The sequence below is a fragment of the Rhodamnia argentea genome, chromosome 7, assembly GCF_020921035.1.
Source record: "Rhodamnia argentea isolate NSW1041297 chromosome 7, ASM2092103v1, whole genome shotgun sequence".
NCBI lineage: Eukaryota > Viridiplantae > Streptophyta > Magnoliopsida > Myrtales > Myrtaceae > Rhodamnia > Rhodamnia argentea.
Genome location: NC_063156.1, coordinates 9,599,588 through 9,711,493, shown reverse-complemented (window position 1 = coordinate 9,711,493; position 111,906 = coordinate 9,599,588). Strand labels below are relative to the sequence as shown.

General features: G+C 40.1%; 11 protein-coding genes, 2 long non-coding RNA genes and 1 pseudogene across 24 annotated transcripts; 4 read left to right on the top strand and 10 right to left on the bottom strand.

Annotated features, from left to right (window-relative positions):
* The window catches only part of LOC115737733, a 3,118-nt pseudogene extending 1,804 nt beyond the window's left edge, over positions 1 to 1,314 (bottom strand).
* Positions 1,315 to 3,808: 2,494 nt separating this feature from the next.
* LOC115737731 (protein DETOXIFICATION 24-like) lies at positions 3,809 to 8,203 on the bottom strand. Of its 2 annotated transcripts, XR_007199189.1 has the most exons (9): positions 7,491 to 8,203; positions 6,598 to 7,139; positions 6,212 to 6,298; positions 6,081 to 6,137; positions 5,695 to 5,933; positions 5,418 to 5,536; positions 5,124 to 5,210; positions 4,770 to 4,944; positions 3,809 to 3,974 (listed from the first exon to the last, which is right to left on the bottom strand). XR_007199189.1 is itself a non-coding variant. In XM_048282230.1 (8 exons), exons 1-8 carry the CDS (start codon positions 7,719 to 7,721, stop codon positions 4,867 to 4,869), a joined length of 1,440 nt encoding a protein of 479 aa, XP_048138187.1. In that variant the 5' UTR covers positions 7,722 to 8,203; the 3' UTR covers positions 4,685 to 4,866. The 2 variants fall into 2 exon arrangements, 1 of the variants encoding a protein (XP_048138187.1); XM_048282230.1 differs by lacking the exon at positions 3,809 to 3,974 and having other exon boundaries at positions 4,685 to 4,944.
* A 3,674-nt stretch (positions 8,204 to 11,877) lies between these two features.
* Positions 11,878 to 16,293, bottom strand: LOC115737737 (protein GrpE). Of its 2 annotated transcripts, XM_030670053.2 has the most exons (4): positions 15,923 to 16,293; positions 13,235 to 13,753; positions 12,594 to 12,732; positions 12,229 to 12,407 (listed from the first exon to the last, which is right to left on the bottom strand). In XM_030670053.2, exons 1-3 carry the CDS (start codon positions 16,175 to 16,177, stop codon positions 12,628 to 12,630), a joined length of 879 nt encoding a protein of 292 aa, XP_030525913.2. In that variant the 5' UTR covers positions 16,178 to 16,293; the 3' UTR covers positions 12,229 to 12,407; positions 12,594 to 12,627. The 2 variants fall into 2 exon arrangements, with proteins under 2 accessions (XP_030525911.2, XP_030525913.2); XM_030670051.2 differs by lacking the exon at positions 12,594 to 12,732 and having other exon boundaries at positions 11,878 to 12,407; positions 15,923 to 16,277.
* Positions 16,294 to 21,738: 5,445 nt separating this feature from the next.
* LOC115737729 (probable ADP-ribosylation factor GTPase-activating protein AGD14) lies at positions 21,739 to 29,513 on the top strand. The gene is made up of 13 exons (XM_030670030.2): positions 21,739 to 22,201; positions 22,360 to 22,421; positions 23,403 to 23,490; positions 23,571 to 23,632; positions 23,709 to 23,805; positions 24,249 to 24,698; positions 25,745 to 26,431; positions 26,610 to 26,744; positions 26,815 to 26,931; positions 27,030 to 27,122; positions 27,713 to 27,842; positions 28,839 to 28,884; positions 29,181 to 29,513. The coding sequence occupies exons 1-13, from the start codon at positions 22,106 to 22,108 to the stop codon at positions 29,233 to 29,235; spliced, it is 2,118 nt and encodes a 705-aa protein (XP_030525890.2). The 5' UTR covers positions 21,739 to 22,105; the 3' UTR covers positions 29,236 to 29,513.
* Positions 29,514 to 30,773: 1,260 nt separating this feature from the next.
* Positions 30,774 to 33,573, bottom strand: LOC115737735 (F-box protein SKIP24). Of its 5 annotated transcripts, XR_007199197.1 has the most exons (7): positions 33,163 to 33,573; positions 32,897 to 33,070; positions 32,606 to 32,768; positions 32,354 to 32,501; positions 32,159 to 32,275; positions 30,916 to 30,998; positions 30,775 to 30,825 (listed from the first exon to the last, which is right to left on the bottom strand). XR_007199197.1 is itself a non-coding variant. In XM_048282235.1 (6 exons), the coding sequence occupies exons 1-6, from the start codon at positions 33,540 to 33,542 to the stop codon at positions 30,970 to 30,972; spliced, it is 1,011 nt and encodes a 336-aa protein (XP_048138192.1). In that variant the 5' UTR covers positions 33,543 to 33,573; the 3' UTR covers positions 30,774 to 30,969. The 5 variants fall into 5 exon arrangements, 3 of the variants coding, with proteins under 3 accessions (XP_048138192.1, XP_030525909.2, XP_048138191.1); XM_048282235.1 differs by having other exon boundaries at positions 30,774 to 30,998; XR_007199198.1 differs by lacking the exon at positions 32,159 to 32,275.
* Positions 33,574 to 36,158: 2,585 nt separating this feature from the next.
* On the bottom strand, positions 36,159 to 37,959 carry LOC115737732 (presenilin-like protein At1g08700). The gene has a single exon (XM_030670038.2). The coding sequence runs from the start codon at positions 37,733 to 37,735 to the stop codon at positions 36,359 to 36,361; it is 1,377 nt and encodes a 458-aa protein (XP_030525898.2). The 5' UTR covers positions 37,736 to 37,959; the 3' UTR covers positions 36,159 to 36,358.
* A 4,993-nt stretch (positions 37,960 to 42,952) lies between these two features.
* Positions 42,953 to 44,643, top strand: LOC115737736 (transcription factor MYB60). 2 transcript variants are annotated; one of them, XM_048282232.1, is made up of 4 exons: positions 42,953 to 42,970; positions 43,020 to 43,166; positions 43,329 to 43,458; positions 43,606 to 44,643. In XM_048282232.1, the coding sequence occupies exons 2-4, from the start codon at positions 43,034 to 43,036 to the stop codon at positions 44,390 to 44,392; spliced, it is 1,050 nt and encodes a 349-aa protein (XP_048138189.1). In that variant the 5' UTR covers positions 42,953 to 42,970; positions 43,020 to 43,033; the 3' UTR covers positions 44,393 to 44,643. The 2 variants fall into 2 exon arrangements, with proteins under 2 accessions (XP_048138189.1, XP_048138190.1); XM_048282233.1 differs by lacking the exon at positions 42,953 to 42,970 and having other exon boundaries at positions 42,994 to 43,166.
* A 7,763-nt stretch (positions 44,644 to 52,406) lies between these two features.
* LOC115737713 (cysteine synthase) lies at positions 52,407 to 58,996 on the bottom strand. 2 transcript variants are annotated; one of them, XM_030670003.2, is made up of 12 exons: positions 58,490 to 58,996; positions 57,748 to 57,857; positions 57,437 to 57,494; positions 57,218 to 57,292; positions 57,029 to 57,127; positions 56,759 to 56,896; positions 56,267 to 56,318; positions 56,141 to 56,190; positions 54,368 to 54,427; positions 53,328 to 53,408; positions 52,892 to 53,102; positions 52,407 to 52,818 (listed from the first exon to the last, which is right to left on the bottom strand). In XM_030670003.2, the coding sequence occupies exons 1-11, from the start codon at positions 58,949 to 58,951 to the stop codon at positions 53,022 to 53,024; spliced, it is 1,266 nt and encodes a 421-aa protein (XP_030525863.1). In that variant the 5' UTR covers positions 58,952 to 58,996; the 3' UTR covers positions 52,407 to 52,818; positions 52,892 to 53,021. The 2 variants fall into 2 exon arrangements, with proteins under 2 accessions (XP_030525863.1, XP_030525862.1); XM_030670002.2 differs by having other exon boundaries at positions 57,029 to 57,292; positions 58,490 to 58,992.
* A 1,212-nt stretch (positions 58,997 to 60,208) lies between these two features.
* Positions 60,209 to 64,893, bottom strand: LOC115737714 (NADH--cytochrome b5 reductase 1). The gene is made up of 9 exons (XM_030670004.2): positions 64,569 to 64,893; positions 63,696 to 63,837; positions 63,228 to 63,318; positions 63,067 to 63,144; positions 61,707 to 61,787; positions 61,495 to 61,584; positions 60,867 to 60,932; positions 60,650 to 60,736; positions 60,209 to 60,510 (listed from the first exon to the last, which is right to left on the bottom strand). Exons 1-9 carry the CDS (start codon positions 64,675 to 64,677, stop codon positions 60,418 to 60,420), a joined length of 837 nt encoding a protein of 278 aa, XP_030525864.1. The 5' UTR covers positions 64,678 to 64,893; the 3' UTR covers positions 60,209 to 60,417.
* Positions 60,939 to 80,706, top strand: LOC115737715. The gene is made up of 3 exons (XR_004015053.1): positions 60,939 to 61,130; positions 72,738 to 72,740; positions 80,693 to 80,706. It is a non-coding gene; the product is annotated as an uncharacterized LOC115737715 (long non-coding RNA).
* Positions 80,707 to 87,348: 6,642 nt separating this feature from the next.
* Positions 87,349 to 89,775, top strand: LOC115737846 (transcription factor MYB54-like). 2 transcript variants are annotated; one of them, XM_030670212.2, is made up of 4 exons: positions 87,349 to 88,280; positions 88,400 to 88,789; positions 88,953 to 89,127; positions 89,164 to 89,775. In XM_030670212.2, the coding sequence occupies exons 1-4, from the start codon at positions 87,887 to 87,889 to the stop codon at positions 89,213 to 89,215; spliced, it is 1,011 nt and encodes a 336-aa protein (XP_030526072.1). In that variant the 5' UTR covers positions 87,349 to 87,886; the 3' UTR covers positions 89,216 to 89,775. The 2 variants fall into 2 exon arrangements, with proteins under 2 accessions (XP_030526072.1, XP_030526071.1); XM_030670211.2 differs by having other exon boundaries at positions 88,953 to 89,775.
* LOC125316056 lies at positions 89,462 to 89,904 on the bottom strand. The gene is made up of 2 exons (XR_007199369.1): positions 89,864 to 89,904; positions 89,462 to 89,818 (listed from the first exon to the last, which is right to left on the bottom strand). It is a non-coding gene; the product is annotated as an uncharacterized LOC125316056 (long non-coding RNA).
* A 1,859-nt stretch (positions 89,905 to 91,763) lies between these two features.
* Positions 91,764 to 94,829, bottom strand: LOC115737844 (cyclic dof factor 3-like). 2 transcript variants are annotated; one of them, XM_030670207.2, is made up of 2 exons: positions 94,364 to 94,829; positions 91,764 to 93,324 (listed from the first exon to the last, which is right to left on the bottom strand). In XM_030670207.2, exons 1-2 carry the CDS (start codon positions 94,544 to 94,546, stop codon positions 92,014 to 92,016), a joined length of 1,494 nt encoding a protein of 497 aa, XP_030526067.2. In that variant the 5' UTR covers positions 94,547 to 94,829; the 3' UTR covers positions 91,764 to 92,013. The 2 variants fall into 2 exon arrangements, with proteins under 2 accessions (XP_030526067.2, XP_030526068.2); XM_030670208.2 differs by having other exon boundaries at positions 91,764 to 93,313; positions 94,364 to 94,499.
* A 5,215-nt stretch (positions 94,830 to 100,044) lies between these two features.
* On the bottom strand, positions 100,045 to 101,260 carry LOC115737849. Of its 2 annotated transcripts, none has more exons than XM_030670217.2 (3): positions 100,897 to 101,260; positions 100,744 to 100,802; positions 100,045 to 100,387 (listed from the first exon to the last, which is right to left on the bottom strand). In XM_030670217.2, the coding sequence occupies exons 1-3, from the start codon at positions 101,000 to 101,002 to the stop codon at positions 100,250 to 100,252; spliced, it is 303 nt and encodes a 100-aa protein (XP_030526077.1). In that variant the 5' UTR covers positions 101,003 to 101,260; the 3' UTR covers positions 100,045 to 100,249. The 2 variants fall into 2 exon arrangements, with proteins under 2 accessions (XP_030526077.1, XP_030526078.1); XM_030670218.2 differs by having other exon boundaries at positions 100,909 to 101,244.
* Between the last annotated feature and the right edge of the window lie 10,646 nt (positions 101,261 to 111,906).

Genomic DNA, 111,906 nt, shown 5'->3' with positions numbered 1-111,906 from the left:
GAATGAAAAAAAAAAGAGTTTGGTTATGGTTCAGTAGTCGATTTGAAGGACGCCCCGGATTTGACAGTAGAAAATGTCCTCGTTCCATTTTACTTGACCATAAGCAAGACTACTACGAATTAGCATTACAAAGCATCAGGCCGGAAGAAAGCGAAAGCTTTATCATCGGTATGAGATCACCAAAGGCAGCTCTATCAAATCCTTTCCATGTCTGGGGCACCACCCTCCAAAGATGTAGACGAATGCTCCGATTACCACAGACCAACCCGAGATGTTCAATGCAATCATTGCACCACAAACCCCCAAATTGAGTACGCTGACCATGATCCAAGAAAGTAACAAATGAAGGAGAAAAGAGCCGGTACACAGCCAACTAACTGCCGAGTTTTTTAGCTGTGATTGGAAGTACATTTGGGTAGTATACAGGAAAACATAGTAGTAGACGAAAGGCATGAACCAGAGAGCAATTTGTCCAAACCGCAGCCGTTACATCTTCGTCCTCGCCAAGCAACTGCAAGAGTGGAGCCACCCATATAAACAAAGGGAGCAGCATTGTCGCCGTGACAAGATCTACGATCCATAATCTTTGCAAGTAAATACCCAGCATGTGGTATTGACCTGCTCCAAATGCTTGCCCACATAATGTCTCGGTCGCACTCGACGTTCCCAGCTTCGAAACAGCAAAAAGGGACTGTTAAGTAAGTCCACGAACATTATATACAGGTGCTTACTTAGCCAGTCTCATCTAGACATAATTCCTTCTGCTGAACTTTCAAACACGGCGATTCTACGTGACAACATCATAGAGCGTCACATTATAAAGTTGACAGCTCACCGCGTACAATAGATTCTTCAACCCCTTTCTGGAGTGTGTAATTTGATGACGACAACTTCAGATTAGACTACATTTGTTGCTAAATGTCAAAATGGGCACATAAAAGAAGTGAGATAGTGAGCTGAGCTTACCAGAATTCCTTTTGCAAACAATAACAGAACAGTTTGTATCAATCCATAAGAAGCAAGATCTAGTTCGCTAATGTGTCCCATGTAAATCTGTGTCACCACTAGGATTCCGTACAAGGATGCTCTAGCCAGGACCAACGGAAGAATGATCCTCCATACAAGCTTAGACTCCTTCCAGATTCTCCCCTTCAGGTCACTTGTTTCTGTTGGAATATATAAATATCAAACCATGCCTTCTTCTAATAGCTTAAGCTTTTAGAGCAGTTGGTTGTGGTTTCATAAAATATTTCATGGTATCGGAGCGGGAGGTCCTAAGTTCAAACCTTTCCGGGCCCCTATTTGCCTCCCCATTGAATATGTCCACGCTTAGTACTCGGCAAAAAAACAGACTAAGCGTGAGGGGGAGTGTTGGAATATATAAATATCAAACCACGCATTTTTCTAGTAGCTTAAGCTTTTAGAAAGGTTGGCTGTGGTCCCATAATATTTTCATCCATAATTATAGCATCTAAGCGTGAGAGGGAGTGTTCGAATATATAAATATCAAACCACGCATTCTTCTAGTAGCTTAAGTTTTTAGAACAGTTGGCTATGGTCCCATAATATTTTCATCCATAATTATAGCATCTTCCTATTGAAAGGGATGAACGATCACAAGATGAAAGACTAGTGAATTTCACTTAAAATAAATGTAAATTACTTAGATTGGCCCTCTTAAGCTTTTAGAACATTTGACTGTAGTTCCATAAAATATTTCAGTTTTCAAAAGCTTTTGCTCCATATTTTCATCCATAATTGTAGCATCTTCCTGTTGAAAGGGATGAACGATCACAAGATGAAAGACTAGTGAATTTCACTTAAAATGAATGTAAATTCCTTAGACCAGCCCTCTTAAGAAAGGACGTGCTTTTCCCTGATTACTCTAAAATTATGTAGAGTGGAGTGAGTGAAGCTCTAGGCAACATTACTACTGATATTGAACCAAATTGAGCAGGGCAGTTCCTTTTCATGACTCTGAATTAGCATCTTCTATTCTGAGAGAAAAAAAAAATTAAGCGCGTTTGAGAAATTGTACTCAACAATGACTTTAGAAAGGAACAATCATCTAGAAAGGTAGAAAGTTTATGACTATAAGCAGACTTGCTCTACATTGTTTTTGTTTTTCAGGGTTGTTTTAACATACATGCTTGATATACATTGGATGCACGTTTCTCAACAACTTAACAACTTAAGCTATTCGAGGAAACATGGTTTGTCAAGAATAATCACGGTTTGATAGATGCAGGTGAAAAGTCCAAATCTTTATACTCCCTGAGCAATTGTCATTGTGTCTAATGTCCTCAGGTTACGGTTACGGCAACATCCTGAGGAGCCAGATGAGAAGAAACTTTCATGTCCGGTTCAATCTTAAACCGAACAGCTAAAGTACACAAGTACATTGAGGAAACTAAGCCAGGCAAGAAGAGGACAAGAAGGGAACAGGACTTACTCAAGATATTGAAATCCACAAAACTTCACAGTTCACACCAGTGGCCACTTAAGAGGAGCTAAAAAAATGTTCTTTGTTTCCTATCCTCTTTTTCCTGCATCGAAGAGCCTGCCTGACCTTTCGAACTACGCGTCTCTCATTAAAGCAAGCAAGCAAAGTGCCAGGTGCAGAGTAATTTGCATTTTCGTATGCAAGCTGAAAGTCAGCTTCTTTAGACTTATACAAGCTAGTACTAGAGGGTATTGGAGTATAGGAAGCCAGTATATGGTAGTTAGGTAGCAGCAGGAGGCAATTGGACCTATGCAAAAAAGCCGATGCAGGACTAGTGTGGCGGAGATGCACTCTTCCTTCTGAATTTGAAGAAGAAGAAGTAAAAGCTTTCCTAATTGATTTCGATTTAAAGACTCTGATAAAGGTGGTAATTAAACATCTGGGCTAGGAATGAATCCTAAAACCAAAACCAACTTCTATTGAAGGTTGTCGGAATGAAAGTCATTCTGTGAGCTGGTGCTCCAGATAACAGGTGAGGTATACAACATGGATTTAAATGTTCATAAGTCATGATGCAAAATCTCATTCATTTCATGTCAGACCAACTTCAGAGATATCATCCACTGTTTCATTGGAAGAGTAATGTGCATGGAGAAAGTAGTTTTGGGCTGTCTACCCATAATAAATGCACCTGCCACCCTAAAGGTTGCTGTGGATACATCAATTGATTTAGCATCACTTTGTAAATAGACTTTAGTACATCGTGAACCGATTTTCATACTGGCCACGGAGGGAGGATGGACCTGATCCCACTCTTTTTAAAGTTCTTTTTCTCCAGTTCAGCTGAACATATATATATACAACTTCAAGCCTTCAACAACTGGTCAAAGCTAAGAAGACATGAATTGAGAGCAAAAGGTCTAGGCCAATGCACGGGCTTTGAATTCAAAAGTGACTGTGTTACCATATGCTAAAAACGAATTTCAAACAGACTGTAGCACTACTAGTGTTAAAATGACGCTCATACCACAGAACAGGCGGAAGTTTACAACCTCCGAGGCTCACAATTATTCATGATTAGCTTAATCACCACAGAGGAGAACCGTGTAGAAGTTTAATCTGGTCATAATCAGGGATCCAAGAGGAAACCCAAAGTTCGAGTTCATTAAGCTTAAGCGATTGAATTTCGGTTTGACTGAGTATATTGGTTCCTCCTTTTCACACATGTACTTAACAAGTACAATATGTGAAGATGAGTTACGTAGAGCATATGATTGTCAGGAGCGAAACCTGCAGCCAGTTAATCTTCAAGAATGGGACACATTGAGCATCTCGGCAGAGGTACCTCCGAACACAGCTCACATATTCCAGGATCATATGTTAATCCTCTCCTCGAAAGTATTGTATACTCGACCTTATGACAGATATTATATATAAGCTAGGTTCAGAACCATAGTGAATGCTGTAAACAACAGTGAAATTTACTTCCAATTCGGGTATAAAAAATTTGGTTAATCGTGAAGGCAAATTTGTTAGCAGTCTACCCTAAGAACTAATCAAGGTTGATACTCTAATATTAGTTGTAGATTAGGTTGTGTCAAAAAACGACCTTCACTATACTTAGGTAGTCATAATGTGTTGTTAGAGACCGCATATGACTTGTGGGCCCAAAAAAGTTTTGAGCACACTGCTAATGTTTAGTGAACATACATGGTCGCACACAAAAGCGAACCGAGTTTATATTTTCTCTGCGCCTTGATTTACTTAAGAAGTAAATTTTAATTTATTCTCCTATTCTAAATATTTATGCGAGATAACAATTAAATGCACGATTAGAGATAAACGGTTTGGCGGGCCCGAATCGTCCGGCCTCACTTCTTTTATTACGTGTAAATATTGAAGCTATATATAGACATGGAAAAAACCCTAGAAACCATGAAGTGAATTAAGAGAGTCTTATTCCGAAGGAGAAAAATACAGAGAATCGTTCTTTGTTCTTAGATCTTTGAGAGAGTCTCGAAGATCAAAGGCAATCAAGCAAGATGAGCTCCAAGATCCGTAAGCTAACACTAGTATCGTTGAAAACTTCAGTTCGTGTGTGTGGATACCGGTAGATGCGCAACACTTGGGGCGCTAATCCAAATACAACCAATTGTCAATTTATCTTTAATCCGCAAAAGGTACGTCTTGAACTCCTATTAATTTCAATATACACATGGATCCTGTCTAGGGTTTTGTTTTAAACAAAGAATTAATGTTTTAGATCCATGCTGCCGTGGAAATAGCCGACAAAAACTTGCCATGTGGATTACTTGAAAGTGAACCTACCCAAAACCAGAATAAAAAGAAAAGAAAAAGGAAAGAAGATGCTTCTAAAGTAGTCGTTTGTCGCCCCTCTCCGCATCGGGTCCTGGAGGATGATCTCAAGCATGACTAACACTCTCAGTAGGTTCCTCTGGTTCCAAAAGCCACCGATCAAGACGTTTAGATGCCTTATTGACCTACATAACGGGAACGGACATACTCCTCAGCCTTTAGAAATAAGAGTATCTCATGGAAAGGAAAATGAGCATTTCAGCAGTCATCATTTGCACGAAATGAAAAACGAGCCACTGATCATAGATGTTTTCAACAAAATTTGAGCACTTCAGATGTTTTTCACTCTTTCTAGTAGTAGTACCTGTTCTTCCCAGTTCGTTCGCCAAGTGAGGAAAGAAAGCACCAACGTCTGCGCTAGCACTCCGCACAGCAATCCAACCCACAGGCCCTAGCCAAAAGGAGGAAGAAAGGAAATAAGTCGATGAATGTTCATATCAATCCGTCGTCATCATATATATGACAAGTTCATTTCTGCAAAGATTTGATCAGACACCAATCTACTAGGATTCAATTCGGCTCACAAAATTATCTAGAGAGAACTATATGTTGGAACTTTTGAATATGCATCCACAAATATGGTCATGTCCAAAGTCACCTTAATTTCCAGACCAGCCACATATCCAAGTAATGCTCCGATCGGTATGCCAATCAAATAATAGCAGCAGACGTTTACAATCGCAACCACACTCTGTAAACCAGCACCGATGGCAACACCTGAAACCGAAAAAATCCGTAGGTTGGCACTACTATGGAATAATATGAGTGTGCTTCTAATACACAAATAGAATGCCAGGAATATCCCAAAACGGTCTATCTGAGGTCTAATTGACTGTGCAGCATGCACCAGTATGAGCAGGACAATTTGCAGCTACCTATCAGCACTGGCTGTACACTGTTGAGCAAGAAGGAGAACGCAAGTAGAATAGAGAGACCGGACATAGCTTCTGCAACTTCTTCGTTACTTGTAAAAAGCTTCGAAATCTCGTCTCCGAAGGCTAAAAATAGCGCCCAGAACAATATTCCAATAGCTAAAGAATTGGAGACGATGACCTTGACAGAGAACATTGCTGCTTTGGCGTTTCCTCTCCCGAGTTCATTGGATACACGCACACTGTAAGCACGGCGAGATGAGGAAAATTAGATGAACCTACTATAATGGCGATCGGTAAACATTACTAGTGTCTGAGAGTGAGGGAGAGAGACAGGAAGAAGTTACAAGCACTTCAAAAACACATCCATTAAGGTCAGAGAATCATACCATGCCCCCGTAAGGAAGCCGAGGCAGATCATGAATTCCCATGAGTTGATGCTGATGCTGCATGATAAAAGTTGATTAATGTCACACGCAGCCAGGGAAAATGAGAACACAAAATCCGAGGAGTTTCTTACCAGAGCGAGAATGCGGATATTGCCACGGTCGCGTTTTGCATATATCCCGCCAACAAGACAAGGATAGCACTGTACCACAGCTCCAAGCTATCAAAGAAGAAACATAAAAGTGAGCATGTCTTGCATCCTACACTATATTATGGAAGTGGATGCATGAGAATGTTCAAGCAGATTGAAGAGAGTATTATTTCCAGAAGCAACTCGGAAAGTAGAATGCCAAAAGAGTTGGGATCTCTGGATCGATTGGCATGCCAAAGAAGGAAGCCGTGGATTTAGTTCCATATTGTGCTGTGGCTTTCTTTAGATCTTTTCTTGTTGATGTCTTCAGTTTCCATTTTATCTCCATTTTCACTTAACATAAGCGAGCTTAGAAGATTCAGAATTACCAAAGCATCACGCCGGAAGAAATTGACAGCTTTATGACGGGAATGAGATCAGCAAAGGCGGCTTTGGTGAATCCTTTCCATGTCTGAGGACACCACCCTCCAAAAATGTAGATGAATGCTCCAATTACTGTAGACCAACCAGATATGTTCAAGGCAATCATGGCACCGGGAACCCCCAACTCGAGCACGCTAACCATGATCCAGGAGAGTAACAAATGAAGGGCAAAAGAGCCGCAACACAGCCATCCAACTATGGAGTTTTTCAGCTGTGCTTGTAAGTACATTTGGGCGGTCAGCGAGAAAACAAAGTAGTAGAGGAAAGGGATGAACCAAAGAGAGATCTCTCCGGCCGCAACCGCCACGTCATCATCCTCACCGAGCAACCGGAAGAGCGGAGTCGCAAATATAAACGCAGGGAGGAGTATTGTCGCCGTCACAATATCGACGATCCATGATCTTTGCAAGTAAATGCCCAGCATATGGTATTGGCCAGCTCCAAATGCTTGCCCACATAATGTCTCAGTCGCACTCGACATTCCCAACTTCAAAAACAGCGAAAAACGGATTTGTAAGTAATGTCCATGCTAGAATGACTTCAAGATGAAACCACTAAGAGAAAGTAAGACAGGAATGTTCTATCAAAGCTTGTTGGAGTTAACTTTATCAAGCTAATAAACCAGTTATCGAGCTTGGGTAGTAAACGATTCTGTTCATTGGCCTCACTCCCCTGTGATAAGCTGGTTATTGAAAACTTATGCAAAGCCGAGCGCGTATTCGAGATTCTTTCTCTCCTCAACTGACAGGGTGCCTTTTCCTGATGACTAATTCTGTTTAGGCTACATTGATGGCTAGATGTTAAACTAGCAGAGGATTGAAGTGAGATGAGAGCTTACCAGAACCCCATTCACAAACAACAAGAGAACACTCTGTATCAATCCATAAGCAGCAAGATCTACTTCGCTAATGTGTCCGATGTATATCTGAGTCACCACTGGGATCCCATACGCCGATACTCTAGCGAACATTGAGGGAAAAATGATTCTCCAAACGAGCTTGGTCTCGCTCCAAATTCTCCCCTTCAGATTGCTTGTTTCCGAAAGTTTCTGCTCCACATTGTCGTCCATGATGCTCTAGAGAGAAAGTGAATGGAACTGAATCAAAGCTTAACATATTGAAATGAGTAAAACTCCCTGCACATAGACCTGAAACAAAGTAAACTACTAATGCCTGTCCCGGTTGCAACCTCTGACTTCCTGTACGAAATATGAATGTTAGTTGATGCAGAAAACGCTCCATGTAATCCCTCAGTAGAAGAAAACTGGCATGTTCAAGCCTTATACAATCGAGACTCAAATGAGGAACAAGACATGTTAGAGAGAGAAGGGGCCAAGGGGTGGAGGAGGTAGATTGATGAATCTCTGCTAACTCGTTGCTTTGACCAGAACCATCCACAAAAACATGAATGTGCTCTGCGCTGATTGCTTGTGAAGTTTGCAGAGTGCACTGAATCACGAAAAAAGACTAAGCCCAAGGAGTTTGCTTAGGGGCTAAGGAACGAACTCGTGCTTGTGAATAATCCGCTCAGCACGGATTCGATTCCTAGCTACAGAAACTGAACCAAGGAGAGCAAGGCAGCCCAATTAAAATACTATGCAGTAGCATCTACTAACCTCCAGAACAGGAAATGAAGTGGGATTGTCGAAAGTTGTACACCAAGAAAACGAAAAGCAATAGAATTTAGAACAGCAAAATCATCTGAAGACAGTTTGAGGAGCTGAAAGAACTTGAGTCACAACCTACTGCTTCTCTACACAACTCACCAAAGGCAAGGAGCATTTGAATCTTAAGCTGAACCTGATGGAGTGTAAAAAAAAAACTCAGAAACTAAGCAGTCAAGAGCAATAAGGAAAATGCCCACGAAGCTTACTCAAAGACTTTGAAGTCAATGAATTAGTCCACTTTTATATTGCCATTGAACAAGAAAATTCTGCTTGGAAAGAGACAATAAATTCAGTTCATCGTTGTTCACGTGAGCAAGAAAGAAGGTGGCAATTAAACCAAGGTCCTTCAAGCTAGCAAAAGTCGTCAGAGTTGTCCGAAAAAAACAGTCCTCTGGCTGGCCTGCACGTCGTCGTCAAAAGCGTGCGGTGTACCAATAAGTTCTCCCGTCTCATAAATTTCGCGGTGAGGAGCAGCTCGACGTCGTTGTTCTCTCTCCAACATTACGTGGGAAAGAATCTCTCGTCTTCTCAGTTCTAATCCAATACACGTGATTGCATGATGCCACTAAAATATGAAGTTGGACTATACCGTGAAGTGATAAGTTGCTATCGATTATGCACCTTCATTTATTTCACCTACTTAATCGAATTTCGTTTCGTCTATTCATTCATCTTTGTGTCCGCACACGTCGGGTGTCGCTTCGCCCACGGAGGCGGCTGGCAAGTGGTCCTCGAAAGCATACAAGCACATCTTGACAAGACACTGCGAGAATGCAGACAGCAAAAGCAGAAGTCCAAGTCATCGATAAACGGCCAATAGTCATCCATTTGCAATTTGCTTGAAGTGTATAATTTTCAGTTGGGTACTTTCCATTCTAACAGAGGAAGACTGTGGAACCGGAGGTTGAAGGTGGTTGGTGGGGTTTGTGGCAACTTCGCTGGCCACGGCAGCTCTTCTTCTTCTCCTCTCCTCTCTTGCGAACAGATTATGCCGCAACTACCGGTCAGATCAGAGGCTCACAGCTGTGAAACAACTCGCGAACCACCATCGACTGATGAGAGCAGAAACAGAATGCATAGGTCCACGGAGGGACACCTCTACGCGTCCCTCGTACGCATATTATTCATCCGACAACAGCTAAAGTTTCACTTGAGCACGGGTTTGTCTGTCTAACCATAATTAAATTTAGTAAATGTGTTATAGTCGGATATAACAAATTCCTAGTAATTAGGAAATATTAGGAGTGAGCAAATCGGACTGCCCAAATAGATTTTTTTTTTAAAAAAAAACCCTAAACTTATACCAATGTATACATTTACCCAAACTTACCGTGTGACACATTTACCCCAAACTTTTTATTGTGACACTAAAAACTCCAAACTTATAGGCATGTGACACATTTATCTCAAATTTTGAGGTAAATGTGTCACATAGATATAAGTTTAAGATTTTTGATGTCACAAAAAAATATTTTGGGGTAAATATGTCACACATATATAAGTTTAGGGTTTTCGATGTCACAAGAAAAAATTTAGGGTAAATACGTCACATGAGCAAAAGTTTGGGATTTATGGTGTCACAAAAAAAATTTGGGGTAAATGTGTCACAGTTGACATAGTTCAGGGTTTTTGGTGATTTTTTCTCTCTTTTTTAAATTAATCCTAAATAGATTAAGACCGGTTCTGGGCGTATTTCTTCATGTTTCTTCCCTATCCTTTGTTATACATCCACCTCTGAACATTTTTTTTTCTCATATAGAGGTTTGCGACGACTCCTGTAATCAATTCTCAAAGTGTCCATAGTTTGCAGACATTGTCTTGTAGGAATGAACCATTCCCATACTATAGATTAAGAGATTTGCTGGGAGATAAGATCTTGTTTGCTCTGTGCACTTGACTGAGATTGTGCACATAATTAACTAGCTTGTGAAACTTCTGGATGCTCTTCACCACTAATTCATTACCGGTCCATGTTCTTCTTTAGACCAAAATCCATGTTATATGGCTTTGCCTCGGGATAAAGTTATCACTTGGAAAAGTCGATCTTGTACAGGAAAAGTTGGTATTACTCAACCAAGTGGAAGCAGCAAAACCTGAGCTCGAGGTTGAGAAGTTGAAGTGCAGATCGAAAGACATAAACCAATGACGAAAGGTGCCATATTAGGTTGAAGTTGACCAAACATCCAAGTGGGAATTTTGATGGTTGATGCATCAGTAGCTGAGAATATAAATCGGTTTATGAGCGATCTGACCTTGGTAGTTGGATGAACTCACAGAAGAGATAGTTTCACACAAAGGTAGTTTTGGAGAGAGAAAGCGTCATGTTACTAGTTCCTTGGAATTGCCTGAGAACCGGACCAAACCGGAATCCGGACAAGACCAACGGTCCGATCCCTGGTTTCGAAAAATGGAAACCGGGACCATCGGTCCGATTCTCGATTCTTGAAGGGAACCGGACTAGACCTAAAACCGATCACCCCTAGGAAATATACATTTGTATTGCCTATCCCTGAACCTGTCTTCCCGCGTGACACCTTTGCCACGTTTGTTTTTATTCGGCAGCATTCATCAGTATCTAAATTTTCACCTGCCCGAAAGTATCTAAATTTTCACCTGCCCGAAAACCTGGGATAGCCCTGTGAACGTCTCTTCGGAGATGTCCGATGAGGTTGGAAATAGCCATGTGAGGAATTTCCTTGAAGATGGTTGTGGGATCTTTGACAAGGACATTGATGGAGAGGCTTGCAATTGTTCATTCAAAGAGACATTCATGATTTACTTCAGACTCCAGTACTGTCATAGCGTAGGGGGCTAGTTTTAAGAATCAACGGGGCAAGAATCAGCTGGTGGGGTAAGACTATCTATCTCCTTGTTCCTTTATCTTCGACGTTTCTTAATCCTTCTTCTATTTCTTCTCGAAAGCGGCAATGACTAAGCTTTGTAGTAGAGCACGCACGGCCACTGCCGCTAAATGCTGAGCTCTGCTACGAACCTCCCGCGACCATGGCCAAGCAATGCTGCAGAGCTCGCAAGGCCTGTTGTGGGCCTATTGAGCACGAGGCAGATCTAGCACAGCTCCCAGCAATTGCGAGGCTCATGTGCCCATGCCGCCGAAAGCAAGCTTGCCACAAACAGGGATGGTGACAGGCAGTGAAGGCGTTGACGGCGAGGTCGGGCTGCTGCAGTGATAGAGATGGCGGCTCAGTGGTGTGGGGGTCTGCTGAGTTGTGTGTGGGACGAGAGACAGTAGTTGCTTTATGAAATACAAGAGTAAATAATCACATGAAATGACCGAAACTCTTTCTTAGACATTCAAGCAACCCACAAGAGCATCCCCTAAGAGCCACCAGCCTCGAGTGACGATATTATAGGTCGTATGACAGCCTGACTGGATTCAGAAAAATTGTCAGAAACACATAGCTCAAGACATAATGGACCTGAAAAAGGAACGAAAACAAATAAAGGGCGAAAAAGAATGAGCAAGTTTAAAGATGTACTCTCAAAAACTCAGCCGAAAAGAAGAGCTATAACAAAGATCAGTCATCCCTTATCAACCTGGACAAACGGAAAATTGTGATAAAGGAGTTTACCTTCTCTAAACAACTTATACATGGTCATGTTACAGAAGATCTGACCAAAAAGAATTCATAATTGCATGCATAAGAAAACTGCTTCTCGGCGAATTCCATTACTTGGTACCAGAATAGCTCCTCCACTAAAAGTACAACCAAGAAACAACAACAGCACTTGTACTCAGATGTTGGCATTCCATAAAGCTATTCCTACAGTTGAAGCTCAGCAAACAATCGCAATTGCTGCTCCATGTCAAAATTGAAGACAAAATATATCTGTCCACACTTAGCCAGACTCTGTTTCTGCACTGCTTTCCACAGGGACTTCTTTCGCGTCATTTGATTCTTCTTCAGAAGCCGGCGTTGCTTCCGGCTTTGCAGGCCCTGGACCAGCTGATACCTTCACCATTGACGGACGCAATAGTCTTTCACTGAGTTTAAACCCCTTGCGAAATTCTTGAAGGATGATGCCTTCTTCGTATTCTGTAGACTCCTCCCGCATAATAGCCTCATGCAGCTTTTATAGAGGAGCAGCGAGAAAACGAAAACATCAGATAAAAGAATCAAAGAGTGCATTCTGATTGGAATCTTGGCCGAAATGTTGTCAACAAGTGGGATGGAACAAAAGTTTCTTGGAGTCCCATACCCCTCATACCTCTTCTGAATATAGGGTCATTAATGTCTACAGCATGTGTGAACTCACCAAGTTGGCCCGAACCAATCGAGATTTGTTGAACTTAAAAGCGAATCCAGGTCTTCAAGAAACCTGAATAAACTTCACCAATCACTCGAAAGAGTTCATCAAGTACTCGACTGAATTTCGAGCCAACTCGGTAGTTCACCTGCATAAAGCCAATTACTCAAAGTTTGGTCATTACACCATTTGAAGAAATTGGAATAGGCAACAGTTTCAATCAAGCATCTTTTGATCATTGGAATCCCTCTCCCTTGACTATTTTTGGCGTGGATAATTAGAAGAAGATACAAGCTCAATCTCTATTGTAGCTACTAACTGTTGCAGATGCTGAAGCAGCCTTTGAGCATGGAATGGTGAATTAACCTCTTATAGTTTTAATACCAAAATATTTCAGTTCAAGGATTTTACCTCAAAATGCAACATTAATAACACTCCTAGGGGACAATCATAGAAACTCGGATGGTGAATGGAGAACAAGTTATATCTTTGCTGTGTAATGATAATATAGTTATCATTTAGGGCAATAGAATTTTGTTCATCATTGAGGTAAGTTCAATTAGCCGGCAGTATATTTTTACCATGACAGCAACCTAAAAAGTTGAACAGAAAGCAGGCATTTCGTGTGAGAAGCAAGCAAGATAACTTACTAGTGGATCAAAAGGAATCCCAACTGTCTCCACAGGAACAACACCAACTGAGTCGAGAATTTCTACGAACTGCTTATATATGCTCTGATAGCTATTGTTTATCTTCTCTTCTCCCTCGGTCTCCACTTTAATCTGTGCTTTAGCTCTCTCAAAGTTATCCAAGACAGGCAACAGATTCTCTACTACTTCTCCTTGGGCATTTGTTACCAGGGAAAGACGTTCTCGATCAGTCCTCCTTCTAAAATTTTCAAAGTCTGCACTAATCCTGAGAATGCGGTCCCGCTCTACAGACAATTCAGCAGACAAGCATGCCACCTTACTTTCAAGAGTGGTTTTCTCATCCTCAATGGATTTTAAGAAAGCTTCAATTTCAGCAACCTTTGATTCATCATTACTTGCTAGAGCTTCTTTATAGGATTTAAGTGATATTAAAACAGCTGAAGCAGCTTTTTCTTCAGTATCAGTAACTTCATCAGCGGCAGCACCATCTTCTGAGACAACAGCACCATCAGCATCATCCTGTTAACTAACCTGTTAGAATATTGTCATAGACAAGATGCTTCTGAAGAGTAATCCTAGGTATGTGAGAGAAGGTATATAAAAGCTGTTTACCATATGATGGATGGCTATAACTGAGATGGTTTCTAGAGAAGTAGTTCAAAAACACAGAGGGGTTGGCTTGGTCAAATGTTCTTTAGAACTAAGCCACAAGACTTATTAAACCAACTTTTGGAAACCTTGTTAGTATATACAATTTGGAAGACGCAATGTCTCAAGTTTTCTACCAACATCAACTACAAAGAGCAACAGTGGCCAACTATACAAACGATTCTTTGCTTGATACAAGTCAGGAGGACCTGAACAAGCATCTGTCCTTCAGAGCCCCATTCACGTAATCATTACACTACTGGAAAAATTCCCAAAGAGCAATTTCCAATAAACCCAACAAATCTTTCATGATGCAAATTAGGATGCAATCATACAGCTCCATTTTCTATTTTTTTTTTCATAGGTAAAGAGAAACTCAATATAGGATGAGGTGCAACCCACACAAAATTCAAGCTCAAGAAACAAAAAGAACTCAATTGCACGCCAAAGCACCTGCAATGCTGATAAATGCATTTACATCGGCAAGCAATGTCCCACTTTCTCTTCTTTTAACAGAGTTGCCTCTTCAAAATTATCATTCAGTCCCCCTCTTTCCGATAGAAGGAGAACCGTTGTTGAGAAGGGAATAAAAAAGTAAAGCAAGCCAAACAACAGCAGGAACTATGTCACACTGATTTAACTCTCAAACGAAACCAAACATATATCAGTCAAATTATCTGAGAAAAGATCACGCAGACTACAAAATGTTGACCTTTTAAAAGTGAAAAGTATATGAAAATTCAAAAGCATTCAAGTATTGGATAATAAATAGTTAAGTAAGCAATCCATCATCTCCTTCCTGTCACACTGAAAGAAGTTTAGTCCCAGTTTCTATTCCTAAAGGCTTGGGTAAAACGTTTTCCTGCTATTCGCCAATTTTACCTAGACATTGGTAAACCACACTGGCATTGCTATACATTTCGATGTTGTATTTAGAGATTTATTGTAAATATACTTTCTAGGAATGGTGCTCGATACTCTAATGTGTCAATGATAATAAAATGCTCATAGAGTCATAATGCTCATAGAGTCATTCCAGAGTTTTCTCAGAATCATAGTTAACTAAAAGAAAAGTTTCATATATGATTAAAGGAAAAGGGACAATTTCTTTCCAAGTAGAGTAGATATTCATTGATACATTCAATGTTTAGAGGCTATTATAAATGAAAGAAACCTCTACATGTAAAAGCTAGATAAGCAAAAGCTGAGAAAGCTTACCGAGATGGAGAGACCGCAGTTTATTAATCAGTCTCAAACAAAGTCAGCTCTTATCTTTTCTGATGTAACGAATGGCTAAACTCATTACTACAGATGCTGTGACTTTCTTCAAAATAATGTCATCTTCCAAAAGCACCACGAAGTACATGAGAAACCCAATCTCCGATAGCTCATTTCCATTTAACCTCTATCTATTATATTCTGACATATCTCTGACTAATAACTCCGTATTCAGATACCATTAAGTCAACTTTGGTTAGACCATACATGATGATCCTACTCGTTGATTATGTTCCAGTTGAATTCTTAAAGATACTCATCACAATTCTTTTGAAAGTGAGAGGCCCACCCATTATCTTTGAAAGATTTTTTTTTTTTTTTTTAATTTTTTCACCCCCCCCTCTTGGGGCGGGGGCCCTCCCCCCTTGCCCACCCTTTTTTATTTTTTTTTGGGTCCGAAGGCTAACAAAAATTAATGCAGCTTCTGATCTTCAATATCAATCTGGAGAAAGCTTCAATGTCCAAACACCCATAACTACGGAACGTTTTTAAATTAAGCTCCTCAATCAAAAGAACAGCATTCCAAAACAATGCATCAAAATCTTCAGCTGACTAAAGAACGGATAACTTTCATGAATTACATCACAGATATGGTCAGCTGGAATCACTCACTCCTCCACTAAAAACTTCTCTGCATTCCCATTTCATCCCAAGAACAACTTGCAACCTTAAAGATGTCACCTAATTGCCCCCTCGCAGCTTCTCACACATTCAGATAAGGAAAATGAAATACAATCGAACTAATCAATGGAGAGGATGTACCTCGACCTGTGGTTCTAACACCTCCTCCTCGGTTTCGGTGGCTTCTGCATCGCCAGCGGCGGCGGCGGCGAAGGGCACGAAACTGGCGAACCGGAGAGGAGAAATGCCGGAGGAAGTAACACAGGCGACGCGTGCCGGCCTGAAGCTACGTCTTCTGAACGAGACGCGGGCTCTCGTCGAGGACACCAACGAAACGGAGGCCGGCCGCGACGGAGGTCTGGCGACGGTGGCCGGAGTTGCCGCGACGGTGGCCATATAAAAGAGGAGATAAGGGGGAGCGACCGAAGTGAAAAGCTGTGGGTGGAGCTAACGATTTTGCAATCGAAGCCAGAGAGGGGACTCAGGTTCTGTATTTGATACTTGATAGTGCGAGGGATCCAGTGTAGGGTCGAAGTGACCGTTGGATTTCGTTCTTGGTCTTCAAATCGGACGGTCCGTAGGGTCGAAGGTGGGATTTAATTTATGTAGAAACGGCAAGAAGTTTCCGGACATTGCGTTGCTAGACTTCTTGCTAAGTGAACGGTAAGCAAGTGTTTTCACCAAAAAGCTATACGATGCCTAGGGCTCACATGATTAGTTTAATGGGTCGATCAACTTTGATTGACGCTTAATGTTGTCACTAAACTTTTGTTGCTATTTAATTTCTAAGTTTCCATTAAATAATTACCTCGCTAAATATTCAAATGGTTAAGTGATTATAGTCCAATACATCTCTTTAATCTCTCCATCAAATGCTTGCATTGGAGCTAGGGATAGAGGTGGCCCAATAGCCGCGGTGTGGAATGGGGACATTTATGATGGGACGTGGTTGTAATCGTCCAGCCCCACTCTCGAGTCATGAGTTTGATGTTGATTAATGACAACTAAGGCGTCATCGGAACCCTTTCGAGGTTGATGGATTACTAAGCGAGTGTGAATGATTCCCCTCACGAGATGGCCCCTTCGCTTAGCACGAGTACGCTCAATCACTACCAATCGCTCCTTGATATGTCCAATCAACTATGCATATAAGATTTAGGGGCCGTTACCGACCTATATGACCCCATTGGAGCTTGAGTAGGATGTGAAAGTATATATTACTCCTACGGATCAAAAATTCACGAGTCCGGAGACATGATTACGCTCGGATAAAATCAAAACAAACTCTTGTTTTTAAGCCCTGGGATAAATCCTGTGAGTTATGAGTCAAAAGTAAATAACGGCATAATGAATTAAAACTAAACAAGAATACAATACTATATAAAAAATTAACCATAAATTATTTAATCTTATAATGCGATATTCAATCAGATGCAACCTAAATGCAATAACTTAATTTTTTTTCCCATCTTTTTTCTTGACATATGACGGAATTAAACCTATCAATACTATGCATGGTGAAGTTAATAAACTCTAGATGAATTAGTTAAATGAAAACATTTTCAAAAGTTACTATGGCTCAATCAATTAATGTTTAGTCTTCCGCCCCAGATCGGGGAACAAACCAATCTACTTAAATAAATATTAAAATTAAGTATGTAGCAAAGCTACCATTAAAATACCCAAACTAACTCATTCCGAATTTAATTAAATAAATTCCAAACCCAATTAATTTATTAAAACGTATACGGAATCCAATTAAGAGGCTGAACTGAATTTGATCATGGAGAGGATGCCGCAATGAGAGAGAGCTAGCCTTGAATGGCCCAAAGCCAAGGGTCCTATTTATAATTGGATAGTCTTCGCTTGACTTAAATTATGATTTAATATTTATCCATGAGATGGCTGATTGAGATAGAGTTATTCTAATGTGGGCTTATATTAATTGGGATTGTAATTACCCTTTTACATGTTTGGTCTAATAAAGGATGGATGTGAGGATTCGTAATGGGCCAAATATGAGCTTGGCTAGTGTGGGCCGAGTTCGGCCTGGTCTGTGATGAGAGAGCTCGGCTAAAACTCTATAAATAGTGTTAAGGCGCCCCCCCTCTAATCCTAATGATTTCATACGCCATTTAGTCTCCTCATAAAGTGAGAGAGGAGAGCGCAAGCGGATCTCATCGATGCCAGGCTTTCGGAGGGTCATAAAGGGGAGTGCTTGAGCATTTGATCGTCAGAATTCCACATCAAGAACGACGAATCTCAAATCAAATGCACAAATTCCTTTAAATCATTACTATATTTCTAGATTCTAGCTATGTTGATCCTAGAATTATTAAATTAAGGTTTATAGCGGCTTGATTTAATATTTAGCCATTAGATGGTTGATTGAGATGGAACTATGGATGGTGAGCTGAAATGGAAGGTGGAGATAAGATGATTAGTGGTCCTAAGCATGACCTTAAAAGGCTTCATCTTAACTCTAAGATGTAAAATTTGGAGGGTATTTCTTGGGATAAAGGGAAAAAAATATTTTCTCTCAAATCAAGGGTAGAGCGTGCGGGTACCAGCATGTTAAAATAAGGAACGCGTCCATGCTGGATGTCGGATTACCGGAACTATGGATGGTGAGGATGATGAGATGAAATGGAAGGTGGAGATAAGATGAATAGGAATGGATGGACGAATTTAAAAGGATTTAAGTGAGGTCGTGTATGTGTGGCTCTACATAATCTCGTGCATACTTGTCCATGATAATGATAATGAGATGGAAAGGCCATGTGATTGAGGCATGTGCATGCGTGTGACCAAATCTTGTGCATAACATCACCAAGCCCTGGACATGGCAAGTGACCAAGGACAAGCAAGTGTCACCTGACCTTACCCTGTCGGCATAATCGGCAAGACATGGGCACAGATTTAAGAGCTCGATTAAACGGCCAAGGCTGACTTGAATATCGCCTCCTAATTAAGATAAACTCTCGAAATGACGGGTCAAGATATCCTAATGATTTTTTTAAGTCAACAGTCGTTCAAGTTCGGGATGACCATTTAAGTCAAACTGTCATAGTCTTGGACCTCGAAATTTCCCTAACGTTAGAATGCACAATCCCCCAGCTCATTGAGCTATTTTTTAGCTCCCAGAATGTTGGATGTTAGATTCCGAGTTCATCTCCCATGTCCGACGTGAGTTTGAGCTCCAAGATAGTTGGAAAGTTAAAGTTCGGAGCTCCTCTTGTGCCTTAGAACTTAAGCTTAAGCTCCGAAGAAGTTGGAAAGTTCAATTTCAAGCTTGTCTCTCTTGTAGAACTTGAGTGCAAAGGTTATTCCACAAAAGGAACTTGATGTTATGGGGTAGTCCTAAATGCCCTGTAAATGCAATGTAGAAGGCAAAAATTAAACTATGCAAAATTAGTAATTTGGTTTAAGGGTCGAGTTCGATCCTAATTTTCTCATGCGATGAATGAGGAGTCTACGTGAACCAAAATTTAGGTGCCAACAGCTGCTAATTTACTTCAATGAAAAATGTATGGTTTTTTTTTTTTTTAATGGGAAGGGTCAAGTCATCAATCTAGTCGCATAGTAATGTGCAAAACTAGATTTTGTTCGGATGGTGATTGAACTTCTAGCACGTAAGAAAATGTCTGCATGACAACGATTCTAATTCGAAAAAGTGGTTTTGACTAGAATTATTTTTTATGATTTTGTTCCCTATATGAGTTTTAAAGAATCAGAACATGTTTGGTCATTGCACAAAATTTTTGTTCTTGGATCATAAATGCGTTTGATAACCGCACAAAATTTTTGTTCCCGAAAATATTTCTCTTTTCCAAATTTTATCATTTGTTACTTTGTAAAATTTCATCATACATTTCGAACTAATTGAAGATTAATTCATATTGATTCACTTATATAACATATTGGATATTGCATATAATATTTTTGGTACTATTCCATCTAATTGTCGTGTCATAACAAGTCATTTTAAGTTTAAAAAAAGATATGTTGGGTTAGCTTGTGTTTTTAGATTAGCTCGGGCCCTTGTAGGCCTATACCAAATTGCAATGAAGGAATATTAAATTCGATCTCGGTGTTATCAATGACATGTATATGTGTACATGCAAATGGAGTTGCCACTAGTCTTTGCCGAAGGTAGATTTGGAACATTATCAAATGGTCGGGAGAAACCGTTCGATTCTACAAAACTAGAGAAATTTAGGGCCGGGGACTTGACTACGTCGGTGTTTCTATTGATGCCCTTTTAGTGTCGAAATTTAGTGTTTTTCTAAACGTGTTTCATGTAAATTTTTAATTCATTTTTAAACATATTAGGTAAGCCAATGCTAAGTGTTCACGCATGTTATTTTTTGTCTTTTTTCAAATTTTCTAAAACTAGACTAAATCTGAAGTACTTAAACCTAGGCAAATCACAATCAATGAAATCAAGTGCACAATCAAGGAATCATGATATTGATAAAATTGCATCATAAAACCTTACTGAAACCCTAAGGGCTTAAAAAATTGTGGTTCGGATTTAATTTCAAAGGTGTTTATGATTTTCCTAAAAAAAGAATAAAATCTATGAAATCTAGGGAATCTGTGTCCAAATTTATGAAAATGAGATCAAATTAGCTAATCTAAGCTTCTTATGTTTTTAGAGATTTTTTGAAATTCTTTTGATATTTTAGAACTTTTTAGATTTTTTTTTTGAATTTTTTAACACTTTATTTTATTTTTTATTATCTTATATATCATTCTTAGAAAACGAGACCTCGTTATGTTTTAGATCGATTGAAAAGTGATGAGAGAAAAAAGTGAAAGATGTGCGACTTCATTATGTTTTGTGATTCTCAAAGATAATTCTTTTTCCATAACCATCTTTTTTTTTCTTGTTTTTCCTCCAAAACTGTTTTCGGGAACAAAATTAGAATCATTTCCCTTATCAAACATGATTTTCATCCTTTTTTGTTTTATAAAACATAATCAGAGAATCGAAATGATTGCAATGCAGGCTCCTAAGAGTATTTCCGCTAAATCAACAGCGCACTGGGTAGTTATGTCACCGACCCATTTCTACGACTTGAATTAATAAGCAAAGAAAGAACAACATTGCGAAAGCCACTGGAAATAATTGAAACGCAGAAGAGGCGCCAAGTGAAGCTCGAAATGCTTTCGGAAGCACTCAATCCCAATTCAAATGTCATTCAAAAATTTAGGTAATGAACTTCGCTCCCAAGAAATTTCTTTTGAGTACTAATAATTCTTTAAGACATTCGAAAGGGAGTAGCGGGATTATTGTAAATGGACGAGTTACTTTGGAAAAATAACTTTGTATGTAAATAAAGTTGGCCTCGAAAAGCCTTTCACTTAATTAATATATTGTTCAGTAATCAATGATGCTTGAAAGCTTAAAACATTTCTCAATGTTGGGTGGCGATGAATGCTTGGCCTCACAAAGTTTCGACGTTTCCCAAAAGCTTCAACATCTTCTCAAAGCTCGTCTCTCGCCGCCTCATTGCCACCTCCTCCACGCTCCCACCGTGCAATCCTCGGCGAGGTCGTGCAATCCCGGGTAGAACAACGCTAGTATTGGGCAACCCTAGTCGATGGGAGTTGAGATCACACGATCCCAAGCGCGACCGTCGCGCGACCGCATTAGGCCACCGCTATCTTGTCATGCGACGTCGGTTGTGATTTTAAGCGATCTCGAGCCCTCGGTGTCCGCTAGTCGGATCAAGCGAGGGCGAGGTTAAAATCGTGATTTAGATGACGTACCGGTGGCATAGTTAGAAGAAGGCAAATCCAAATCGGCACATGTGCTACCGATGGTCCATCAAATTGACTTGAATCAAATCATTAGTTTAGTCGGTAAACACATCTGCAAAGCTTACGTGAAATAGATAAAAACTGTAGGACGACGAGTTTAAAAACGACCGAAATTGTCGTGCGGCATGAAATAAATTAGAAGGAACGAACTCTCGAGCCACGGCGTACGGACTGTCTCTCTCTCTCTCTCTCTCTTTGGGCTGTCATCGTTATCGAGCACGAGCTGATTTCGAGTTCGTTCCTGTTCCTCCATTGCAGCTCTCGAGAAATCCCCCCTTGGAGCCCTAGGCCTCCGCCTCGGATCAACGGCTGAATCATCTCCGTCTGTCTTTCTTGCGCTTCGTCCTCGGAGGATAAGCTTATTCTTGGTTTGATTTTAACTAGGTTTTATCGGGGTTTCCGAGGGAATTTGATTCGAATTTGGTGAGGCCTAGGGTTTGAATTTTTCCTTTTTTCGCTTTCGTGGGGGGGTCTTGTCGGGAGGGATTTGCTTGAGAAATGGGGAGCAGAAGAGAAGAAGAGCGGAATGAGAAGATCATCCGAGGCCTCATGAAGCTGCCCCCAAATCGGAGATGCATCAACTGCAACAGCTTGGTGAATTTTTAGTTCTCTGCTTGGCGTTTTCAGTGCAATAACTGCTCCTTTTTTCTAGTTGTTCATCTTAGGTTGCTCTTGGTTTGCTAATAATAGGGAAAAAACAAAGGCGCAGGTCAGTGGTTTTGCTGATCGCGATCTGTGTATTCTCTGTGCAGGGTCCTCAGTACGTTTGTACAAACTTTTGGACTTTCGTCTGCACGACTTGCGGTGGAATACAGTGAGTAGTTCTATTGCTCTTAACCCTCTTGTATTTTCACGCCTGGCATTTTCTGGTTTGCTGTGTGCATCAGTTAGTTCCCCAATTCCAGGAAGTAAGTAACTATGTGAACTGAGTTGGCTTTTCGTGGTGGTGAACTTTATAAGTTTTCTCTTCATGGATGAGAGCAGAAAAGAAGCTGAAAGCCCAGTCCTGCACTTTTTGCTTCGATGGTTGGTATTTAGCCTTTTCTGTGGGAATCTTGGCTGGAAAAGAACTTCAGCTCTGTTGGGTCCTCTCTTAAGTATTTTCACATTACTTTTTTGCGGGAGATGTTGAAGTATGTTGCCGGTTCAGCGATCACTTCACTTATGCATCTGGTGGTGATTATAGTTTTATGCCATTAGAAACTTGAGGATCAAGATATTTCACAATGTGATAGTGCTTCTCGGAGCGCATTAACTGCTTCTGCAATCAGCGTTTTGGCAATTCGAATTTAATTGTATGGATTATGAAATTCAATCAGATTACCGATTGTGGTGATTTAAGGTGGGTTTTTGTTTAAAGACATTGTTTCTGTACTACATGGCCAGTGAAATAGGACATCTGTGCTATTTATTCCGTCTGCTCATGGTTTTTCTTCCCAATCTTTTCCATGGATTTTGACAATTGAAGATTTTCCTGGAGAGTAGGCAGATTCTCCAAATATTCATCTGTAGTAAATCTTAAGAACAAGTGTAGAAGGGTTGATCATCATGCTATAACACGTGCTGATGTTTCTATTCTATTTAGTTGCTTACTTCATATTCCCTGCACTTTTCAGTTATTTGATATATGCTAAGAAATCATATTTAGTCTTTCTAATTTATGCTTCTTGTGGCATGTGTCTTAGCATTTTTTCTTGGATTTTGGCATCTTTGTCTTGTATGACCAGCATTGTGTGATTTTGAGCTTGTGGGTTTCACATGTGTAGTCTGACTCCAGCTCTGTCATGTCAAACAGCCGCGAATTTACTCATCGCGTAAAATCTGTCTCCATGGCGAAGTTCACTTCCCAAGAGGTTGAAGCGCTTCAAAATGGTGGTAATCAGGTAAAGAGACTCTCTCTTATGTGCACTATTATCCACTATCAGAGTAATGATATTGGATATGATACTCGATGTGTTTGCAGCGTGCAAGGGAAACGTATTTGAAGGATTGGGATTCACAAAGACAGAGATTGCCTGATAGCAGGTTGACCTGATGTCTGCTAGTCACTGAGTGCCACATCATGGATAACATCTTAACACTTCTCATTTTTAAATTGCAGCAAAGTTGATAAGGTTCGGGAGTTCATAAAGTCTGTATACGTGGATCGAAGATATGCTGGAGGAAAAATGTCTGACATGCCTCCAAGAGATATGCAGGTTGCCTTGTCAAGAATATTCTGATTATGATGTTTTTGGCTTGTTGTGGTTATTTAGAGTGGTCGATGGTTCTGTGTGCCCAAACTTAAACCTCTAATAAGCTGAATTTGTTCATTGGAAAACCATTTCATCTTCCTGAAAGGAATGAATTGGAAATGCACTGTGAACTTTATTCAATTCTGCCTTACATCCTGAAAATTTCCATGGTATGGCCTTCATAAGGGTGAATGAGAATGTTACAACCATCACCATGTATGTCAGAAAAAGAAAGGAGAATAAATCAATTGAAGGATGCTGAGGATTTTCTCTTTTGTTCCCTTGCCTTCAGTGATATAATTCACTCAGCCATATTTCTGGATGTTTAGTCTACCTCTTTGAGTTTACATTACTTAATTTTCTGGACAGCAGATAATCTTACAAGATCCCTGACTGAATTTTGACAGAGCATGAGAAGCCGTGAAGAAGAGACGAGGCGTGCCAGCTCTTATCATTCTTACTCTCAGAGTCCACCTTATGACTACCAATATGAAGAACGTCGGTATGGCAGGCAAGGTGCTTCTCTCACAAGAAAACCTGGTTCAGATAGAGGCCTATACGAAGGGAAAATCTCCAGTCTGATCTATAGTCCAGGACATTTAAGTGAGCGTACGAATGAGGATAGATTTGCAAATGAAGGTTCTGCTCCCAGGGTCTCAGATTATTCTGTTTCCAGCGGAGGTGATCCGTTCAGATCTGATGCTCAGTCCCCAAATTTTCAGAAGGACAGTGAATTTGGTAGTCCACAGAGACATCTTTCGAGAGATTTTTCAGGGAATAACCTGAGTCGTCAAATGTCAAATAAATCTCGAGAGGCACATGTCCGAAGAGATGCCAATGGGATACCCCATCCTCAGGTTGTAGCTAAATAAATTTGTTGCATTTGTAGAAAGTTGCCAGTTGCTGTGTGTCAACTTTCTATTGCTTGACATGACTTGTTTTCGACTTCTTTCTTGTTGTGACATTGTTAGTCAGATGATTCCTGGCCAACTAAAGTTCTAGAATCTGGTGAAACGACTTCTAGAAAATTTCTTGCACAATGGCAAATCAGCTTTTGTAATTGCATAGGTGCATGACCTCTTGCTTCCGATGTTTGTTGATTAGGGTTCTTAAAGTTTCAATTAACTGTGTGGAGTCCTGTAAACATTATGATTGTGCGAATTTTAGGTGTAGTTTTTACAATACCAATATGCTTATAACGTAAAGATGTATCTAAACAATTTCCCACAATATATTTAAGGCTTCTTGACTGTGCAATGCATAAATTAGGTATTTCATTCCACACGAGGCTTTTTTTAATTAACTTTTATTCCTGTCTCTGGTGGAACTTGTAAGAATTTTTTGTTCCCTGAACAGTAAATTCGAGGATGATGTAGCATTGGAATGCATGTGACTAATTTGCATTATTTATTGTTGTTTTCTGCTATAGCCATCTAGAAATCTATGTGAGAATATCTGCCAGTATATTGTTTGCCAGATAGAGGAAAAAGATATAACTAGAATGCATCCATCTCAATGGAAATGGGTGCATTAAGCTTTCCCTTTCCTACAATGGAATCTATTACTCTTAATCTCAACATGGGCACTGCAGCTGTTGGTATCTATTGATTTCTGTAGGTAGTTCTTTATTAAGCTCTACTGAGCAAATGCTAGAGATTCCTTTTCCTTTAAAATTATATATATATATATATATATATATATATATATATATATAAGTAGAGAGAGAGAGAGAGAGATGGATGGACATCGTTTGCATAATGTCTTTACTTTGAATGTTGGTCGTGTAATATGTCCTCCAGCATTTTAAGTCATATTTTGTATGTTGCTCAATATTTGCTGCTTGTTTAAAAATCTGGAACTGTTTTTTCAATTATCTGACTGGAAATTCTCTCTTTATAAACAGAGAACTGCATCATTAGGAAGCTTTGGTTCATTCGATAGCAACTCTGTGTCTCTCCAGTCATTTAATTCAGGTAGTTTAGCGGATTTGATTTCTGAGCCTGAGATTTCTGGGAATCACCCAGACAAAATGCCTAGTTTTCCAGTGTCGACTGTTTCTCGAAGTTCAAGTAACGTAGACCTATTCAAGCCACAACTGGCTCCAGAACCAGTTTATTCTGAAGCCTCAACTGTTGATTTGTTCAAGGGAGCCGCCACATCAACGGCTCCATCTCTAGATCTTTTTCAATTACCCCCAACACATGCAGCTTCATCTACATTACAACATCAGACCCCTCAAGCACCTCTTTCGACGTCTTTGGATTTGTTTGCTGATTTTCCACAGCATCAATCAGATGTGACCTTGGATAGCAGGGTACCTGAGCTGTCAGAGCCCAAAAACGAAGGATGGGCAACATTTGATTCTCCTAATCCCACTCTCTCTGCTCTAGGGAATAACAATTCAACTCCTGCCTTAATTTCTAATGACGGAGGTTCTGAGAAATTTGTTCCCTTTTTGTCTTTTGATCCAAACATGGATTGGCATATGTCTCAAAAAACTAGTTCTCAAGATCTTCCTTCATCGGTACCAGATCTGTGGCATGGAGGTCTTGAGAATAGTCAAGTGTCCACCACCACATCCAGCACTCAGGTGAGATGTACTATCTTACGTGATTATTCCATAAGCTGATTTTTTGGAATAGGTGATTCATGGTTATTTTCTATTATCTTATTAAAATGCTGTGATTTCCATGTTCGTTTATTTTACATAGCAGTCAATGATGTATAGTGACGTAACGATCCACCCTTGCTTTTATTTTTCAAACTAGCCATGGAATGCGTTTGGAGAATCTGCTGAACACCTTCCTTCTGAAAGTGTTGAGCAAAATAGGGAGACACAAGTAGTCACCCATCCTCCTCCATCAAGTGTTGATCATCAGTACTTGGACTTCAAAGCTTCACAGGTTTCCGATCTCCTGTAGCTATGTCAAACTTAATGTCCTCAGTAAAATTCTGAAATTATTTTGTCTGTAGGACTCGAAAGATTATGGGCTATCGCTGTCCACATCTGATGCTGGACCTCCAGGTCCAAGTGTGCAGTCAAATTTAATCATGGGGACGTCATGCAACCCTTCAAGGCTCTCTCTCATGGTCTGTAGTTTTCATCGAATATCAGTTGCATGTTGCGGTCTCCTTTTTCCATTTTGCTTGCCTTTCAAATTTATGTTATATATTATGGAATTTCTTAGGTGGAGACCTCAGCACATGGATATGCAACTGGTCATAAATCAACAAACCCATTTGATCTTCCATATGATTCTCATCTGGAACAAAGCAATGTGGTGAGTCATGGAAGTTCTGAACACGATGCGGCATATTTCTGGTTTCAACTGTCATTTGCTCTTTTATTTTATTTTATTTTATTTTTGCATCGTTAGCTTTGGAGTTCACATGTGGTATACTTGGTGACGCCCTTAATTTTTTGTCACGTTGGTGGTTGTGACTCTTTTCAGTCCTGTATAAAGTCTGAACTTTTTTATCGCTATCTGAGGCTAGTGGCACACTATAGCTGGGTGTTTTGTGTTTTCTGAATCTCTGGGAGCTTGAAAGCAAAATGTATCCTCCTCAAATTACTTGATACGATGCTTGAAAGAGCAGTTCATGAATTTAACAGAGCACGTTTATCACCATAAGAACAGAAACTCACTGTTGGTTCTTAGGTATTGTTACATGAAATAACTATTGCAAGCTCTTCCAAGAGATGAAACTGGGAAACCATCCTGTCAACTGGCTATTGCAAACATCGGAAAAAGAAAAAAGAACAGATACTACAAATAAAAGTGAAAGGACATAACGGTTTTACTGTCATCAATTTGATTAATAAGGGATGTTTCTCTGGTGTCTAATTTTGGGCTTGTTCTGTGCGATGCAGTTCTTGGACATGAGCTCATTGCAAGCTGCACTGCCTAGTGCCAATCTGTCATCCACCTTACTTAATGGTGTAAACGAATCTTGGTTTCCCCAGAATCCAGTGACGCCTTATGTTCCGGTTGCTTCACAAGGTGAATTTTTATGAAACTTTTTTGTCAGACTGTATTTACCTTTCAATTGGAGTTTTTGGCCTGCCCAGAATGACATAGGTGGGCCGGAAAGCCAGTCCTCAAAAGTGGCATGCTACAATATTCTTTTGTGGCTTTGTAATCTATAAGCCCCCAGGCTTGGGATTTTGAATTGTTCTCAACATCTTCCTGCACTTACCAATGGGCTGCATGCCCACGGCTGATACTTGTTCACGGTAGTGATTTTCCACGTCCCAGTCCTTGTTTTACTCTTAACTTTGCCCCTGGAGTAAGCAATTCTTAGCCTGTACTTAAGTCATGTACAACAATGGGAAATCGACTTATTTCTGATTTGTTGTCCTTAAATTGGAGATGCTCTTACCGTTATGACTATTTAATGGTCTGCAGGTGACTTTGTAGTACTTTTTTTCTTTTTCATTTTTGTTAAAAATCACGATTCTTTTGTTGTATTAAGCCACGGCGTCTTAACATTTTGTAGATCTTATTTGTGTCGTGTATAAAATAATTGTGATAAACCATGTACAATCCTAAATTATCAAAACAATCTTCAACTTCACTTCCCATATAATTACCATCCTCACATTTTAAACTCTTCCATCATTATATGCAGTTTTTACAATGGATTTCAAGTTGCATTTTTCAACCACACATATTTTACTAAATTACCATTTTATTTCCCAAACCAAAATAAAAAAAAAAAAGGTTTGCTCAGTTTGATAAACTCACCACCATGTCTACCCCTCTTCACTGTGCATGCCGCTGACTTTTGGGCTTACCCCATACCTGTTGTCCTTGTGGTGCCTCTACAAATCTTAACACCCGACTAAAGCTCCATCTTTATCAATCAATGATTGAGATTTGTTTAGGCACCAATGGGAGTAACAAGTGAGAGAGGATCCATGTCCAAATTGAGCAACATATACTGGGTTGATTGGTTCCTACTTCTGAATTCTGATGTTATGGTCTAAAATTTTGTAGGTGGCCTAGCATTCATGGCAGGGCAAGCACCAAGCTCTCAGATACCGTAAGTGGTCTTGTTGATATTCGTTATCACATGAGAGGACATAATCATGGCATCACATTGCAAATCTTTGCTACCAAAGTTTTTCATCAATATAGATGAGTACTGAAATTGTTCAAATTTTCATGATTTTAATGGAGTGACAAATTTTTTGACCGAAAAGAACAAAAAGGTTTCATATATTTAGCCTAGAGATTTGACTCTTGATGGTCATGATTGTTCTCTAATGGTGAAGACAAATATCTCCTTTATTACACTCTTTATTATCAACTCAATAGTCTCGTGTCATTGTCTTCCAGGAATGTGCCAACACAGGGGCCTGTTGCTTCTATTGGAGGAAATCCCTTTGCGTGAGCATCCATGCCGTGGAACTAAATCCGCACCGAGTTTTTTCCACAATCCTTTGTATTCGTAGCTAGCTGTTTTTGTCGTAGGCAGGAATGTGTATTAGTGCCTTCTTTTCTCTTTTTTAGATTCTAGAACAGTTGGCTGCTGGTTCATGAGATCCTTTGTGCGAGAAATTAATCTAGTGCTGTTGCCATATTCGTTATTCTGTTGATTGTGGGTCACGGTAATCTAGTGGATTGTATACTTTGCCTTTGGTTTGACTTGTATTTATCCTTTTGGTCAAAGACTTGTGATGAATGTTCGGTGCACACATTCTAGTCCCCCAACATGTCGTCGGAACCATCAGTGGTTGTTCGGAGTCTCCCAACCCATCCGTAGTTTGAGGCACATCTTTCGAGTAGTGATGCAGGTTAATTCGCTATGCTCGTGGTGCCTCGGGATGTGGGCAGGGTAGCAATTGAATCGATGGCGAACAATAGTGGTTCGGCTGAATGACGTCAGTTGATGGACTGCAACTTCTTTTCATCCCTTTGAATCAAGCTAGGCTAAGTCATCCAGTCAAAAGGAATCCAAGGACACGCGAGCAAAATAGAAGATTAGAGTGAAATATGGAGTCTCTCCCATTGAACAAATGACGTGTATAGAGAGTGTGTTGAAGCATCTTTCTTTTAGCTTGAGCGCCTACGTTAGTTTTCTCTAAGCTGTAGGTGGGCAGATCGTAGCATCAGACCATAAAAATCAATTTTTTAAGCGTCTGCTTCTCTTCTTGACCTCTCTTCCGGGTGAATCTGTGTAAATTGTACGCACATCAAATGTATTTTATGCAAGCCATCCAGGGATAAAGGAGACTGACAAGGAAGAGACGTTGAAGGCATGGGGACTATTGTCTGTACAAAGAACATCGAGCCTTCTCGAAAAAGCGAATATGCATATAGGATCATCGAACTGAAAAGAGATGTTCGACCCAAAAAAAAAAAAAAGGAAAAACATAAAGAGATGGTCTACAACAAGAATTAAAAAGGACGATGACAATGTCCAATTTTATCTCGAGCCACCGATTTCACCACGTGCTGCGCTGAAGCTTGCAACGAATGTCTGCTGCTGAATTATTGTGACCATCTCATCTCCAATACAGACGACGCCAATTGCCAAACATAACGAAGCACAATATCAATACCAACCTACAACTTTTCTCAATCTTTAGATGCATTTTATTTTAAGAAAAATGAATGATTTGATAATATTTTCCTAAAAACAATCGCTTGTGTCGCTAACAGCAATGAATGATCGAAAAGTATCTTAATCATCTCTGTAATGCTTAAACATAAATTTCTGTGGATAATGAAGATATTTCTCATTGACTAATTATTTCACGAAATACAAGCGATTATTTTTAGGAAAATATTTTTCAAATCAATCATTTTTCGTGAAACTAAACGGAATTAGTCATTTCCTCAATTTGCTTCTCCCGGAGAAAAGTTCATTGAGTGGCCGTCACTTTTGTGAGCCAAACAACATTCTTATGGCAATCCTGGCTTCGGAAAAAGTTCACCAACTTCGCAGATCCAATTGGTTCTCATTTCAACCCGCGGATACCTTAATGCAAACATGACTGATTACATCTCCTACAGTCAGGTTTACCAGTTTGGCTCAAGGTAGCCTCGTCGTTGCCACAAACCAAAGTGCCTTGAAATCCTCATTGCAGAGCCTCAGCATGCTGATTAAAAACACCCTATCATCTTACGATGTTTTACCCAGTTTACCACAACCTGAACAATAAGTTTACAAGTCATTCTAGGCCAAATGACAAGAGAGTTATGTCCAGTGCAGTGGCATGCATGAGGAAAAGAAACCCAAAAAAATGGATTTGGATGACATATCTAGCTTCAACACTGAAAGTGGAAACATATGGAAGTAAAAGAGCTAATATAGAAGAGACATCATTTAAATACCACCTCAAGCATGAACAAGAATTTGTGCATCAGTAGGCCAAAAAACGATCATCTTTATAACTGAGATCCAGCTTAAGCTGCTATAACACACATCTATACTGTGTACTGATTAAGAAGGAACCGAAAAGCAGAGTGATTGAGCAGATGACTTGACCTGGTTCATTTAAGCCAACTTATGATCCACTGTTCATGAAAGACAAGACAATATTATAACAAGACTACTACACTGCCGGGCTAGCTAGCTTCTCCACTTGCCAAGAGAGCTGTCTTTGGATTCAAACATGTATAAATCAACTTTATTACAGACGCCCCCTTCCAAAAGGCAATGTTAGGAGACTACTGAACCAATGCTAGCGCAGGTCACCGTTACCATCCATCAAGTGACCGTACTATCTAAGTCTTCACCATACCAACATTCCAGCACCCAAATAAAACCCATGGATGTGAGATCATTTCCACTAGTCGACATGCTATAAAACCAGTTAGGCATTGATTTCATTAGGCTACACACACACCTGGATGTCTACTCAAATCTAAGCAGTGCGAGGATCATGGAGGTTAACTTCTCCATCGCAGCAACAGTTATTATCACAAACCCATTCCAACTAGACTCCCAATTAGAACTATTATTATATTGGCTTCACATTAAAGGGGTGACAACCTATACTGCTATGTCATTATGTGATCATGACAAAAAGCAGATTGGCTGATTAGGGTTGCATTCCATGCTGCATACTGTTTTTCGGACGCAGGACAACTAATATCCAACCAGTCGGTGATTTATTTGGCCACTAATCAGATTTCACACCTCATAAAATCTAAAAACATCAAAATTGGCCTCAGGGAGTGACAAGGCTTAGTGCAAGTACCAAAACCAAAAAGCCAAGTGTATCTGGGATGGAAAAATCTCTCAGCTTCAACTTTGAGCACAAGTTATGCTTAAGCTTAAATATCACAGCCCCCAAAAGCACCCTCACCTGCAGATATCCCGAATGTACTGCTCCCTTTGTGGCCAACTCTAGGGTCATACATAAGGCATGTAGTTCGAAAGCAAGATAAGCACATAGATGAACGTAAACAAGAAATAGGCGATGCCGCTATGCACAGTAAATCAGTAAAAGGTAGCTGATGATCAAATGAGTAGTAAAGGACATGAAGATGGAAGCCAGAACCTTTCACATCTATGCATCTCTTGATCTTCTTCCTCATACTACTAGAGCCGCCTAAAATGGAACTTGTTCGCTCACAACTCCGCAAAGGATGATACGCAATTGACTCCAACTCCCGCTTTGCTGCATCAAGCCTTCTCCTCTCCTCTTCCTATCAAAAGACTAGTTAGGAGGACCATTTCATCCCTCCCCCCCAAACCCACCCCCTCCCAAATAATCCATCAAATTACAAGTAATGGGTACTCAAAAACTCACATAAGACTTGCGCAACATGGCAATTTGTTGCTTGCAGAGCCTAAACTCCATGTCCACCGCACTGATTCGAGACTCGACAGGCACGGCACATTGAGATACTATCTGCTTTTGCTTCCCCCTAACAACCTCAGGCTGCCACACATTCAAAGCCACCGAGGCTTGCCTGATCAATCACACCAGCGATGATCACTGTAATCTACCTCATCATGAACGATGCGTACATGCATACAAGCACTGATCAATTAATGGCGTCACCACAAGAAGAAGAAGAAGAAGAAGAAAAACCCTCACCTGACCTTATGCAAATTCGACAATTCAGAAGCAGAGGCCTTGAGCTTGTCGGTCTCTCGCGCCAGAGAAGCCTCGATGTCTCGAAGCCTCCTGAGGTGCTCGGAGATTTGGCTCTCCTTCCTCATCACGGCCCTCCTGTGAGCCGCTCTCTTCTTCTCTCTGTCCCTCTCGAACCTTTCCCCCACCAAGAAACAGAAAAAGATAACGCCGACGGACCGAAGCAGGAAAACAGAATCGCAACCTCCATGTTAGAACGCAAACGCTACCTGATTTGGTACAAGATCTTACACGAAGGAGAAGAAGAAGACGCGGAGGACGAAGATGATTGAGAGGTCGGAGGGAAATCGGAGGAGAGGAGGTGGGACCAGAGAGAGTCCTCCCGGGAGAGTCGGCGGAGGCGTCGGCAGGAGATCGAGACGCAGCAAAGCTCTTTGTAGCTCAACGATTTCGTGGGGCTTTTGACGCCAACCTCGAGGATGTGCCTCCACAACTCATCCGGTAGAAAAGCCGCCATTTTTCCTTCGGAAGCGTCCGTCGCGGTCGACCAGAGAACGAAACTAGAAGAAGAAGAAGAAGAAGAAGAGGAGGAGGAGGAGGAGGAGGAGGAGGAGGAAGCTCTTGGACTTGGGCTCTGGACCGACTCCATTCACCCGGTAACGGGCCTCTAGAACAGAAATAACCGGCACTGTGCTCCATCACATTTCCTCTAGGATGAGCGATTTCAATGTCGTCGCAATAGGGGTGAGCGGTTTCAGCTTCCTTACAGGTTCCACCTAGAACCTAACCTACCCGACGACACAGATTCCTCATTTTTTGGAACCTGGAACCTGGAACGTATCCGTCATACTTTGAAACCTGGATAAGGTCGATTCCAAGGTACTCGAGAACCTAACAATTTCTTTTATTTTATTTATTTTTTTCATTTTTAGTTAAGAAAAATAAGAGTGAATGCTACAACATCTAAGAGAAAGTAGAGGTGAGTGGTTTTAGGTTTCGTACATATTATATTTAGAACCCGAAACCAATCCATTAGAACACGTTTATCATTTTTTAGATCCTAAAACCTAAAAGTTTGTTTGGCTCCGGATTATACATTCATCATCGGACGCCATAAAACATTGTAGGATCGTGCAAAAATATATACTAAGAAAAATATAAAAAATTATTTCAAAATCTAGGATCTAGGTTCTAGGTAGTGGAACTTGGAACCTACCCGTTGGAACAAGTTCCACAATTTTGGAACCCGGAAACCTACCATACATATCTTAGAACCTAAAACCAAATCGGATCCTACAAATTCCGGTTCTAGGTTCTCGGTTTTACCCTGTAACCATGCTCACCCCTATCCGTCAGAGTCGATTTTCCAATTTTTGGAGCCCCGGTTTCTAATTCTATTCTAGAATTATGCTCACCCCGAATTTCATCAATTGCAACCTTAACCAAATGTCGGTCAACTTGTATCGTTGACGACAAATTTGTGAGGTTAATGTCTTACGGCGACAGCGTTTGGCTAGCGAATGAGAAACGGTTACAACAAGTGCAAATTCAGGACAAGCCACGAGAAGTACGACAAACTCATGATCATGACTACGCGAGCTGCCAATTTCCAAGATGAGCGCAATCCAGCCAACTATAGCTCGTCACATGAACGAGATGACTCTCGCCGCAAAAGCGGGAAAACCTCGACCACAAAGATGAATCTAAAGCTCAAAAGTACACGTCTTTCACATTGTTGAAGACTCCAGGGACTCAGGGACTCCGACAGCATTACCTGATCCAAACACTCGGACGCCAGCAAAGCAAAAGATGCTGCAGGTGTTGCCACTCGATAGAGTAGACTCAAAACTGTCATCTTCATGGATGAGAAAACGCTATGCTCAAAGATCCCCTTTCCAATCTCTCTCAATCTATCCACCATCACATCGAATGAGTTGATCAAGAAGACGGGGTTAAGGCGCCGGAAAAGATTTGAAAAGGTTGCGTTACAAATATATCCCCAGCACTCAAGCGGACAGTGTTGGGGTTTTCTGTAACTTTTCGACTAGAACAAAGTGCTTTCATGGTGAAACAACTGAGAGTAGCGAAGCAAAGCGTTCTCATCCTCCACAGATCCATTTGCCTTTACACTACAAACACAATTGTCAGCCAGAGACAACTCAGGTCTGCCCGCGAACGTGAGGCCTATTTCTGCAGTCAGGTTGTGCACAACCAAACCAGAAAGAAATGGAGACAAACGTTTCCCAGAGCTTCTAAAATTCAATGGTCAAATCCATCAGCCATGCAAATTTTCAACATCTACACTGTCCTGGTTTCTTCTTTGCCCATATCTCTCATTTGGACTAGACCACACAGATGGTGAATGGGTGGTCATTAGACACAAGAAAACTGAAGCTGTAGAGCAGCTGCTACTGCCTGTTGCGGCTGTTGATATCAACACAGACGGACCTACTGCACAAGTAAAGACATTGACCAGGTTCCATTCGCACAAAGTACACACTAAGTGCGCACACTGACCTGAGAAGAAGGCAGGTAAATGCACATGCATACACGTGAAACCTATCACATGAATCTCCTTCTTTTACCCACGGGCTTGTCCCTTGTTCGCTTCGCGAGCACAGACTGTCAATAACTCATTCATCTTATATGGCAAAAGTTTCAGTCCATACTTCACTTGCATGGAAATATGACAACTATGATAAAAGGAGCAATTGGATTGCTAAATATCTGTTGCTACCATTATCAAAACACTAGAAGACATAATGAAGACAATATCAATAACAAAACACTGATAAATAACTAATGCATATTAAAAGTGTTTAGGAAGATTAATATCAATCTTCTGCTAAAACATCAACTCATGTCATTACAGAACATGCCAAAAAGAATAAACAATTAGTAGAGAGTACAATGGATCATGCTTGCTACTAACACCCTAAGCATTATGATTTAAGAGCAAGCAAAATTACGAGCACAAACACACCAAGGAAGGAGTGAAATATGATCTATTCATCCTACTTTTAGAATTGTTTCTAACCTAGAAATTCATATTTCATATTATTTTCTTCCATTAATTCAATGATTAACGCTTGTTCAATGGCACAAAAGATCAAAGGTGAACTGAAAGGATAATACTGCCATCTTTTGAATCATACTAGATTTACTGCAGGGTTGAATCAAAAGATGACATTATGAATTTGCTCAAACATAACGAAATCTAGAACATAATTTACAAACAACGAGAAACAAAAAGCAGGGAGTAGGATATTGCAAAAGATTCATTACCATGTTTCCTGAGAAAGTCTCATTACTGGGCCTGGACATCCAGAAAGTTACATGAAAAAGAGTGATATTTCTATGGGGGATTCCACAGCTGTGTACATGGATGCCAAGACCACAAAAATCAGTGATGTCCTAAAACAATGTAAGTGTCTCCCCGTCTTCTCTCTCATGAAAAATTGACAATTAGAACATCATTAAATTCGTAGCTACACCAACAACAAAGGGTTCCATTAATAATCGAGTCAAGAAGTAAAACATGACACCCAATGTGATGGATATGGGAAGGGCAGGCAGAGCTCGGCGGCGCACAGACAACAATATAAGGGTGCACCCAAGTCCCGAAACAATTGCAAGGTAACAAGCATAGACTGTCATCAAATCATACATTGCAGCTCTACCCACCAGAACACTGTAAAACACGAAATCTCCAAGACCAAGTCTAATTCCTCTACCAGAACTGCGATCATTCTCCCCATCATCTCTCCTTTCCCGCTCTCTCCCACTCCCTAAAGCCAGCATTTCAACCAGCGGGGACATTTCTTCCTCAATCTCCGACTCCCTATTTCCAAACTGTCCCCCTCTGTTAGGCGTGATATTCACCACCGAGAACTCCGATGATCTGCTGCTCGACGAGTCCCTATCCCGGAAATTACTCACCAATGGGGAGGTTTCCCCTTCATCCCGACTATTCCCACCTTCATCGCTCCTCGAACTACGAATGCCATCGTCACCATGGTTGCTGGCAGTCTCATTCCTCCTAGGGTTGTCTCTAGAAACAGATTGCATCTCCACTGACCCTGAATCTGATACGCCAGCAACCAAAAGGCCCAAACTCGACCCCCGGTCACCACCACTTTGAGGTGCAATCGGACGAGCCTCATAAATCAGAGCAGGGAGTTCTTCATCCCTGCTGGAGGCCAATTCAACCAGTATCTTAAGCGGCCCACCCGGGGCCAAAACAGCCACCAAATCATACACCGCCAAAGCCACAAGCAAGACCCAAGTCGTCCATTCAGGCAATTTCGAAAACCAAACAGCCACAATAATCCCCAAACAAACCATATAACACTGTCTCAAGAATATGGGTATCCCCCCACCGAACACAGACAATACACCCACGACCGTGAAATTCAATAGCAACAAGAAACAAGTGATCGAATCAACCGGGATCGAGAAATGCTGAATGATCGACAGAAAGATCGAGCCCCCCATCGTGGCCAGCACGGAGAAGGCAGAGAAGTTCATGTAATACTTGAGGAATCTGGTGAACTTGTAGTAGTAAAGCACCACAAGGAGGAAAGTGACCAGCGCGATGAGGACGACGAACACCAACGCATTGAGGAGCGCCCCTTCGAGCTTCTGTCCGACGGAGTCCGACGGGTTCTCGACGTACACGAGGTTCGCGGCGGTGCGAATCGGGGCCGAGGACGCAGGGGCCGAGAAAGGGTTGGAGGGGGAAAGAGCGTAGACCAAGAGGACCACGAGGAACATGCAGATTGAGACCGGGGACATCACGCCGATGATCTCCCCGCCGATCGAGTCGAGTATGCTCGACTCCATTTCCGCCGGCGAATTTTCGTCGAGCAGGTGGCGGGCGATCGGGGATTTTGCTCGGGTTTCCTCGCACGGTCACCGCATTGGGTACGCGGGTTTAGGGCTCGGGGAGAGGGAGATGGGGAAAAGGGGCAAGCGAAAGTGGAATCGGCATGCGGGGCGAGGCCGGGAGTGGGAGTCGAAGCAAAAGTTTTTCACTTTGCTGCTCTGTTGCATCACCTCGGTGATGCGGATCTCGTTGTCCACTCGATCCGTAAGAAAAGAAAGAATCTTTCCTATTGCCCCTCGGGCGGACGAGAACGCAAATTAATTACTTTCAAATTAAGCCCTCGTCTCGCAAAAATTCTCAGACGCCTAATTCGGACCCAAATCTATCCTTCTGTCACGATCCGCAGCGAGAATTTTTCACGTTGGATCGGTCATTCTCCACGTCAGATCCGTCTTGGACTTTGCGCGCGCATGAACACCTATGCATTTTAAGGTGATATTTCTTGCGGGATTGCTAAACGAGGGTAGATTTGTGTCGAAGGTAAATGTGTTAATTGGAGTAAATTGACATGGCAACGCCGGTCCGAAATTTTTTACCGAGTTACCCCAAAAAGAAAATGGTCGAAAGAGAGTGATGGGAATAAAAATTATACGTTCTTTGTTTGATTGTGATCATATACTTCAACATGAAGTTGGATTGTATATTTATTTCGTAAAAAATGAATGGTTCGAAAATTATTTTTTTAAAAATAATTATTTTTATTACTTACTTGTTAACTCTAGAAAAAGGATTTTTTTTAAAAAAAATTATAACGAGCCGCAGTCAAAGTGGACTTCCCTCAGAGTCTTTGCTTTTAATCATTCTTTATGCCCAACCTTCCTTTTTATATGACCAAAGCACTTGCATTCAATTTTTCAAGAGCATGTTGATTTGATGTCCAACTCAATCTTCCTATGTTCAAGTCATTTTGATCTAACCCATTTAATCTAGGATCCTAGACCGACTGACCCGGTCCAGTGAAACCGATTGCATATGCTTGAAACACATATTTACAATCTAAATGTATTGAACTACCCCTCATTCCCTCATTAAATAAAAGTTTAAATGGTTTTTTAAAAATATTTTTAATTAATAAAGTTAAAATGAAAAAATAGCCAGTTCGATTAGAGTGGGTGGTTCCACCCCCGAAACGGGACTAACAATTATCGAGTCTAGTTTTATGGAACCGAAAACCGGACCGATGCCCTTGGGAGCCGGACGGAACATACCGATGTTCGATCCCGAGCGCTTCCGGTCCGATCGGTTCTTTTTGCTCACCTCTAATAGAATAGACACGCTTATTCAAGATATTACCTGTATCCCGACTAGCAAGACTGGACAGTGTGTAAATTTTTACTATTTCAACATTTCAATTATGATTTGAGCGAAAAGAAGAAGAAGGAGATAAAAATATCCATTCCCATGCTTAGCCTTACCAGTGAAACCAAGTATAGGATCAGGTCCACTGAATTTCCTTGGGGTTGAAGGACAAGGTCCAACCCCACCCTATTTTTCAAGGCGGTTTTGGCCAGGATACCGGGCCCGAGTTTGTTTTGGACAGGTCTAGGGTTGACCTAGGAAGATGTCTTCTTGCCCATAACCATGACCAGCTGAATTGCTTAACCGGATATGAGGTCCCCCCAGTGTAGATTTGCTCAAAAGTTCAATTCCCGACTAAGCCAATAGGCATACAGCTCTACTGGTAAAGAGATTGAGGGGTTCGATATCCGCACTCAAAAGTTAAAGAGACGAGAGTTAGTGATGTGATAGAAAAAAAAAATCCCGACCAAGCACTCGAAGCATAATTTACTCTCCCTAGAAGTTGTCAAACCATGTGTGTACATACATGGCGTCTCTGGAAACTACTTAAGCCTAGACCTTTAGAAACCTAACATCACAAAACAACCGAGATAAAAACTATTGACCATCGAAAGACATGCCCGTACATTGATATATTAAAGTGGACAGGGTACATACATAGAATCATGCGATGATATACATATATATATATATGTATATGTATATCTATGAGGAGATCTATGAGGAGTCAAAATTGCATCAAAACAGATTTTTGCCAGATGGCAAACCATATTATATGTATTTGATTTTGATATTAAATTTATAAATGGTATTTCTAATTCATTACCAGATTTTCTCACACGAGAAGTTTTATAGGGAAAACATTGTACACCATGCTACCAAAGAAAGACAAAGGCAAGGGCAAAACTGTTGCCCAGCCAGAAACTTCAATAACTCAGGGAGAAGCTCACCCCTATTCGTAGCTGGCTTGAGGCATCCCAAACTCCGGAAAAACCTTTGATATTGCCTTCACCTTCAATATATCCCGGCCATCAATCACCATTAATACCTACATCCCAGCTGGCTACGACACTTCCCAAGGATATCCTTAAGGATTTACAAAAATCCTTAAGAAAAGATATTTTCCTATCGGAAGAGGTCCAATCCCCTTTTCTTTTAAAAACAAAAAATATTTCTAGCAAGGTGGTTATTCGGTCCACGACAACCCCTCCTGTTGCAAAACAAAAATCAATTTTTTTTTCAAAAAATATTTTTTTGAGAAAATTTATAATGTTGAAAAAATTTTATCATGTATGCGCAAAGAATATGTTTGGAGAAAACCGTTCTTATACCCCTCGTGATCTTTTGAAGACGGTTGAGTACTATATATATATATATATATATATATACCAACCCCAGCAGGGATTCTGCTTCGCTCCTCCCTTTTTCTCATCCAAACAGCCCTTGTAGCAGTACTTTCTAGTTGTAGTATGAGTTCTTCTGTGATGCAGATGGGGTCATTCAGAGGCTGGGCATGTCAAATCGCTTCAGTTGTTGGGACGGTCGCCCCCAATCTACTCTGCAAATCCTAAAAAAAAAAAAAAAAACATTTCCGAAGATCAGTGATATTCCTCTTGCTGTCCTCGACTTTGTTTCTATTAATTTTGATAATTTTTACGACTATATTGAGTAATTTTTACGACTTTTTGATGTAAGACCCTAGGCAAATGTTACTAAAGTCTGCATAATCTTAGAGTTATGTGATCGAGTTGACTACTGCCAGTAAACAATATAATTCATGCAGAATTTACTAATAGTAAATATAAGTGCCACCATAGTTTAATTAGTGAGTAAATATTTCTATACGCACGCTATATGTGTAGTTTTATTTTTACGTAACCCATTTTCCTCGCCCTTGATTAGGTGGTTATAGTTTGAAAATTTGGTGATTATCCATATCAATAATAATAAACATGAGTTGCATAAAAAAAGAAAGAGAGAGCGTATAGACCGTGTACTTGAAATGTTTCTTCAAAAATAATTTCACTATATTAAGTGAAAACTAGTGTGTCTGCTATTAATGTTGTAGTTTTCCTTGTGGCAAAGATCAAAGTTTGAAGGCTATCATCTGCCTATATGTTGGATAGTTTTGAGCATGCTAAGATTGATTGACATAATTGATAGAAACATGCAATGCGAGAGACTTCTATAGCGTGTTGAACATGACCAACGTATTTAAATACCCATTTACAATCTATCGAATCACTTAATGTAGCGATTTTGGTAAGTTAACCTTAGTGTACCCAATATTACTCATGTTATTAATCTCGGTCACTGATTCCTCACCCTATCAAGCCACCGAATTCAATGCTCGTGACCCCTTGTTTAGCTCAAAAAATATTCTTAAAAGTAAGAAGAAAAGTCTTATGGAACCCATTCTCGATATGAACTCAAATAGGTCAGATTCTATACCTAACAACAATAACAACAAAAGATGAATAATTGGAAAAAGAGGATACTCTTGTAGAATGACCTCAAGAATCCACTTCAAAGTTAGGGTTTTTGGCTGTAACTTGTATGCATAGGTGGATTAAAGCCACAAATTGATATATGCTAAAGAAGGATGTGTTTAGGTTATAATGTCACAATGACCGAGCAAGACTAAGAGCTTCACATGGGAAATTCTTGTGAAGACAAGATTCAACAAAAAGCTTAAATAGACAATAGCGTAACTTTCTTGGTGAAACCAAAGGACAAGTAATTGAAAACCCTTCAATGGTGTAATCACTGGGGGCTTTAACCAATAATTTATTAGCCTACCTAAACTCTTTATACCACAATGAAGAGATCCATGAGAAAGAAGATGGACCCAAAAAAAAGAAGAAGGGAAAATTGCAAAAGCCACCCTCGACTTACCACATATTATATTTTGCATCCTCCTTTTCTTTTATATTTCCGTAGCATCCTTCAATTTCAGAATTTACATTTTGAACCCGCTTGTTTTTAATTCTTACACTTGTCCCTACAACTTTAAAAGAAAAAATAGATAAAAGTCCATTTTTATAAATTGTGGAGAGATCCCATGCACATAAATAAATAGATAAATAAATAAAATCTCCTTATAAATTGGAACGAAAATTGGATACCATGTTAAATGTCTAACCCAAAGCCTTAAACTTATAGATGCAACGAGAACACCTACATTTAAAAGGCATATTAACCCGTAAATAAACAATGCGGGATACTTTTAATCACTTACAATTGAATATCAAGAAGCACATGCATTAAAAAAGGGTGAGACAAATAGAAAATTAAGAACATCACGTGTAATTTTAAAAAAAAAAATTGGTTTCTTTGTTATTTTTTTTTTTTTTTTTTTAGGGGTGGTGAAGTTCCCCAACTTTATGTAGAAATTATAAGCGGCACGTGACGCAGAGGAGATGGAGATACAACATTCAACCTCCTCTTCTGACTTTTTTGCTTCCAGATTGACTCCATTTAAGCTTCTTAGTTGATGGAAACGACCCTGCTGACTCAGCATGGTAGATCAAAGTGTGGGATTTAACATAAGAGAAATTACAAAAACGAATTAAAAAAACAATTAGGGAGCTGCTAGTGCTAACCTTACGGTCTAACAAGATTGTCGCTTATTTCGAACCACACGATATCTTAATCAAACGAGTGCTTTATGCAAAACATGAGGCGATGGTGTGTGGATTTACGGCTAATATTGCACTGTCTATACTGAGAAGTATTTTTCATATATATATATATATATATATATATATATATATGTACACACAGACACTCACGGTCTTGTAGAACTATTCATATAAAGGTCCAGACACACACAAACTCATAGTCTCACCCCAAAGCAAAGAAAAACACAAACACCTTAGAGAGAGAGAGAGAGAGCATAAGTAACAATAGGTGATGATAGAGTAGAGAGAGGGGGGGAGGGAGGAGATATTGTGGCTATGGGGAGACCTCCATGCTGTGACCAAGTCGGCATCAAGAAAGGGCCATGGACTCCTGAAGAAGACATCATCTTGGTGTCTTACATCCAAGAACACGGCCCCGGGAACTGGAGATCCGTCCCGACCAATACAGGTAATGGCGCGCGTACACCCATTCGCCCCAGATCCGAGCTCGACCTCGGTCGATCTTGGACGAGTTACAGTAATCTCGCGAAGTATTGATCATTCATGGAATTTGCTGATCGTCTGAATTTTTTTTTTTCCCTCTTTTCCCCTTTTTGTGTGCGGGCAAAAGGGTTGCTAAGGTGCAGCAAGAGCTGCAGGCTCAGGTGGACGAACTACCTCAGACCAGGAATCAAGAGGGGCAATTTCACACCCCATGAAGAAGGCATGATCATTCATCTCCAAGCCTTGTTTGGTAACAAGTAAATAACTTTCACCCTCGAATCGCCACGAAACGTTCTCGATCATTCCGACTTTGCCGATGATAATCGCGTACATTGATCTTCTTTTTTTCGTTTATCTTTTCTTGTGAATCATCTGGGATTTTTTTTTTGGCTTTCCCGCTTCAGATGGGCTGCCATAGCTTCACACCTCCCACAGAGGACAGACAATGACATCAAGAACTACTGGAACACCCACTTAAAGAAGAAGCTCAAGAAGTTGCAATCGCCATCCTCATCCTCCATGATGGACCCCCACAACATGGCCCCCTCAGACACAACCACCCCCTCGAGAAGCATTGATGACCCCCATCATCAGAGAAGGTCGTCAAGCAGCTTGGACCTCATCGCAACCAGCAGCCCTTCCTCATCGTCTTCCACTCTCAACAAGCTCAGCCTCACCTCCACATACGCCTCGAGCACGGAGAACATCTCTAGGCTCCTTGAGGGCTGGATGAGATCCTCCCCGAAAGCTAACGGCAACATCGACAGCGACGGTCGGAAGTTCCCTGACGAGAAGGGTTTCCCAGGCCACGAGAACAACAATGGTGGGAGCTGCTATCGCCCTAAGGCCGAGCATCAAGAAACCGGCAATCACTTGATCTCCCACGACGAGTTCGAGTCGATCCTGTCGTTCGAGAACATGAACAATCACTGCAACGTCTCGTGGGACAAGTCGAATGGCAATTCGACTCATCATCCTCATCATCACAAGGGGGGCTACGGCGACGGTCGACCTAGCAATGCGAACGATGATGAGAAGGTTCCCGGGATGACGACGATGCTGGAGAGGAATTACAATAAGGCGAAGTCGTCCGAGCACACGCCGCCGCTAACCTTTCTAGAGAAGTGGCTCCTCGATGAGACGGCTTCCGCCCAAGTAGAGGACATGATGGAGTTACCTTCAATGTTCTGATAACAAACCCTTTTGCTCCATGTTGTTGTTCTTTCTCTTGTTTAGGTTTGGATTGAAAGGGCCAAAAATTAGAGGAAAAAAAAAAGACAATAGTTTTAAGAGGTTTTCTTGATGTGTGTGGGACTTGGTACTTGGTCATGTTGGGGGGGTTTCTAAAAGAAGGTTTAGGATCTCTAATTTGCAGCTTTTGTAAATCTAATTTGGCTCTGTTTTGAATGAATTGCCAATCCTCGCTTCGCGTCATTTCGGAAGTCTCACTTGGGGTCATGTGATGTTCTGCTCACTAATCAACTTCTTAATCATATACTCTAAGCACCATTAGTTCATATTAGCAAAAGCACAAATGGTTGAATCAAAATTCATTCCGAATACACGCCTGTAACTAAGAACGCTCCTCTTTGCCAATTTTTTTTTTTTTTTTACTCTTTTACACTCTTGCTTTGAATTAGATGAAGAATGAGGGATAATAGTCCAAAAAGGTCCTAAACTCTTTGGCAATTTGCCAATTTAGTCATAAACTTTTCAACTGATGTCAATTTAGTTCTAAACCTTTTGAAGATTTGACCAATTTAGTCATAAGCCTTTCAATTTTGTCAAATTTTTCCTAAACCTTTCAAGTTTTGCCAATTTAGTCCTAGACCTATTATTCGGATAATTGGTCGAAAGGACTGAATTAATGAATTGTCAAAAGGTTTAGGACTAAATTGGCACAATTGGATGTTTTAAGACTAAATTAGCAAATCATCAAAAAATTTAGGACTAAATTGGCTAAATTAAAAAGTTTTTTATGACTGAATTAGCCATCATCGTACAATAAGTTTACGACCTTTTGACAATAAATTGAATTCTGATCTTACAAACATGACCAGGGAGCTACGAAGCGGGCCTCGGCCACCATCTCTAATTATCACTAGATAATGATCTTCCTAGCTAGGTAGACTAATCGTGACCTAATCGCATAATTATGACAAGATAATGGTCCCAGTAAACCTTCGATTAGCGTTGGAACCGGGTCAGATTTAGAGGTGAGGTCTAGGGTTAACGGAGGTCGAGATTCTCACTCAACCTTCTTCTTCTTTTTTCCCCAAGTGGGTACGTGATTGTTCATTTGAGGCTATCAGAGGAGGAGGAGGAGGAGAGGGAGAGAGATGAAGTTATGACAAAAGGGTGGGGGGGAATAATAGCCAATTAAAGTAAAATCGCCAATTGTGTCACGAATTTCTTGCACACCCAAATGGGGTAAACTCCTTGAGGAAAAAGAAAAAAGAAGAAGGAAAGGCGTTTTGATTTCACGAAGGAGGGAGAGAGATGGTGAAACCTGTGATCTCAAATTGACCTTTCGGTGTGAGAAGCTGGCAAACTAATGCTTATAATGCCATGCCTACCATGCAACTAGCTTGTATTCACAGGTTGCATCAAAGGGCTTTCCTCTCTTTCTTTTCTTTTCTTTCCTTTTGACTCTTGTCCCCCCCACACAGCTCTGTGATGAAAATATTTCGCGGCATCGATCGCGATGGGTCATCCTGTCGTGGCATCATCGAGTCAATTGCATCTTCAATTGTTACCGGCATGCAATTTCCCTCAACGGACCATCGAATTTTCCGAACGTCGAAATCCAAACAGATGAGTCGATAGGACGATATGACGTCGACACGACATACGATTTCGCCGATGTGCAAGATGTTCCCGATCAGTACTTGCGTAGTGTAAAGGAAATTCCACGCGGGCTTATGAGTAGAGCTAGTCCCTTACAAGCTTATTGCATATGAAGCCGACTTAACTCGTTCGAAACGTAGGTTTAGGTCGATTACTTTGTCATCGGATCGGAGTTCCAATGCAATTTGAAGCGGTCGACCTCGTGATTTTCACGCCTCTAAGATCCTAAAGCTGATGATCTGAGCGTGTCAAAGTATGGTCTAATGTTTGCTAGATCTTGCCTTAATAAGGGCCGGGCGTGGCTGTCATAGTTGCGATGACCGTTATGACTAGTTGGTGTCGACTATTTCATATCTAAATCAGCTTTTCCCAAAACATCCAGGCTCATATCAATGACATTGGTAGCATAGGAAAAAAATTGTCCAGAAAGTTCCGAACAAATTGTACAGCGGTCAATTTAGTCAAACCTTTTAATTATGTCAATTTAGTCATAGATCTTTTGACGATTTGTCAATCTGTGTCAATTTAGTTCTCATAAATTCATATTGACGGAATGGACTATATGGACGAATTATCAAAAGGTTTAGGGCTAAATCGATAAATTATCAAAAAATTTAGAATTAAATTGACATAATTAAAATATTTAAAACTTAATTGATCATCGTACAACAAGTTTAGGACTTTTTGGACATTCCGAAAACCCTTTTTACGATGTGAATGGAGGTTTGACCCTTAATTAGAATAGATAGATCTTGACACGGTTTCGATCCATCAATAGATCGATCGGGTCGACAACGGTTTGGTTTGTCGCCATTCATGAAATGCTTACGTAGAACATGGTTTTGTCAAATTCCAAGATAAAAACCATCCCACGAGAAAAATAAAATGGAAGAAAAACAACGTGCGACAACTCCGATAAATGGTAAAAAGCTGAAAATGAGGAACGTCAGATACATCGGCCCTATGGTTCAAATAGCGTAATACTAAGAAAAATGGAATTTTTGAAATTCCACGCCACAAAAATGTAAGTGGCAATTCTATATATCTTTAGGATAAATATCTTTAGAAATCTCAAATCGACGCCACATGAAATGTTTATCTCAAACCAATTTTCATCTCACAAGAAATCATAAATCGACACCTCACGACGCATGTACCCAGAATGATCCTCATCTCACGAAAAATTTCAAACAAACGACGCCGCTGCTGGCCCGAATTTACATTTCACGTCGGATCCAAACTCCTAATAGAAGATTGATCTGAGATAGATTGGGAACTAGAGGCATCGGTTTGGGATTCTTCGCGGGATGGAAATCAATTCTTGGTAATTATGACACGGGGATGCCGGTATCGATTGGGGCATGCTTCGTAGAAGCACCGGTTCGGGATTTTTTTTTTTTTTTAATGTTATGAACATCTTTTAAGTAGTGTGCGGGGAAGGGAAGGGCAATCGCTAGATTTTCGTTTTCTCTGTCCCCCCTACTGTGTTTTTTTTTTTTTTTTTTATATGGCTTCTGTTTCTGGTAAACATTAATTAAGCTATTATATTAACTTTTACTGTTTGCGCTCGTGTGGTTCGTACTTGACTTCGGGATCACCGCCAACGAGACAGACAAACCTCGTAAATCACTGACGTACGACTACGTTGTTTTTTTTTTCTTTTGTCCATGTGGGGGGACAAACGTAATATCTTCACTTCAGCCTCTGCAGATCCACCAAACGCTCTGGAGATGCCAACTGGCTGTGGAAGTGATGGAATTTGGACCGCTCTCTCTCTCTTTTTTTTTTGTCTTTTCTCTTAATGAGGGTTTCCGTCGATTAATTAATTAGTCAGTCGTGTAAATATTCTCTGCGCGAGATCGTTTGCCGTACCTCAACACAAGCATCGGTCCAGTCGGCTTGAATGTGAAGAAAAAATGAATAGGGACGCGCTTTGGTAGATATGGAGGAATCACAGCTTCAATCCACGAAGCATCGACACTCTTTAAGGATTTACGTGTTATGTCCGATACTCTTCTACGTGCGACAGATCTATGATTGGCGCTTTAAACACGCCAGCGACATGCGAGTCCAGTATCCCGAAATGCCTTTTTTGACGCGCATCGGTCAATTTTAATCATTTTCAATAAATTAGGGATCAAAATGTAAATTATCAAAAATACATATATTTAAGTCATATACCAAATCATCCCAAAATTAATATACTTAGCCAGCAACAACAAAAAAAAATTAATCGTGATATAATAGAAGAAGAATAAGAAGAAACTTGCCATTGGTATAATTTATCATGTATATATAAAAATATACATTTAATAGATAACGTGTCTTAACAGTTCGAAATTCTCTATTTTTTTTTTATAATAACGTGTTGACGTGTCATATCGTATCGTGTCGTATCGCGTATCGCTTGTTGGTATTGGTGTTGCTTATGCTTCAGCACGTCGAGTATTCTCTTGTCTCCCGCGTATTGAAATGCCGTTCATACTTCCCATCGATACGAAGATATAAGATCTCGCTTTCCGATAAGCGGGCGAGCCACCCTCTCTTGAGTCTCCAGAAGGGCATTTATAGTTTGGGCCCGTATTTCATTGGTAATTTGAACTTGGACTCACGAATGACTACTTAGTGACCCGTATATGATTACTTTCTGTTGTAATTGAGAGTTGTAACAACGATACGAACAGTGCTATTTATAATAGAACCTTCTACACGATATAGTCTTAGTTTCAGGGCAAATCAGGATAAATATCGTCTCTATTTTTTTTCTTTTCTCACATTTACTTTCGGTCTAGTTGTGTTTGTGCGACTAATCCTAAACACTGTACACGCCTGACGTCGAAATTCATAAAAACATCACTGTAACTTACGTGGGCTGTGATATTATTGCAGAATGTTAATGTTGACAGGTTGTTCTTGACAGTTCCTTTGCTTGCCATGCATGCATGGGTTGAGTAAAGATAACGCTGTTCGAACGAGTATGCTAGGGTTCCATTTCTCAGAACCCATGGGTTTGGTCCGAGAACGGTCGAACAATACGTGCTACCGATCTATGACTAGAAATTCTCATCGGGAATATGATGGTTTTAGAGATAGGTCTCGTGCTTGCGGTTCACACGGCGATGATTGTGACCGCCTATTCAAGTGGTATACTTGGCTCGAAAGAAAGACTCGTAGACTTTCGTCCGACCCTACGCATACGTATGTAAATTCAATGATCCCGATGGTAAAATGCATATGGACCATTGATCTATTTTTAATTTTTCCAAGTAACGTGCCTTGATTATCCTCTTCGGCAAATGTGATGGGCTCGATTGTCGCATTTTCTCGAGATCGAGATCGAGATCGATCGTTCGAGAGAGAGAGAGAGAGAGAGGTGTGGATGCACATATATGTTGAGAAACCCTAATAATTTGAGATAGTAGGGGACCATTTGAGCAAAAGATGAATGAAACGGACATCACTTTCCTAAATAGCTATCATCTTTCTACCTAACATTGCATGGCTGGCCTGTGAGACAATAGAGCCACCCCCTCTGGTTATGATCCTCATAAATAGGCCTTGTCCAAGGGAAACAACAAGCATTGTCACGGACGTGGGGCCGAGAGAGAGAGATCGCGTTACACGGTTTCTTATATCGTTTGATATCCCGACGTAATCTCACTCCTTTAAATTGAGTGTTGTCGCTCCAAAATTAGATTACATAGATTAAGTCGAGTCACATTTCGACCCTCAAATTTTCCCGATTGTTGTAAAGTGTCTTGAACCTTCTCACCATTGACTCTAGCCAAATTTTGCATCGGGATTCGGGCGCATCCTCTCACTTGACCTACTATGAACAGAGGCAGAGTCGCCTCACCTTGTTCATACCCCATTATGTCTACGATACGCGGATCAACTAGAAGGATTGTCGCGAGCAGATCGCTTAACGGCATGCGTCACGACTTTGTTGTGAAAAATTCGAGATCGTAATGGGCTTAAAAAGTATCAGGAGGGGGGACATTGCAACAATCGATACATGGGGGGGGGTGCATTTTGCAACAACCCGAAAAACTTAGGGGGGGTGCAAAATGCAATTCGTCCAGAAATTGATGATAATAAAAAAAATTTTAAAAAAAATGGATTATTAGACGGTCGACATCGTCTGGCGATAGATCTTTGTATACGCACATTTAAGTGACAACTTTTTCAATGGGACCTGCCATGTCCTGTCTCTTGTTCTCCAACTCAATCTGGAATGATGACACGTGGCGATTCTAACAGGGCCGTACCAAACTTAGAAGCTGCTCGTGGTTGTCACCCAATGCAAGTCAACCTCCAAAGTACTAAAATTCCAGCCAGAGAAATATAAAGCCATTTTTTCTATATATAGAATTGGAGAAAAGCTGAAAATCAATGTGGTACATTGAAATTGAATCAAATCGAAACCTGTGGTCCATAGATTATCAATTCGAAAAGAGTGAAAATTAATTTACTTAATGGAAACACGTTTATGCTGTTTTTACGTAGAATTTTTTCTTGAGGAGTGCCTTCAAAACATTTACTAAACATCGAACTGATAAAACTTTGCGATTTAATTCTAATGTACTGACTTTTTTTTTCATGATGTATGTAATTGATATTTTGTAAGAAAATGAAAGTATCCCCGTATAAACATGTCCAACAATTTCCTTGTAAGCTCAAAAAATCACGAGATCAAGCATTTGAGTTAAAAGGAGCCAAGCTTTATTTGAATGAGAAGTTCTTCCCTAAGAATGAAATATGGCCCTCAACTTGTGCACCTAACTTTCCGAAATACTAACAAAACCGAAATGAGCACAATTATAGGTGACTTAGATGATTTAGAAGCTCCAAATGTTCCGTGATCGAGCATTTGGCCCAAAAGGAGCCGAACCTTCTTCGGATGAGAACTTCTTCCTTTAGAATGATTTACGACTCCCAGCTTTCGTGCACCAAATTTTTTCAAAATATGAACAAAATCAAAGCAACACAATTATAAGTAAAGCTCTCCATAACATTCACTTTTGTAATATAATATGTACACTACTTTATTTTGGGTGAAAAGATAACGAAAAATCCGGTCTTCGTAAATTGATAATAGTTTTTTTTTTTCCTTTTCCAAATTACATACATCTATGAACACTAGCATTGATCAAACCGAATTTCAGGGGGGCAAAATGAAAATTTTATTAATCTAGCTTGGTTCCATGTGAAATTACTTCCAAATTGAGGATTAACTCTGGAGGACCTATTCCTTCGAGATTGAAGTGAACAAGGGAGGCGCATTATTTTTGTCTAATTACTGTCTGATCCCACTGCTATCAATGCGATTTTTCAATTTCGCCCTGCACTGAGTGGCAAATTAAGTGTCGCCATTCCCATCCATCACCTGTCCACATCCATAAAATTGAAAAGTGGGAAAGTTAACCACGGAGTCTCAGTGGCATTAAGTGGCTTTGCTTTATGGCCTTCAAAATTAGGGGGGGGGAGGGGCATGGCTGATGGCCCCATCCCATGACAATTTCTCTAAATTTTCCTTTAGGAGAAAAAAGAAAAAGAAAAAGAAATTCCAGGAAAAAAATAAAATAGCCAATTGATAATTTGCTAAATGTGGGATTGGCGTCATTATTCACTGAGTGACCGCATTTAGATTGAGCCAAATATCAGTGTCAGTCAATTAATGACATCATCAATGCCAAATGCATGCGCACTGTCACGAATCAGGACCCGCCCGAAAGTAGAAACGGGTCTTAAATTGGATTGAATTCTCATTATTGTATGGTGTTTAATTGCAATTGGCAGGACTTGTTAGGCTAGGCTTTGGGAAATTGTACGCTAGGGTATCTCATTGGACGTTCAGGTGGACCTGACCGATGAGGATCTTACTAGTAAGAACTTAGTGGTGATTTGATTATCTCAAGATCATCAGGCCTACCAAGAGAGGACCCATGTTTGCAAACAGGCATGTGATTCTGGAAAAATTGGAAATAGACAGCTCTTTAGAGCGTTGCTCATGTTCACCTCATCCGATCCCCATCGAGATCGACGAAATTCTTACCGACGCAAATAGTGCCACGACATCGATTATGGCTCCAACTCTAAATCGTCGTGCATACTTCCATCGGCAACCATTGGTTGTCCAATCTCTCTACAGTAGAATTAAGCAGACAGATAGTTAGCAGCTCCATTGATGATGCATCAACTGGTTAGGTGAGAATCTACTGTGCACTTGCTTGAAAGGATCAAGCATAGATAGTGGGTCTCAACCTCAGATCACCATAAGATCATTTAAGCATGAATGCATTACTGAATATAGACAACAGGTCATTTTGCAAAGAGATTCCAAAGATAACCAAGTCAGCAATTTGATGCTGCTGCATATTTACAGTTGCAGAAAAAAAAACAGGAGGATATGCCTGTTGACCATTTCATACATTTGAACGGACATCCTCTTTCTCCAGTAATAAATGAAACATCTATGATAACTAGGGCAGAGAGAGCAAAAGGGATTAAACATATTGAGGATGATCAATGGACTCGTCAAGAAGCAGATCAACCTTGCCCTACAAGTTTGCTTCGATCTTTGTGTACACACAAACTAGGACGAACAACCATCTGATTATGGGATATCGATCAGTCCGTAAGAGACTCAACAATGGGACAATTCAAGGAAAATTCACCTGTCTTTATCATCTCTTTTCTCGGGCGAGCAAGTCCAAGGATGTCCACAAATTTTTATGCCTACTTTTGGTGCTTCCATGCAAAAATTGCTCCTGAAAATGTACATCAGTCCATTAGAAGACATGAACTTCAAATGCAGAGTAGGCGGAAAAGAAGCTTTACTACCAGAAGTCAGCCCTTTTTAGTTCTCTCCATCAGAATGTAGACAAGGCCTCGTCATTTGCAAAAGACCGTATGGACAAGCTCGCCCCTTGGCTTGAAGGGGGACGTTCATCCGTCTCAAATTCTTACAGTGTCACAATTTTCGAACTTCCTCGTGGATAGAATTGAACAGAACAGTAGGGATGTACCTCTCTCCAAAACTTGGAAAAATTACCTGCATTGTGGGACCACACAAACTTCAATAGCTCCCACACCATCCCCGCCGTAAAAGAACAAAATTTCCATTTCCTTTTACACCATAGAAGATGATTTCTTTTGAAAGAATAAAACTAAGGCACCGTGTGCTCCCGCTACCTTTCTTCTGTTAATACAATCTTTACAAAAGATATGAAGTTGACAAAGTTAAGCTCATTCAGAACCAAGCTAAATGAAGAGTTACCGCTATAAGTTTTCCTGCGTTTTCGGGTCTGCTTGCTAAACTAATGGCAGCAGCTGCAGCAGCTCCAGAAGAAATGCCAACCTAGATGAAAATAAAATGTGTGAAAGTTAATCTCCAATTAGAAGATACATGATAAATTTTACAACACTATATTTTCTAAGATGTCTCCCGAGAATGGATAATATCTTGTACAATGGTGAACTTAAGTTCAGCAACAGGGAAAAGCTTTAGCACCAATGGAGTGCATTTGCATGGATTTTGGTTAGGTACAGTTTTGGTCTCCTAATTCTTATCAAATGTGTAACTCGGTCCCCAAAATGTTTTTTCCTTCTTTTTGGTGCAATTAAGTCCTCTACCTGCAACTGCTCCTTACATCACATTCCATCAATTTTGCAGATGTTGCGAAATTGATGTAGCCATGAAATTGCCAGGTGCAGATGATGTAGCATACAACATCAGCAAAATTAAAAAGAGATAGGGTTGGGAAAGGGGTAGCCACCCCAAAGACCTCCAGCATCAAGGGTCACTAGTCCTCGCCGGGGGGTTGAAGGGGTGTACCCCCCTCCCTCCCTCTCTCTCTTTTCTTTGTTTTTCTTCCATTGTACTTTCGCTAGCTTGGCACGACTAAGGTGGCACAACCAATAGGCGATGAGAGAACCCAATCGCATAAATTAAGTAAGATAGATTTGATTGCAACAGCTAAAAAACAAATTTGAGGGCCCAATACCAGAAGTGTACTCATCCCCTTTTCTAATGCTTTGTCAGAGCAAACAAGGATTGTTTTTCTATTTCTACCATAGAGAGTTTTGCAGCCACAAGTTTTGGGAGCAGACGCTCCCCTTTGAAAAGAAAGCCTAAGACTAGACCCATCTGAACCTCACTCCCAAGGCCTATTGAGCTGGGACCAAAAGCCAATAAGGCCATTGGTTTCTTTCTTTTCTCCAAATTACGCAGGTTAACAAGCAGCGTTATCATTACACTCCCCTATAATGGTCTAGGTTCATGAGCAGTGAAGTAAGGGGAAAGAAGTCCATGATTACCAATAAACCGTCTTCCAAAGCTAACCTCCTTGCCATTCGGATGGCTTCATCATTGGTAACCTGTAACATCATGGAAGTTAAGTTTACAACCAAGAGTAGAAAGAAAATAACAGGCAAGACACAATAATCCCACTGAGAGGCATTACAACAATGAAAAGCAGTAACCAACCCACAAGATGGAGCTTAGAGATTTTCGTACTGCCTAGAATTAACTAGCGAATAGCGATGAAGTAGTATACGATGGCCTAATTACTTAAAAGCCCGATTGAAGATTTTTCAAAGTATTCCCGAATTTTAAGAACTGTCAAAATTTTACCATGAATATCTAACGTGCATTTCCATTCTACTCCACCAATAGGACTCAATTAGTGTGACCATCAGGGTACCAATGTGGTTCCTCATACAGCGCCAATGTGGCATTGACTTCTCCAAAAGAATAAGATCTCGGATGCATGATGTACACATAACCAAAAGAAGCTCGATATTGATAGGAAAAGGAGAGAAAAAAAATGCTATGAGAGAGAGAAAGAGAGAGAGAGAGAGAGAGAGAGAGGGGCAAAAGTCAGGCCATAGCTCTGATTGCTAGTCCTTTGTTCGCAGGCAACTAGATTTGTCTTGGTCTACTGATCAAAACCAATAGCTAGAGCCAAATCTAAATGTGGTGCCATGAATTGATCAACCGTCAATCTCCACACGGAAGGTTAGATCCACCATGGACCTTTACTTGGCAATTAGATATGATAAACCTATCAAACTGTTGCCAAGGACTAGAACCACCCTTGAATTTGAATTTTTATTCTTAATTTTTATGACATGTAACACCTAGATGTTAAAATTGTAGAGTACTTCAAGTAAGCAAGAACAAATCAGACATGTATGAGCAGGAATAGTTTGAGTTTTGAAAGCAATAAGACAAACTCCACTTATATAAGAGTATTCTCCACAACTGGTCCCCACACAGGATGAATCAGGAGGGTCAGACAAAAACAAGGGGATCCTGAAATAAGCATAAATAAGGGCATCCGGAAAAGCAAATGTGTGGGTTTCAACCAGTGAGAAATGAACAGAAATATTGCCGCACGCCAAGGTGTGGTGTCAAAGACAAAAATAAGGCATGCTGAAATAAGCATAAATAAGGGCATCCTGAAAAGCAACCATGTGGTTTCAACCCAGTGAGAAGCGAACAAAAATGTTGCTGCCCACTAATGTGTGGTGTCAAAGTCCATGATAAAGGGACACATGGCAGAGGATTCAGAGCTAAATTAGAGACTAATGGTCTAAAAATATCCATGTAAATGAACCACCCTAATGGGAAAGATCACTGGTTGATGTTGTTGCAAGCAAAAGCAACAATCAAAGTTACTCATTTTCATTGATTGGTTCAAAGCTTATGGATGATGAGGAATTAAGTTATCTTAGAAGAAAGACATACTACAGAGAAAAAGAATTGAGACTCCAATTGGGTGATCACAACAATTTGGTACTTGCAAATTCCTGAAGACCCATTCTGCAAATTCATTTGCACATGTAAAGCATAAACGAAGGTAAATCTTTTCTTGAATAGCTTTTTGCTGGCAAATTGTGGGTGACAGTAGGAGAAAGTATAACATGTAACCCAACCAATTAAGCGCTCTTGTTTAATGGGCATCTGCATTTACTGTCGTTCAATGTACAAAATGGCAATACTTGACTGGTGCGGTAATACCACATGATAATGTCACAAGATAAAAGTGTTCTCTACCATTCTTTATGTTTTGAAGATAGAGCTATTACCTTAACAACCTCGTCAAGCAATTTAACATCCAAGATGCTAGGGACGTATCCTACAAGAAGATTTGTAAAAGTGAATGAAGCAGACATTCGACAAAGAGGAATACAAGCCATGGACAATGGTTTGACCTGAATTTTCCCCTGATATTACGCTCCTCTCTGCAGGCTCCACACCAATTACCTATCAATTGAGTACAACAGGAAGTTTACATAATTATTCAAGAGAGAACCGTTGAGAAGGCTGCAACATTCAGAGAAGAGTCAGTCGTCAAGAAAACCTATAGCACCCTAAAGAACTTACACAATGAGGTGAGACGAATTATCAATATAGTAGTACAGTGCCTCAGAATAAGTGCCTAAAGAGAAATCGTATCACTAATAGTCACCTGTTTACCATGCACTGAAGCCTACAATTTACACCCTCCTAAGGTACTTAAACACTTAATTGTCATGCCAACCATTTCTCTCAATTTGGCCCATCCACCCGGCACTAGTTTTCCTCATATTTGCAGGTATTAATGACATGTCACATTCTCACCAAGGAACATAATTCCAACAAAGACTGAAGAAGAAATTGCCACAAGAAACAACAGAGGAATTTCACATTTGAAGTTGACGAACCTTAATGTTTCTGTTCATCATTTTCAAGTAACGCCCAGTACCCGTAACCGTACCACCGGTTCCAATTCCAGCAACGAGTATGTCAACATTACCCATTGTGTCCTCCCATATTTCTGGTCCTGTGGTTTCGAAATGTATCTGTAATTCACAGAAGTCAAGACACTTTATGATGGATTAGTTTTACTTGAACATCAAGAGGAACAAAAGTGAAATGGTAGAGAAGAAAATCAGAAGACTCAGAAATTTTCACAAAAAAATGCTGCCAATAACCTTTGCATTCGCCTGATTATCAAACTGTTGAAACATGTAAGCGTTTGGCATCCTAAGGGCAATTTCTTCAGCTTTGTCAACAGCACCTTGCAGGCCTCTCTCAGGGTCAGTCAAAACAATATCAGCACCAAAAGCACGTAATAGTATTCTCCTTTCAACATTAATTGATGCAGGCATGGTGACAATTACTTTGTATCCCTTGACAGAAGCGACAAAAGCAATGCCAAGTCCTGTATTTCCAGTGGTCGGTTCAACCAGTATGCTCTGCATAATGGAAAATGAAACAAACATGTCATGTCCATGTGTAACACTCAAAACAAGCATTTCATTAGAAAGCAGACTATGGGACAGCATTACGTGCGAAGTGATACTCTTTTTTTACTAAAGCAACAAAAGCAGATACCAAACCTTTCCGGGTGAGATTAATCCTCTCTCTTCTGCATCAGTTATCATGCTATAAGCGATCCTGCAACATCAACATCGATGGTACAGTATAAGTGAACAATCCAATAAACTAAATTCAAAAACATTTTTTGTTACATGTAAAACCAACGAACTAATTGACTAGCTTCTACTAAAGGGCGCTGCTGTCAAAGAAATTATCAACCCACAGCCACTTCATAGGGAAAATATTACCAGTGCAAGAGTTGATATTCATTTAATAGCACCAAGCAATATAAAATTACCAACCCGAGTACAGAGCTAAAAAGGAAAATTACCTATCTTTAACGCTTCGGCATGGTTCCATAGATTCAAGTTTAGCAGCAATATTAGCCACACAGCCTTTCGTGACCTTGTTGAGATATACCATTGGCGTTCTCCCAATCAACTACATCCATTTGGCAAAATAAAAAGGTTTAAACACAAACCGCTAAATACTCCATAAAGCAACATCATGGAAACAGTCGAAAACTCACTCATTTGTAGGACAAGGGCTTACAAGCCATCATTGCCACAAAATAATGCTTGGGAAAATGGATAGTTTCATGTAAAAACAGCTCTCAACTGGCATTGCGTTGCGACAACAAGGAACCAGCCAGTAAATTGGATCTAAAAGAGTGTCGCATCCTAAAATGTCAAACCTCGTGCACTGCATTCAGGAGTTGACGACAATATGGCCCATATTAATGCGCAGCATACTAGAAATATGTGACAAACACAGCATTAGAACCAAATTCGTGTCAAGGTGAGTATTACAAGAGCATTCCTACATTTGTGAACAAAAACCAAGAAAGAAAGACCAAAATTTTCTTGATTTCCACTATGTTCCGCCTATTTGTCCATGGCTTGAGCACCATTTTCTACTTTCCAAGCAACCTAACAGGAGCTAAACAAGGGAAACAAGCATCGCCCAGCACGGTTTATCTTTCCAAGATGGACACCATTTCAACAATCATAAAAAACAGAGAGAGATAGAGAGATAGGGAGTAGAATCACTGCCACGAAGGAGAGCACTAAAACCTGTGTAACATCTTCGGCTATGTTGACAGCTTGCAGGTCTTGCTCGTCGTCCTCTTCTTCTTCATAGTCTTCATGTTCGATTTCTTCTACTTCCTCGTCCTCGTTAATTTCAACTTCCTCCTCATCTTCTTCTTGCTGGTGCCTCGTGCAAAGTGGAGTAGCAGCTCTAGTGAGGACGATGGGACCGAGTCTCCTTCCACCGAAGGAGCCGGAGGAGGAGGAGGAGGAGGAGGAGGAGGAGGAAAATGCATTCACTGGAGAGACGCGCGAAGTCTTGAAGGACACGAGATGACGCCGCTGAGGCCGTGCAGTGGAAGCGCCAAATGGAGGAAGAGAAGGGAGGAGGTGAAGCGTGGATGCTGATGCCGCCATTTTCAGAGCTCTACGAGAGTCCGAAGAAGACGATGGATATAGATGGGTTTTCGTTTTTTTATATTTCTGTTCGTTCGCACTCTTCAGCATTCGGGCCGTATCGCGGGCTCCGAGGGCCTGCAAGCCAGCCCGGCCCGGGAACGAGGCCCGCTTTCGTCAGAGAGAGCAAATCCCAACTCCATTTTTTTTGTGTTGTTCTATGGTCGTCCATGTTGATGGGCTCGCACCATTCCCTGTTGTTCTATGGCTGCCCAAAATTCATGTAGAAATGTTCGGGCCGGCCCGGGTCCGCACCAAAGTTACGAGCCCGCGCTTTCCCATGTTAGGGCATTGCCTGAGCCCATTCATCTGCCATTCGGATCTCTTGGGCGGGCGGAGCAACCCGTTCACCCGCTGGAATGCGTTTAATCCCCCCCTCGGCCCCTTCTTTTTTTTTTTCAGAAATAACATTTCATTTCATTCACTTCTTCGGATATAAGAGAGAAAAATCGTAGTTCAACTACAAATCAAAATACATCTCAAACAACTTCAAAACAAAAACAAACTTCGGATAACAAGAGAAATAATCAGAACAAGATTATGAGGAACACACTCAAAGAGTGTAAATATGACTTCTCCACATCATAATCAGCGGAATATAACTTCTTCATACCATAATTGACGGCCGATCACCGAATCTGTCTTCAATAATGAGCATACACCGAGAACTCTATCGGTTGCTACGGCTTTGCCTTTCAATGGTGCGCGCCTAATCTTCTATTTTTTGTCTTGCTTTCTGTCCATTTGGAAGCTTTTCTCTTCCGATTTAATCTAGATCTAGAAGTTTTTCTTTCTCATTTTTAGGAGATTTCTATCCCGATCTAGCTTAGATTTGAGATTTTCTGCGTGTATGTTTTAGAGATTTCGCTCTCCACGAGTTTCAATAATGAACAACTCCGGTTTCAAAGGAGATCGGAGAAGCTTCATGAAGATTTTGCTCTCAAATGTGTCAAATCTATGATATTGGTGCCTTTAATCCCTGTTCAGTGGATGAAATTGTTTACGCCACCAACCATCACACACCAGTCTCTATCATATAAAAGAAGAGACCGTCAAAACATATGGAGTCAGTTCGGTTTCGTCCACGGCCGAACAGGCGCCTCCCTTAGCCCGTAGGTTCCAGAGGTGACGGGTTCGAGCTCTCTCGAGAGCGACACAGGATGTTTCGTCCACGGCCGAATGGGCGCATCCCTTAGCCAGTAGGTTTGAGAGGTGACGGGCTCAAGCTCTCTCAAGAGCCACACAGGATAGTAATAAATGTACTATGACTAGCAAGATTGAGGGATTTCACTTGCTACAAGACTCAGATTGCAGGGTTAGCTTAATAAAATGGCGGGGAAGTCTGACTCCAGAGTTACAACATGCATGCCTGCAACCCATGTTTCCATTCAGAAGTCATGAACAATGAAGTCTTTATTTAGACAACAGAACAATCGCACAAAGCACATTTCCCGACCCCGGAAAGGAGAAGAAAAGGAAAATTCAGGTCCGATCGAAGGTTTATTGCTCGATGAGGATCAGAACTGGAACTCCATTTCCGGAGCATAACCAAGATCCTCAAGGTGCGCAGCCATCGCTTTATTCATTGGTGGCGGACCGCATCTCAAAATCTACAGATATGGTAATTAAGGCCACAAAGATCAGTGTCGGTTATTTGCTTTGACATCCTAAGCAGGTTTCCATTACTCAAGACAAGAGATTAGGGACCAAAATGATACAAAAGCACGAGAAAAGGCTTCGGATAGTAACCTGAATTCCCGGCCCTGGTGCAGGGCAGTAGGTTTGAATCATTTCCTTCGACACAAATCCGACACCGCCATCCCAACCCTCAGGAGGCTGAGGACGAAGGAATAGAACTTAGTAAGATTGAGGTCGATGAATTTTAATTTCATAAACAGCATGAACGAGAAACACAGGCATATGCTTCAAGAAGTTCGTCATTGCATAAAAGAAAAATAACTTGTACCTGGTTCAGAACGTAGTAAACATTAAAGCTATCTGGGTAGCCAGAAGCAAGGCCATCCAACTCCTCCTGCAATAAAGTGATAATTTCATCAAGCAAAGAATTTAATTTTGGAGAAATTCTTAGTTCTTGTTCAATCAAGGCCAATATGAACAGCTTATGTCTCTATTTTATCCTCGTTCAGCCACCCCAAGCACGATTTACTGATCCTATAGTAACTGCTTTTATTTTAGCGATTAAAGAGACCAGGGCACAATTTTACACATTGTGCAATTAAATAGAATTGGGTAATTAAGACATCAGAAAGCTACCACAAATCAATGTTCGAAGCTATGCACATAATTTCATATTTGACACCCCATCATAAGGGGCAGATATACTTTAGATTGGAAGTAAATTACAGCGCATCTCCACCAAGATATTCTACTTCAGTTTTTTCCATTGGTATAAATTCTCAAACTTCCACAGAACAAGCATTTACACTGATGCTTTTAGTCTAGTTCGCTTTTGTGAGCAGCGGTACAATTTCCCTTGAGAGAGCGCGATGGACATGAAACAGAATAGCCATTCTTATAAGAGCTCAGGGACTTTAATATCAGCAAAAGTTTTACGGGAAGGGATAGTCAATTACCTTTAAGAGAATGTCCTCGTAAGTCACATTGGCATAGATAAGGTGCACCTTCGTTTTGTCTTTTGGGTTTTCTAGTATTGCCCGAGCAACCTGTAATGAGGAATGGAGTGAACGGCACCTCATACGATGGCAATATATCATACTGGAGGAAGATTACATGGCAATGCAGCAAAACTAGTGAAGCAGTTCACAGTGCGACCAAGAAAAATGACCTGGAACATTGGAGTGATGCCAGAGCCTCCAGCAAGCATCCCGAAAGCTCTAACTTGGCCAGGTTGGTACTTGAAACGTCCCTGATTGGAAAAAACCCAAGAAGGGCTCATAGACATCATGTGTTGTTCTGAGAATCTTAAAGACATGAATGGGAGGAAGCATCTATGGTATAAAGAATAAAAATCTCAGACACATAGTTCAAAGTTCAATATTTCACAATGAACAATATTTATGAGGAGAATACTGCTACAGAGATAGCTAGACATTTCAGAGGTTGAATAATAGCAAAGATAAATTGTAACCCTCTCTTCAGATGACAAAGTCAAACCATCAGAATTAATCAGTATTCAGTGCGTGACAGATGTATTAATCCATTGATCATGAGAAGTATAAGCAGGAGCGGCTAAATTTGATAGCAGCTCACTGGGCAAGATTGAGCAGCAAGCAGGTCCACCTTCCAGTACAGTAAGTTAGAAAAGCAGAGCAGTTAAATCACAGCAATGTCGCCAGACCAGTGGGGAGTTTGCAAAGTTATAGAAGCACAAAAGGACAAAGCTACAAATCAGAAAATCGAAGCTTCAGCCAGGGCATTAGGCCACGGAGAAGTAAAAAGGAGATTTTGCAGCTATTGCACAACTTGCAATCAGATGCAGCGGTTTCCAGTATTCAAATGCATAGCATGAAAGTGGTGGCACACAAGAAAGTGCCTAACATATTATACAAGAAATCGAAATGACAAATGAAAGTTGATTAGGAAAACACATAATTGTATGATTAATACAAAGTCGATTTTTCAAATACTTGTTAGATTGTTCTATAGCCTAGAGAAACTCAAGAACGTATACTCTCTAGCATAAATAATCAGTGTTACCTAATTTAAACTGTAATCTAGTGAGATGACAACTTAATTAAGAAAAGATAGAAGAAAGTTTAAACATCCAGGCCAGGAGTTCCGACAAAGGGACATATATATCACTAATTTAACAAAGCCACATTAGATGTCAATCTTTTAAAGGTTCAAACATATTTTAGTACAAAGAGACCACCTATAAGAAATTACAATGTAAAGCGCCAGATAAGAATCTCCCCACGTCAAAAAGAAACTACAACACAACATATGTATCAGAAATAAGAGAGAGGCAATAATCAAACATAAAGGCTGAATTTATGTTCCTCTTATCACTAAAGATAGAGAATCTAATTTTGCATAATAGGTCCAGCAGTCTAGATTGATAATCAAGTCTAAATAAGATGTGGTAGACAATCAGAAAAATGCAGCCTCATACAAGTCCCAAGTTCAGTAACAAGAACAGTGCTACTGGCATTTTTTTTATGTTGACAAGCAAAGAAAAAGACTACCTTTGGTCCCTTTACAGAGAGACAATCACCCTCGCGCATCTCACGGAAATGGTGTGACATCCTTCCTAGGGGGTACATCTGATACAGGAATCAGCCAAAGAAGAATGCTGTTCAGAATGGAACAACCATTGCGGATGAAATCAAATGACACCGATAGCTACCTTAATGACCAGCTCAAAGTGTCCAACATCAGAGTCTAAGGTAGTTGGGGTATAGGGTTTGATAACCTCCTCACCTTGGCTATCCTTGCCCCTGCAAATAGCATTACTTATTAGAGAGCAAGCATGGCAACTAATAAAAGATAGAGCCAGTTTTTATGTTGGCTTGTTGCATTTGTATGATTTATTTACACCTTACAATTTTGTTCAAGCAAACTAATTCTTTACCAAAAATTACAATAATAGTATCTCTAAGAGGCCTTCTACAATAGATTCATCACATATATATTTTTCATCACATATATTATACACTATTAGCAGACGTCCATCATTCCTCTATGCAGTCATTCGCAACCAATTTGATTGTGCTAGCATACAAAAGCAAGTTACATGAAAGACCGACGACACATAGTGCAAAGAAGTTTGTAAGAGAAACAGAGGACAAAAGACAAAAGACAAAAGCCAACTAACCTGCAACTTATATGCTGTCCAATGGGGAGACCCAGAACAGAAGAAGGCGTCGGAAGTTCAAATGTGAACTTTGCCACATTGTGGCTTAGCTGTGTCCGCTTGACAAGTTTAAATTGCTTGAATTCTTCAGGATCCAAACATCCTACAAACAAATGCAAGTAATTCAAGTTTACGCAGAGTGCAGAGCAAGCTTCTACGAACAAAATGGAAACACAACAGACCAGGAGATGAAACGTTACGTCATAATGCTAGCTATTGGCAGAGTAAATTAACAAGGAGAGCAGGAACCTAAGCACAGGCTACTCACTTCAGCTCCCACACAAATCTAGAGGATAGTTCGGACAAGCAAAGGAACTTGACAACCAATACTTTCACATTACAAATTACACATATGGCATTCAATAGAATATTAGCTGAAATTTAGTAGTCGAGGTCAGCCCCTCCTAAGTGAAATCAGGTAGGAGTCTCTGTGTTTCTCGGCGGAAAGGCCCAATTTTCTTTCCATGTGAAATCTCATATTCCTTCTTCCTAACAGAACTTGAGAGAATAAAACCAGCGAAAGCACCCGAAAAGCCAAATGCAAGGAATTCACCAAGTGAACAAGTCAAATACGGAAAAACCAAAAACAAGACATTTGCTTCCTGGATCCACATGACCAGCTCTGACTGGAGGCACAATCCCAAATGTACGAACGCATCAGATTGAAATTCACAGTCAAACTTCGAGGAGCTATCAGGCCATGCCACAGGAAATTGATAAATGCCACAACAACACCACCACCTCTCACTCTTCCGACTCGTACTAACTGGCATTCGGCTTAGATCCATAAATTGCAACGACAAATAGCCTAATGATAATGAAAAAAGCTCAAACCTTTTGGTTTCTTGGTGGATTTGAGGTAGGCAGCAGCAACTCCAATGGCGACGAGAGCCACCGCAACACCCACGAGAATCTGGAAATCTTGGGATTGCAAGAAATCCATGACAACTCGAACAAATAGAGATGGCTAAGTCAAAAAACGGGTGGGAGAAAAGATTGAATCTTTACGCTTCTTTTCAAAGGATTTTCGATCGAAGTGTGATGGGAGTCTGTGATTTCCGAGCAGAGGAGGTTAGGTGAAGACAGTGTCAAGGGAAAAGCAAAGCTGTGGGTTTTCCTTCTCTCCTTGACTGACAGAGAGTATGAAGGGAAATTGTTGCACGGTTGCACCTACTACGAATTTGTTCATTGGTGGAACGCTACTACGTCACGCTCACATCACAACTTCTCTGGCCGTTTCTGCAGTTCTTCTTCTTCTTCTTCTTCTTCTTCTTCTTGCTCATGTAAATGCCACGAAAAAAAAAAAGATAAGGTTTTTATTCAATGATTGATTCCTTGGGTCCATTGCATGACAATATGCCAAATTCTGTCTTAATCTATGAGTAAATCTCGTGATGCAACAAGGGTTGGTAGAAATTTTACGTTTTGCTATCATTCTGCTTTAGTTTTCTGTTGCCTAAAAATTCTTGGACCTCAATGTCCACTATATCATGGAAGTACTCATCCAAAGCGTTAACTAGGATAGACTAAAATCAAACATCCCTTTGTGCACTGGAATGTGTGGGCACGAGACGCTGTTATAGAGGAATGTTACCTTTCAAGATAACATCGAGAACTTCACACATGTCATTCTAAAAGACTCGTGTTTTGAAAATATTTGAAAATCCCGCAAGCGTGAGGGTTGCTCGAGACTATAACGATCGTATTTTCTCTGCATAATTTCTAACGGGTAGATTTCGTTAAGATATCTAAGAGGTTTTGGAAATATTATGTGGCGATATATTAGCAATCCGTTATCATAAGAGTCCAATTTTTATTTGAATAGTTTTATTTGGAATAATGCAAAATTTTGCAACTAGAAATTTGCACAAGAATAAGAAAAGAAACAGTTATTGTTATTCATGGACTCCCGAGTAATATACGAGTACAAAGGGACTTTAAAGTCTTCATCCTCGACCATCAGCAAGAGACGACGAAAACATGGAAAACTAGGGGACACGGGAGAGAATCAGTGGGCGGATTTGCTTACATCAATACAAAAAAGTGCTCTGTACTGCGGAATATTGCCAAATGCTCCAGGCGAACTTTGACTGGTCGGATCAATGTGGAACTTGCTATTTCTCAATGTTAGGAGCACCCGCAATCTGACTAGCGAGGACTCCCATTGTTTAGAATTATCATAACAAAAGATCCAAGGTCCATTCATGGGTTCAATGGTAAACAATAACATGTTAATAACTCCTGCTCTGAAGATCCATCGATTTGGTTCATATGCCTATCAAGCACTGCAGACAATTATCACTTGAAAACTATAATCTGTACAGATCCGTCAAGCCTTGAATGCTTTTCATGATAAATGTTCAAGAGAACAAGATTTTGCAGTACCCTTTTCCTTGGCTGGAGGATTTGGTTGCTTAAGCTAATGAACAGAGCTTCGCAAATGAAGTTAAAAGAGGAAATTACCCAAACAGAGAGATTAAAGATGAATTGAATGAGAAGAAAAGCCGGCTGGAGAGAAGCTTCGCTGTAAGCGCAAGCATCTGTCGTGCTCTCAAGAGGAAAGTGCCTGAATCGTGTCAATTCTCAAGGAGGGCATTGCAATGTATCCGGGCACGGTCATGCTTCACAGTTGAAAAGTATGGCGGAGCTAGAAACACGGATCTGTATTGTTGTCAAACCTAATGATGGAGACAGGAAAAGAAAACGTCGCTTTACCCTACCTTATGAACCTACCTGTTCTTTCCTTTTGGATTTTCATTGATCATAAGTTCATAACTCCTACATACAAAGATTCTTGTCCTACGGATGATTTTGTCACGAACAGTCCTAATCTTCCCGTAAGCGTCACTCAAGTGATCAGCAGAATCAAAACATAGTGTTAAGGAACTGTTCTGCGTTGCATCTTCAAAAGCATCAGGTAGTCCTCGTGCAATCTGACTATTTGGGGATTGGATAATGAGACATGAACTCCTGGTCTTCTCCAGAGAAAGCCGTGTGGGCGCCCCATTGCTGTATTCGCAGAAACTTGTCTCATACAGATCTTGATTCTGAAGCATTCTTAAGGTTTTTCTGCATTTTTGAGAACTTGATGAGCAGCACCAAAAGGAAGTATTCTATTCTTCATATGCTCTCTCTTTGCTTGCATACAGGTGAAGATTTTCTATCATGACCCTTTGAAATATTCATCTGCTCACAGAAAGATGATTCAGTTGGAGAACGAGGATAATGGGACAGCGATTTCCATAATCATCAACCTCTGGCGTCAATCTCATTCTTGATAATCTCCAACACCAAACACGGTTTAACAAGTCAAATTCACAGGATGTTACCTAGGAAAGACAGCCTGAAACTACTCTTGGTTGAAGATTTGCCTCGTCTTTGGGAGAATGAGTTGCATTCTGGATCTAAAGGAACAGCACTAACATTTCTATGATCCACGTGCGTTCAAAAGTTGGATCTCTTCATATAACCTGCATTTCCTAGTTCGGTCTACTGCTAAAGGTTGAGGATGCATGTCTGCAGTTTACTGGGAACTATCCTCTGCTACAGGGACATTAAATGTACATGTTACAGATTGCAGAGCTATCTTTTATGCATCTTCAAATCCGCAACCATCCTCTTGGTTCCGTCTACTGCTTGAGAACAATCAGAAAAGAATTTCTTTTTGCTCCATTGTTTCTCTCGTTTGACGGTATACAAACATTGTAAGCACTACCGTTTGGTATATTAATCAGCTCACAACGATGCAATTCCATCGAAAGATAATCTATGCAGGACGGCAACTTCAACAAATATTACGTTAATATCGATGTCGCTCTCCTAGTAAATAAATAGCATGCCAATAGCATGTGACAGATAGCAATCTTAGATTACCCCTTATCAAAACTTACCTGAGGTTGATGCTATCTGCAAGAGAGAAAAATTGACCCTTAAGTCAACCGAAATAAGTAGAAGATCTCTATCTTCTACGTATTTTCTAAACACAATGCATCGTGAACAGACGCGATGATAGATATCATGGAGTGTCGACACGTCGAGGTCTCTCTGAATTGATGTTGGCAGATTGGCTTCTATCGATACATCCAAATTATTGTAGACGGAAGTCTGTGTGGGAATAGTATTCAATCATCTAAAAACATGTTCAACAGGACAAAGAAGGATTAGAATAAAAGAATCTGCGTTGACATCTTGTTCTGTCATTGATCATCAGCTTATATATGCAGCGCAGTCCGATGCCTTATGCACAACAGTACCTGTTCGCAAGAGCAAAGGCTTTTGGACGGGCGAAATGGGAAAGATCGATGCCGACCAAAGCATGCAACACTTCAGCCACCAACATCACTGGAGGCTTCTCAACATCCGGCAGCACTCCAGCGTGAGCAGAGTCTTGTGCTCAGGATGCAAGCTAGCGATCTCCGAGTGGGCCTACTTTTGCCTCCCCTGCAACTTCTGCCTCCACCAGACCTGTTCACAGATGCCGCAGAAGCTGAGCCACGGGATCGACCCCAAACACATGCTTACTTTGACTCCGACCCCGGTCTACCAGGAAGGCACTTTCGTGTGCAACACCTGCAGGAAGCTAGGCACGGGCTTTTCTTACCACCGTCGACAGTGCGAACTCGATCTGCACTCTCTCTGCATTTTTGCGCCGTCACCAATTCCGGTCACTCCGCTACAACAGCAAGTGAATTAATCTCATGCCAGGCCGCCGTGCCATAGCATCTCTATCACAACCGTGCCAGGGCCAGGGTTCATTAGTCATCTGGGCGCATATTTCCTGGATCCTAATCTGCAACTTGGATGCACAACCGTGAGATCCCAACCACTTGGTCAGGGATATGATCACTATCCGGGTGTGATTTCTCTACCATTTCCAGGACATGGAACTAGTCAGAGGAATGATTCGGGTGAGAGTAGCCTGATGGGTAATGTGTTGCACGGAATCATGGACGGTTTGGCTCAGCAAGCTGGGACGGCAATCTTCCAAGGCTTCCTAGGAAATTCCTAGTCACACGATCTTCCGCTTCCAGGTTCAGTTCCGAGTACACTAGGAGGTATCTTCGATATCACCTTGAATAAAAACAGTAGACAAGATTAGATATGATTTACTTGCTAGTTCTGCAATTGCTGTTTCCTTATTTAACTCTTACCGGTTCAAGAATCCCGACGGAAACATGCTCACTGCAGAGCATGCTCATGATCTTGCACAAAGAGCTTTGCCTAGCAACTTAGACGTCATGTTGTGGCTTGTTTGTGAATCAAATGGATCACGAAAGGAGTTCTTCATTTAGCACCGGAGTATGGCGATGCTTGATTCGGCCGCAAGAATCGACCATGTTTTAGGGCGCCAGCTCCCTTCCTCCAACCGCATCAACTAATATGGCCATCGATGGTTCAAAGAAGCTTCAAGAAAGATGTATCCACAATTTAAGGTGTGGTATTCATGTGCATTACAGTTTCCTCAGGTGCAATAGATCTAGTTAGTACCACGATACTTACTGGGACGGCCTGCCCTGATCGGGATCAGACCTTTAGACGCATTGCCAAGACCTGCAATTTCGGGCGTCGGCTAGTGCCCAAGACCGGCCAAGGGAACAACATGGCCGGCCCCACTCCAACCATTTTATCTATCGATTTTTTTTTTTAGCATAACAAAGAAAAAAATATGAAAACTAAATAGAAAATGATTATTTTACTCTTTTACCTCTGAGTGGTGTATATATATGGAAATTTAGGAATTTTTTTCTGTGTCTTGTTAGTAGTTATAAATTTGTAAGCATCGATGTAGAATAATTAAGGGAAAAAGCCACCAAAAATCCTAAACTATGCCTCTTGCGACACATTTACTCCAAACTTTTATTTGTGACACAAAAAACCTTAAATTTGTAGACATGTGACACATTTACCCCAAACTTGTGTTTGTATGACACATTTACCCCAAACTTTTTGTTATGACACTAAAAACTCCAAACTTATATTCGTGTGACACATTTACCTCAAATTTTTGAAGTAAATGTGTCGCACGAATATAAGTTTAGGATTTTTGATGTCACAAAAAAATATTTTGGGGTAAATATGTCACACGGGTATAAGTTTAGGGTTTTCAATGTCACAAGAAAAAGTTTGGGGTAAATGTGTCACATGAGTAAAAGTTTGGAATTTTTTATGTCACAAACAAAAGTTTAGGGTAAATGTGTCACAATTGGCACAGTTTAGGGTTTTTGGTGGTTTTTTCCCAATAATTAATAAGACATAACTTCACATACTTTTAAGTAAGCATATTTCGCCCGAAAAAAGAAAAATGTAAGCATATGGGTGGGCTGGGCCTCAAGACCCTTGCCAAGGCCCGGCTTGCCCACTGAACGGGCCTAGAAAAATAGCGGCGGGCCCCCGGGCCCCTGCCCCTTGACAAGGCCCAGCGAATCAAATTCAATGCATATAGATCAAGGAGAAATCCCGCTTAAAATCTTTGTGAATGCCCGCCGTTTGAATATTAAATTATCTTTCACGTTTATATTCTTGCATGTCGAATACAGGGTTAAGACCACAAAAGCACCACGTACTATGCTCACCGTGACGTAAATACGCCAAACTTACCTGGATAAAACTGTAATAGGAGGAATATAGGTCATAATTACATAAGTTTAGATTATTGGCGACACGAAAAAAAAAAAATAGTGTGGTTGTGTCACAATAGGCACAGCTCGAGGTTTTTGATGTTGTTTACCCTTGAATATAGCTTTTGGTTTCACTCAATTTCGCCGATATCGAATCCCTTATGCAGGGAAGCATCGTTCCATAAACATTAAGTACCCGCATATAAACCGAACATTCCAATAGCATTTGAGATAGGTCCCGCTGCTGGAATGGGCCCAGGTTTGGTTTCGTTACGAATTCTAAGGTTCGAATTAGAATAGACTTAGATTCACATGGGTCGGATGTATGAAAATTATTGATCATGTGGACCTCAGGTAAGAATCTCGTGTGACGAGCGGACGTGCTTATTTTGAATCCATGGACCTTGAGTCCGGCAGCTGGTTCTCGGACTTTGGGTCTTAGGACCCGGATGGCCCGAATTTCAAGAACCAATGGTGCTATTCGCCTTAAAAATAATTCATTAATGGGCCGAAAACGACTCGAGTCCATATGACAGCATCATGGGCCGAAAGCTGTCACGGCGCTATGGGCCAAAATTTCTACTCTTTTTCTTCCCACGGCAACAACGTAAATATCTCGGTGAAATTCACATATTACTTTAGAAGAAGCATTGGATTAACCATGCCTTTTCTTCTTAACGCACAAAATCAAAGGAAATCCAACTCAAATGTCCTATAAATTACAATTTTTGAACTGGCTTTTATATCTCATATGTTAAAATTCGTTCTTAAATCGGCATGAAATTTGCCGTACCAGCTTTCACCGAGAATGGTCGGCAAAAAATAAACACCGATATCAGTCTGCGAGAAAAATTCAGTCCATCCGAATAATTCGGTTAAAGGAAAATCATCACGAAATTTTTAATCGAAACATAGCAAAGAAGCATATGCAATTTCCGACCCCCTTTTTTCCAATCCTCTCGATTTTCGACAATCCCGATTAATATCAAATAAATAAAAGGAAAGTAAAAAAAAAAGGGGGAGGAGGAAAGTATGTCTCCCGTCGCACGCCACTCATTTGGACAAGTCGAAAACAAACAGAAAACAAATCATTCGATTTATCAATACAGCTTATAAAATCACGTGTTGATTAGAAGAACCGCTCCCCGATCACTTCTTTTTCAACAAACGCGGCGCCTGATGTCTTCTTTGCCACGACCAAGGGACAGAAAGCAACCTAAATCTAATGCCCATACCGACGTAGTCGTCGTCGTCGTTGTCGTCTGTCTTTCTTCCCACTTTCTCGCTCGATGTTGATTAGGTGTTGAATGTGTTAAGACTAACAATTAGCTTCTTCCTTTTTTTTTCCGGACCAAAGTAAAATTTCTACTCTTGGAGGACAGGTTTCGATTTCCGATAGGTTGCTAAAAACGGGTCGTTCTTATATCTTGAAAAAGCCCGTCTACTAATTGATGTGGCGCGAAGTAGAATTCCTCGTGTATGCTCTCCGATGCGGGCCTTCGGTCACGAAATGCGTTCCTAAGCAGGTCGGATACGGCGGGGTGATGCTATTGTTAGGGATGATTGTATCATCCGTCTCGTATGGACTTAGGGTAAATATGTTTCGCATGGTAAAAACGTCGATTTGTACATACACATAGTTTTGTCTAGATAGTGATGAAGTCTTATTACCTTTTTGTTTTTCTGGAATAAAAAGGAAGATAAAAGAAATAGAAGAATTTCTTGGAACTCCAAGCTACAAAGTAGTATTGAGCTGTAGGTCACTCTTGAAACATTCAAAAGAAAACAACTTGCATTCTATGCCGGGAAAATTGTCCAAAAAATCTTGAACCTATTATACATCGGTCAATTCAATCTTAAATCTTTTAATTATGTCAATTTAATCCTAAACCTTTTAGTGATTTGCCAATTTAGTCTTAAACCTTTTGATGTATCAATTTAGTCATTTGAATGATTTGCCAATTTAGTCCTAAACCTTTTGAAAATTTGTCAATATAGTCCTTTTTGCCAATTATCCAAATTATAGGTCTAGGACTTAATTGGAAAAAAATTTAAAAGTTTAGAACTAAAATGACACAATTGAATTGATATAGTTAAACCTTTTGACAATTTGTCAATTGGCACAATTAATAAACCAAAAAAAAAATCGACACAATTAAAATGTTTAAGATTGAATTGATTATCGTACAATAAGTTCGGGACTTTATGGATAATTATCCCTATTAATTGCAATCTTGCCTAAATGACGAAGCATCCAAAAGTATAACCCGATCCTATCAGTATATAGCGATGCTATTTGTCAATATAATGATGATTTATGACTTCAAAGTCACGTGTAAGATTGCTATGTGAGTGCTACTTTTGAAAAGCGCTTTTAAAAGACAAGGGTGTAATTGAAAATCTGTTTGGAACCGTGCGGCTTAAAGTAGAATTTCAAAAAGTTTGGGGGAGAGACAGTGCTTTAGGTCCAAACTCTTTCTAGAACTGGGCCAAGTGAGTTGACACTTGACATGCTTCGGCCTGGGCGGCGAGTGGAACGTGCCCCAGCGTCGGTAGTTCTCACAAAGTTACAAGGACAACCGAGGGAAGTTGAAAATAAAACGTGCTCAAACTCGAGATCTAGTGCCCTTTTCACCTAGATAATGAAACTATTAAGAGATGAGATCATTGATTATGTCGTGGAAAATAATAGGGAGCCTGTCCTTTTTATGATAAGATCTCTCCAGACGTGATTGATGTAGTCTTTCTTCTTCTTCTTCTTCTTGATAATGTTATATGAGCAAATTATTAAATCGTCCTCGTATAATTCACTAGGTATTGTTCTATTTAGAACACTCCCGTCTTGTCATTTAACTCATTAGATCGTGCGGTCGAGTCATAGGAGTTTCACTCTATTCAATTGGGTCCTTCATTTTGCATGATTGATGCAATCAAGTTCTTTGATTATGGACGTATCTAAATAAGTTGGCGTGATTGCCGACTTTGATATTTGTAATGGAAAAAGAAAACAGTTATGTCAGAATGTGGTTTAAAAAGTCAAATATCCTAATAGAAATAAAAATTCAAGGGGAGAGAGAGAGAGTCGAATCGCCCGTCATTGTAATTAACGCCTTCATCGTCACTGTCATCGACACTGGGGGGTCGTCTTGATGGGACAGCACCGCACCAACATTCCCTCTCTCCGTCTCTCTCTCTCTCTCCACACACGCACACTTCTGTTAACCCAAGGCACACCGCCGCACTCAACCGCCATCATCGTGCTAGCCTCCTCACGACCCGGCCAACATCCGTCCATCTCCGTCTCTGTCTCTCTCAATTAATTGCTTTTCGGTCATCTAACTAGAAAATCGATATGCGCGAGTCAGTTAAACGAACATGGCCCGAAAATCTTTACGGTACATGAATCTAGCGGAATCACATCCATCTTAGTCTAAGTTAACTTGAGGTAATTAAAATTTCCAAAGACACGAACCTTGACTTTCCATATCCCCCCTCGGTGTCTCCTAGCGAAACTACCTTTTCCCAAGCCCCACCATGAATCCTCTCCCCTTAAAAAGTGGCCTTCACTTTCTCACTTGGACTAAATTTTTCCTCCTCGGTCTTCATCATATTCTTTGGACATGTCCTCCAAGAGGGTCCACATTACCCCGATCGATCGACGTTCGTTAGTACACTTTCGTTAGATTCCGGTGGCGACCCAACAAAGGGAAAACGAAACATCGTGCATGCCAATTCGATGATCTTGATCTTTTCCATACATGTCCAATTCGTAGGGACCCCGATGCACCCCTCCATTCGTCTTTCTTTAATGGAGATTAGACTTGGGCATCGGCATAACCACTCCGAGAGCGACCTTTTGGTCTCGATGCGATTTATAATAAGCAATTATCGTGCACGAGTAGTACGAAAAGATACGTTGCGATGACAAGTCCACAGGCATTAGATGGAATCAAATGGCCGACATTGTCGAGATTGATGGGTACATTAAAAGGGTTTTGGTTTGTTCGATGAGAATAAGAGAACATAGTAGTTTTGGAATCCGAGAAGCTTTTTATTTAGTACAAATCACATAGTTAATTAGTTGTATTAAGAACATTGGGCCTCGTTCCAAGAGTCAAACTGTACGTTTTGGCACATAGGAAAACGTTCATTCACTAGTCGAGATTTCCCACCTAATTTTTTTTAATGTCATGTGGCTCAAAATGGTTCTTAAGGCAATACCCTTCATTTTTTTTTAATTTAAACGGTGGGGTTTAGTTTTTTTTTTTTTTTTTTTGGGTTTTTTGAAAGCGCCATGTTGAGAGCAACGAGGAGACTATTCAAGAATCAACACCTGGGGTCGTTAGCTTAGTCTTAAATAAATGAACATGTATGACATATTATAAGGCGTGGATCGTCATATTATAAACCGGAAAACCTAATTATGGTCGTTTAAGTCAATAAAGCCGACACGTTAGCAGATTCTTTTTGGTTACTAGGGTTTTGATCAAATTGTTTTTCGTGGCCATGTGGGTCGTGCAAGTTTTGCCCACCTAAAAGAGACCTTGAGAAGTGGCAGAGAATAACGGTGTTTTCAAGGAAACACAGGGCTAATACCAACAATCTTGTCCGAACGATGCAACAGCCATTTCATGTGCTTCTATAGCTCAAATTCCATTAAAATTTCCAATTGTTCGTCAGTTTTCCGCGTCGGTGTCTACTTCGCAGCTGCTATTTATATAATCAGCTAAGAAAGTGACAATTCAAGACATATGATGCGTGATTTTCGAGGGTTACTAACTTCTAGTGCCAAAATACGTCTGTTTGTTTGGAAAAAAAAACGAGACGAAAATCCGTGGAATGCCATGCTCCGCATGCGTGATTAGAGATGTGATGGCGTCGAATCGAGTTGGCATGATTTTGACACTCAAAATTGCGACTCGACTGAATATTTTCCTTATTTTTATTTTTTGCTCGAACCCTTTTTTAGTTGCTCAAACTTGACTTGATTCAGTTTTCACCCTTTTTACCCTAAACTCGACGCATATCCAGAAGAAAATAGATCCGGGGCTAAAGGCCGTGACAAAAGAGATCGAGGATCATACGTGTTCCGATCCAAAGTTGGAAGAGTTTTGAGTCATTTTCCCATTCAACCAACGTCTTATGTAAGCTGAGCTGATTTCCACAACATTCCCATCATCAACGAGACAGTTGCGTATGTAGCACGGATGCAATAAACTTGCTCTAGACTTGCCTTATCTAGAAAATCGGGATAATGGTCCAAAAATTCATAAACTTATTATACGGCGGTCAATTGAGTCATAAACCTTTTAATTAGCCAATTTAATCACAAGCCTTTTGAAAATTTGCAATTTAATCTTACACCTTTCAGTTGTATCAATTAAGCCTAGACATTTTGAAGTTTTGTCAATTTAGTCCTAAATCTTTTATTTGGGTAATTAGCCGAAAAGGACTATATTGACAAAAAGAAAACTAATTCAGATCTACCCACAGGTTTCTACTCGATTGCCATACTGAAGGTAGCCACAGAATTCCCAGCAAGAATTTTCTCGTGAAGGAAAAGACAGTGATTCAGTTGGAAGTAACCCACAAACTTCAACCAACAACATGTCATTACTTCCTAATCTTCCAACTGCTTTTTAATCAGCAGTTGCGTGTATTTTCACTAAGCTGACCGGAATGGCCGGCTCCAAAGCCATCCAACTTAGTCCATGCCCTAAGAGAGAGAAAGAGGGAGAACTCTTTCATTAGTGATAGAGACCTTTGATTGAAAAATTATCGACCCAAATAGACCGAATTGACATAAATGTAAAAGGCTTAGGACTAGAAAAAATAAAGGTTTAGAACTGAATTGGCACAATTCCAATAAGGGAAAAATGTCAAAAATTTTATAAACTTATTGCATTGGTGCCAATTCAATTGTAAATCTTTTTTTTATGCCAATTCAGTCTTAAACCTTTTATTAAGGTCAATTGAGTCCTAAACCTTTAGAATTAGTGCCAATTCAGTCCTAAATTATTTGAATTTATACCAATTGAGTTAATTCGATCAATTTTGATGGGAAATCGATGATATGGATGTCGGTTGTCCTATGTGGGATGGGTGGCGCCGAAGTGGATTTTTTTTTATTTTTTATTTTTTTAAAAATAATATTTAAAAATATCAATGTCGGCGCCAACCATGCCACGAAAGACAATCGACGTCCGCGTTAGTGATTAAGCTCTTCTTGCCTAGACAAGATTGTAGCATCCCTTCAAATCTTTTTTAAAAAGAAAGTGTAATAGCCACTTGGATAACCACTATGTATATGTTGTTTCCCATAGATCCTCTGTTCATGGGTTAACGAAAGTGCGCAAAAGCGAAAACTTTTTGATACAAGATAAAACCGTTCACGATTCCTTATTCCCAAAAGGGAGAGTGTGAAGACTTCGTTCCTCAGCAAAGTGTTCACTAAAAAACCGCATCTCCTCGACCGAAGGAGTACTGAAGGATAAGGAGTGGCATCAAGCTCAGGGATAGGATTTAAACCTTCCCTTTCCCAAAAGAAAGAGTGAGATCCTTTTGAGATGAAATGCAGCAATGTCCTATAATCAAACCGGGCCGGTTTTGGTATGCACCATCCTATTATTATGGATGTAGAAAAAGCTTATGATTTGGATGAATTGGAAACATCTCTCGATCAAAATTGATCGAATTGACTCAATTGATACAAATGCAAAAAGTCTTAGAACTAAATTGGCATAAACGCAAAAGGTTTGAGACGCGGTTGGCACTAATAAAAGGTATAGGATTGAATTGGCACTAAAAAAGATTTAGGACTGAATTAATACAAATATAATAGATTAATAATTTTTGTAACACTATTTTCATTACGATAGATTTAAGAATTTTTTAGTAATTCTTCTGACTTTTGATTTGTGTCAAGGAAAATGCAGTGAAGTATCTCGATCAAACTGATGGTGGGTTTGTTAATAATCACCGTACCAATCCCCACCAGTTCTAGTTTTGTCTCATGTGAAATATTCATTCGATTTTTCCAGTGGTCTCTCCAACGTCGAATGTCAAACTCACCCCCTCAAATGCTACAAAATAGTAGTCAGCAAAAGCGCCGAAGGTTGTAATCGATGGTGGCCCGTTTTAGCACCAACGGGGTTTTAATGGCCGGGACCTGAAAAAGATGGCGACTTCTTCAAACTTTTCCGCCAACATCTTGAAGTGGACAAAGTGGGCTGAAAGTTCTCCGTTAATTAACGAGGAGAAGCTATAGTTTACTTTGCTTAGACTTGGTTTTCAAACCTTCGTTCAATGGATCTGGCGCTAGGGTTTTGGATTCCAGTTCTTGTAAGCTGCGATTTTAATCCTTATGCAGCAACTCAAAAATAATATGTATGGATATGTGAATAACAGTTTTATAAAGTAAAAGAATTGACGGACCTTGTTTCGGATACATCGTTCTTAATACGGAAATTGCAACGATCCAATGCTCAAGAGCTTCTCTCCTATGGGGTTTAATGATACGGCCCTTCACATATCGCTTCTGACGATTTTTGATGTGAGGTTATGTGAACATTAGGGTTTAGAGGAGAGACTTGAGCTCTATTTATAGAAATTGAAACCTATCCCATCATTATAGATAAGGTTTATCTCGGCCCATACTATCAAGTACCATATTCAAGTAGAATTATAAAATCTTTTATTTTTCATTATTGGACCAATAATTAATTACAATAATAATTAATAAAGCCTATATATAAAATATTCTACCAGTTCCGCCACTTGGTGAACACTTTAAGAAATCAGAATGACTACGAAAAATTAACAAAAAGAAAAGAAAAAAGTTAAAGTTTAGTATGGTGTTGTAGAGCCCAACACCAATTTTAAGTGGATTAAAAGACGAGTCGATGAGTGTATACTCGTGTTTCAACCATCTCGCTGACTTGATGGATCAAATGGGGTTATGCGTGATCCGATCACGATTTTATGTGGTTTCGACTTCCGGTTCTAATCGGGGATCCCGCAAGTTAGGGGCAGCGAGACCTATTCCAATTACCCCAGTTGACCTAAGAGCCCCTAGAGGAATTTACTCCAAAGCGTCAAAATGCCCAACACAAATTTCTCTCCCTCCCCTCCGCCACCGCCGTTGCCGCACTCTTCTTGACCTGATGTTGCACCACTCTGCCGCCACCTTTGTTGCATCCCTGAGGCCGCCACCTTTGTTGCATCCCGGACACTTGCAGCCCGTCATTATTGTTCCTTTGTAAAAAAGAACAGAGATGTTGCAACTTGCAACCACAGTGAGTAAGACCAATGGCCACCTAGATATGCGGCCACATAAGGTTGGGGACCTCGGATCCAAGGTTGGCAAATTTGGAAAGAACATCTAATAAAGAATGGAATGAAATGAACTTGAAAAGAAAAAAAAAAGTGAGAGAGAACAGATATGAGATGTCCAATTGTACTTGTAATAAGATGTCGACCTCTCTGGCGTAAACCTGGAGTGCAAATTTACCTCCTAGCCCGAAAGGTACCCAGTTCTAATCACCATGTCTCCGTTCTCGACCTACCCTTGGTACGGTTCCTTCGAGTTTTTCAATCCGTTTATTGTCGCGATAGGCCGTTTCGTGACGGTGACGAGCAAGAACACGGGTCAGACATCTTGATACATGCCAATTGATCAGCTTACGAATCTCTGACTCGTTTCTGTACGCGCGGGTTCCATCAATGGCCGTGAATTATTGGCTCAACCAGGCCCATCCGTTTGAATGTTCACTTCAAGGCAAAGGACAAAGCTGTGTTCTACACTCACGATGATATCGATGTTGACATGTCGGAGAAGGCCTTTGTTTTCTTTCTCGCATCATATTTATGTGGGGGGTGTTCGAGGGGGAAGGGGTGGGGTTCCTTTCTTTCCGTCAATTTGCCCTTTTTCCTAAAGATGGGGCGGGGGATTGATCCATCGATCGATCGATCGGTCGGTCGGTCAAAAAAAAAAATTCATAAAGTTTGTGAATCGGGCTCCGCAACGAAGAGGGGGGACTCCACTCGTGGCCGCGCCCTTTCAACAATGGCTGCTTTTCACGTCCTTTCTTCTCGGCCTTTTGATTCCATGGAGAAGGGAAAAGAACAAGGCCTAACATCCCCTCAGATTCTCCTCTCTTTCTCTTTTTAGGGTTTGCAAAGCATTAGAAAAATGGAGGGTTTTCTTAGCTTTATGGAGGCGGATTGATTGATTGATTGTTATTGGTCATGCATGGCTCCAAACTTTCGAGTTGTATCTATGTATTGAGTGGATGACTAATTAGCACCGACCCTTTTCTTGATGGAGGGGTTAACAGCTCATAGACATATATATATATACACATATCTATATGTTCTTATGTAATGGAGGGTATATGATATTCTGGCTTTTAATGCATGGTAAACTGCCTAACTTAGGCATGTATTGTTGTTTATATTAGACCCTTTACGTTAATTTATTGTCCAGTGGCACAATAGCACGGGGAACAAGTTGTTGAACTTTATTTCATTGATATGGGTGGCCCTACTATTCAAGGAATTAGAGAGGTGAGAATGCTAGTATCATAGATATGGAATTTGAATTCTGCGCTCTGTAAAGAAGTTGAGCAAAAGTCAGAGAGAGGAGATTGAGAGATAGGACAGACAAAAAAAAAACTCTTTTCATTGATTAATGGGTATTTAATGGATGAGATTATGGATCCAAATTATGTCATTTGGACTTTCTAGAAAACAATTTTTCCATATAGCCAATTTATCTATGTCATTTGGATAAGATTAACGGGGTACTAGTAAAAAAGTAGTGAATATTGTTTACTGATGACATGACATTTTACGGCTATATTCGATGTTATTAACGAGGTTGGTGGCAAGAATTATGATTCATGCTTGTGGAGAGTTTGTACTATGAATTGTCACAAACACATTAAAACTGCCATGAGTGTATACAAACTCTACCGGTAAAAGTCCACCTTTTCATCTTTATATTTACACTTTCTTCGTGGCAAGTCCTTCAACTTTTAATTTGCCCACGTCTTTAAACTTATGTGACCTTCTAATCAAGTCCGTCCAGCTCTAGATTTGATTAATTTGTTCCAACTTGTTTATAGGAGCTAGCAAGAGTCTGACATAAAAAAGTTTTGTGCCGTCGTAGAATATCACCTATCTGCAAGTTTCGTCCACGGAGGGTGAGTCAGGGCCCATGCATGGAAGTGGAAAAATTTCCGAACCACCAGATTTTGAGCAATGACATTTCGTGATAAGAGTGCTAAACTCAGGCTTTCCACATCAGATCATCACCGACACCAATGGACATGTCAACTCCAGTAAATCGGATTTGGAGTTAAAGAAATTTGATTAGAAAAGTAATGCAAGTTAAACCCACTTAATTGAACAAACAAAAAAAATTAAGAGCTTGGTAAAACCATGGGCAAGTCTAGAAATCAAAATTGGACTTTACCAACTTTATCTCTTTAGAGAAATGATGAAATGGCTTTCCTCATCGACATCTAATCATCAAAAGGCGGTTGAAATCGCTTTTTGAGTAAGTTACTATGGGACAACAATGTAGGAGAGTTCTATTCCCAAACAACTATAGTGCACACCACCTCCTAAGTGATTAGCAAGATACGTAGATTTGTCAAAAAGGTGTCGGACCAGAACGAGAAAGGTAAAATGAATGTTTGATGACGGGAAAGACTATGTTCAATTTGAACAACGTGTTCATAGTATGTTTTGTGGTGTGTAGGGAGGGGGTGTGAAGTGATGTGTGAGTAATCATGTGAAGTGAAAGGTTGTTGTGACCTTGATGCCCACCCCTCCATTAGACATTGATGGAGAAAGAACTCAAAAAATTCTGCACAAATGATTTGAACACCATGGGCAAATATTGAAGAAACATCCGATTTATTTTGATCGATACAAGGATGAGGAGGAGTCACTAACCCCGAGCAGGAGTTACCATATGATCGCACCTACTATGGAATGTTTGGATTTGATCATAACTACTCTACACCACATGCGATTCAAAGATTTTAGATTGGCATGCTTGATACTACAATTCCACCGAGATGCTAGCATCCAAAAAAATCTCTTCACATGGGGCACGTCACAGTTAGATGACGCGGCACGAGTTTTTACAGAAGTTTGTTTCGCATCGTAGATCGAATCGGTGATATTGTAAAAGACATCCAGCCTCTTTATTACTGAGCCAACGACCTCAATGGATACCTAATGATCAACCAAAATGGAGAGACCATTCTGACCGTGTGACGTGGACAAGAAAATTGTTTAGAAATATTTTCGGGAATGAAAAAATGGAATAGGACATTGATGAGTGATAACAATTTTTTTTTTAAAGAATTATGGTACTGTTTTGTTAGGATACAACAATAAATTTATTATTAAAAATTTGAAATTTAATGAAGAAAATTAAATTTTGAAATGTAATAAAGAAAATTAATAATCATTGTTTAGAAGTGCGCCAAATTCGTGCATCCGCAGGCGGATATAGTAGGGTCCAGTCGACTTAACTCATTACCATTCACTTAAAAAGTGTCTCGCACTTTTCCATATTTTCTGTGTGGGACAAGAAAATGCACCATTTATGCGTTTTATAAACAAACAACCAAGAAAAACGGTTCACAAGTCAACCGCTTGATCAAAGTCACGTAATCGACTTATTCGTATTATTTACGCAATATCCACGTCCCATCGACTTCACATTCGGAACTTCAATCGGCTCCCGCCGGCGAGGGTTAGCGGCTCGATTTTTTTTTTTTTTGGGTCGAAACTCTCTCTCTCTCTCTCTCGTTATTTCAGATAGAAAAACCCCCCTTTTTTTTTTGGAGTGGGGAAGGTCCCACGAAAGCAAGTGTCCCCCATATCAAAAGTCGTTACGCTTTTCTCTTCCCTCTTTCGCGCGAACACCGTTACCACTCCTTGTTTGCTTCTCTCTCTCTCTCCAACACCACCGCCTGGATCCCCACGCATGCAAAGGCCCACCCGCACGTGTAAAGACACAGATAGAGAGCCCTCCCTCCCTCCCTCCCCCCATGCATGGCATGAAATGAAACCACAGGCGCCACGACCCCACCACGCTCCACGAAAAAGGAAGCAAAAAGTCCACACAACAGAGATGAATAAATAAATAAAACAGGGGAGGGAACGGAGGGGGTCGTGAGATATTGCTGACAGAAGGGGAATCGGGGGGAGAAGCAAAACGCCAGAACTGAGTTACGTTACCACCCAAAATCGGGGCGAGTTGTTGAAACCGAACCCAGAAAAAAGCTCTCTCTATCTCTCTCCCTCTCCATATTTCTCTCTCTGTAGCTCAGGTTGGCTCACACGCGTGGGGGGGGGTGATGACAACGTAACGTACGGTACGTAACGTACGTCTGAGACAATGGAGGGTCTCTGTTTCTGCTTTGTGTGGACGGACGTGTGCTGTGCGTGGATCTCGTGCGGGCTTCAAGCGAACGGTGCGTTTTCTTGTGTACAGAGAGAGAGAGAGAGAGAGAGAAGGGTATCTCTGTTTCTGTTTCTGTACCTGTTTCTGGGATTAGATCTATATCTATGATGCATTTGCTGGGGCTGAGATTCGAGGAGCACAGGCAGATGAAAACGAGAGATTTCTTTGGCAGTCGCCATCGGTGGTGATTTGATGTATCTTTGCTGTTATGATGATGAACCCCCCCTCCCCTCCCGAGAAGAGAAGAGTATCTCACTCGCCCAATATTTCCTCCCCTCGAAAATCCTCTGCGAGTCTGCCACTGTGCCACACACCTCTCTCTCTCTCTCGGTATCCTTCGCTTTTGAGACAACTCCCAGCATGGTAAAATTTCAAATAGTGGTTCGATATGCTCTTATTTTTTTTCAAATAAACCTGAAGTGCTTTAATTTTTTTAAATGAAGATGCGAGTGAATATTATTTTAAATAAAGATCTGAAATAACTTTATAATCTCAAAAATAAAATAAATTCAAATGACGAAAATGCCCTTGAGACGAGTCCCCTTTTTTGACTGTGCAAAGCCAATTCAAGCCCTTATTTGAAATTACCACACTTCTTTAGACAATTATTTGAGAAAATGATGTCGAGCCTTTATTTGAAATACTTCCTAATTTTTTTCTTCTTTTTATGTGCTTCTTCTTCCCACATGAATGAAGCTTTTTATGCTTTGGATGGACATGAAAATACTCTTTTATTTCGCGAAAAAATATTTTGAAAAATGCATTTCCTTGAAAGTAATCACTTCCGTGGCTTACAAATATGAATAGATGAAAAATATTTTCATCGTCATCGAAATGTTTTATATATAAATAATTGTTGATAATGAAAAGAGTTACATGTGATCAATTATTTCAAGCAATACAAAAGATTATTTAAAAAAAAAATTTAATTATTTGTTTTCTGTGAAACAAACGAAGTCAAAAAATTCATTCTGATCCTATATTTTTTTTCGTCCCTCTATCTTTCCGAACAAAGCAGTGACATTGGTCCTTACGAATGGATTAGATAAGAACTCACCGAACTACGGATTGCGCATTTCCTTGGGACCAAGACGAGGGTTATCGTTACGGACTTATTACGTTAACCGCTTAGTTAGGAAAGAACATATTTGCAATTTTAATGTGTTTTGCTTACTTTAACATGTGCCTCTACGAATTTTGGTCTGAAAACAATGAGGGGGAAGGAAAAAAAAAAAAAAAAGGACAAGAACAGGTGCTCGCACCGACCCTTCATGTGGGCACTGAAACTATGAACATGGGAGTCGGTAAAACTTTATTAACGAATGTTGCCATAAAGGGGAAATTGCACAGCACAGCATTGGGCCTTGGCGTGCAAGAAGAGAAACAAAAAGCGATACCTATACAAATTATAAATGACGCATTTGCTGCTTCCCGGAATACCTGCAACTGCAAAACAGGAGCCGATGTTCATCGGTCAAACAAGCAACCATCATCTCGTCACCCTCATCTCCAGCGTGAAGAAGACCGAACACCAGCTCCAATTGATGACGTTTGTCCTCGTCGTCGTTTTTTTTTTAATGGGGCTAAGGTATTCTTAGGTCGATTTAGGTTTCATATGAATCATGAAACCTGCCGTAGGAATCGATTTCCAAAATTTTAAAATCTGAAATTTGCAACCTACCTTGCTACGGGTTTTCAAAGTCGCTTTCATAGTCTACTCAGATTCCATATATATATTCTTAATTGAATTATTGCAGTGAATCACCACATTTAATGATCATAATTTGGTACTACAATTCATCGACCACAGCTCAAATCCAGACACACGAATAATATGAAACATTAACAAAATAAAACTCTCGATTATTGATGTTGCCGAAAATCAGAGCACGGATCGACGGTTCCGGATTACACACTCATCATCAGACGTCACGAAACATTGCAAGATTCTGCGAAAATATGGAAGAAAACAAATACAAAGACAGGTTCTATGTTTCTGGTTCCATCACATGAAACATGAAACCTATACTGTCAGAACGGTTCTCCGATTTTCGAGACTTGAAATCTGCCCTACATCACACGGAACTGGGAACCGGATCAGTTGTCCTATTTTGACTGGTGCCCTAAAACCATACTCAAACCTATCCATTCTCACCTTGTACCTCAATCAATGTCATGTCTTTGTCCATTCCTCACATTTTTCGATATTTCTTTCTGTTTTTCAATTTTCAGGCCCATGCTTTCTTTCTTTTTAACGTACACGTCCAGATTTTTTCCCTATTTTTGTAGATATCCATGATCCATCCCTCCCTTACAGAAATTTGTCAGCAAAGTTCTGTAGGCAATATAATTATTTAAACGAAAATCTTGACTGTATGAGATTTTCTTGCGCAAGATGCATGCTCGTGCCTTTGATTTCGTTTTGGAGGAACGACATGGACTAACTATATGATATTGGGTTCGTCGATATTATTAATCGACCGAGACTATAGTCGAGATCGACCGGTGATAATAAGATGCGGGCCGACACCTAAATATTTTCGTGCACGAGGCTATGGAACAAAAGCAAAAGGCAATCATTGAGAAACAATTCATGATAAAAAAGTAGAGTATCTCTATCCAATTTCAGTTGTTGAAGCTTTTGATATCATCGCCATTGGAAGGACATGGAAAAGAGAACCTGGAATCGTGACCAACCAACTAAAAAGTGAGCTCTTGGCCCAAAAAAAAAAAAAAAAAAAAAAAAGAAAGGAAGAGAAAGAAAAATTAACAAGTCCAAAGCCTGAAAATTAGGTGTTAGGTTTCGATGAGAGAGTTTAAAAACGAGAGTTCTTGAAATTGTTCCAATCCTGCATTTTGTACCATGCAAGTAGTTATTAAAATCTCTTTTATCGGCACCTCGAAAAGTTTGAATCCGATAACGATGTCCAAAAGATAAAAGAAGAAGGCATTGAGTATATTACTTGTATGAACAATTGTCGTATTTAAGGAGTCTCTTCTACTCGAGCAAAATACTAAGGAAAGGAAGTAATCTAAGGAATCTAGCTAACTTAGGATATAATTGAAATTAAAGAGCCGATTATAGTTTCGTACAGTCAAACGAAATCATGTAATGTTTTGACAATATTGTGAGAAAATGAGAAGAAGTGCGTTGACTTTTTGCGAGAAGTGAAGTTCTCTCGTGGACTGAGAAGTAGTCCAGAGTAATTCAAGTTATTAGGTGGAAGGAAACATCGAACTCCATAAACTGCATAAACAAGAAACACACGAGACTTTAAAACGCCGAGAAATGAGAGGGTTCATATTAAACGTCGCTTCAAAATGCCTAAACTCTACTTCTCTTATACGTAGAAAATTGACAGAATCCTCGGATCAACATAAAAGGAAAAAAAAATTCGATAACAACAACTGAAAGTTTGAGAGATGATTGCATTAGTCCCCTCAAAACATAACGGACTTATGAAATCAATCGATCTCACCGGATTTAACCAAGGATCTACCAATTCAATTACTCGTGCCGCTTATGAGCATATGCATCTTGTCCATGTAATAACCCGTCAAAAGTACTTTAACAAATGATGGTGCTGTAAAACTTTAAGGTTACTACCACGGAAAACTAAAAATCGGTATACATACGATATATTTACCCCAAAATAATTTTTTTGACCATAATAAATCCCCAAACCGGTACATTTATCACTAAATTACTCTAAATTATTTTTTAGACCAACAATTCATCTAAATCAGAAGTTTTTCTACATCACATGATCTACTAAAGTGTTTCGATATTGGCAAACCTCAAATTGGTACATCCGTAATAAACTTTCACTCTACTAGTTTTCATTAAACTGTGTTTTACCAAGAACCCCAAGCCATTACACATGTAATAAATAAAAGATAAAAATCTCAAATCGGTGCACTTGTCAACTGCCACATCTAGCATAACTTAGTAATTTGATGGTAAAATTTAGCAAAAACTAGCAAATGATAAATTTATCAAAGATGTACCAATTTGGAGTATATTAATTTTTAGAATAAATTTATCATAAATATACTGATTTGAAGTTGTTCGTGTCATTGACCCTATAATTAAATGCGGGTAACCTTTTATCATGACCCATTAACTGACCCCAAAACCAGATGATGATGATGAGTTACGGCGAGAGCTCAGTAGTTTTTCAAACGAGAGGATGGTAAATTGCATGTTAGGTAAGATGAGGTAACTACTAGACTGTGGTTTTTACTGTGCACCTCCATGGAAAGCAAAAGAGCAAAAGAAAGAAGGGCCAGCTTGGGAAACAGACAAACAAATTCTGGTTTCTGCTCAGAACCAGAGAGAGAGAGAGAGAGAGCACGTAGACCGAAGACCGCACCCACCCACCCACCCACGACCCTGACCCATCCACACGAGCGGGTTCTCTCTCCTCTCAAGTCTCTGCTTTGCATGAAACGGCTCAAGCCCTTCTTTTTCTCTTTTGCCAAGGAAGCATTTCTGAAAAAGAGGAAAAAGTTTAGATTTTTATAAACGAAACCACTTCTCTCTCTCTCTCTTTTTCGCTCTGTAATGCAGACAGACACTGAACTGACCTCATTTCTCTACCCCCATAAAATAAAGTGGGAGGGAGGCGGAGGAGGAGGGTGCGAGAGAATCGTGTGACTCCTTCTCTCTTCCCTTTTGCCCTCTCTCTCTCTCTCTCTCACGCATTCTTACTGTTACTCCCATTTCAGTTTCTGTTCCTCTTCCCCCTCTCTCTCTCTCTTACACAACATCTACGCATGCTTATCAAACCAGTTCGGTGCTCTTCATCTTCTTCTGAGCTCTCCTTCTATATATCTGCCATAGCTGATCTTCATCGTGCAAATCTGTTCCTGCATTTTTGTCTTTCGTTTTCCCTCTTTGACTGGCCCTCCTTCTGTCCTCTGCTGTGTATTTGAGAGAAAAACAGAGGTGGTTTCTCGGGAACAACCCTTGGAAGGAAATCGCCTTCCCTCTCTCTCTCTCTCTCTCTGTTGGCTCTGTCCTCCCGAGCCTTTCTGGATTTCACTCCACGATGAGCGCTCAACACTTGAAAGGCAGTGCGGGTGGCCTTTCCCTCTCTTGCGAATCGAGCCATTTGAGTCGCCAGGGGCCTGAAAATCCAGACGTGGGTCTTCAGATTCTGACCACCTCGTGGGAGAGAGCTGAAAAACTTGTGACAATCCAAAAGCCGAACGCGAGAAATGGCTGCATTTTAGGACTCGAGACAAAAGGTTCGGTCTTGTTTTTTTCAGGTGGAGCAGAGGAACAGAAGACGCAGGCCCTTTGTGTCAAAAGTAGAGGACACACCAAGCTTTGCACAAGAGGGCACTGGAGACCAGCTGAAGATGTCAAGCTCAAAGATCTTGTTGGAAGATTCGGACCTCAAAATTGGAACTTGATCGCAGAACACCTTCAAGGAAGATCAGGTACATCCTGGAAACAGTATAATTATTTAGCAAAGGAATCTATTTTCACCAAGTTTTCTTGTCTCTATGAGCAAGATTATGATAGTGCTCCTTTTTTTTTTTTTTTTTGCGTTCTACAGGAAAAAGTTGCAGGCTCAGGTGGTTCAATCAGCTGGATCCGCGAATCAACAGAAGAGCTTTCAGCGAGGAAGAAGAGGATAGGCTCTTGGCCGCTCACAAGGTGTACGGGAACAAATGGGCCATGATTGCCCGGTTATTTCCCGGACGGACCGATAATGCGGTCAAGAATCACTGGCATGTGATCACGGCCAGGAGGCAGCGAGAGCAGTCCAATGTGTACAGGAAGAGAAAGCCACCTTCGCATCTCCATCATCGTCAAGTCTTGCCCAAGGGGCTCGATCCTTCTTCTTCGACGACCCTCTCGAGCAATGTGGATGAATCTGACTCCGCCTGCACTGATCTCTCCCTCACTCCCTCTTCGGCTATGTCATCTCATGCTTTATTCTCCGGTGAGATTAGGAAGCGAAATGATTTTCCATTTTTTGCGTGTCCTTTTGTTTTTTAAATATTATTTTGAATGTTGTGGTGTCTTCTCTGATCATGAAGTTCTCATTTTGTAGTATAAGCTGATCCTTTCCTTTTCCAGTAAATAAATGCATTTCGGTTTTTCAGGTTCATCTGGCAAGAAGACAGCGGTGGTGGATAATGTGAACTCTCACGAGTCCTTTTTAACTCGAAATGGCTTCCATTTTCCTGGATCAGTGATCAACCTAAGGGGTCTGGACCGTCATCACAACTCTGGCAACTCATCAGATTCAAACTCTGAAGTCTCAGCCCCTGAATCAGTTGCCGCTCCCGCCGCCACCCCCATCGCCAATAGCAACAAGATGAGCACCCCAGGCTTCATTGATTTTTTGGGAGTGGGAACTACTTGAAACTCAGAGGAGGGCACACTCTCACTCTCTTGGCATCTAAATAGGTAGAGAGGGTGACTGAACTGAGAGACCAAAGACGAAAAAAAGCAGCCGCCAAGAAAAGCATCCAACGGAAGATGGGTCTGGTTGGGTTTCTTCATATAGTAACTGATGAATGCCCCCCCTTATTTGGGGTTTGAATCTCGAATAGCATGTGAAGAGACAACATGCTGCTGCAAAAGGGCCATCTTCCCCATTCCCTTTCGCGTACAGAGTTAGTGTTTCCATAAACAGAAAAAAAAAAAGGAAAAGAAGGAAGGGAAAAACACTTCAATGACTTGTTGACAGAGAGAGAAAGAGAGAGTAAATGAGCCTGAAAAGATTAGTGAGCTGAGAACTGACGGGGGGGGAGTGGTTGATTTGATTAAACCTGAGGGTGTACTGTCATGAGGATCTAGAGGGACAAGAACAGGTGAAAACAACAAAAAAAGGTAGAAAAGGTTTGTCTTTTGTTACATCTTAGTTGTGAAACCTGCTCATCTTTCCTGACTTTTGAAGGCAGTCGCTGGGTTTCTCTGCTACGCTCTGTATGACCGTGATCTCTCTCTCTCTCTCTCTCTCTCTCTCTCTTCTCTCTTATCTCTCTCTATCTAACACACTTACACACACCAGTCAACACTTGCATTTAATGGGAATGTACTACAATCCAGTGCGTGTTCTTTACGGCCCGATCTCGCATTCAACTTGGGATCGACGGATGATAAAGAGGAAAAAATAAAAAGAAAAAAACATGGTCTATCGAATCTATTATGCAAAACTGTAGGAAGGGTAAAGAAAAGTTCGATTGAAGATATATTTTTACGAGCACCAAGACGAGAAAATTACGACGTGTCTTGGGTGTGATGTTATTTTGAGTGGATTTGAGCTTTGCTCACAGGTGGTGGGGTCTTTCAAATTTACTCTTATTGGCATCACTAATAGCAACAATCTAAGAAGAGAGTAAAATTTAGCTGATCTTTTAGCTCCTGCATCAAGAACTGTCTTAACTTTGTACCTGGTTAAAACTCACATCGGGAAAAATTGATTTTGAAACATGGAGAACGACCTTGATAGATAGGGGGAAGTGGGTCGCATTGCAAGTCCCGGGTGTTTAGAATAGCACAAGAGCCTAATTCACATCCACCGTTGGACAAGGCCGACATGAATCAGGCTTCGTATTCACCCCCCAAAGCGCTCGCGTTTTTTAAGGAGTGGCTTGATGATGACCTAGCTTTGACCTTTTGAGATGCCCCGAGGTCCTAATGACTTGATCCGGGCGAACCCCAATCCCAAGGACTGAAGCTCTTCAGGGTTGCGAGACCCGGTGTTGAGTCATTGGAGCTCTCTCGATGAGCATCGAACGGATGACGATCTACCGAGGCTTGGAAATCGGCCCTGGCAAAGCCTCGATTTCGAGCCAGTGAAGATCATTAAAGCTAGGGTCTTGGTCCAGCAAAGTTTCCGTCGATTGGGTGTTTCTCTTTGTCTAGTGCTTGCAGTAGAGAGCTCTCAATGTTCCCCATCCGCAAAATAATGAAACACTCCAATTTCAGAAAGTGTCCCAGGGTAATGTAAGATTTTGCCATGCAAGTTCTACGAGTGGTCTCCGTCATGCACTGCGGCCATGCACGAAACGGGCTCTCAAAGACCGTCACTGCCCGTTGCATTCTCAAGTGGCAGAACATTGTTACTGTCCGATTCTCTGTCTCCAACTCAAGAGCCGCAACGTTGTCTGCAAATTTATGTAGATGGAATACCGAACCACTGGTGAGTCATCACTCTGTTTAGCAGTGCCTCATACACCGAAATCGTGCAAGTCGGAGCATTCAAGTAATTGAGCATAGGCAAACAGGGAATGACCCCCGGTTGTCACACCTGGTCATTCCCTTTTCCGGTAAAGCTTAACAAGACATGCCAGTTTCGATTTCGGGACCAAAAAGAAAGACAGACAACCCAAAATAACCTAAGTTAGCACTGTATTCAGATTCACAACATTGTGTCCGGAGGTTCAAACTAGACAGAAATCGGAGCAAGAGCCCAATCTGCAACGTGTTCTTCTCGAAACTTCATTTCGATTAAGATGCGATAAATTGAAGGGCTTACCTACTATATAATTGTTGGCAGCACAAAGATGCGATGCACTGAAGGATCCCGTCTTGCTGATGTCAGGATCATGTCTAAAGGAACTGCAGTAAGCAAACCAGGCCATTCATGAAGGCAACCCAAGAGGCATAAGTCATTCCGTGCCAATCTGGTTGAGGCCCATCACGATAAGCGCTCAAGAATGTCAAGTGGTTGATCTGCAGGAAAACCTCAAGAAAGAGAATCTGAAGCATTGAGATCTGGATTAAGCAAGCAAAACCAAACATCATCCAAGGGAATAAACTAGCAGCCACTGCCTCTAACATACTTCTTGAGTAAATAATCAACTAGCTTTATGTCGAGCTGCAACATTGCTGATGCAGAAAGACAGTCAAATCTCCAGGACAGGGAAAAATTCCACTGCTTTCAAGTTTCAAGACAAAGCACATGCTACACAAGTACACAAAGTGCATTTTTCCCTGATTGACAATTACTACAGAAGCTTTGGATGTTATAAAAATCTTTCATTCAATCTGGCTCACATGAATATTTACAGATCAAGTTCGCAAAATGGGAAGCAGTGAGCATACCCAGCAACTTTTGGAACAGAATTAACCGTTGTCAATATTCGATGACAAGCTGACTGAACCACAACATCAGTGTCACGAAGTCACAGCCAATGAATTCATTACAATCTCTTAAGTGCTCTCTTGAAATGTTTGAGACCGAGAAAATGCCGCCGGGTTAACCTCCATTATGTGTGCGGCATCGGAATCCTTGAGGTCATTTTCCGCTTTAGCCTTACCTGGCCCGATACCCAGCGTCGTCCATATAGGAATCTTCGAGGCTTCGCTTGGGTTATCGATCCTCAGTGTCTTTGGAACCAAGACGCACGTATCTGACCTTTCAAAATCTACAAGATTCGCATCTCTTGAGTGCTTGCCGAGGGCCGGCGAGACACTTGCAGAGCAACATGCATTAACCATTGGGGAAGATGGAGATGAAGATGATGGGCCATGGTTCATTCCACTCGATGGTGTGGTGCTCAGACCGGAGGTGTGTAGAGGCATGCAACCAAAATACGACGCCATAGGTACAATTTGTAAGGGAATGCTGGGAGGGCAAATACCAGGAACCGCTAACATGGGTGTGGGGCTCAAACGAATGGAATTAGGGGTCGCAACTCCTGCAACTTGCTCTGGAGAGTAGTGAGTTGTCCTAAAAGAAGCTAGATGTTCCCAACCTGTGTTCAAGGGGATAAAACATGCAGGAACAGGGTAAAAGTGCATAGGATCGAGGGAATTCTGCTTGCGACAAGATCCCAATATCCCTATTTCTTCATTTTCAGCAGTGCTTTTGCTCGAATCATAAATACTGTAACCTGTCATGGAAGAAGCAGACGGGGAAGCTTCTTCTCTAGTTTGGACACAATTGATAGAACCTGTCTCAATGCATATTTTTGGGTCTTTGAGACTAAGAACAGTCTCCACAGATTCGGATAAAGATGCCTCAGGACCAAACTTCAATACTCTCCCGTTTCCCACTGAAGGCCCGAGGGTTCTTGAAGTAATGTCTTTCGGTGCCATAAACTGATGATTCACTGCTGTCTCTGGAATGTCTAATCTAGTGTTTAGTGTGCTACTGGAAGATTGAGTTGCTTGACAATATTGAGAGGCCAGGTGCTTGTTCTTCCGCCGTCCAGCGCCGATTGGCACATTTCGCATCGTTCCCCCAGCTGTCCAATATCTCTGGCAGTTCCTGCAGAAGTGTCGAGGTTGATTTACATTGTAGTTGTTGAAATAACAGAACTTTGTCTCAAGACTGTTGCATCTCGGACATGGAAGGATCTTGTCAGGCTTCTTGAAAACCTTTTCTTGGTCAGCATACTTAGTCTCTGCATGACCATTTTGAAGATTCCGCATTACTGTGGCATTATCTCCACCAACAGCTGAATTATGAGGATGTCCATGTTTGACAGTTTCTGGTTTTGCAATATCACTACAGGCATGCTGAAAATCACCAAATCAGAACAAGATAAAGCATTGATCTCGTCTAAACTAAGAATGTCAAAGAGAAATAACCAGAAACGAGAGAGAATATTTCAAGAAGATAACAGCAAAAGCGGCAAATGTCAATAACTTTCCAACAATCGTATAACCATAATGGCATCCAATTCTTTGTTTGTCATGAACTTTTTTCTTAGAGCACAGTAATTTTTCCTAGTATCAGAACGAATTATAATCAAGTCTTGAACTCAACTGAAGCAGGAAATTCAACTATGGCAGAAATAAATGACAGGAAAACAAGTTTGTTGATAGCACAAGAATTCATAGATTGAGCAGAACAATTTCCAAGCAAGTTCACAGGTCACTCAAAACCCCATGTTTCGGATGTCCAGTAAATCAACCCTCTTTTGGTTGAACTAGGAGTAAATCGTCTACATATATTTACTAAAATGTTCACCTGAAAGACCATTTGACTCTCTTGGCGACCCATGTTGTTTAGCCAAGTCTAAATACTTTTGGATATTGGAAGAATTGGTTTTAATGGGTGAGAACAGTTGGCAAATGGCACCACATATTAACAAAAGAAATCACCAGTCATTTCTATTGTGCAGAAAACGAAAGAACAGAGACCGAGCCAATCGTTATTGCATTTTGGTGCAGTGCAAGTATAAGGCTCACGAAATACATGCAGCAGAACACCGATTAATTGTCATTTGACAGCAATATACAACCCGAAAAATCTTCTAATTCGGCATAATGACACAACGAAAACGCTAATTTACAAGAAAGAGTTCAAAAGATGGCAAGCCCAACAACGTTGAACCTTTCAGCAAGCGATTCAATCTTTCGTTTTACATCTCCATTTCATTTAAAAGCAAGAATCAGCAAAACAGCACGTAACCTCGGACACCAAAGAGGTTCAGCTAAAGCTTCAAACACTCATAAACCAGAGCCAACACATCGAACCAACAACACCCAAGAACACGAAACAATCCACGAGCTTCACTATAGCTGGGCAAAAGGGGAAGAAAATAAATTGTACCGTCACTCCAGAGGCCGACACAGCCCGAGAGCCGCCAGCAGAACCCGCCGGAACCCGACACTCCGGCGCCGGAATATTCCTCCCGAAGAGCTTGATGCCCGGGTCTCTATTCGCAGACCCGAAGCCTCCGCCGCTCATCTTCTCCGCAGAAACTCTCTCGCGCACCCTCAATGCCAAAACCATAGCCCGTCAAGAAACCTCTCCGAATTCCTTTTTGTTAAAAGAGGGAAGTAAAGATGCGCTTTTGAGGAGACCCAGAAACTTTAAAAACCCCTCCACAAAAACCCTTTCTCCCCCTCTCCCGCAAAAGAGGAAAATCCCAGAGAGAAGAGCGCAGAAAACGTGAGGGAACAAAGACAAAGTTGGTCCCTTTTTGCACACTCCCTTTTCGTTTTCAAGAAAAAGCTCTTTTTCACCCCCTTCCTTTTCCTTTTTTCCCCGCGTCTTTAACTTTGGCCTTTTGCTTCTTTTTCTGCCTTTCCACTTTGCGCATTTAATCGAAAGGGGTGTGTGTTTTGATTTTTTGATCTGGTGCCAGCGAGCGTCCGAGTCAGCTCAGAGGAGGGGTTCGTTTGATTTCCATGGAGGGAGGAAAAAGGCAAGGAGCAGTGGCTAACTTCGAGCGATGGTGACGTGAGAAAGAGAGAGACAAAAGCCAGAAAAAGGGGTTCTGACGAAAAGATAAAGGGAAAGGGGAAGGGGGGGGACAAAAAGCGAAGCTGGGCGTCTTTCGCTTTTTACGCCGCCTTCGATGTCTTTGCCAGTTTGATCCGTCTTCTATGTCCTCGAAAAAATCTTCTTTGCCAACCCTGATCCATGCCAGATCAAAATTACATGTAGCCGTCGAATCAACAGCATTTCAAGATCCGGTTTTTTTTTTTTTAAAGAATTGGGCATCAGAACTCGTATTGTGAGGCTTCATGTGAGATCTCGATGCATATAGCCGTCGGATCATTGAGCATCTCAAATTTCATTATCTAAGAACCGGACATCAAGATCCGTATTGTATGGTAACACTTATTTCTCGTGTGCCGGTGCTTTTGTTACCAGATGAGCATCGTGCAATCCAAAACACAAGAGCCTTACGGGCTTTGAGAAAACTTCGATCCAGGATAGATCATGCCACCTTGGTGAGTACACCCAAGTGAGGTAGCCTGGAGACGAAATTCAACGGCTCTTATATGTTGTTTGTGTTTTATGGTGTGTACTCTAACCATTACGAATACGGCCAAAGATAAACAGAACTTTGTTAATTATTATCATCTCCTTGTAAATAAGTTGAGTTATGTTAAACACATATGCCGGTCCTTGTTTTCGGTACATGCTCGTCCTACTCACCGTATATGTTACAAATAAAGTATTTAATTGAATATTCGGGTTCCCCTTAAGCGAGACATGCATCGTAGATGTATTTTCAAAAAATGAAAAATGTGAAGATACTAAAACTTCCTAAAAACATTAACTTGCTTATTGTAGATGGATGGTGTGGATAAGTTCAATCGCATATTAAAAAAGAAAAAGAAAAGAGCATGATTCAAGCATTAATTGATCGATCTGTTTAATTGTATGATCGTCAAATAAGTTTTAGCCGAGTGTCTTAAGCATTATATCGCCATTTTCGATAGTATAATTAAGTATTGAAAGGTAAAACTTATGAAGCTCACAATTACATCATAATTTTCTTACGACGCGTAAGTTATTACCCTCTATTTAAAGTGTACATATTTTAGTCATAACTATGCCTAACGAGTGTTTTTGAGGTACGTGAAATTAGGGTCCCCAACAAGTTATCGAAAGAAACAAGGGGAGAAAAAGCAAAAGCTGTTGGTGGGCTGGTGGTTTCCAATTACCTCAAAGAACCAGCACCACCAGAATGGATAATCCTCAAAGATTAAGTATAAACTAATCTTAGAAGACAGTTTAAAATAATTAGGAGTCCTTTTTAAGAGAATCAGGTACCAAATGGATGGAGAGAGAGAGATATCTTGACAATAACACCTCCTCTTCCTCCAAAAGAAGGGTGAGGATCGTGGCTACCCAGTTTGATTTTTTTTTAGGGGCGATTTGTGATTTTTGGAAAGCAAAAGGACTAAAGAGAAATAGCAGATTCAGTCCCTGTAATTTGTTAGAGGACTTGGAATATTGTTTTTTTTACCGTCTAAATGTGCATTTCAGTGTGATCCGACCAAGGAAAAGAGGCTTAGTCAAGCAGTAGGTAGCTCCACTTGACGTGCAACTTTATAATTTCAAGATATATTTGGTTGGTCGGAAGAAAAATTATTTTAGGACTACATTCGGGTAATTGTAATTTTTTCGTACACATGACTTGCTAATTTACCATGATTTCTATCTTTTTTGTATACCGCTCAAGGTGATTATGCCATGATTTGACTTTGTAGTAGGCGAATACCATAACCTTGGTTTTTTTTTTTATGGTTAGGCACTGAAACCGCAAAAGGTGGCCAAATTTTATTAATCATTATCTATGAAAGCCATACGTTAAGCCATTCATCAACTAAAAACAGGCATATTATCATAAAAATTACAATCTCATTAACACACTAATCACACGTAATACCTGAGTACAACGCATTATAATTCTTAACAAATATCCCGAAAGATGGCATTTATTAGTAAAATTCTTATCATATGTGGATGGATGCAGCGTATGTGACGATGTTTAGAGCCGTGGACTAAGAACTTTTATCTTTATTGCCTTCTTTTTTTTTTTCCTTGCCTTTTTGGCTTTTCAATGAAACTTTGAATGGCGCGTTCTTTCCAGCTTTACACTCATTAAAGTTGGATTTAGGATAAAAAAGTGGGTTATCAAAATTTAAAGTTGGCCTTTTAGCCAGTAACAAAGAAAAAGAATAACATTCAAAAGAACGCAACTTTACTCTTGAACTTTCGGACGGGGGAAAGTTGGTCTGCCTCTAACCAACGCCCTCCTGAATATATGCAAATTTTGACAGGATCGCTTGACAATGCGAAACTCCGTATTCGGTTGTATATAAATATATTAAAAGTCCTAAAATCTTTGCAGAGAGCCTGATTCAATCCTGAGGGTGCATTTATTTGGAAAAAAACTTCATGATAAAATGAAGTACTTTTCGAGAAATCATCTTTTGAAAAAATAATTGTGTTACTTTGTTTGGTGATATTTAATCAAAAACCTTTTGAGGTGTATGGATATCATTCGAAAAATAATCCATCTCAAGCCATTTTTTTTTCATTTATTAGTAAATTTTATAACATTATTTTTTTATTCTTTATTCTTTCAATTTTTTTTTTCATTTTTAAATTTTTTATCTTCTTCATTTTCTTTTTCTTTTTTTCCTTTTCCTTTTTGGGTTAATACCACGAAAAGAGGGTCGAGCAAGAAGTACTTCTTGAGTTGACATGCAATTTTTGTTAACTTCTCAAATTTGGGGGAAAATAACTTGAGAAGCAAAAATTCAATTTAGAAGTAGAAATTTCTTTTAGTAGTCAAATTTTTTTATCAAACGGATTTCTACTTCAAAAGTTAAATTACCAAACGAATTTCTGTTCTAGAAGTACTTCTATAGTAGAAATCCACTTCCGGGAGTATTACCATGTGCACCCTTTTGAAATTGAAGATCTTTTGTACAAGCAATAAAAGTAAGAGTTCAAGATGGAGCGTCTAATGGTAATCCTGGACTTGTAGCAGCTGAAGGATTATTTTGAAATGGAGGGGGTGACCGGGTTAATGGTATACCTTATTTCTTGAAATATGTTCATTTTCACAAGCAAAATCATGGGCGCTATGGTTGGGACTTACCATAGCGAAAGAATATGGTTTCCATGAACTCATCATTAAGTGGACTCCAAAATTATGATCGAACTTGTTAATAAGGATAGTATAGCGGATACCACAGGATCAACACTACTCAAAGATATTAGAAGACTCATAGGCTCTCTTTTTGAGTTCAAAATTCGTCATATTTTTGGGGAAAGCAATCGACTTGCTGGTATACTTGCCAATATTGGTATAGTAAAATGATTGGATACTACGTTCTACTTGCAGCCTCTTAAGGAACTATCCCATGTTTTGTTTAGCGATAAAGTAGTGATATTCGACTATACATTGTAATTTCTTTAGTTTGTACCCTATGTTTACCCAAAAAAAAAAAACAAGAGTTCAAAAGTAGACCTGATATCAAGGGTGGGCCTGAGTGGAGTTACGCCGGGTGATGAACCCAAAAGTTCCTCATCTAAATCCATCCATGATTTAGAAAATTATGATATCTCATAAAATGGTATCATAATTTTGGATTTGCCAAAGGTCTTTGGGCATCTAAAGGCCATTGGGCAAATGGAAGTGCGGTTTGACAAATTTTTTCGATGAGCTTTGCAGAATTACAATTGCATTTCCAAAATCCTCTAAATTCCTTAGCCCAAGGCAGGTCGGTAAGAGCTCTACACTTTAGCATTTTTTCTTCCAATTTCGCCCTCACTAAATTTTTGAGGTTCTGAAAATGCCCTCACCATATTCCATCGTGCGATGTTGCTAGCGACGGCAGATTCAATGAAGGCAACCCCACGCCGAGGTCGCACAACCTCGGGCCGCGACCATCAATACCAAATCTGGCTCGCTAAAGCTAATGAAGGGTTTACGTTCAACTTTTTTTTTTAAGAAAAACATCCGGCGATGATTATCAATTTGCTCTTGCTATGCTTATCTAACAACGTCCATTGAAAAAATGTCATTTAATTTATTAAAGACGGTTGCTGGTTTCGATATATAAACTTTAATCGATCACGAGTAGCATATACATGCTCTTTTAGGCACGGTTGACCTAAAATTTTGATGTAATTGACTCATTTTGAGAGTTCTGTTTGTGTCTATCTTAGGGAAATAGTAATCTTTGGTTAAGGCTGAGGACTGGCTCTTTAGCCTTTCTTGGGCTTTATTAATTTACAGTTCATGGGCCTGTATAGGAAGTGCGTTTCATGTACTCCAAGAATGTCATGACCTTTCCTTTTCCCCCAAATTATATATTTTTATCTTTTTAATAGTTAATTTCAAATCTGCAAAAAAAAAAAAAACTAAATAAATTAATATGCACATCAATTATTGACCTTTAAATGAGCCCACTAAGCCTGTATTTTTGTGTTGACTATTGATTATATTAGTGTTTATTTAGGTTGACTCTCCGAAATATTTTTATTAAGTGGCCACTTTTAGAAAAACATTTTATTAATTATTTATTTTTCTCAAAACAAACGAAGTTTAATTTATTAGCTTCATTAATTTCAAAATCAATAAGGTGCAAGCTGAAAATGGAAAATTCCAACTCAAGAAATACAGCTGCTTTGTATTCATGGAGTTCGGAATATCGATCCGAATGTCATGACCCCGTTCTCTCGATCCCGATCCATCATTCGAAACATCACTATCATCGATCTCTTACCTTCTCTGATGCCGGAAGAAATCACTGCATCATGTCATGCCTAATTAAATCCCGACGTTTCATACGATTGCTTGAGCCGAAATGACTCCACGACGTAACTAATTTAACGTGCCTCTTGTTTATCTGGGTAACCACGATCAGGACTAATCTCGTTGTCGGTGTGTTTTGCCGACGCGAGGGACGGTTACGGAAGCCGGTTCGAGAGAAATCTTTGTCCTATGTGGTTAATAGTGATTAACCGTGATTGTATTAGACAGTAAACACGAACATAATCTTTATCTCCAGTGAATATTGCGGATCGTACAGGCACAAACCCAAAGAAAAAAGAACCCTCCAGTCCTAAGCCTTTTCCTGTAAATTCATCCAGTCATCTCTTTACATTGACGAAAAGACATCACTTATCGTTCTCCAGGAGCAAGCAAATGGTAGACAAGTTCCATTATGGTGTCAACTGTCAAGGGGTTTTAGTTGCAGGCAATGGGGGTGGTTCGTGACGAGGATTAGGGCCTGCTCCTGGATAGTCGTTGATCTCCATCTCCATCCTTCCCTCCACTTCGTAAGTCCCTCCTCGTTCCATCAACTCCACGCCATCCTGTGCACCATCATCGTCGTCATCAGAAGCCTTTTTTAAGGTTTTTGTAACGAGAGAACAATACGTAACAAAGAACCCATGATCACTTCTGTAGACAGCACTTTGTAAGACCACTACGTAACCCTAACCTCCTCCCCCCGAAACGTGATAAACCTGCAAATCTATGGTCAGTCGCGCTTCTATTGGAGAGAGAGGATGTCGTCTAGGATTGATACGAACAGCTCAGGACATGGCCCGTCAACGGATACATAGCCCAGACAGAAGACCGATCTCCAGAAATGATGATCAGATGCACGCCAAAGCTCCATCGGAAGTCATTTACGAAGTATAGGAGAGGGAGAGAGATGGCGACTCACCAGAGAAGGCGATTCCTGTTCCGGGAGCGATTTGATTTCGTTGCTCGACCTCAAGCTTCCTATCAAACAGGAAAATGAAAATCGGTACCTATGATTCGGAAAACAAGGCACGAGAAGAGACATCTCAAAGAGGACGCATCGAGCACGAAAGACCGGCTCGCTTACGGGTGGCGGGAACGGCGGTGGCAGTCAAGAGGAACCAAGAGAAGCACAGATAACACACCGCCAGCCTCGTGAAGATCTTGAACGCCATGCCCATCTTCGGAGCCAACTACTTGACGAGAAGACCGTATGGAGAAACAGAGGAGGCCGCCAATGGAAGTAAAGACAGGCAGGCGATCTCTATATAGAGAGAGAGAGAGAAAATTGATGTCCAACCAAAGTCAACCACGGAATATAAGTGTGTGCTGATCGTGTTCCCACTGAGGGCCACGCAGCCTTATCTCCGCTTGTCTTTCCGGATCACAGTCGGACATAATTCCTTGTAGGAAATTCCCGCCTTCAATAATGGCGGAAACCTTAATTATTGCACCAAGTTCGGACATACCTTTTTTTTTTGGGTCGAATGGACATGCTTTCATTAGTCCAGCTTGGTGAAGGAGAGGAGGAGATCACATCCGATCCTAATCTTATCAATTTGCCGTAAAATGAAAGTATCGGATAATTTTAATTCAATTGCCGAAAATAGCCGTGATCTATGATCGAAAGAATTTTGATCCGTAACATGGTTCTAGGAAAACGGCTCGATCGCGAGGATCACATTGGGCATTTTAAAAAGAAGTGTATAATACGGATTGATTAACCTGTTTTACACAGAAAGTAAAAGTCACGGACGTAGATTGCCCAGGAAATGCTCCCACTTATAAGGGTCTTCCCTGAAAGTGACGTCTTGATTAATTTGAATTATTGTACTAAGTTTAATAATTTCTTTCGTAATTTTTTATTATTATCGTTGTTACTCTGGCTGACTATGGATGACCGAGTCAATCGAAATTGTAAGAGGATGACAGAAGTTGAGAGCGATCCGAACCCGCCACCACCCACAGAAAGAAAAGCAAAGTGGGTCAAGTCGCTTTCAGCGCAATGGGGCTTAAGACACTACCGATTGAAAGTGTGTGTCTCAACGTCGTGTCGTGTCGAAGTCAAACACGGAAGGAATCTTTCGATCGGGCGATGATGCACCGCTGCTCCCCCACCACCGCTCCACTACTACTCACGAGTCACGAGTGTCGCGTTTGACTCGGGCTCGGTGGGGAAGAGGTTAGGGAAGGCTTTCAATTATGGCAGAAACGATCTAGAAGCGTGACGAAACCGTGGAAAAAGGAGGGGGATTATCGTCCAAAAAAAAAATCCTAAATTTAATGTGTGACCATCAATTAAGTTCTAAAATTTTTGAAAATTTTTCAATGCATTTTTTTTTTTGGCAACTTTAGCTGAACTCACAGATGAAAAGGGTGCACGCGACCAACTCGAAATTGATTTGCATTTGGTTTCGGTTTGTGTTAGAAAGTTGCTCGCGATCCAAGTTGTTTGCAATTTAAACTCCCTTTGTTTCTCAAAATATATAATATCTTTGGAATATGTTTTTCGGAAAATCACCTTTTAGGAAAATGACAATGCTTTCCGGTGTTTGATTGAGGCCCAAAAATGAATTGGAAAACATGTTTCATTGTTTAGTAGGGAAAATTTCATTTAATTTTCTACATTGTTATTTGATTGGAAATTGTTGACAGGTGCTTGGATGTATTATGTGGCAAGGCCAATGTTAGACAATTTTTGTATTTTTTTTTTAACTTGAAATTTTCAATGATTTTTATTATTTTTTATTTTTTATAAATTTTTTATTTTTATTTTCCTTCTTCCTTTGCCAATCGATGACAGGCCATAGGCGAGGGCCGACCTCGCCGGCATTGGGCGAGGTCAAGCCTCACTGGGATTTGGCGAGGTCAAGCCTCACCGGGATCCACCGAGGCTCAAGCTTGCCGGCTCGGCAACCTGGGGAAGAAGGAAAAAGAAAAAGAAAGAAAAGAAAAACATAAAAAGTTCAAAAATTTTGGCCTCGATGGATCCGGGCATGGGCACCGGTGACCTGGGGTTCGACCTCAATATTACCAAGCCTAGCGTCCCAAGCCTTGCCTAGATAGACCAGGGAGCAGCGATCGAGGTCTCTAGCATGGCCTAGATGGACTCGGGCCTAGGTGGCGAGGACCCGACTGTTTGTCAAGAGCCGGAGAGTGAGGATTGAGATTTTTGTGCCCAAGCATAGAGTTTTTGGTGCAAACCTAGAAAATAATTTTCGATTTTTTAAAGAGAAAATCATTTTCTAGAATTTAAGTTTTGGTAGGAAAACCTATTCTGTTGACTAAAAAATATTTTTTGTTGGCTCATTTTCCTAAGCGATTCAAATGCCGAAAGAAGAGGAAAATGGTTGTCTGGAAAAATATTTCCGCGAAACAAATGGAGCCGTTTGTTTTCATGAAAAATGGATAATTTAGAAAATATTTTCCTAAAAATGATAACTAGTGTCGATTACAAAAATGAATGATCGAATTTTTCTTACCTTCAATGAAAATATTTAGGCATAAATTGTTATCAATAATGAATATATCTTTTATCGACTAATTATTTTAAGCGATACAACCGATTATTTTTAAGAAAATATCTATCAAATCATCTATTTTTCGCAAAACAAACGGATCTTTAAGAGAAGGTGTAATATGAACTTTTGATTATACGAGTCGTCGAGAAGAACACAAATTGTCGTGTAACGATAGGACACGAAAGAAATATAATCTAGTCAAGAAGTTAGGCTCTGCCTCTGCTCTCACATTATCATAGAAGGAATGTATCGGGAAAAAAAAAAAAACATAGAATGGATGAGGATTCAGAAGGAGAAGTCAAGGTCAATATGAGACGGCAGGCTAGCACTCGTTCGTTAATGCGTGTAGAACCACAGTGACATACTAAGCATTTCCTCAAGTCGTTCTATGCAGTAATTTTTTTTGGGATAATTTTAATTTCAGGGTGCGGTGAAACTCTATGCAAAAGGAAAATATATTTTGAGAAATCATTTTTAAGGAAATAATTAATTTCTCGTTTGTTTGTTGATACTTGACCGAAAACTTTTTCGGGTATTTAGATTTGATTTGGAAAATGATTTCAATCTTATGACTTTATTTCAAATCAAAAGAGAATTCGAATTTTTAAACAAAATTTATTTATTTTTCCCTTTTTTTTTTTCCCTGACAAAGCAAGAAGGAAAAAGAAGGAAAAAAAAAAGAATCAAGACGAACAATTTTGAAAAGTGTTTTAATCTCTTTAGATTTAAGAATTCACCTTTCTAATTTTATGCATGAATTGTTGCTTGACTCGGAATGTGTTTTTCATGGACTTTTGGGCTAACCGAATGAGTGAAAATTCGAAAAATTTGTTTTCGAAGACAACACTTACACAAACAAACGCATCCTTAATCGGGCTTCTACCTCGTGCAGATTCGTGTTAAGATCGAGCGAGCAGAACGATTTACTTGCAGAGTAAACGGCGACGGGCGGTACGACTGGGCTGTGGCGATGATAAAGGGACGGGGGACGAGGGCTGAGGATTTCTTTCTTTCTTTCTTTTTTCATATTGTTTCATTTGCCCCCCATGTAGATTTGCTACGCGGCACATTCCTAATGGGAAGTCTACCTAATGTTAGGTGGGTGGACATCCACCCAACTAATTAGTGCCCATAGACAAAACGGAAAAAGGTCGTCGTCCGACGGAAAGAGGGGAACGCCATAGTGGACGGAACAAAAAACATCATGGGCCGATGCTGCATTTTTAGGGGTGAGTATGGTCCAGGCCGGGCCGATCCCGACATGGAATCAAGACCGGATCGGTAGTCCCGATCTCCAAATTTTTGGGGACGGGGATCAAATCGGCCCGAGATCGGCGGTCCGATATGGTCCCGATCTAGTCCCAGTGAGACCGCTAATACCAGCTGCTTATAGAAACCTAACCATGAGATCTAAACTAACAACTTTCAATCTTAATAATCAAACCTAACAAAACATACACATGATCATCGTACAACCATCACATGAGCACTTATAATCCTAAAATAATGAGAAAAGACTAAATTAAGAATAAAAACAATTAAAACAAATTATGCTCCCGCATCATTCTCCCCAAGTTGGAAAGAGTTAAGCTTTCAAAAAGAAGGTAAGTTCCATATCAAAACGACTTGGACGACATTTGAAATAAATTTTATATTTGTGAGATTTCCTACAATATTCTACGTTGTCGATAATGAGTGTATAACGCCTACAAATTTTTAGGTTTGTCAAACAAAATAATGGGTTTGCAATAATATGGTCAAGACAAAATAAAAATAAAAGAAATTGAGTCAAGACAAAACATAGATTTAGTCAAAACAAATCATAATTCCAGGTGGAAATACAAGGAAATAGTGAGCTAGTGAGTACACTGTACTTCATGAATCAAGTAAAAAAAAATGGATTTCATAACATAGTAAACAAAACCGAATGATCGAGCTATCGACAAACACAATCGGAGGGTGCATTGGGAAGGTTACGCGAGTGTCGAGCGATAAGAAAGGAATGAGTGTTAAGCAAAAAATGGAGAAATTAAGTTGACTAGTTCTTCAAAATTTTCTATTTTTTTTTCTAATTGTGGGTACATACATACATACATGCATGCATACATACATACATACATACATACATACATACATTTATATATATATTTTGAGTGGTTCGATCCGGTCCCATCCACTATGGAATCGGGGACCAAACCGCCCCCCTCAAGGATTAGCCATCCGATCGGAGTCCAGTTTGTTCACCCCTACTTATATTGCTGAAGAGATGATGGTTGTGGCTCCTTAACTCATCAACTAATTTTGAAAAAAATGTGCAAAAAGTCTTAGACCTATTGTATAGCTGCCATTAGTTCGATTTTAAATTTTTTGAATTTGACCAATATAGCATATAACCGTTTGACCTACATAATTTTTTGCTAATGTGCTAACCTTCCTACGTGTGGCACGATCGGCTATTTTCCAAGATGCTAAGAGATTTTTATTCCTTTGACAACATCGCCGACGAGGTGGACAATCAAATCTAGTGTCGACGAGTCTCGCCTGAGGTCACATGACCTCCGATGCCCGAGTAGTGGCCCTTAGGCTAAGCTAAGGTTTCCTTTCTTTCAATTTATATTTATTTTTATACCAAATCCAAAAGTATTTAGTTGAGCAGTAATCATCTTTGGGATGTGCTTATGGAGAAGCACCAGAACCGAAAGCAACGTTCATTTGACAACCCCTTGCCGAGGCTACGCAACCTCGGGCCGCGACCACCGGTATTAGATTTGGCTCACTGGTGCAAGTGAAGGGTTTAAGTTTTTTTTTTTTTAGGAAGGGTTTAAGTTAAGCAAAATTAGCAATTTTTTTTTTACGAAGGTGATAATTCTAAACACCATTAAAACCATAGTAACTTCCGAGTGTACTTCTAAATTATTCCATATCAAATATAATTTTTTATTTCGAAAACCCCTTTTAACCTAAAGTTATTTTCTAAAGGCATTTGGCAGGAACCCAACTAAACATAGCCTGCGCCTATGCAGGCCTAGGTGCGCCATTGTGGGGAGGCTCGGATTAAAAAAAAAAATTTATTAATGATTATTAATTTGTCCTTGCCATCTTTATCTACTAACATCCATTAAAAAAATGGTAAAAGCCATAAAAAAAAAAAATCCCAAACTATCTCACTGTAGCACATTTATCTTAACCCTAAATTTGTACATGTGTGTCATATTGACCCTCCGTTAAGGTTTTGTTAATGAGGACCACTGAATATTTACCTATATGGATGTCGAAAAGCAAACAATGTTGATGTAGCGCTCAAGTGGCTTAGTAAAATAAAAATAATGTTATTTTGACTGAAAAATCATCTTACGAAACCTTTTGAGGGTAAATATATCACATAGATACAAGTTGGGTTTTTTATGTTACAAGAAAAAGTTTAAGATAAATATGTCACACTGTCATGGTTTGAAGTTTTTATGTCAAAAGAAAAATTCAAGGTAAATGTGTTACAGTAGATATTGTTTGACATTTTTTATGAATTTTTTCCTCAAAACAATGTCCCTTAATTTATTAATGATGAGTGGGTTTAGAGATAAAATTGTGCCTAGTACCCAAAAAAAACTCCAACTTTAGCATTTTTTTTAGTAAAGACCTCCAACTTTAGCATTTGTGACAATTATATCCCAAATTTTTTTTGTCTCATAAAAACCCTTAATTTTTACTTTTGTCTCAATTCTACTGGTCTAATATCCAAAAAAACCCTTAACTTTAGCATTTGTCCCAATTATATTCAAAATTTTTTGTCTCATAAAAAATCCCCAACTTTCAATTTTATTCTCAATTCTATTACCATTAACCTTCCATCTATAATCACCTTAGTTAATCCTACATGGCTCGAATTTTCTTGCAAAATTTACCAATAAATATTCAAAATTTAAAAATAATAGGTTTCAAGAATGATGATATTTTAGATTGTTCTTCCAAATATCTCCATGTCTAGCTATTCTTTAGGATATTGAGTATCAAAGAGGATACGAAACATGTCGTTTTGAATGACTATGTATCTTCGACTATAAGTAGGGGAAGCAAACAATAGAAGAGAAGTTCTAAAGTGTTTCTATGTCGGTTTTGTTGAGATGTAATTCATTAACGATGATAACTAATGATGATTATGGAATGAAGGCTAATAATGGTACAATTAAGATGGAAGTAAAATTTGAAGTTTTTTTATGAGACAAAAAATATTTTGGATATAATTGGGATATATGCTAAAATTGATATTTGTTTTTTTTTTTACTAGGCCGGTAGAATTGGGATGAAAGTAAAAGTTTGAGGTAGAATTGAGACAAAAGTAAAGATTAGAGGTTTTTATGAGACAAAAAATGATTTTGGACATAATTGTCACAAATACTAAAGTTAGAGATTTTTTTTGGGTGTGGGGCGGATAAAATTGTGATGTGAATGATTCATTTTAAGAATTCACGAGAGATGATGTGATAACTCTGTTACTGTTACTCATCGTGCTTTTCATATAGTCCTTTTTTTTTTATTTTTTTCTGTTCTTTGGCTCAAATTTTTTTCCGTACAAAGGAATGTAGACGTATCGATTATAGTTCAGCTTAAAGCATTTCTCATCATTTTATTATTAACTTAATTGCTGTTTTCATATTTTCATTTATATATTTCCTCTGGCTTAATTTTACACGACATAAAAAAAAAATGGCTTTAGTATATATGCTTTCCAAGACATCATTCTCGTTAATGCAATTAGTTAATGAAAGTGGTAAAAAAGGGCTGACTTGAATTTACCAAGAAAGCTAATAGGCATGAAGCTTTGCAGACAAAAGGGATTGGGGCATTGTGGATGCTAGTATCTGTTTTTTTTAAAAGGGGGGTGGGAGAGGGAAAAAAAAAAAAAAAAATTTATAAATTTACTAAATTCCAAATTAAATTCTGGTTGAACACATCTTTGGGCAATAGCAATCTTTGGCTAAGGCTGAGGACTGGCTCTTTAGCCTGCCTGGGCATTATTAATTTACAGTTCACGGGCTCGTGGTAAGTGGGTTTCACGCACCACAAGAATGTCACATTCTATCACACTCCCTTCGATATTGTTTTACTAATGAATTTCAAATCCTAATTTGCACGTCGGCAGGAGAAAAATTAAAATGCACATTAATTACTTACCTGTAAATGAGCCAATAAGCCTATAATTTGGTGTTGCCTATTGATTATATTAGTCTTCATTTAGGTCAAATTCTTTTGGAAGTCATCGTGATAATAAATGATTTGAACAACATTTTCATAAATATGATCGCTATATCGCATGAACTTATTTATTGATAAAAAAAGATTTTTATTGTTCTTACAGGTATACTATACCTATTTTGTTTATGATGAAAATATCCCTGGTTCATTCATTTTTATAAGTAATATAATAGATTAATATTAAGAAAATATTTTTCGCAAAACAAACGAGGCCTAAGTCGCTAGTTTTATCATCTTATTTTTCTTTTCTAAATCAATGTTTAATGTGCGAGCTGAAAATGGGAAATTCCAACTTCGGGGATTCAGCTGCTTTGTATTCAATGGAGTTTGGAACATCAATCCCATTTTCATTACCCTATTCTCTCCGTCCCGTTCACTATACTAAAACCCTTTCCATCATACACAGGATATCAGCATCCATCTCTTACCTTTCCTGTTGCCGGAGGAAATCACCACACGACGTCGCATCTGATTAGATCCCGATATTTCATATGATCACACGAGTCAAAACATTATGACTAATTTAACGCGCCTCTTGTTCATATACGTAATTTCGATTGTGACCGACTTAACCTTGATGCCGGCGTGCATTCTACAGCGACGAGGGACACTTATACAAGCCAATCCGTGAGAAACCCTTGCCCGTTGTCGATAATTCGAAATTTAAAAAAAAAAAAACACAAGCGATGAACCATGTTCGTTGGATCACATTGTATAAGACGGTAAAAACGAATATAATCTTTCATTCACGTGAATATCTATTGCGCATCGTACGAGCACAGCCCCAAAGAAAAGAACCCACCAATCCAAACCTTTCCTATAAGTTCATCCAGCGATCTCCTCTTTTACAGTGACAAGAAGACAATTATGGTGAGTTCCATTAATGGAGTCAAGGGTTGCAGTTGCAGGCAATGGGGGTGGGTAGTGACTAGTATTGGGGCCTGCTTCCACATAGTCGATGATCTCCATCTCCATCCTTCCCTCCACTACGTGAGTCGTCCCTCCTCCTTCCATCAACGCCCCGCCATCCTGTGCACCATCATCGTCATCATCAGAAGCTTTTTTTAAGGTTTCTGCAACGAGGAAACAAGACTGAAGGAAGAAACCGTGACCATTACTTCTGTAGACAGCACTTTGTAAGACTGATACAAAACCCTAGCCTTACCTTGAAACATGACTGAACTGCAAGTCCAAATGGTCAGTCGCTCTTCTTTTGGGGGGAGACGGAAGAAGAATCTCCGGAAATGATGATCAGATATACGCAAAGCTCCCTCGGAAGTCATTTACGAAGTATAAGATTATGTGTGCGTGTGTGAGAGAGTGATGGCGACTCACCAGAGGGAGTGGTTCCAGTTCCGGGAGTGATTTGATCTCGTTGCTTGACCTCAAGCTTCCTATTAAACAGAAAAACGAAAACCGATGTTTATGATTCGGAAAAAAACACAAGAAGAGGACGCATCGAACACGAAAGACCGGCTCAATTACGGGTTGCGGGAACGGCGGCAGCAGTCCAGAGGAACCAAGAAAAGAACCAGGTAACACACGGCCAGCCTCGTGAAGATCTTGAACGCCATGCCCATCTTCGAAGCCAACTTCTTGATGAAGACTGTATGGAGAGACTGAGGAGGCCGTCAATGGAAGTAAAGAGAGAGCAAGTACAAGCTATATATAGAGAGAGAATATTGATGTCCACGGAACATAAGGGTGTGCACGATAACCATTCTTGTTTTTATTTTATTTTTATTTTTCTATTTTCAAAATAGGTTTGGAATAAAAATCCATTGAGTAATGCAATTTTATTTAATTTTTTTTATATTTTTGGGACAAATTTTGCCCATAAATAGGTTTGGAATAGAAATGAAAAGTAAAATTTTTTTACTTCTATTTCTGAAACAAAAACAGAAATAAAAACTCTTCTCATTGTCGGTTCCTAGCTACCGTCCGCCGATCGCTAGTCGTCGGTCTCCATCCACCGTTGTTAGCTAATTGAGGAAGAAGGAAATCAGCGGCTATAAAAATAATTTTTTTAAATTGGATTAAATATGAAAGTATTTTAACAATATGAGTTGGGCCGGATATGAATTATTAGATTTGTATTGCATGGAAATGGATCAAAACGGGTTAAATATGTCAATATAGGATCGGACCATTTTCGACCCGACCCGACCCGACCCGACTTGACAGAACCCTTATGTTTGACACTTCTACTCTCCACCTCGAACATCTGTTGCCACAACCGTAGTTTCCCCTCTTGTTGCAACCCTAGACTCCATCGTAACCGTAGAAATTCATGCTGTTATTAAATGAATTTCTATTCTAGGATTAGTAAATTTGTGTTGTTATCAAATGTGTTTCTCTATTTAAAAACTCGTCTAGGGAATACATTCCAGGATCGGAATGGTTTTCATTTGCGCCCTAAGAAGTGGATCCTGAAAAAGTTAGCATAAGACTCGATTTGTTTGCAAAAAAAAAAAAAAAAAGATTGATTTGAATAACATTTTTTAAAATGATCGCTTACATAACTTATAAAAATGAATGAACGTAAAATATTTTCATGGTCTAAACAAATATTTAGACACAAATTATTATCAATAATGAAAATATTTTTGTTGATTAATTATTTAAAGCATACATGCAATCATCTTTCAAAAAATATTTTTTAAATCACTCATTTGTCGTGAAACAAACAGAGTCCAAACCCCGATTTTGCAAATAGTCATTGCATCCATCAATCAATACATAGATGGAAGCAAATCCTAAGATTTGCTAGATGATTTAAATATGTTAATTTACATCTTCTGTTTATTCGGATCATTCACTGCTGCAATCGAAGTATGTAACCATAACGACAAGGCATTAATATCGGTGGTTGTGAACAGTTGGCGATCTATGGTCAAACACCACGTGAGAATTCACGGTATCGTAAATTTTTACCATTTTCGAAAGGACGAGAGAAAGGATTGGATAGTGAAATGATACAAAATAGGCATTCTGAGATAGGTTAAAGTTTATTATGACAAAAAAAATAAATAAATAACACGGATCAATTAACCTGTTTTGTTCCTAAAAACAGAAGTCATAGACGAACATTGCCGCACGTATTGTCAACATCGGGTGGAATATTGTCAAATGCATATTTTTTAAGGCAATAATCCAACGTAAGGCTCTTCCCCGACAACGAAATCTTGATTAATTTGGTTATTATATTTAGTTTAATCATTTCTTTTCCTAACTAATTTTGATTACCGTTCATTACACTGGCCGACTCTTGAAAGCACGAGTTTCGATTCGACGCCGTGTCATGTCGAAGT

Excerpts from the sequence above, each read along its gene's own strand:
- LOC115737731 (XM_048282230.1), bottom strand. The coding sequence starts at position 7,721 with ATGGACGACAATGTGGAGCAGAAACTTTCGGAAACAAGCAATCTGAAG. Across the intron at positions 6,299-6,597 it reads TCTTCCGGCGTGATGCTTTG|CTTGGAGCTGTGGTACAGTG; the intron begins GTAATTCTGAAT and ends CTTCTTTGATAG. Across the intron at positions 5,934-6,080 it reads GGCTTCCTTACGGGGGCATG|TGTGCGTGTATCCAATGAAC; the intron begins GTATGATTCTCT and ends CCGTGCTTACAG.
- LOC115737737 (XM_030670051.2), bottom strand. The coding sequence starts at position 16,177 with ATGGCCACCGTCGCGGCAACTCCGGCCACCGTCGCCAGACCTCCGTCG. Across the intron at positions 13,754-15,922 it reads TGTTAGAACCACAGGTCGAG|GATGATGCTGATGGTGCTGT; the intron begins GTACATCCTCTC and ends GTTAGTTAACAG. Across the intron at positions 12,408-13,234 it reads GGATTCCTTTTGATCCACTA|CTGCATGAGGCTATTATGCG; the intron begins GTAAGTTATCTT and ends CCTCTATAAAAG.
- LOC115737729 (XM_030670030.2), top strand. The coding sequence starts at position 22,106 with ATGGGGAGCAGAAGAGAAGAAGAGCGGAATGAGAAGATCATCCGAGGC. Across the intron at positions 26,932-27,029 it reads CTTCAAGGCTCTCTCTCATG|GTGGAGACCTCAGCACATGG; the intron begins GTCTGTAGTTTT and ends GGAATTTCTTAG. Across the intron at positions 27,123-27,712 it reads ATCTGGAACAAAGCAATGTG|TTCTTGGACATGAGCTCATT; the intron begins GTGAGTCATGGA and ends TGTGCGATGCAG.
- LOC115737735 (XM_048282234.1), bottom strand. The coding sequence starts at position 33,542 with ATGGAGTCGGTCCAGAGCCCAAGTCCAAGAGCTTCCTCCTCCTCCTCC. Across the intron at positions 32,769-32,896 it reads TCGAATTTGCATAAGGTCAG|GCAAGCCTCGGTGGCTTTGA; the intron begins GTGAGGGTTTTT and ends GTGATTGATCAG. Across the intron at positions 32,276-32,353 it reads GAGATGCATAGATGTGAAAG|CATCGCCTATTTCTTGTTTA; the intron begins GTTCTGGCTTCC and ends TGTGCATAGCGG.
- LOC115737732 (XM_030670038.2), bottom strand. The coding sequence starts at position 37,735 with ATGGAGTCGAGCATACTCGACTCGATCGGCGGGGAGATCATCGGCGTG.
- LOC115737736 (XM_048282232.1), top strand. The coding sequence starts at position 43,034 with ATGGGGAGACCTCCATGCTGTGACCAAGTCGGCATCAAGAAAGGGCCA. Across the intron at positions 43,167-43,328 it reads ATCCGTCCCGACCAATACAG|GGTTGCTAAGGTGCAGCAAG; the intron begins GTAATGGCGCGC and ends TGCGGGCAAAAG. Across the intron at positions 43,459-43,605 it reads CAAGCCTTGTTTGGTAACAA|ATGGGCTGCCATAGCTTCAC; the intron begins GTAAATAACTTT and ends TTCCCGCTTCAG.
- LOC115737713 (XM_030670002.2), bottom strand. The coding sequence starts at position 58,951 with ATGCTGAAGAGTGCGAACGAACAGAAATATAAAAAAACGAAAACCCAT. Across the intron at positions 56,319-56,758 it reads TGATGAACAGAAACATTAAG|GTAATTGGTGTGGAGCCTGC; the intron begins GTTCGTCAACTT and ends CTCAATTGATAG. Across the intron at positions 53,103-53,327 it reads ACGCAGGAAAACTTATAGCG|GTAATTTTTCCAAGTTTTGG; the intron begins GTAACTCTTCAT and ends CCCACAATGCAG.
- LOC115737714 (XM_030670004.2), bottom strand. The coding sequence starts at position 64,677 with ATGGATTTCTTGCAATCCCAAGATTTCCAGATTCTCGTGGGTGTTGCG. Across the intron at positions 63,145-63,227 it reads ACTTTGAGCTGGTCATTAAG|ATGTACCCCCTAGGAAGGAT; the intron begins GTAGCTATCGGT and ends TTCCTGTATCAG. Across the intron at positions 60,737-60,866 it reads TTTACTACGTTCTGAACCAG|CCTCCTGAGGGTTGGGATGG; the intron begins GTACAAGTTATT and ends CTTCGTCCTCAG.
- LOC115737846 (XM_030670211.2), top strand. The coding sequence starts at position 87,887 with ATGAGCGCTCAACACTTGAAAGGCAGTGCGGGTGGCCTTTCCCTCTCT. Across the intron at positions 88,281-88,399 it reads ACACCTTCAAGGAAGATCAG|GAAAAAGTTGCAGGCTCAGG; the intron begins GTACATCCTGGA and ends TGCGTTCTACAG. Across the intron at positions 88,790-88,952 it reads ATCTCATGCTTTATTCTCCG|GTTCATCTGGCAAGAAGACA; the intron begins GTGAGATTAGGA and ends TCGGTTTTTCAG.
- LOC115737844 (XM_030670207.2), bottom strand. The coding sequence starts at position 94,546 with ATGGTTTTGGCATTGAGGGTGCGCGAGAGAGTTTCTGCGGAGAAGATG. Across the intron at positions 93,325-94,363 it reads TGTCGGCCTCTGGAGTGACG|CATGCCTGTAGTGATATTGC; the intron begins GTACAATTTATT and ends GGTGATTTTCAG.
- LOC115737849 (XM_030670217.2), bottom strand. The coding sequence starts at position 101,002 with ATGGGCATGGCGTTCAAGATCTTCACGAGGCTGGCGGTGTGTTATCTG. Across the intron at positions 100,803-100,896 it reads CGCCACCCGTAAGCGAGCCG|GAAGCTTGAGGTCGAGCAAC; the intron begins GTCTTTCGTGCT and ends CCTGTTTGATAG. Across the intron at positions 100,388-100,743 it reads AACAGGAATCGCCTTCTCTG|GATGGCGTGGAGTTGATGGA; the intron begins GTGAGTCGCCAT and ends GATGGTGCACAG.